Source organism: Plectropomus leopardus, chromosome 24 (genome assembly GCF_026936395.1).
Source record: "Plectropomus leopardus strain MGB_pleo_1.0 chromosome 24, ASM2693639v1, whole genome shotgun sequence".
Lineage (NCBI taxonomy): Eukaryota > Metazoa > Chordata > Actinopteri > Perciformes > Serranidae > Plectropomus > Plectropomus leopardus.
The window spans coordinates 6,686,491-6,808,386 of NC_142199.1; the positions used below are offsets into that span (position 1 = coordinate 6,686,491).

The 121,896-nt window shown below is 38.5% G+C and overlaps 11 protein-coding genes across 16 annotated transcripts; 7 read left to right on the forward strand and 4 right to left on the reverse strand.

The window, feature by feature from the left end:
- Positions 1–12,409: 12,409 nt before the first annotated feature.
- LOC121963080 (protein boule-like) lies at positions 12,410–24,258 on the forward strand. Of its 3 annotated transcripts, none has more exons than XM_088074573.1 (11): positions 12,410–13,243; positions 14,328–14,456; positions 15,494–15,585; positions 15,733–15,787; positions 15,913–15,988; positions 16,824–16,984; positions 17,493–17,561; positions 17,676–17,711; positions 17,796–17,900; positions 18,197–18,306; positions 19,459–19,593. In XM_088074573.1, the coding sequence occupies exons 1-10, from the start codon at positions 13,220–13,222 to the stop codon at positions 18,272–18,274; spliced, it is 825 nt and encodes a 274-aa protein (XP_087930699.1). In that variant the 5' UTR covers positions 12,410–13,219; the 3' UTR covers positions 18,275–18,306; positions 19,459–19,593. The 3 variants fall into 3 exon arrangements, with proteins under 3 accessions (XP_087930699.1, XP_087930697.1, XP_042369382.2); XM_088074571.1 differs by having other exon boundaries at positions 12,411–13,243; positions 17,496–17,561; positions 18,214–18,306; positions 19,459–24,258; XM_042513448.2 differs by having other exon boundaries at positions 12,416–13,243; positions 18,214–18,306; positions 19,459–24,258.
- Positions 24,259–24,412: 154 nt separating this feature from the next.
- On the forward strand, positions 24,413–25,798 carry LOC121962882 (gamma-crystallin M2-like). Its single transcript, XM_088074575.1, has 3 exons — positions 24,413–24,558; positions 24,659–24,901; positions 25,467–25,798. Exons 1-3 carry the CDS (start codon positions 24,550–24,552, stop codon positions 25,740–25,742), a joined length of 528 nt encoding a protein of 175 aa, XP_087930701.1. The 5' UTR covers positions 24,413–24,549; the 3' UTR covers positions 25,743–25,798.
- A 250-nt stretch (positions 25,799–26,048) lies between these two features.
- LOC121965478 (gamma-crystallin S-1-like) lies at positions 26,049–26,973 on the reverse strand. Its single transcript, XM_042515622.2, has 3 exons — positions 26,864–26,973; positions 26,461–26,703; positions 26,049–26,388 (listed from the first exon to the last, which is right to left on the reverse strand). The coding sequence occupies exons 1-3, from the start codon at positions 26,870–26,872 to the stop codon at positions 26,119–26,121; spliced, it is 522 nt and encodes a 173-aa protein (XP_042371556.1). The 5' UTR covers positions 26,873–26,973; the 3' UTR covers positions 26,049–26,118.
- Positions 26,974–29,133: 2,160 nt separating this feature from the next.
- Positions 29,134–31,639, reverse strand: LOC121962735 (gamma-crystallin M3-like). Its single transcript, XM_042513019.2, has 3 exons — positions 31,613–31,639; positions 31,151–31,393; positions 29,134–29,628 (listed from the first exon to the last, which is right to left on the reverse strand). The coding sequence occupies exons 1-3, from the start codon at positions 31,622–31,624 to the stop codon at positions 29,356–29,358; spliced, it is 528 nt and encodes a 175-aa protein (XP_042368953.2). The 5' UTR covers positions 31,625–31,639; the 3' UTR covers positions 29,134–29,355.
- Positions 31,640–33,428: 1,789 nt separating this feature from the next.
- Positions 33,429–34,322, reverse strand: LOC121962734 (gamma-crystallin M3-like). Its single transcript, XM_042513018.2, has 3 exons — positions 34,260–34,322; positions 33,861–34,118; positions 33,429–33,761 (listed from the first exon to the last, which is right to left on the reverse strand). Exons 1-3 carry the CDS (start codon positions 34,266–34,268, stop codon positions 33,483–33,485), a joined length of 546 nt encoding a protein of 181 aa, XP_042368952.1. The 5' UTR covers positions 34,269–34,322; the 3' UTR covers positions 33,429–33,482.
- Positions 34,323–34,770: 448 nt separating this feature from the next.
- LOC121962725 (gamma-crystallin M3-like) lies at positions 34,771–36,423 on the forward strand. The gene is made up of 3 exons (XM_042512985.2): positions 34,771–34,913; positions 34,993–35,241; positions 36,101–36,423. Exons 1-3 carry the CDS (start codon positions 34,899–34,901, stop codon positions 36,377–36,379), a joined length of 543 nt encoding a protein of 180 aa, XP_042368919.1. The 5' UTR covers positions 34,771–34,898; the 3' UTR covers positions 36,380–36,423.
- A 2,259-nt stretch (positions 36,424–38,682) lies between these two features.
- Positions 38,683–40,373, forward strand: LOC121962815 (gamma-crystallin M2-like). The gene is made up of 3 exons (XM_042513121.2): positions 38,683–38,706; positions 38,805–39,047; positions 40,006–40,373. Exons 1-3 carry the CDS (start codon positions 38,698–38,700, stop codon positions 40,279–40,281), a joined length of 528 nt encoding a protein of 175 aa, XP_042369055.1. The 5' UTR covers positions 38,683–38,697; the 3' UTR covers positions 40,282–40,373.
- A 2,011-nt stretch (positions 40,374–42,384) lies between these two features.
- On the forward strand, positions 42,385–43,973 carry LOC121963081 (gamma-crystallin S-1-like). Of its 2 annotated transcripts, none has more exons than XM_088074574.1 (3): positions 42,385–42,463; positions 42,810–43,052; positions 43,636–43,973. In XM_088074574.1, the coding sequence occupies exons 1-3, from the start codon at positions 42,404–42,406 to the stop codon at positions 43,906–43,908; spliced, it is 576 nt and encodes a 191-aa protein (XP_087930700.1). In that variant the 5' UTR covers positions 42,385–42,403; the 3' UTR covers positions 43,909–43,973. The 2 variants fall into 2 exon arrangements, with proteins under 2 accessions (XP_087930700.1, XP_042369383.1); XM_042513449.2 differs by lacking the exon at positions 42,385–42,463 and adding an exon at positions 42,507–42,632.
- Positions 43,974–44,803: 830 nt separating this feature from the next.
- LOC121962903 (gamma-crystallin M2-like) lies at positions 44,804–46,445 on the forward strand. The gene is made up of 3 exons (XM_042513225.2): positions 44,804–44,936; positions 45,116–45,358; positions 46,089–46,445. The coding sequence occupies exons 1-3, from the start codon at positions 44,919–44,921 to the stop codon at positions 46,359–46,361; spliced, it is 534 nt and encodes a 177-aa protein (XP_042369159.2). The 5' UTR covers positions 44,804–44,918; the 3' UTR covers positions 46,362–46,445.
- A 4,413-nt stretch (positions 46,446–50,858) lies between these two features.
- Positions 50,859–116,096, forward strand: LOC121962862 (protein FAM184A). Of its 3 annotated transcripts, XM_088074612.1 has the most exons (24): positions 50,859–51,459; positions 63,946–64,023; positions 65,774–65,908; positions 66,166–66,264; positions 67,668–67,874; positions 68,300–68,473; positions 68,589–68,750; positions 69,791–69,926; positions 71,391–71,572; positions 71,662–71,847; positions 78,631–78,753; positions 79,777–79,938; positions 84,133–84,254; positions 84,588–84,738; positions 92,767–92,881; positions 94,667–94,764; positions 97,756–97,909; positions 99,198–99,325; positions 99,458–99,642; positions 101,355–101,501; positions 101,996–102,113; positions 104,083–104,187; positions 107,166–107,290; positions 109,891–116,096. In XM_088074612.1, the coding sequence occupies exons 1-24, from the start codon at positions 51,295–51,297 to the stop codon at positions 110,003–110,005; spliced, it is 3,372 nt and encodes a 1,123-aa protein (XP_087930738.1). In that variant the 5' UTR covers positions 50,859–51,294; the 3' UTR covers positions 110,006–116,096. The 3 variants fall into 3 exon arrangements, with proteins under 3 accessions (XP_087930738.1, XP_087930737.1, XP_042369112.1); XM_042513178.2 differs by lacking the exon at positions 107,166–107,290 and having other exon boundaries at positions 50,863–51,459; XM_088074611.1 differs by lacking the exons at positions 67,668–67,874; positions 107,166–107,290 and having other exon boundaries at positions 50,862–51,459.
- Positions 116,097–118,004: 1,908 nt separating this feature from the next.
- On the reverse strand, positions 118,005–120,265 carry pln2 (phospholamban 2). The gene has a single exon (XM_088074266.1). It carries the CDS (start codon positions 120,263–120,265, stop codon positions 120,104–120,106), a length of 162 nt encoding a protein of 53 aa, XP_087930392.1. The 3' UTR covers positions 118,005–120,103.
- Positions 120,266–121,896: the final 1,631 nt, after the last annotated feature.

A 121,896-nucleotide genomic window follows, 5' to 3' on the forward strand; every position in this document is an offset into this window, starting at 1 on the left:
GCGGCTGGAAAAACCAGGACGGGTCAGTGAAAAACACCCAAGTTTGTTGGCTCCTATACTGCTGCAAAAAGACGTGAAGTGTTGGTGAAAAAGAACCACGTTTTTGGCTCAAACACCACGGGGAAACGTCACAATTTTGCCTTAAAAATGCCCGTTTCACATGTCAGGAATTCCAGTGTGTAATGCCGCAATGTGGCGCTAAGAACAACCAAATTTGGTGCCAAAAACACGGGTGAAAAGCCACATAGGGTCACCAAAACCAGCTGATGTTGTTCTTTGTTGGTGTCGAACAGTTGTCTGCAGTTTGGCAGCCATCTAGCCTCAGTTCAAAACATCCAAACTCAAACCTCTCAAAATCAGCTCATTCATTTTAGAAACAATGCCAACATTTTCTTGTGGTGACTGTGCTGGTTAATTTAGATAGCGAGAGTGGGATCGTTTGGCAGCTACTATAGCAACTTTAAGAAGACAAAAACTTCTTGATTTGAAATGAACTGAATTACTGTACGCAGCAGTTTATCACGAGAATCAGGAAGGGCATTTACAGAAAAGGATACATGAAGTCAAATGACAGATTTCCATTTTGGGAAGTTAACAACCACTGAGACTTTCCATAAACTTACGAGGCAGTTTTTCTTTGGATTTCTATTGTCTTCAGATAAAATAGCCACTCACTGCTCTAAAATTCAATCCATGGCCTAAAGCTAATTTGTTTTTTTTCGTGGTTTACTCCACCGCAAGAGTAATAATCCTTGATTTTTCTCTGTTTCACCTTGCAGTGCATCTCCGATTCTTAAAAACGTTGCACTGTCCTCTGCAACACCTTTCTGTTTTTATCTGCTCATTCCACCTCCATCTGATTCAAATCTGCCTAAATGCTTATCAGGGTTCGCAGTACTCCTGTGGGACACCACAGGCACTTTGCATTGTTTCCCTTTGTTAAAATAGCAGTTGTTGATGTTGCAGATGGGTTGTAAAATGGCAGTTATTGTTTTGTGTTTGCTGAAGTGGTTCTATATAATCTTTGGGGCTCCATACTCTTGATGGCGATGCAACATATTACATCCAAACTCAGCATATTAAAACATTTCCTCTAATACCACCAAAGGGCCAGCAAAAAAAAACAGAATGAAACAAAGAAACAGGAAACTTAAAAAGAGGCTGTTAATTCATCCACACCAGAACTGCTTAAACACACACTCACACACACACACACACACACACACACACACACACACACACACACACCCATACACACACATGCATGCATTTAAAGTGCAAAAGCATGTCACCAAAGTGGAAGCTGTTTACTCCCTCATCATTCATAAATTATACACATAAACACACACATTCAGACACACAAAGAAGTGCTATGGTCCTGTTTTATTTCTGTGTTGCATCTGCATCAAATTATAGGACAAGAACTAATTAATGATGATTTAATGATCATTATTGTTGTTGCTGAGAATAGACATTAGGCAGCAATAGTGTAACTTAAATAAAAAGAAAAATGTGCAGCACGTGTGGGTGCTGATTTGAGGGGGACTCAAGTTGCTGAAAATAATCCCCTAAAATTAAAACTTGACCTTTATTTTGATTAAATTAAATACATGAACACCATAAACTGATGCAGAAAAGGCACAAATGGTGCAAAAAAAATCACCAGAATGCCGACATGTTTTCACTCTCACCCCGTCAAATACTGCTGCTTTGTTAGTGATCTTGGTGTCAGAGGCGCCTTTTGTGGCGGTATAATAAGCACAAGGCAGCAGTTGTTGACACAGCAGCAGGCAACAACCCAACTCGATAAATACCGCCACTTTGTCGGAGGACGTCAACATCAGACGCCGACACATTGATGCACCTTTCACTGCGCTGTGAAATGCAGGTTAGCGACAACTACCTGAGTACAAAGAGTGAGAAAGTCCATCGAGGGTGGGCAGGAGGGCTGGTGGATGGGCCAAGGGTCACGCAAAACTGGCACTTTCACCCAAGAGGCCACTTTTTGTTTCCCATGTAAAACAAAATGTCAGAAGAGTTATTTAGATAACAATATAGTGTGCTAGGTGTAGCATGTGGTAGTGACATATATCACATGCCGTATGTGACGTTACGTGATGTAATAACAACTGTAGTTACTTTAAGACAAGCTGTGAAGTTCTAACCACAGACTTCTGTTGTCTAAACTTAAGGAAATTAACCCCTAAAAACGTAGCGTTATAAGACTGTTTGCATTGGATTAGTAGAAACTATACATTTCCTGTCAAAACTGAACTGTATCATGAAATTAAATTAACAAATTAACATGCCATCCCTGTATGTCCAAAACTGACACAAGACGAAGCAAACATGTACATTCCCCCACCCCCACCTTCAATAAAATAATGAAATTATCAGAGGACCTTTATAAAATTTACATTTCCATAAATTGATGCAGAGAAGGAGCAATTTTATACATAACAATTCACCAGAATGTGAGAAAGTGTTGAAACAAAGCTCTTGCTGAAATGAAACGTGAATTTTGTGCATTAGTAGTCAAATGAAAATTAGTTAGCAAAAATAATTGTAGCAATAAAAAATATAACTTAATTTATATAGCATCTTTAAAAACAGAGTTTGCAAAGTGCTTTGACATACAAAGCAAATCAGAAATGGGATATATGGATGGAGGTACAACAACATAAAGCCAAACAGTTCTATTGAACACAAGCGAGAAGAAACTAGGGTTGAGTTAGGATAAAATTAAAACCAGAGGACAAATGATGCAAGATGCAGGACGCATAATGTCAATATAAGATAATACAAAGAAATAGTCCAAAAACAACAACAGAAACAATAAAAGCAATAAAAACACAAATAAAAGGGAAAAGATAAAAAAAAAAATAAAAGGTAAAATAAATAAAAATTAAAAAAAGAAATAAAAAGATGACATTCCATAAAAGCGAGTCTATAAAAATGTGTTTAGAAAAAGTTACTGATTCTGCGAGCCTTATCTCCTCAGACAGGTCGTTCCAAAGCAGAGGGGGCCTGCAAAGACACAGTCACACACGACCCGTAACTCCTGCCGAGCTATTTGTCTGTAAAACGCAGCCTGTTTATTGACACTTGATTATTATAGTTACTTGTGTAGTACTGCTGCAAAGGCTCCATGCATTTCCAAAAGAAATCTAAAGCAGTGATGGGAAAAGGTGAGCTACTTCCTGTATCACAGAGCAGCTTTAATGTGATTTTCAGCTCTAATTAGAGTTAAGTCACTTAGTGTGTTGTAATGATGTTTGGCTCACAGAGCAGCAGACGCCGTCCATCAGCCAAATGAAATATTAAACTGACCTACCGCTGGATTACGTGTGTGTGTGTGTGTGTGTGTGTGTGTAGGGGGTTTCATATTTGTCAGGAGACCTCCATAGCACACTGTGCGTCCATGACTGCCACATACAGTAAACACACACACATATACACACATTTGTGACCTACATTCGCAATACACAAACAACAGGGTGTCAGGAGGGGCAGGGCAACAAATATGTGTGTGTGTGTGTTGGGGGTGAAAATCTGCAGGTGCACTGGGCCGTGAATCTAATGCAAAATTAGTGTTATCTTGCTTCCAAATAATTCATGATTCCACATCCGAAATGATAGCAGAATGACTCGACTTGTCATCCCCTCGGTCTTTGTCACTCTCCCCCATGAACCATGTTTTATTCAAAATGTCACATGGAGCAGAAACTAGTAAATAAGTACAGCTACAATTGGCAGTTCCCTGCTTATGATCCCATGTGACTTTTAGGCCTGATTTGAGCCGTACACAGTATACCGGACTTGACTTATATTTAACCTTTTCTGCAGTTTTACAGCACACAAAGCTTCATGTAATGCCACACAGCTGAAAGTAACCATTACCAGCCAGGCTCCCACATGAAATAGTCCAATGAGCATTGTAGTGCGAGCTCACAGATACTTTAAAATGAGCTCCAGCTGGACTGACTCCATGTCACAGAGTCTGACTTCTCTCCCAGAATCATGATAATCACAATTTTGTACCTGCTACATCCAATAAAAGAATTAAGGGAGGTAAAAAGAAACAGCAAAGAGAATTGGCTTCACTTTTACTTCCCTGGCTACAGCCCAGTTGAGTGTGTTTACTTTATTGTAGGTCAGTGTGTGCACACCCACTAACTATAGCCAGGGCCCCAGCATATAAAACCCTAAATAATATGTCTACATTTAGAGAAATCATCGGGTGTCGCTGTGGAATGCAACACCATTGTGGTGAGGCGTTTTCACAAAAGAGCAAACAACCACTGCAGAAAGCCAGAGCAGGGACAGTATAATGCAGATATGTTGATATGATACAATTTGGTCAATGCATATGTTTTATGGCATTATTAAAAAGTATGCTTTAGCTTTTAGTCTAAATATTGTTTGGAAGAAATAACTATTTTTATGAGTAACGCCTGTGTTTTTTCCCTTCTGTGACAAGTCAAAAAGGCCTGTTGACTTTCTGTCGGGTGTCACAGCCAATGCCTCCCTAAACTTGATCCACCATAGATAACCACAGAGGACGCAACTCCGCTCATTTCAACTCAGTTTATCAAAATGATGATCGTTGAAGTGGAGTGTTAGGTTGAAAACCTCAAAGAAAAAGAAAAGCAAATCATGTTAGTTCATTCAGCAAGTCAATTTATTTCTTGAAAGACATAAATCATATCAGGTACATCAACCAATCTATGCCTTAAATAAAATCACCTGATAAAATCAAATAGTTAAATGAGAACATTGTTTTATCATGTTGAATACCATATTCAGTTTAATCAATATCATGCTGTGCCACATTTTTATTAAACATATTTATTGCAGCTACTATTGATTACAACAGAGCGAGGCAGCATCTCTTGCTCTCTCTTCCTGTTTTACTGGGAGCTTGAGTTACTACGCTTTAATCAGCTCACTGCTACCCTCTTTTGCTACTTAAATAACATAATTCTGAGTCACAACAAAAGAATGAAGGGAAAATAAGAGTCTTTGAGTTCATGGCTTAACAAGGCCCATTGTATCATCTTTTCCTCTCTCACACCTGTGAGTTAAAACCTTTTCAGCTGTTTTTACCTCCTTCCACAGACACATAAACCCGCCTGAAGGCATCATATCTCAGCCATGCTGCACTGCCATCTATCAGGCACTTAGCAGATACATACCAGCACATACTTTTTACTTATATTTCCCTCAAAAACTGTATCCTTAATAAAGTCAGTTTCAGTGTGTAATGCAATCCTAAAATGTCAGGTAGGAGTTTAGTCACCTAAAGATTATTCTGTTTAAAAGGTGAAGGCAGCACAGTGCAGTGGTTCGCACTGTTGCACCACATCAAGTAAAGAGTAAAGAGTTTGCATTCAGCACCAACTCTGAAAAATGAAGCCAATGTGCCAAAAACTGCAGTTCCTCTAATGGCCACTTGAGCTTGCTGCAAAACAGAGACCCCCATGTTAAAACGCCTAACTTTACAGCTGAAATAAACATGGTTTCAAAGTCTGGTACAAATAATGGTTTATGTTTCTATAGCTTATTTCAGCATCAATGACAACTGTACAGTAGAGCTCTGATTCTCTGCCTAAACCTGATTGGGCCTGACCTAACCCGCTGGCTTCGGGCTGGGCCTCACCATTCCCTCTGGCTTAAATCAGGTTGGGCTCGTGAAGATTTAATATTTATTTATTTATTATTTTTAACTGAAAACTTTCGTGAACTGACTTGCGCTTAAATGGCAGTTTAGCAGGAGTTTTAATAAAGAGGGAAAGAGAAAGAAAAAGAGGGAAAGTGACAGAGCAGCGTAGCACAGGTAGAAGGGGATGGAAAATGGCAGTGTTTGCTTCTGCTTCCCCAGCAGTCGGACAGATGAACGTAACATGCAGCAGAGTGGTAATCATCATCTGCGCTCCACATCGCTATGGATCACGGTGCACAGCCCGCCCTGTCGAACCTGTCATGCACGAGATGGGAGACTAACAGAAAAAGGGGAGGAGGAGAAGTTGTGCAAGGAAACACACCAGCCATTAGTTTGTAATACATGGATTAATATTAAAAATGTAATATAATGTAGGCCTACTTTTACAGTACGGATTCAGGTTTTTAATCGGGCTTAGGCCGAAAACTGCTGCAGTGGGTCTTGCTTGGGTTGGGCTTGGACAGAAACTGTGGGTTAATGTAGGGTCGGGCCTGATTTTTTTGGGCCCAATCAGAATAACTGTACAGGTGGTGAATATTTTTATAACTTACCGGTTTACATGTTATTAAGGCTTTAAGTTATGCATAGTTAAGGGTGCAGCCGCTTTGAATGAACAGTGTCTTCAGTCTCCAACCTCTCTTCCAATTATGGTCACTTCTGGCTCCAAAATCCATGATGGCAACAGCCAAAATGCAGAATTTGAGGCTTTAAAAGGTGGGTTCACAAACCAATGGATGTCATCACGTTAACTTGGTTGATTATTTCTATACAGTGTATAAGTAAGATATATAAAAGGAAGCTCAGCAGTAAATTAACAGTTACTTTGAATGTAAAAGCACAAAAAAAAATACAAATTAGCATCACACTGTAAGCATAATGGCTACTTTAGTTAGCAATAAATTTATCACATTAAAACTAGATCAACAAATCACAAAGTAGCAACCACAAAACTGTTCTGACCAGAGATACCACTCACAATGATCAACGAACACAATATGCGTATTTATACAATATGCGTGACAAAAAAAGTACACACCCAGACTTTAAGCACATGTACAGAGGTCACCATCACTGCTGGTAGGTCTTTTTGAATGGGTTTTTCGATTTGCCACTGCGTCAGTCTTCTCCTTAAAGCAAGAAAGTGAATAAACTTTTTTCCAAAAATATGAAACTACTAAGAAAGAAAAAGTAAGAGACTGACCTACCATGTACTCATTTGTTTGAATTAATGGTAAACAAGAGTTTTAGTTGATTAACTGTAGTTAGAAATGAAGTGTTTTAACTCCTGAAACATTTAAGGACTTCATTTTAATGAGTTGTGTTAATATAAGATTTTTATAAAACCAAAACACAGTATAATTAGGGGGAAAAATCCTAAATAAGATCTGGATAGGCAAAACTCCTCTGACAATTTCACGTATTGTGATACTGACAGAATTGGAAGAATTTGGTCTTTCTATTTAAAAAAAACAAAACTTGAATTAGTTGGGTCGTCTGCCCCATAGTGCAAGTTAAAAAGTCTATTTCTCAGTGCAGCTTTGTATGAATACTTGTTGGAATAAGTTGGATATGAAGCCTGAATGCTGCGCGGGATACATATGATCTTTGTTTTGTCTTGATAAACAAAAGTCGACACGAAACATAGTCTTCAGGAAAGCTGTCCTCCTCTGATAACCTAAACACACTCGCATGCAAACACAACCACACACACATGATTGCATATTCACACTCAAAGCCACATGTCTAAGTTGATCATATTTGCCGGTGAAGTCCTATGATTGTAACATAAACAAACCAGAGCACAGAGAGGGAGGTCTGAGCTCTGTAGTCACCTGAGTATTCGCAGACATGAAGGTGTGTGTTTATGAGTGTGTGTTTTCTTTCGCTCGCTCCCTGTAAAGTAAGAAAGCGGCCGATCCTTGTCGCGCTCTGCCAGACTACAAAGTGATTTCATCTCAGTTCATACAAGCTCTTTTGTTGAACCATCACATCTGAGCCGCCACCTCCCCCAGCTAACCCACTGCCATTTAGAATAACAGATGAATAAATGGACGAGGGGGAAAAACAGTAGACTTGAAACCACAGTGGAACTCAGTAATGGTCAGCCAGGCCCACCACGCCTCAGCAAATGTTTGTCCAAACCTGTTATTTCTGGCATTGTACTGTCTCAAAGAGATCATTTTATTCTCCGGGAGGAATGCAGCAGCTATAAATAGTCTGGAGATGAAGGAGGGGAAATCAGAGATTTGTAGAGTAATTACAGAGCCAGAGTCGAACCCTTCTGTTATGGCTCATTTTTCATCAACCTCTGTCTCCACGACTGTCTGACTGACTGACCGACTGAGGTAACATGGCTGTTTTCTCGATGGGAAATGCATTTCTGACCTGATGTGTGACCTCTGTTCCTGCTTTATATTCTTTAATCTACTTAAAGTTTTAAAGGAACAGTTGGCATTTGAGGAAATAACCGGTTTGTCTTAAAACATAGAGCTGAATGAGGGTTGAGGTCTCACATTCCCAAGGTATCATGTTCCTCGGGTCCAGCCCGTTCTCATTCTGAACTTGTAAAAAGCATCGCTTTGTCAGTGCTTTTGGCATAAGTCTGTGACACCAGCAGGCACCTTTTGCATTCACTTAATTCGCTGCTGAAAATCATTAGCTGAAAACGCGGCTGGACAGAACCTGTAGCGTCCGCCTGATATGCCATTGGACGGCGTCAGGTTGAAAAGCTGCTGGTAATGATATAACATAAGTATAGCTACTGTCACAAAAATACAGTTCAGACAGGCCACTTCAGCCTCACATGTTAACAGACAAAGTCGTGAGACCAACAAAAAGTCAAACTTTGAACTGCGCTCTATACCAGGGCTCGCTGCAAATTATGCCGTAGCAGCACCTGACAAAGAACATCAATTCCGTAACAGAAATACAGTTAAGCAATGAAGAAATTAAACTAAAGACGTCCTGCCTTCAGGAGCATCAGATTAGATTGTGTCAGCTTGGAGTGTGATGACAAATTAGGACTTGTTGCCCAGTTGGCGTTTGACCTAATTTAGCACAAAGACTGAGAGGAACTGCTGGCTTAGCTCTATCAATACAAAGTTAAACACTCTTTTCTTTAAGTCCATAACCCCAAAATGCCCGTGTTTTTTCATCGGTTCCACAGTTACGTCAAACAGTCCTGACATTAGCCATTGCTTTCCTCTCGACACGCTGGAGCGCTGATTGGGATTTACCTGCATCTTACTTCTGTTGCTCTGTGTTTGGCCTGCTTCGCTCCAGCACAAAGCTCACTTCAGAGCCACATTACTCACATCCTGACATTTCAGGTAAACAAAGGAGATGACGAAGTGAATGACATGAAACAAAATGCTGTATCGAATCCTGAAGTGGGCTAAAGCTCAGGAGTTCATGTCCAATGGAAAGAAAATTTGCCATGCTCATCTGTGACCTTTTTTGTTTGATTTAAAGGGACAGTTCAATACATATTTTTCCTATTACCTGTAGTGCTGTTTATCAGTCTGGATTGTTTTGGAGTGAGCTGCAGAGTGTTGTAGATATCGGCCGTAGAGATGTCTGCCTTCTCTCCAATATAATGAAACTAGATGACGCTCAATACTCAAAAACTCAACAGCAACATCTCTTCCCAGAAATCCACAACTTTGTTGTAAGCAGTTTCATGTAAGAACTATTTTCTCTCTACTGATCTACGCCTGCCAATTGTATCACTGCACAGAAGGCGGTGTTCATATCCTGCCAGCTCACGTAGCACCACTGAGCAAGTTAACTTTACACCACAGTCAAAGAGGACTGTGATAATGTTTACATATCACACTGTCACAAGCCTCTTGTCTATGGGTAGATACATGCATCCTCCTGCGCAGTGATGTGGTTTGTAGGTGTAGTTTGGCAGAAAGAAAATAGTCCCTACATGAAACTGTTCACAACAAGGTCTGTGGATTTTCTTGAGTAACTGGGTCATGATTTCTGGAAGCAGACATTGTTTCTGAGTTTTTTGATTTTTTTTTATGCTTTGAGCACCGCAAGCATAGTGCTAAAAACTTCTGGTATACTGGAGAGAATGCAAACATCTCTATGGCTGATATCTCCACCACTCTGCAAATCATACAAAAACTATCTAGATACTGGTAAAAGGAAAAATATATGTTTTTAAAATACATTTTCATACACAGTAATATAAACACTTTTAACACATACACCCTTAATCCTCTGAAACCTGCAAAATTTGGCTTGATTTCTTTCAAAAACATTAGAAGAAAGTAATGAGCAACTTGAGAAATTACCCAGATTAGCAAAAAAACAATAACAGTACAGGAAAATTAGGAGGAAAATTAGGAAGAAAAAAACAAAACACAACAAAAACAACTGGACAGTATAACATACAAACAAAAAAACACAAGGAAATGATCTTGACAAATTGTAATAATTATGTAAAATAGTTGTAAATATATAATTATGATAATTTGAAATATAACTTTCTGGGCAATTTTCTCTAGCTTTTGTAAAAATTAATTTTCTAAATCAACTAATTTCTTGCAATGTCTGCGGGCATTTCTTGTCAAGGTGCTCATTGCCTTTTTCCCATGTTTTTGAAAGAAATCAAACCAGTGTGCTCAGGGTTTAAATGTTTAATTACGCAAAAAAAAGGCATCTGAACCCAGCACAAGAAAACTGACACTGATCAAGGTTTCAAAGGGTTAAGAAGAAGAAGAACAGGAACACAATATTACAGGAAATAATGTGAGAAACTCGTTTATACAAAGAGCTAAAACAGCCAACAGATAAAACCCTAACGCTCGGCTCTTTTGTTTTCGGTGCAAACTCAAACAGCCAAGCAAGTCTCCCTGACAGCACTTGTGTCTTAAATGATCTTTGTGGAGTATAAAAGGACTTTTAGCTGGTAAATTGCTGTAATTATCAAACATGCCCTTCTCATTTTGCACAGTCAGACCTCGTTGGCAAATTCACCCGACAATTAAGAAAAGCTGGCAATGAATGACAAGTAATGGTGTGGCCCACATTACTCAGATGAGAGCAAACAATCTGGAGAAAGGAGGTTGTAATGATGGGAAGTGTTTAAAACAGCGAAATAGGAATTACACACTGAAAACATTGTGAGCTTTAGAAGAGAGGAAGAGGTTTTAAAACAATGTTTGCAAATTATCCGCAGTAGCATGTATGCGCTTTAAGAAAACCTTCCAACATTTTAAATCCCGTTGGTATGTGTTGTTTATTCATAACTGGCAGTTTTTTTCTCTCTGTTGGAGACACTTTGTAGGCTTTGTACTGTTGCTTTGTTGTGGTCTGAGTGAGGCGGAGGAAGAGGTGGAGGGCGAAAGATGCAAATGACAGTGTTTCCAAGCACTTTGTCGCCAATCGTGGAGAAATTATAGCTCCATGAGGCTTGCATGTAACATATAAAGTGGCTTCTTGAAGATTGAGAGAGGAAATGTAGACGTGTTGTGTGTTTTACGTGGATCTACGTGATTTTGGGATGGATTTTCCTGCCTATTAACTATTTCTGACCATTTATTCATTTATTTAGCCCTTGGAAACCTGCGCAAATTGGCTTGATTTCGTTCAAAATCGCAGGAAAGAGTTACAATTTCCGAGTTACAAGAAAATTACCCTAAAACTTATTACAAAGTTAAACCTAAACTAATACAGATATAAAACAAACAAACAAACAAAAACGCAAACAAAATTTTAAAAATTAATGTCGATAGAACTGTAAAAAATAATAATTAAAATAAGATAATAATCATACAAATAGTTTCTGGTCATTTTTTCCCCTTTTTAATCATTATCTGCTTATAATTTCCCCTCTTTCTTCTCTTTCTCTTTCACTCTCTCTTTATCCCTCTTTTAAAGCTAATTTTCTTTTCCTAATTTCTCGCAGCTTGTGGGACATCTCTTGTCAAGTTGCTCATTGCCTTTTTAGTCATGTTTTCAAAAGAAAACAAATCAATTTGCTCATATGTTGTTTCAAAGGTTTAAATCCACATAAAAGATGTTTGCACAACGCAGACACAGCACAAGAAAACTGATGTCATTACAGGTTTCAGAGGGTTAATCCTCGTTCATTAAGCACCCTTAGTGGCCATTTCTGTGAGCTGTCTTGCACTTGAGAATGAGGGGTTTATAATCTCAAGGGAATGACTTAAAATATATACTTTTGGGGGAAAATAATAGTATTGTAAATAGTCTTGTAAATTTACCCAAATAAAAAAAATGTTAAATTAAAAAAGTCCATTTCTCCTTTAAAAACTGGTAAAACACTGTCATGGCTTGTCTTTTTTTCATTTAAATGGGGAAGAAAATGATCACTTTTGCTGAGTTTAGTCAAAAGAAAACAATTTGGAGTTCATATACCCATTCGAGTTCTGACTTTTCCTTATCCGTATGAGTGTCCCAAAGTTTTACTTATAGAGAAATGTCGCCTCTGTGTGGGCATTATGTTTACTGCACCAATCTAGCTTGAAGTCTTGCTTAAAAGACAGTTTCTTATTTGAATTATTTGCTCTTAATGGTATTTACGATATCAAGAACATGTGTATTTCCTCACCTCAATAAAAACATGAAAATAGAAGAGTTTTTAACCAAATTGAATACATTTACACTGTAAATGTATGCAAGAAAGGCTTTAATTGGTGCAAAAAATGAAGGAAATACAATTTTTGAGCTCAAGGTTTGTGTTAAAGGCATCGATGTTCCTTGGATTTGAGGACACTCACTTATTTTTATATTTATTATTTTTATTTTTTATTTTGAATGAACAAGCTCTATTTTGCTGCTCTTTTTATGCACCTTATTTACCCTTTACCCTTATTTTCACTGCATAGGTTTCAGACTTTTCCTGTAAAAATTACAGAGGTGATCAATCTAGATAATTATGTGACCTCACGACAGCCCCTTACATAGACTGTAAATAAAGATTATATTTTATACTATTTTTATTATATTTATAACTATTCAATTCTTTATGTATAATTTATTCTTATATATAGAAATTATTTTATCTTTATATACAATCTAGGGACCCGTACATTGCGCCACGCCCTGCGTAATTACGCGCTTTCCAGCGAGGAAGTAGGTCGAAATTGAGCAGCGCTGTTTGTGGAAACGTTGGATTTAAGTGTTAATTTCACACCGGACAAACATTTTATCGTTCCGGATGAAAAGTAGCGATTTGTGGGATGATAAAAATGTCTTGGAAGATACAACCTGCTGCTGAGAAAAAGGTAAAAAAACAACATATAAACTTTAAGCGGACTTTTTTGCGTACGGCACGCTCTGTGACTAACCACCTAAGAACGTAGTGTGATGACGTCATACGTGAGGCTCGGGGCGCCAGAGCAACAGTAGGAGCAGTTGTTGCAGATAGCCCCAAAACCCGTCTAATAAAGCCATAATTTATATGAAATATTAACCAGCACAAGTCTTTTAGAGGCAGAAGTGAACCCGATAGATGTGAATATGGAAGCGGAGAACAAAGAGCCGGTAAGTTAACGGCCAAGTCTGTCCGTTAGCGCCTAGCTGGGACGCAATAAACGTCAGCTAAGTTAGCATAACAATGTCATGTAACGTTAGCTCAATGTTGCACTTCACGGTATTATATGTTCACTGTCAGAGTAGTTCATTAAACATTTTGGACTATTTCCTCGTTTTCTTTTGGGTCAGTTTACTAAAATTAACCAAACAAGAAAATACGAGCATAACAGTGTTCAGCTTGTAGCTAACGGCGTTTAACGTTGTATAACATTAATAAAGAAGCTAACGAAAGAGTAATACCAAGGGGTGAAGAACTCCTTCTCTGTAAAGAAAATATTTGCAAATAATAAAGCTTACAGTAAGGGTTAAATAACCAGTAGTGGAAGAAGTTTTCAGATCCTTTACTCAGGCTAAAAGTATTGGTACCACCCTGTGATAATACTGTTACAAGCATAGACTGGATACAGACTTTATATGGTACCTAAGAAAGAGTAGGTAAATAAAATCAGGAAAATGTACTTAAGTATGAAAAGTAAAAGTGCCCAATACAAAAAAATCTTCAAAAAAACAAATAAATAACAAAGCAAAAACAGAACGTAGCCAAAAAAATCAAAATCACCTAAGAGTTAAGGCAAACACACCGAAAATCCCCAAATAATTTAAAAGACAAATATTGGGAAAACATCCCACACCTCTAAATAATAATTAAAAAATAAAACCCGGAAACTTAAATTATTAAAAATTAGAAGTATTTTAAAAAAAAAATAAATGAAAAAACACCCCAAAGTTAAAATAATTCAAAGAAAAAAACTCAAAATAACAAAATTAAGAAGGAAAATTAGGAAAGAAAAAACCCATATAATGTTAAAAAAATAATAAAAAAAAACAACCAAAACCTTAAAAAACACATACAAACAACTTAATCCTTAAAAATAAAACTTTCTTTAAAAAGAAGAAGACGAGAGATGCAAGTGAGTGAAATGTGGATGCGAGGGTATTGGGATGAACCTCGATTCATATCAATGTTGTTTCTTACTGACTCTCAATTTGACCAGAATTTTTTCTCATTGCTTCTTCCTGCTGTCCATTCCAGGAAGGTGGCAGCTCCTCCACCCCCGATGTGTTACCTCCACAAAACAAAGGTGACACTCTGACTCGTCACACCTTCTCTCACAGCACTGTTATCCCCAGTCGGATTTTTGTCGGGGGAATTGACTCCAAGGTGAGAGCTGCACACTTACACTGGCAGAGTAACCGATATGCTCGGTCTTGTGTGTCTTAGTGTAGAAGGGTAGACACTAGAGAGCAGCAAAGCATGTAAATAAGCAAAGGCACAAAAAATCAGCTTTTAGAAAAGCCATACATAAACCTGTGAGCCTCCAGATATTTACATTGTAGTAATCAAAAATAACATCTACCTAAGTGCTTTAAATTTCTTTTTATCGATTCTTTTCCTGTCAACTCTAGACTGGTTAACGCTTTAAAATTCCCTTTAAATAATTTTAAGAAACATTTTTATGAGCAATTAACTTTAAATCTTTGTTCAGAAATATGGCAGTTAATCAACACTTTAGGATTTCTTTTAGATGATGTGGAAAACTTTATTGGGACTAATTCAATTTTATGGGTTATCAACTTAAAAACTTGTGTTGATAAGTATCGTAATTACATATTTAATTACCATTTTTATGAACAGGCATTTTTGAGTTGATTCCTAATAAAGATAGAGTATCTCACATTATTTAATAGGAATTTTAAAGTGTTATGAACTGTTACCATAATTATGAATACATGTTTTTAATTTGATTATTTGTCAAAATTAGATTGGTAAAGGAATTTTAAAGTGTTATATACTTAATTACCATAATTATGAATACAGTTGATTCCTCATAAAATTGTGTTACTGCAAACTATTTTTCTTATTTTTTTCACATTATTTGAAAATAATTTTAACATGTAAAGGCCTAAAATGTTTTTGTTTTTTTTAAAGTCTTAATTTTTTATGTGAAGACCAAACATTACTGACTTTATAAAATATTGTAGACTATCAAAGTTCAGTTGTTGGTGATAACTCTAATTTCAGCATCAAACTTTTGTCTCTTTGTCCTGTAGCCTCCTACTTTGAACATTCATCATACATTTTATCTAAAATTTGCATCGAAGTATACCTAAAATAAATAGCAACCATGAAATCAGCAATCACTGTACCTTCTTTTGGAGTTATAACAGTCAAAAACGTGTGTGTGTGTGTTTCTGAAGATTAATGAAAGCGACCTACGACAAGCTTTCTCCAAACATGGTGCCATAAAAGAAGTGAAGATTGTGAGCGATTGTTCTGGGCTATCAAAGGGGTGAGTTAATGTTATAATTTCTGTCAAATACAGTTGGCGACTGAGTAAAAATGCATGCAGCCATGACTCTCTATCCTTTTAGCATTATTTTCAGATTAACTGTAAGCCAGTTAAAGCATAGTTTTTGTCGGTTCTGTCTCTGAACAGATACGGCTTTGTTACATTTGAGAACAAAAGTGATGCACAGAAAATCCTTCATGATGTAAGTTAAGCAGGCCATTGTCGTATCTTCCTTCTGAATTTAAGGTACATATAATCATGTAGTTTATATAGCTAACTTTATTGAGTAATGCAGCAGTTTTTTTTCCTCCCACTGCTATAATAAAGGTTAATGGAATCACTGTCAAAAACAAGTGGCTCATCATTGCACGGGCTGTCCGCAAGCAGCAAGCTTCAGGACGAAGTAAGTTGACAGTCTAAAACTGATGCTGATTTTATATTTAGCTAAATTGTTTTAATTCCCTTGTGATACCAGCTATTCCCCTGATCACTCAGTCAGACTGACAAACTTCCACTCAGCACTGAAGCTGTAGTTCACTAGTCTGATACCAAAATTCACTTACTTTTCATGTTATTCTTAAAAGTGATTTTTGCCACATTTTCAAAACACAAAGGCACCTTTTTATTAAAATGGAACACAAAAGTAAAGTTAATTTACACGAGGACCACGGTAGAAATCCTTAACGAAATGATTTTTAAAGGTCTGGCATTGAGTGCTGGCTTCTTTCCCATTATTACTGGCTTAGGTGTTGCCTAAATATTTATTTGTTTGTGGTGGCCCGCCACTGGGATTGTGACTTCTAAACATTGAAACACTAAACAATAAAAGTTTAGAAAAATCGCCAACCATTTTAATGTAAATTTTTTTTCACACCATAATGTACCTTTGCACTAAGCACACTCGATTTTCGACCCTGAAGTTACTGTAAATAAACATTTGTATTTGTGATTTGGTCTACATCATAGACTGTAAATCCATTGATTTGATCTGATCAGCTCTGACTGGATAAACAGATCAATTATTTACCCTGGAACTAACAAACTGCTGCTAAGAAGAAAAAAAATAACTCATGAGGAGTTTCACCTGCACTGCATTCATGGGTCCACAAAAATGTCTGAATTTACAAAGGGGACAGAAGATTTTTTATTTTTTTAATTAATTTCTTCAACTGATTTCTTTTAATGGTTTTGAAATGCCCTGTAGGTTTACTTTTTTGTGGTTTCCTTCTTTTTCCCAGGTAGGAGTGCCCATGGGAGCATCCCCAACTCTGCCGGGCCTCTGCCGATGTCCTGTGGGACCCTGTACCTGAACACGTCGACAGGCTATCCCTACACCTACCACAACGGAGTGGCCTACTTCCACCGCCCCAGCATGGACCCTCTTGCCTACCACTGGCCTGTCAGTTCTCACTGATATCACACCCATCTGAAACTTAATGACTTAAAGTGGTAGTAAAGATGTTTTTGAGTGGGGTTTTTTTTGGGCTATTGTGTGGTGCAACATTTCCTGCAGGCTAGTTGTTTAAGGTTCCCTCCAAAAACATTAAAAGGCATTAAACACATTTATCAAAAAATAAGCCCTTAATTGACATTAAAGTGTCTTAAATATATGTTTCAAACATCTTAAAAATGCATAGATATTGGAGATAGGATGTTATGAAACATTTTTTTCTGACTTTTCATCGTAAAATCTCAAAATAATTGCTAATAGCTATATTTTAAATAATTTACTGAATGCCTCTTGTATTACTGTCACGCACATCAGCATAGAAGAAAGTTTAATCATTTTTTTCTTTTCACATGTATAGTAAATTGACTCACTTTTCAAGTCTGTTTAATACACCACGTCTGTGTGAAAGCGAAGTGAGTACCAAGGTGAATGTCTGATTTCTGCGTTTGTTCATTAGCAGCCTCCAGTGATGCTCCAGCAGTCCTATCAGCCTGTGTTCCAGCAACCAGCCTATAACCACCATCAGGTCAGCTCAGCCCTTTAGTTAATCACTTATTTCTCACCATGTCACCACTTAACAAGTACAGTAGGAGTTTGAACTTTAACAGTCTGCTTTCTTTCTTCTTCACCATCCTTGCAGTATGCCCTAAACCAATATCAGTGGAACGTCTTCCAAGTAGGCAAAATAAAACTATTCCTTCTTTCTAGTCAAGTGGAATTTGTCCAGCTGTTTCCCTAATGTCAGTGTTTCATTGTCTAGTCGCAGATGCCCTCCAGTCCAGTCCTTTACTCCCAGCAGTCAGAATATCTCCAGCAGCCTGCTGATGTCCAGGCTCCTCTGCTGGTCAGTGACACCACACCTCAGGTACAGGCTCATTTGCACATTTCTTTCATTGTGAATCTGATTCGTGAGTAATTGTTTGATAAATAATTTTCTCTTTTAACCGGCTGGAAAAAAGAAGGGTGCAAGTTTGTTGGTATAATGAGTTCATTTTTAAATATTCTGTTATTTTTATGATTTTAAGAGGTAGAAAATGTCAATTTTTAATTTTATAGTTGTCAGATGCCCTGTTATGCAACATGCTCTGATGTGTAATTGTCCACGCTTAAGTGTATTTTTTTTTCTCATTGCGGTGCTGCTGGTTTTGTTCTCAACTGGAGTTCTCATACTTCTGCAGTTTGTCAAGCCCCCGGTGCAGCAGGTTTACCCACTACATCCTCAGACAACTGATGGATTGATACCAGTTCTTCTGCAACATAACCATGGAAAGGTAAAATGCCTTTTTATATAACCTGAGATTGTCTTTAGAATAGACTTCTGTCTGCTCTGTCATGTTTGCACAATCAAAATACCATATTCGTGTGCACGGTAGTGCATGTAACATTTGAGCTGTGCATGTAATTTTTAGCTCTACATGCACTGGTGCACATACCTGGATACAGCTGCCAACTCTTCTGCTTTGACCAAGACTGACTTTCCACATGCTTCATGTCACTTGTCCATTTTCTAATACAGTGAAAAATAAATTAATAACTGATACTGACGTGGTGCAAAAAGAGGACAAAACAGAGCACCATGTAAACACTGTGGTGGAGCCAGACTCAGCCACTGCACCACACTGAAGTTAGTTTTAGGTTAGATTTATGAGGCAGACATTGACCAGAGGCATCTTCTTAATCTGTTTCACCTAACGTCAGCAGCAGGAGGATGGTTAGCTCACTGCCCAGCCCTCGGTTTAAGTGCTTGAGGTTGATCGAAGGATTGTCATTTCTGCTTATTTAATACCAAAAAACAATGTTTTTTTTCCCCAATACCTTCACACTGACTTGCTAATATTTGCGAAAATTATGTTAAAAAATATTCTAGCTTGGTCTTATTTAGCAACCTTATTTCCATTATTAATGTGCATTTACTTTGAGAAGACATTTTAGTTCAAAATAATGGCAGTTTTTTCCAAAAACTTGAATGTGATGTGTCCCAGTCACTCTGATTTCAAAGTAAAGAACTACACTGGGCACACAGGACACACCACTTCATGTGGTGTTTCAGTGCTTTCTCTCTCTCTCTCTTTCTTTCTCTCTTTTTTTATTTGTTGGTTTTGTTTTTTGTATGTTTGAATATTTTCATGGAGAAAAAAAAAGTATTTCTTCATAAACTTCCACTGTCACAATAAGTTTAATTCACAATTACAAATATCATTGAAAACTATGATAAGAAGTACATAATTGAAGTCTAGAGGTCAATATTCAGTCAATTGTATGTATTAATTTATATGAATACATAATCATTTAAAATAGAAGAAAATAAGTCACCAAATTAATTTACCTCTGTATGTACATAGAGAAAAAAGTATTTGTAGTCTTAGTATCCCACTCTATTTCTGCAAACCTTCACTGAGTCTTTGTCATCGTTTTCTCCACAGAATCGGAGGTTTCCACACTTGAGAGTCCATCAGACGCCAAAGTACCGCAAATACATCCACCACAAGGACTACAGACACCTGCCAGAAGCAACAGAGCCACCAGATGCCTCCACGCTTTACTCTCAACAACTGCTCAAATAGGCTGGACCAATGGACTGCTTCTCAAGGGAAGAAACACACACACACACACACACACACACACACACACACACACACACACACACAGTAACAAATTACGGATACATGGGTTTTCAGTGAGAAATTTACTGTAGTATTTGTGATAACAAGATAACTGCAATGACGACACAACGTACCTTAAAATCTGAAAATTCAGATGCAAAGTTTTCATATAATTGGAGTACCAAAATTTCAAGCTTAAATTCTGTCATCAGATTTCTTTTAAAATAAAACTCCCATCTAAATGTACTTTTTTTAAAAAAAAATTAAAAACAAAGTTACTTCAGACATTTAGTTCAAAAAACATGAGCTTGGTTAAAAATCTGAACATTACTTTCAAGATTAGCGCTACCATCTCAATATCTATTGAACCCTTTTCTTGTTCCTTTAAAAACTACTTTTTATATTTTGTAAAGTTGCCACGGCAAATCTCCAAGCTACATGCACACAAGCACCATGATGTAGCTGAGAATATATTTCTAAAACATTTTTATTTCTTACCTTTGTACCAAACTGTACAGATATGCTGTACATTTTCTGTGGATCAGTGATCACATTTATTTTGTATTTAAGTTTAATGCTTACTGAAATGATTAGTCAATCCTAACAGTATTAGGAAGCTCTGGATGAGCTGCAGCGTTTTATTTTGTCGCCTCTGCTCAGCTTTATCAGTGTTGGGCCCTTTCAAGATCCACACAAATATTATTTTTCATCCTTCTTCAGTGTGACGATATGAAGAAATTCATCTGCAGTATTGTAACTGGACTGTGGCCATTATCAGTTAAAAAAATTAATTGGTTGGTTTCTAATTGATTTCATAATAATATATTATTAATATTTTGGAACCACCATTAAGCAGCTGTATTGTCAAAGCAGTGCAGAAGTAACAGCAACACTGATTAAAAAAAAACCACTTTGATTGTTAAGTGAATGTTAAAATGCATATTGATAAGTTTCAATTATTTTCTTTATGAATGGACTAAATTGAGCAATAATGAATCTGCATGTTGGGATTTTTAAGTAAGCAGGGGCTTTGTAATCACAGAACACCAATTAATCAAGCATGCCTCTAGAGACGTTGCGTTTCCATATTTGAGCGACCAGTTGTGCTGCGTATACACCCTGCTCACTTGTCAGTATTTTTGAAATGATAAATTCAATTTTACATTTTAGTTACATTAGCACATTTCTTTGCGCTAGCTCAGTTATTTTATCATTCATAAAGTAATAATAGCAATATGTAATTCAGTAACTTGTTTGACAAGTGATTGGAAAATTACACGTCATTTGTCAGTGTAAATAATTGGTCAGTGATTTTGATAGTGTTATAAAAGTTCATATTGTGCTCCTGTTTAGGATTTGGAGTTTAGGTTGTTGAGTTTAAACCTTTCAGAATATTAAAAAAGCCTGCCTTAAAATAAAATATTGATTATATAAGATTTAAATGATAGATTATTAATTTTATTATAGGATATTTTCCCTAGACATTTTATTGCAAAATAAACTACTAAAGTGTTTGTGCTGATAATTCAGGTAGATGTACACACATCTTTCAGGCAGCTTTTTCTGACATTGCTTTTTGTTGTATTATAATTTCCACTCTACATATGATTTCTTGGGATTAAACTCAAGTTTTATTCTGCTATTGAAAGCAGATGGCAAATTGTTTAACCAAAGAATAACTTAATTTCAAATAATTTTGTGATTTGTTTACATTTTGTTTCAATATATTTGCAGCACTTATTTAACTCTGTAATACGCGTATCACATGATCACCAACCGCTTGTTTTGTTTTAACAAAACAGTTTTTATTTCAGTGTATTTACAGTTCTTGTGTAAATAAATGTTGCCTTTGGTGCAATGGCCATGTTTTACAGTCAAATGCAACAGTTCTGGGATGGATTAATTTTAGTTAGTGAATGTAAACCCATGGGCACTAGGAGAAAACGAAAACACATGTAACAGTCTAAAACTATATCAGGCGATTTGAGGTAAATGCGTTAACATGCAAAACCGGTGATAAAGGAGCCCTCCAGTGACATATTAAATTTCCATAGAAATGGGGGGACTCAAGACAGATTTTTAAAAAGAACGTTCAAAATCCATCCAGCAGAGTCCGAGATATACTGAATTTTAAGCTAATCATAAAATCACTAAACACTACATTTTCCATAATGCAACTTGATAGCATCTATTGAGCAAACACCCCATTGCCTTTTGCAGTAACTTCTCACATGCTGCAAATACTGACTGCAGTATTATTACATCACAGTGTGCTGCTGTGGTTTACTATCATGCGGTGCACATATATTTGTTTATAGGCTGCTGTAGGTGTAACCGTTATCGCTGTGAAACATTTGATACACCAAACATTACCATAGACGTATTTATGTGGGCGTCCTATGATACTACAAGAGTAGAGGTTCTATAATGTGCCAGTGTGGGCCATGTACATTGATGAATCAGGGATTTTTATCTGTATGAATGGGATCAAAACCCTGGCAGGGTGGCAAAAGCACCGAATGCCGGCTTATTAGAATAACAAAAGATTGAATCTCGTGACCACGTATTGAGGTTTATAAAACAGCTGTGTGACTCTTTGTCAGCTGTCTGTGCATGATGAGCTCTATACTGTGTAGAGTGACTTCTCATAGTAGGACTAAAATGAGGGTTTTAGTCAATAAAGATATTAATTATATGTCCTCAATGTCAATTTTCCCAATTCTATCAAATATAAACATTTTTCCTGTATTGTGAAAACACCATTCCAAAAGCCTCATCTACACCAAGTATCTGTACCTCAAAAACGACATAAGACTTCAAAATAGGCTGCCGATTTCATTTTCAAGTGTGTTAAGGCAGTTGTCAATGATGCTGATTTTTCAAAAAAACCCTCAGTTTCTTATCTTATCACTGATAGATTCTGGGCCCCCTGATAACACCTCACTTGGAGCTCAGAAACTGCAAGTAATGTTATTGAAATCTCTAAGTTAATTACATGAAGAACATTTGGAAAACCTTTTTTTTTCATCACTTACATTTGCCTGCCATCATATAATGAATCACCCTCTATGGGGCATACACAATCAAGAAAAACAGACACACACACAACACATTTATATGGCTGTGTACGTGTCTCCATAAAGATACACATATATTAGTGAAGGAGAAATCATTTTAAAGACAAATTAGTCTGTTTCCTTGTATGATGACTTGAACACAAACAGCACTAAGGCTCGATTTCAATACACACAATGCCTCCATCACTTTACTACTTTACTATACCCCCTTTTTTGCGTGCTCATGTCTAGGGGTAGGGTGAGTGTTATGAGAAATCCTAAAATTGAATGTTATGAGAAATCATCGGAGAGATGGTTTAACAACCACCAAAAGAAACCCACGAATCGATTTTCTTCGTTTATAATATTATCTAATGTCCCTCCAATGTATTATGGTCCTTTTCTGCTTAACTAGCAAAACAAACAATAGTTAGCACCATGCTAATGTACTGGTAGCTAACTAGCTAGCTAGCTGTAGTTACATTGTTAATGCTCATTTGTACATGACAGTTGCTTATTTCAACATATTTTTATAATTTTTCAACCTTTGATTGCATATGATGTCCTCGGAGTTTAACTAAAATCCAGCAGAGAAGTTGCTGCACTAGTTATCACTCCACTAATACCTGTGCAGACTGGCAGGGTGGGAGCACGGGTTAATGTTAGCCCAGAGGTCACCACCAGTGACATTGTAATGATGTAATTGTCTTTTTTTTTTTTTTTTGATGACTTGCTTCATTGATAGCGTGAAACCTAAGTTAACGAATCGTGAGCATCCATGCTTTTCTGTTTGCCAGATTATTTATCTGTATATATTTGCCAGATAAATGACAAATATTGTGATATTACCGCTATTGCCATCATTGTGCCTGTTTATGTAAACATCATCAAGGACTACTGGAGATGTATCAGGGTCTTGGAAGGGTTGACATATTTCATAGAGGAAGAATTCAACCACTACTTTTTGTATCTCTGTTCTGAGAGGCAAAGGGGCACTCAAAAACCAGTAAGAAATGGGATTGGGCCTTTTTGAGTCCTTGATAGCAGCTCTTTGGCTTTAAAAGGGCACTGCAGTGCTAAAAGGTAAATGCTAACTTGCCGATGTTACTATTAATGAATGAACATATAATGTTAAGAATGATGTATATTAGTTTAGTTTGTTAGCATGCTAACATTTGCTATGTAGCACTAGTTACAAAATACAGTTGAGACTGCTGGGAATATCATTAGCTATGCAGGTGTTTGGTCATTAATCTTTATTAATCTAAGTATTGGACAAATTAATTAATAATTTTGACCAGATGAGGGCGCCAGATGAAAAGCTGTAGGATCATATAGACATAGGATCATATAGACAGATTTCATTGTCATGTAACTGAACACATAATTTTTAACAATTGCCGTTTTTGTGGGGGGTTATATCTGAAAGAATCCTATATGGCAATAATTTGTAACTCATGTTTTAATGTATAGTTAATATACTCATACATGGTGTTAAGTAGAGAGGGGAGGTTGTGCTAAGGGACAAAAAGGCCTTGTTTAGTCTCTGGAATATAACATCAGGAACCTTTTTGAATGAAAAGGACACAAATAATGCTTGTTGTTTTGCTGATACTGTGAGCGGTCATCCCCGGGTCACTAGCACTCTGTGGTGTTTTGATGAACATGTGAAAACTGGACAACAATAACTCATCATTGGACTGCGGTGCGTCGCTATACATAACCAGATCTGTTTTATAAAACCTATTTGGATGACAATACTTTATGCTGTGCCATCACACAGCTACTTTATATAAAAGGACAGCGGTTCGGAGAGCGTCCATTGAGCGCCAGTCTGGCCCCCCCTAATGTAACAATGGGAAAGGTAAGCTCATAATGCGTTACTGAAATACAAAATTAATACATGTTAACATTTTTAACTGGAGGAACTGATAATTAATCAATGCTCTGATAAACGTTTGCAGATCATATTCTACGAGGACAGAAATTTCCAGGGTCGGCACCATGAGTGCATGAGTGACTGTGCTGACCTGCATGCCTACTTCAACCGCTGCAACTCCATTAGGGTGGAGAGCGGCTGCTTCATGGTGTATGAAAGACCCCACTACCTGGGCCACCAGTACTTCCTCCGCAGGGGAGAGTATTCTGACAACCAGCGCATGATTGGCATCAATGACTGCATCCGCTCCTGCCGTATGATTCCCATGGTAAGCCTATACATAGTACGAAAGGAGCATCAAGGCAATTAATTAGGATAAAGTTATTGATCCATGTGTGCAACACAGGTTCATTATTTTGTGGAATAAGCAAGGTCGAAAAAAGAAAACCTACAGTACTTACAATAAAACTGAGTAATGTAAAATCAAGGGGTGAAACCTATTTTATTGCTTAGTTTGAGTAACCAAAAACAATGCAAAACTAAAAGAATAAAATCTATATATATATATATATATATATATATATATATATATATATATATATATATATATATATATACACATATAGAGAGAGAGAGAGAGAGATTTGTCTGTAGCAAAATTTAAGTTAAGCTTATATTTTCCTTGAAGATTGTAAATCATCAAATCTTAAGTGTTTTAGTTTTTCACTTTAGTGAAACCAGCTTTGCTTAAGCAAGACAAAACCCTCTTGTCTTTATGGAAACCTAAATCCTCAACAAATCCTGTTTAATAGAATTTGTGGTCTTTTTTTTGTTTCCAGTCACCCAAAAAGTGTCAGACAAAAAACATATTCATAACTTTATTCTTCCTGCAGCACCGTGGTTCCTACAAAATAAGATTGTATGAGCGTCCAGACATGGGCGGCCAAATGCAGGAGGTGAGCGACGACTGCCCCAACGTCCAGGACCGCCTGCGTATGTCTGACATTAACTCGTGCAATGTGGTCGACGGCCACTGGCTCATGTACGACCAGCCTAACTACAGGGGAAGACCCTACTACCTGAGACCCGGGGAATACCGCAGATACAGCGACTGGGGTGGCGCCAGTCCAAGGATCGGCTCACTCAGGCGAATCACCGACTTCAACTAGAAGTCTTTTCAAATTTTCTTCTTCTCTCTGTTCTCAATAAACATGCTGGGCTTTAACTGTGTGCGTCTCTGTATCTCTGTTTTGGTCTCTTGGTTTCTTGTCATATTTAATCCACTCAAGAAATAATTGCATGGCTTACAACAACTTAGGTTTGGACTTTTGGTCTTAACTCTTGTGTACTTTTTCTCTGTATCAAAAAAAACCAACCATTTAGACATAATTTGTCACCTAACCATCCCTTTCGATCCACTGAACTCTTCAACTCAAAAAACCCAAAGAAAACAAAAGCAGCAGTGACAGAACAGAGATTGTTGGAGAGATTTATTGACTTTATTGACAGTACTTTACATAAACAGAATTTAGACATCAGGTTTTCTCACACTGTGATACGTCTGATGGATCCCACCTTCGAATTCATGCTCCCCCACTCATGGAATCTCCTGTATTCCCCGGGGCGCACCAGGTACTGCCGTCCCCTGTAGTTAGGGTGCTCGTAAAAGATCCAGTAACCGTCCTTCACGTTGCAAGAAGAAATGTCGTTTAAGTGGAAGCGCTCGTACAGGGAGGGAATATCGTCCATCAGCTCCATCATCTGGCCTTTGAACTCTGGGCGCTCGTAGATCAGCATTTTGTGTGAGCCTTGATGCTGCAGAAGAGTAGATTTATGAGCCTCTATATCAGTACAACAAAAATAAACCTATTGAAAGCTGAAACCTACCATAGGGATCATACGGCAGGATCGCACACAGTCGTTAAATCCCATCCAGCGCTGGTAGTCGGGATAGTCGCCCCTCCTCAGGAAGTACTGGTAGCCCATGTAGCTTGGCCTCTCGTAGACCATCCAGTCCCCGCTGTCAACTCTAATGGAGTTACAGCGGCTGAAATGGGAATGCAGGTCAGAGCATTCACTGCTGCACTCATAGGAGCGACCCTGGAAGTTCCTGTCCTCGTAGAAGATGATCTAGAACGATTAATCAAAGGAATTTCAAAAATATAGATATTGCTTGAAAAAGAAGCGAACATACTGTACTACATAAAAGCATGCTTCCAGTTTACCTGCTAAATAATTGGTCCAGGTATGCAGACGTACAAAAGGCACAGAGAAAAACAAGCAGCCTTACCTTACCCATTGTGTCGGCTAACCTTTGAAACACTGTAGCAGCAGCAGAAGCCCTGGGCTCCACGCTGCCTTTATAACCCACGGATGACCCGTGTCATTGTGACTGAGAACACTGAACATGCTCATTCAGCTCTTTCTCACAGAACAATATTTTGTTTTGTTTGAAGCAAATCAGCTGTTTTGAGTGGAGGCCTCCCTTTGAGTTTGATTTGATTGATAATGGAAGCTACAAATATATCAATAGTAAATCTGCAAACATACATTTTGTGTGGAATAGACTGATATTGTATAACAGTATGAAGATCACATGTGAAAGTCATATTTGTTTGTACAAAGTTTATTTTTTTCTATCTCTCATTTACAAATCTGCGTACTATACAGTAGAACACATAATATTATACATGTGAAATCCAATGCAGATGTTTGTTGTACTGTACTGTATGGAGCACGCAGTGATCCTGTCTGTTTTAAAGCTCAACATTTGACACAACTGAAATACAACATTTTGAATTTAACATGTTAAACGTTGGGCTGTATATTCATCATCGTGTGAAGTGAGCACAACCACTGCCTTGCGTCCATTTATAGCTGCAGCTTTTATATGATTTTTCAATTCAGTGAACATTATTCTCTTCATGTCAGCATAACCACCTGTTGTATGTAGTCTCTCGTCCTTTCAGTTTCGCTTTTGTTTGGCTTCAATCCCCCATATTGTTATCATCTCTATGCACTAAGCTCTAGAAAGCCCTTTCAATACACCCTGCACGTGACTCTTTCTTTGTCTTTTTTTTACAGTAGAGCTGCACAACTGAGAGCAGTGTTGATCAGTTGTTGAATGCACAAGCAAAGGTGTAACTTAAATTGTGCATTTATCCCCATTAAAAAAAAGGCATTTACATCATAATTTGATGAAGAAAAGGCAATTTTAGGTGCATGTAAATTCCAGAGTGCAGCAAATTAAGTGTTTAATGCTCAAAATTTTCTGGCAGAGGACCCTCAACCCCTGTTTTGTATGTGTCCCCCCCAATGTTGAAACAAAATCTATGCCCTTGTGTAGATGCATCAAAATAACTAACTTCATTTATATACCATAAATGGCTTCATAATTGCAGTGCAAGATATTTTGCACTGTGTATGCAGTGCATCTAGAAATCAAAGGTGGCATTACATTTAAAATTTGTGTTGTCTACATGCCTGCATATATACTGTAGACCAATACATGTTTGCACAGAGTACTTTGTGCACTTGAACTTAATGATTTAAGTACATCTGCTTAAACTTTATTGTGATTATTCATTCTTAATAAGTTAATTAATATGCATATCTTTCTAATATTTCTTAATATCCAAGAATATCTCTCAGAGATGTATTATGCATAAAAAAGGTCAAATACATAGATTTTGGGGTAGGTAGAGAGCCCCATAAATACCAATGATTTTAAAATTTAATCTGCATTAATTACTCACGCTTTTGTTAGTGTTTAACAATCTAACTCAGTCTGTAGTCAGTCTTAGTTCTAAGACTCCCATGAAGTCCTTATTAAATGTCAAACGTCAAGACACAATGTCTGAAATAATTGAATATACACACCCAACTGCACATCATTTAGTTCTGGTTCCTGCATTAAATTTTATCAATAGCTAGCCAGATGTTAGTCGACGAAACGATTTAAACCAGCCTGAAGCCCAAAGGTAGCTGCTGAAGCTGTATAACTCCCCCTTCAGTTGACTGGATGGATCCATAAAAGTTTATTTCTATGTGTTATACTCTACATCAGCACTTATGGATGTATCTTATCCAATCAAAATACATGGTCGGAAGTAACTGTTTTATAAATTTGATTGTTATTTTCGATGGTTAAAACAAGAGTAGCTCCTTTTTTGCATGTAAATATGATCAACAGAATGAAGCATTTTAATCGCTTGGACATAAATTTAGGAAATACAGGCATTTTTTCGTAGCCCTGCACAATTATCCATACTATAACCTGACTTATCAGATCATTAACCACAAGAATGTATGAATCAGGGAAGTTAGTGTTGCCAAAAATATGCAATCTACCATATGCGTTGCTTTGAATTCACTATATTTTCACTCTAAATTTTCACTTGTACTAGCAAAGTTTCAGGAAAATAATCTTATTTTTAACATTAACATATCTTTAGCATATTTGTTGATTCAGACATTAAGTGTAGGCCCTCAAACTAAATAACACTAACTAGGCCAAACAGTCAGTTATAGTAGTTGTTTTCAGAAAACGATAACACAAAATATGCATCAAATCATTTTATTGTGCGCATCACACAGTTAAAGAGGTAAATTCATTGTGGCTGGATTGCACAGTACAACTGGAACTACATGCAAACAATGCACAAATCACAGTTTCAGGATAAAAACAGGGCTCTTTTTTGGCCTCTCACTTCGACATCTTGCTAATGTTAATAAAACAAAGCATCTGCAAAACCTATTAGCTAAATAAATGTGTTTAGACAGTTATGATTCTGTGATGCGTCTGATAGAATTGAACCTCATATCGTCGCTGCTCATCTCCCTGAGGTTCCTGTACTTTCCTGGCTTAAGATAAAACATCCTGCCCTCATAGTTTGGCTGCTCAAACATCAACCAGTAGCCCTCCATCACATTGCAGGACAGCATGTCAGACATGTGGTAGTGGTCCTGGATGGAGTCGCAGTCATCAGTCAGTTCCTGCATCTGCCCCTCAAAGTTTGCTTTCTCGTAGATCCTCATCTTAAAGGGCCCCTTATGCTGTTAAAAGTACAAAACGTCGATGTTAATGCCATAAAAGTTAGACCGAGCTGCTGTTATACCAAATAAAGAGGCTAGGAAATAGGAAGCAATTGTTTGCAAATGTTTTCTCCAACAGAGATGTAACAGAAGCAAAAGCTAGTGAGCTAGAAATACCCTTAGAGGTATTGCTAGTTAGCGAGCAAAAGGGCTACTGCCAGCTAGCCCACAAGCTAACAATATAAATCATACAAGGCAACTTTTAAAGAAAGATGATCATTAACATTCTTAGGAATTGTAATGTTAGTTTGCAGAAAATTTCCAATTTTATCCACAGTTTTCAGCCATATTCCCACAATTGAAAGCTATTGGTAGCAATAATATGCTAATTCTATTAAGGTATGTACTTGTTAGCCATACCAAATAAGAAACTAAATATCAATTTAATCATCTTAAAGGCTGTCCTGTTCATAAATGTGTGAACAAAAATGCTGCATTTGCTCCAGTGTTGAAAATGTTCAACTCTGGAGCAAACAATAGCTAGCTTGCAATACCTTTTTAGAGCAAGTAATACCTCTTAGCTAGCTAGCATTTGCCTAACCTGCTAGCTAACACGATAAGAGAGATTATCTTTTATATTTTTAGAAACAGTAGTTAATTAAAAAAAAAAATTAAACCCAAAGTTCACTGTATTTCAGAACTTTCTGTCGCATTCCCGCAGTTAAAAGCCCTTGGAAGCATCTGTAAGCTAATTCTGTTGAGGTTTGTGCTCGTTGACCATACTGAATGGGAAGGTAAATATCAGTTTAATCCTCTCAAAAGCCATCATGTTTACAAATGTATGAATAAAAATGCAGTGTTTTCTCCAGTGTTAACAATGTGTGCAACATTGAAGCAAGTACTAGCTAGTTAGCATTACCTCTTAAAGTATTGATAGCTAGTATTGCTGGTCAGCCTGTTAACTAGCAAGATAAAACATACAAAACTGCTTTAAATAAAGTTGATCCTTGACACTCTGAGAAACAGTAGTTTGTAGGACTGTTTTAACCCAATATGTTTTCAGTGTTTAAACACAATTAAAAGCTCTAGGATGCAACTTTAAGCTTAATCTAATCAGGTTTGAATTGTTAACCATACTGAATAAGAAGCTAAATATCAGTTTAATCCACTTAAATGCCATCCTGTTCACAAATGTATGAAAAAAAAATCAGTATTTGCTCCGGTGTTAGCAATGCTTGCAACATTGGACCAAATGCTAGCTAGCTAGCAATACCCCATTTTAAAGTTGATCTTTGTCATTTTTAATTTAGTGTATGTGTGGACACTGAGCGTTCTGTAAAGCTTTGTGATTGTTGAAAGCCGCATTTTTCTCATTTTGAATGTTTTGTTCTCGTTAACTGGAAATATCCCTTCTGGAGGTGAAACTGATCTCCATATACTCCTGTTTTTGGGTAAGACAGCAACCAAACATTTTACTAATGTCCCTTTACGTTATTGACTGTCTTTGTTTGGTCTTAATTAGTAATGTTGTGTACATATTTACCACAGGGACGACACGGCAGGACTGAATGCAGTCATTGAAGCCGATGGTGTTCTGATACTCGGGGTACTCTCCCCTGGTCAGGAGGTACTGCTGGCCCGTGTAGTTGGGCTGGTCGTAGACCATGAACGCCCCGCTCTCCACCCTGCAGGAGCTGCATCGGCTCAGGTGAGAGGCAATTTCAGAGCAGTCGCTGACGCACTCATACGAGCGGCCCTGGAAGTTTCTCCCCTCAAAGAAGATGATCTAGAGAGAAAGACACAGATTTTGATTTGCATAAGAAAACTTCCAAAGATAAATGTTAAGGTGAGTTATCTGATCATTATACACAAACTTAAATCAAACTCTTGCATGGTAGAAGTTATGTGCTACAGTATTTGGGTACATAAACAGTTTAAAAATTATGACTGAGGCAGTATATGCATCAGTTAGTTGGCTGGTGCAGTGATCTGTACCCTTCATTACCTTTCCGCTCATGGTCACGCTATTTGATTTCTGTTGTTCTTCTCACTGGCGCGCTGCCTTTTATGCATCATGTGACATCAAAAGAATCTGCCTCTCGATTGTACAAAATAACTGAGTCAGCTTATCTGCATGGAAGTCCCTACTGTATTATACATCAAAGCTGTGAACAGATTAAACAGTAGTGGTGCAGATTTCACAGTGACAAAGCAAAGTCTAGTTATTGCATTACTTTTGTATTTTCCTGCCATCATTTACATTATAGGACGTGTTTATGTTGAGAGGACAGTATGCGGCAGATCAGCATGTGCACAGATGCACGATTACAATAATGCAAGAAATAACATGATTCTCCTTTTACAAAGATTGAAATAATAAGTTTTATACAGGAATATAGCTACTCCAGCCTTAGTTGGTTTGGTATAACCTGCAGCGCATAGTGGCTTGTTTTAGATAGAGATAGATAGATAGATAGATAGATAGATAGATAACATAATCTTTCTGTGCAAAATAACATCTCATTTGTGCAAAAAAAGAAGAATCCTAAGGTCATGAGGCCAAAATATCCACTTGTGCAAAGTGCAACTGGCAATTTACTGTTATATTTTTTCTGGGCATGTTCATGCTCCACAGAGGATAAAACCTTTGAATTATGTAGACACTATAAGCATCCCTCTAGCACCAACCTCAAGACAAAATGTTCACTTTGTACACAAGATATCTCAAAATAAAACATGCAGATTGCCATTATACTGTATATACTGAGTGCATTCATATTCTGAATAGGATGAGACCTTTTGAAGTTAATAACCATATGACCTTTCCATTAGTGCCACCCTCAGGATAGAAATAAAATGGCAAGACTTCAAAAATTCATTAAGGTCATTGATCACTGTTGTTTACGTTGCTAGTGTTCCTTCAAATTCTGTCCATCTTTACCTACATTAGAGGTTTAATCGGTATGATTTTCATGGTACATTAAGCGTCACAGAAAATTTTACAGTGATACATGGTAAAACATATCACTGTATTAGGAAATTCTTCATTTATTAGCTACAATGACCCTTTAAGGAGTGAAAACGGGAGGGTTTTTTGGTTGAATTGATGTTTTATTTTTATACCTGAAGTTTGAAACCATTTAGATTTGTGAAGTTTGTCTAAAAATGCTCCCTTTTGAAAATAGCTTAGTCACGAGAAAGTAAAGGTGAAATTATAGATCCAGTTGCGTTTTTTTCAATACTATAGATAAGTAAATGTACTCAGTATGATAAGTGTCAACTCTCATACCAGGGTATACCATGAAACCAGTAGACCACTGCAACCCTAGTGACATTATACATTAGTTTGGGAGATTGAAAGGAAACCCCAACATGCCGAATGATAATATGCACTCAATGTCATGTACTGAATTAGGAGCAGTTGCAATAATAGTTGAGAAAAAGTCTTGGGAATTCATAGAGTCCGGTTTACAAAAACCATCAGAAAAACAGTCAGAATGGGAGGTGTAATGAGGTGACTATTGAGGAACTTGAGGTGCACATACTTCTACTACATAGTTATATTTACTAGTTATGTTTACTTTAAAAATAGACTATTTAGTTTGGAAACATGACTCAGCTGTTCTCAAAAAGATTTGTAAAAAATTCAAACATTTATTTACTTACTGTACTAGCATACCAGGACACAAAAGATAAAGCTTTATTTTTTTAGGATCCAAAAATATCAGTGTTTCCCTCTAACCTTTCAAGGGGGAAAATTGTGCCCCTTGCACCACTGCTACATTGCAAAGCATAAATAAAACTACAAAACCACGGAAAACTACTTCAAAATATGAATTTTATTTTTCAACACAGTTTCTTTAATCAAACAACGATCAGCACATATCCATGATGCGCCTGATGGAGCTGATTCTGGAGATGTTGATTGCCCCCATGTCTCTGAGGCTCCTGTACTCTCCTGGTCTCACATACATCATGCGGCCTCTGAAGTTGGGCTGCTCGAACATCAGCCAGTGGCCGTCCATCACGTTGCAGGACTGGCAGTCAGACATCAAGAAACGATCCTGGAGAGACTCGCAGTCGTCCATCAGCTCATGCATCTGGCCTCCGTAGTTCTCCCTCTCATAGATCCTCATCCTGAACTGCCCTCTGTGCTGTTGGAGGAAGACATGACATAATATTAGTCCATTGTTTCTTGAAAATACCTTTCTTGCTCTGAAAACGTTGTGGAAACGACTACCAAAATGTCTTACCAATGGGACCATACGGCAGGAGCGGATAGTATCCATCATACCCATGCCCATCATGCTCCCCATGCGCTGAAAATCAGAGTACTCGCCTCTCTTCAGGAAGATCTGATTACCCATAAAGTTGGGGCGGTCGTACGCCACGAAGCACCCATTCTCCACCCTGCAGGAGTTGCAGCGGTTCAGGTGCATGTGAATGTCGGAGCAGTCGCTGCTGCAGTCATAGGACCGGCCCTGGAAGTTCCTGTCCTCATAGAAGATAATCTGAAGCAGAAAAACACACAGGACACTTAGTTAGATAAAATACTGAAGTACATTTACCTCATACATCTGTAAACTATTACTTTATTACTACTGCTACAGCACCAGATTTTCCAACATGCTAAAACATATGGTGAATATTACCCTGCCCATGGTGACACGTTAAGTTTTTTTTTGCAAATGGTTCCAACCCAGCGCCACTTTTATATAGACTAACAGCTGCAGAGCACCTTGCGCACCTTTGTGTGAAACATCATGACTCATCACGAGTTTCACGTGGGCCTGCATTCAATTTTTACAAAACATGTGAATAGTTATTATTGTATGATGAATGTAGTTTCAAGAGGTCACGCCAGGTCATGGCGGAGACAAAACTCCCCTAAATAATCTATTTTTAATAACATTTTATTACTTTTCAAATGCTGTAAAGTTTTGTTTCATGGCATTTGTTTAATACCTTTAGTCATAAACAATCACCATAAAGTTCAGACTCATCTTCAGATCTGATATTCACACCACAGATTTTTAAATCAGAGATATACATTAAATAGTTGAAGCTTCTGGAAGCACATATAAAACCCAATATTCACAATAACTATTGCAGATTCTGACATACAGTGAAGTGTGTGCAGCACTATAGGGTGGCTGCTCTGTGCCACAATATAGAGTGATGACTCAAAGGTTTCAGCACAAGCCATGTGGAAATAGTACGGCGGTGCAATGTATAAAAAGGGAATAGGGTCGATGTTGAAGCTGTACATCTGAGATTAGCTCACAAATATCATGACCATGGGGAGGGTAAGTGAAACTTTCATAGAATCTGAGACACAGTGACATTAAAAAAAAATGAAAATGTTAATCATGTTGTTGTTTACAGATTATCTTCTATGAGGACCGTAACTTCCAGGGTCGCTCCTATGAGACCAGCAGCGACTGCCCCGAGCTCACCTCTTACCTGAGCAGGTGTAACTCCTGCAGGGTGGAGAGCGGCCTCTTCATGGTTTATGAGAAGCCCAACTTCATGGGCCACCAGATGCTGGTGAGGAGGGGCGAGTATCCAGACAACCAGCGCCTGATGGGAATGAGTATGAGCGACTGCATCAGGTCCAGTCGCATGATCCCCATGGTAGGTTTTTCAGCTTTGTTATGGTCCAGTCGTACCACATCTAACAGGAAAAAGCATATTAATTTCCCGCCAAAGAGGGATTCTGTAAACTGAACTGAAAAGGACACCCTCGTTCATGTTGGACAACGTTAATCGTTGACAGTACAGATTTGTAATTAGAGTTGCAGTAATAGCTACTTTGAACACATCTGTCAAAAAAACTCAAGGTCCTCTTACTACTTTTCAGGTGTATCTCACAGTCTTCTTCAGTCAATGGAAGCTGAACAAGTGAAATCATGCAATTGCAGTGCCAGACTTTAATGATGTCATTATAGGTGCTCTATCTTAGGCAACTTGACTTGCTTGAGTTTCTTGAAGACATTTTACCTTTCATCTGAGGGGCTTCTTCAGTTCTTAATGTGATACCTTTACCAAGGAGGGCTGTGAGATACGGCTAAAAGCTCATAGAAAATAGCCAGTAAGTGGATTTTCTCCCTAATCTCAGTTATCTCAGATCCGAATGATACAGTGATTCCAACCAGAATTTGGTGCAAATATTGTCATGAATGGTATTTGCAAACCCAATTTGCGATTAAATGATTTTACCATTTCAAACATTGATTCAAAACAGATTTTAAGATTATCGGAAGAACGCCTGTGTCATCAATCACCAAAGTTAATTATCATGTCATCATTACAGTTCTAGAAAAAAAAAAGGGTCGTTCTCTTAAGATAATTAGAACTTCATCGCAATCTCAAGGTACCTAGCCACTGTTATCCGTCCACCAGTCTCATCAAACAAGTGTCAAACCACAGCTTTAATGTGTGGATCTAAAGGTTTAGCTCCTCACTCATGTCGCTGATGTTTCCTCATCCACAGCACAGGGGACCCTTCAGAATGAGGATCTATGAGAAGGAGAACTTTGGAGGCCAGATGCACGAGCTCATGGACGACTGCGACAATATGATGGATCGCTTCCGCATGTCTGACTGCCAGTCCTGCAACGTGATGGACGGCCACTGGCTGATGTTCGAGCAGCCCAACTACAGAGGCAAGATGCTGTACCTTAGGCCAGGAGAGTACAGGAACCTCAGAGACATGGGGATGAGCAACATGAACAGGTTTAGCTCCATCAGGCGCATCATGGACTCCTGTTAAATCTGAATGTACTGTGTGGAAAAATAAAACAAGCTGAAATCCAATGTTTCAGATTCCTGCCTGTCAAATCTGTCCTTGTTCGTGAAGTCAAATACAAAACAAGAAACAAATGTAGGGGGATAAAATGTTAGCATTTATAGGGTTTGTTTCATTGCTATTAAATATATGAATTTAATATGTTTAAGCAAATTTTCCTTTAAAATCCAAACACTTATTAATGGACAATCTCTTTGGGAGCTTTTTTAATTTTGGACATAGACTGTAAAAAAATTGTCACTGGTTTGTGAATTCCTGTTTTGAAGCTTCTGTGGCATTTTGTCCATCTAATTTGGTTAGCATGGTGCATTTACAGCCAAGGTTTAACTGAGCCCAATATAATGGGATTATTTGCCAGCAAAAAAATGGCGTAAAACCATGTTTAATTTATGAAAAAAACTGAGCATCTGACTCTGAAGGTCATCCAAATACTGAACAAAAATATTTTAGGCAACCAAAACATTATATTTAGCTTTCATGAACTGAAAACACACTGAAACAGCCACAGCTATGCCTTTCTGACTCTGTGAATCAGGGGTTAACACCCTTAATTATACATAACCTTTAGACTTAATAACATAGAAACGGGTGAGTTATATAAAAATTCAAAGTTCAGTTGTCATGAACAGGGACATTAGCTATCGAACCCAAACAATTTTTGGACCAGGCTGTAAACATGTTGCTGTAAATTTGACTCACTATGGGAGTCAGCCTCAAGCTGCCATTGGAGTGAACAGCAGTTTCTTTACTTCCACATTTACTACTTTTCTGAATCACTGACCTTGATGTTAAGTATTCTGACTGTTAGCTTTCTGATAATTTAGGAAAAGAAAATTAATTTCATCCTTTCAAAAGTTCTTCACCCTCTTTAATTTGATACTCGACGCTTAAGCCTGAAACAACTGAAGCATTTTTCAGAGATGGAAAGTGGCAGAAATGCGATTCAGTCCACAGACTGGAGAATTGATTTGTAAATCTCATTCTCAGGTCATCAGATACCAATGCTTTGGGTTGGTAGTTGGACTGAACCACCAACCCTAACAACCTAATCGCCAGAAAAATTGCTAGTATTTTAAGTTTCTACAAACCACACATACATCCAATTTGCACGTTATTCATTAGCGGACACTTTCAAACTTAACATTTCAACAACACTGTGGTCAAAATGTTTTTAGGTTTAGGCACAATAACCACTTGATTTATGTTAGGAAAGGTGAAGTTTTGGCTTAAAATTCCTGGTTTTGGGGGGCACACTCCCAGTAGCGAAGGAAGCAATCTATATGTTAAAAGAACTTATTTTATTGCCTACAGATGCTCGTGAAACATAGTGACGGATCCCAAAAAACACCCATGTCGGGTGGATATAAAACAATGCCAGAAATAACAACCAGTTTTGTTGTTTGTTGGTCTCTAACAGTGGTCTGTAGCTTGGCAATCGTGCCGCCAAACTGACATGTCATCTGCCATCCCCTCCATCTGCTGATGACGAAGTCAGCACATTAAAAATGTTGATATGATACATATGAAACATACAGATGTAACATATTAGTGCTTTCCAGAAACATAATGCCAACATTTATTCATGCAACTGGACTGGCACATGAAGTCTTGTTTCTTTCTGTGAAAAAACTGCAAAAGATGTCCTTTCATTTTTGGACAGTAAATTTATAAATAAAATCCTTAAATCTGAAAGTCCTAATTTCAGATTCCAGTCATAATAACATATAAAGATTATTAAAACTGACAGCCTTTATAGCAGGAGGGTGTCAGCAGGCCTAACAACAGAGAAATAACAGTTGTGATCATATTATTGATTATATTACAAAATTGCTTGCAACAGTAGTTAAAATCACAATTAATACACACATGAATTTGTAAGACTTTATATCTGTATTAAAATGTATCTAAAGCCACCTTTCTGAAGCTTAGAAGGTGTTAAAAATAAATGACATTTAGGATGAGAAGCAAAAAAAGGCCAATAATAGTGGTTAAAAGTTATTATCTGCAGCTGTGATGATACAGGAGATAATATAACATTGCAGAATCATTTCTTTCCATTACTGTGTGACACTGACCCTCTGCCTTCACTGTTCCAGCATGCGTTTGATACAGCGTCATCATCAGCCTGGAACAAAGGCAAATCAAACAGCAACAAGCCATTTTGCTGATATGTAAATCTACCTCATTTGGGTATCAAAGACTTGCCGCACTCTGCACATTTTGTTTATCGATAAATACTTTGATGGGGCTGCAGCAAAGAATGAGGTTTACAGTGCATCCAAATGGGGAAGGTAAGACAAAACTCACCACAACCGGTGTGCTATTTAAAGTTCTTTTTAAGATATTCAGGAAATACTCACAATTAAAGTTCTTTCTCTTACTTTCACAGATCACATTTTATGAGGAGAAGAAGTTCCAGGGCCGCTGCTACAACTGTAGCAGCGACTGTGCGGACCTGCATACGTACTTCAACCGTTGCAACTCCATCAGGGTGGAGAGCGGTGTGTGGGTGATCTATGAGAGACCCAACTACAAGGGTTTCCAGTACATCCTCAGCCCCGGGGAGTACGCCGACAACCAGCAGTGGATGGCCTTCAGTGAAAACGTCAAATCCTGCCGTGCCATAAAGAATGTAAGAGTCCTCAGTCAGGCTAATACAACAACAGATTTTGGGTTTAGTACGAGAAAAGAGTGTTTGGGCAGTGAACAGCAGCACAGGACTGAGCTCTGTGAACACTTTTGAGGCCAACAGACTACACGCGCAGACAATGGCAGAACTATTTGGCAGCAATTTGCTAATAAGTTAGCCAAAAAGACTTTAAAGGGGAATATGCACCCTAAAAATAATGCTTAAATGTTCAGTCTGAAAGAATCAATGCTTTTATAATAACAAACGGCAAGTGACTAATGTCAAGGGGACACAGACAACTCTAAAGCTCAGCTCCACAGAGTTTTGGCATCTTTAAGCACATTGTTTTGTTTTTTGGAGCATAATTTTTTTTGGTTCAGTGTTCAGCTACCTGTCAAGCACACAAGACAGAAACTGATTTTACTGCTAACTTTGGTGGAGCTTTTAATAGCTAAAAAGAGTTTTTTCCGGGAGCTGGTGGAGACCACCAATAGACTTTGTTTAAAGCGTCTTTGAGCATTGTGAAAAGCACTCTATGAATAAAATGTATTATTTGATTATTATTATTAAAACAAAGCAGAAAGAGGAGTGAAATTGGACCGAAATTTACCAAAAGGCCAGAAACACGACTCTAAATATCTGCTTGTTGTGAAAAACGTGTTAGCCACAATATGGGACATGGCCGCCTCAAGACATTTACAACATAAACTGATGCAGAAAAGGTACAAATTTGTGCATAAAAAATCACCAGAATGCAGAAAAATTAAGTCTTAAATGCTCAACATTTTCCAGCAAAGGACCCCTTAACTAAACCCCCATTTCATATGTGTGCCCACCAGTGTTAAAACAAAACCTACACCCTTGGATTGTTTCATTAGATTTTATAGGATATCGAACCGCAATACCAAACTTTTGGGGATACCAACCAGAGTTCATAGCCTCTCTTGTTTTGTGTTTTCAGGCTTATGGTAGTTCATGGAAGCTGAGGCTGTACGAGAGGCCAGACTTCGGAGGCCAGATGGTGGAGTGCTCTGACGACTGCCCCTCAGTGTACGAAACCTACAAGATGCGCGAGGCGTACTCCTGTGTGGTGACTGATGGCGCCTGGGTGTTCTACGACCTCCCCAACTACAGGGGGCACCAGTACCTCCTAGAGCGAGGCGAGTACCGGCAGCACAGCGACTGGGGGGCGACCTCCCCTGGTGTCGGCTCCTTCCGCCGCATCACAGAGTTTTAACTCTACCTCGACTCTAGCCCTGACCAAAAGGTGATTCAAGATCTTTCCAGATGCCTGACACAACATATCAATAAATGAGAAGCAAACTCTGACTGTTCTTATGAATTTTCTGTAAATATGTCTCGTGCTAAACCACTTGTTTGCAGTTATAGACACAACTGATCGCATAATTGGATCCTAATTTAAAATAGCAAACACTAAAACATGTTTTTTTCATAATCACAACTTAAAGGGGTACTACACTGACTTAGTTTTGCACATTATGACTTGCACACATGACATAAAAGAGTTATTTTCTTCTTTACAAAAGACTGAATAAAGATTAAAAGAAGGTTCTAATTCCCCTGCAGCCAAGAACACACATATATAAACTGAGCATTATATATACTGTATAACAGCTGTCCTTTATTAATAAGAGGAAAAAAACTTACAGGCAAATTGACACACTGCTAAACATGTGCAAATAAGACAAAACAAATCCATGTAATTCTGGAAGCACCCAAAAATATTAAAATGCATCCTGATTTGCTCTGCCAAGCAAAAAGCATTTTGGTATGTGCTATTTGCACATAAATTAGCTTCATTGCAAAAAATCCGATTTGCGAAGATCATCGCTATAGCTACATGCAGACACAGTGAAATTATTACAGTCTTGAGAAAGTTGGTAGTAACTTTAGTCCGTCTTTGTCATGTTTCGTTTGTTAGGAATGCCTCAGTACCTCATCAGTCACAATTTCAGTTTCTGCCATTGTTTTACCTTCTGTGTTTTTGGCACAAAGGCAACATTTACAGGCTACTTACTTAAACTTTATGGGAAAGTTTGCGCTGTTATGTCTTTTGTGAATTGGACCTTGATTTGGGGCAGGTTGTAGTTGCAAGTGATGAGCAATTTATGATGCTATTAGTGGATGCAATCCATTCTTTGTGAATTCCCCCCTACAAATTTCACAGCATACCAGTGATTTCCCGACAGTATTCTCCCATCCTTACCAGCTGTAAAAATGTAAAGTTTTACCTGAAGGTGGTGCTGGACAAAAAGTCATATTTTCCTCTGAGTAGCATTATTGTGCTCAGTGAACATCACAGCAATCAACTAATTACATTTTCATATTTCTTGTGTAACACTAGTGGCAGTGGCACTAAGAGACAGGTCAGGTGGTTCACCAAATACTTAATGTTTCATTCTCTGGGAACCATGAACATCTGCAGTATATGTCTGAATAATCGTTTGTTTGAATGGAAAGACAATTTATTGTTATTATTATTATTATCATTGGTGCAAAGGGCAGTTCACAAAACCAAGGTGGTGATATACAACTCATACATAGTGGTACACAGAAACAGGAATATAGTCAAAACAAAGCAAAGAAACACATAGTTATACTAATATTCTGGCTGTTACGAATGTCCAAACCGGTGATTATTACTGTACCAAGGATGGTTATACAGGACACACATGTGTATGAGTGTGTGTACATTTATAACTGATTAACTTTCATTTTGATAAAAAAGACAGAAGGACTGAGCAAATAATAAGAGGAAAATACATCATATAAATACTGAAAAAGTCATACTAAATATATGCAATAACAATAATAACTAGTAGTAAATTACATTTGAATAAAAAAGACAGGATAGAGAAGGACTGACCAAATAATAAGAGAAAAATACAATATGAAGAAAAGTAAAAGATAATTCTAAATATACATGATAATATTGACCATAATTATAGATATAGTGATAATATAATTAAATTTAAATTTAAAAAAAATGCTCTGATCTCTGTTAATGCCCAATAACTATTTTAATTTATGTGCATTATTGGTGGAAATTTTTTGTACTTTAATGGGATCTGACAAAAAACACGTAACTTAATGTCCATAGAGAATAGCATCATCTCCTGTTACCAAACCAAAACTACTGTTCCCAAGGTCAAGAGTGCACCTTGTTTGACACGAATCAGTGACGCAGTGTGAAAAATCACGACTCAGTGTCTCCTGTAAAGTCTCTGGAGCCTTCCTGTGGTGTCACTGACTCAGCTCAACACGTTTCATATCAAACCAGATGTCCTGCAGTGCCCTTGTTTTTGTCAGCATGCTTTGCTACATCCACTGGCTTCGGGATGCTTTGCACTTTGCGTTTGCATTGTTTAGGGAAACAGGATTCACTGCTTCGAAACAATGTGATAAGCCTGGATAAATATTTGAATTGCCAATTGAATAATTCAGTTCACACAAAGCAAACCATGTGCTAGTTTTATTGTTCTTGTTCTGTATAAAGAGAATATTGGAGGTGGCTGCTTTAATGTTTTATATTACACACCAAACTAATTGATATTAGCCATGGAGAAGGTATTTTTCACTTATTTAAAGCCACGTTTTTAATGTAGTGTTGCATACTTTATCTCTATCTATATCTTGTATGTTACAGATATTTTTAGATAAATAGGTGCAACTTTTATTAAAATGTGCTTATATAAAAGCCACTTCATGACATTAAACATGTAATATTTTGTATTTCTTTACCAGATCATCTTCTACGAGGACAGGAACTTCCAGGGTCGATTTCACGAGTGTGATAATGACTCCAGCGACCTGCACACATACTTCACCCACTGCAACTCCATCCGAGTTGAGGGAGGATTCTGGGTCATTTACGAGAGACCGAATTACATGGGCAGCCAGTATGTGCTGACCCCAGGAGAGTACCCAGACTACCAGCGCTGGCTGGGCATCAATGACACCATCAGGTCCTGTCGCATTATTAGAAACGTAAGTTAAAAGAGAAATAATGCCAAACCAGAGCAGTGTTTTAGCTCATAAACTTGTATATTTTACATTACTGTTGACTGTTTTTCCAAAGCATGACACAGCATTTTAATTTAGTTTCATTTAATTTCCATGTGGTGTAAAATCCACTTACAGTAACTTGAAATTTGCTGTGAATATCACATCATGAGCATAAAAGTTCTGCCTTGATGTCTTGAATGGTTTCACCAAAAAAACACTTATTTGCCTTGCTTCAAGAGCTTTCAACCACATCTTATGGTCTTCATCACAAGAAAAATTGTCATCATGTGACTTCAGTCACGGAACAACAGGTAGTTATAACCCAAAACTCACCTGTTGATAAAGGCCACACAGTGTAGATAAAAGCTCTGGAAAATGCCAACAGGTGGACCTTGAGTTGACATTTTTCTGTCAAAATATGTTAAAACAGTCCTGGTGTTAGTTTTATACTATTGAATCCTAGATTTTTGACTTTAACTTTTTTGTTTTATTTGTTTAAAGTTATTTTTCATCTACAAACTTTACCTGTTGCAAATGTTCAGTGTTTAACGCTTTGTTCTTCCAGGTGGGTAACTCATGGAGGCTGAAGGTTTGGGAAAAGCCAAACTTTGAAGGCCAGTCTCTCGAGGTTGCAGACAACATGCCCGTCTTCCACGAGCGCTGGCACAGCCGCGAGGTCCACTCCTGCAAGGTGTTCGAAGGCGCCTGGATTTTCTACGAGCAGCCCAACTACAGGGGACGCCAGTACCTGCTGGAGAGGGGCGAGTACAGGCGGCACACTGAGTGGGCGGGCGTGCAGCCCATTGTTGGATCCATCCGCCGGCTTAAGGAACATTAGCCATGTAGTCATGTAATGAAAGGAGTGTAAAAAGGTTGAAAAATAAAATCATGATGCACATACTACACTGTTTCTTTTCGTTGAAAAAAGTAGTAATTATAAAACATGTTTGATGTCATATATTTTATGTGTTTCAGACATGTTTCATTCTTGAACAACAAAATCAGTTATCAATTTTGACACTCAATTATGGGTGCACCCATATGCACCCCACAAATTATGTTACATAATTAAAACCGTAACGGCGGTTAGGTTTATTCAGGTAAATTCATTATAGGATAGGTTTAGGAAAGGAAACATGACAACGTACCTTAAAATAACCCAAAGTTCACTGAATGTTCGTATGGTTTCTGTGTTCCCTAAGTCCTTTGTTTTCAGCACATTGGTTGTAAGTTACTGGCTTATGGTAACACGGTGTACATACAAATTTAAGTGCATTACTTTTCGTAGGAAAACATATAAAGAGTGCATTATAACAGCCTGCACATTTATACAGAGTTCCTAAAGTCTGTAAAGGTGACATTTTTAAAGTTATTATCTTGTGGGAACAAAATCAATTTTAAAAACCCTTTCAGAACTTTAGGGGCTCCGTACATTTACAAAATACTAACTTGGATTGGATTTCTGATAGTATATAACTTTAAATGTTTGACAAGCTAAAGTGATTGCATAAGTGACAAGCAATAATATATGCAATTCACATTTTGTCATATAAATGAGCATGGCTAAAATGCATTGCATATATAAAATACAATATTACAGCATAAAGTAGTGAAAGATCCAGTCAAAATTTCCTGCATCAAACAGAGGAGCAATCAAACAGAGGTCATGTACTTTAAAACAATTGCAGCATCAGCTAATGTGCCAAAGTTAATGGGGAGCTCATCTGAATAACAATAATACCACTGGCAGTGCATTTCATCAGCCTTTATATGAAAGTGGAGCATCAGTAATGCAGCGTGGATGAGGGGCTTTGATTTGATTTGGGTGAGGAGGAACATAAGGTGAATATGGAGCACATGGGGAAAGTGAGTACCATGATGCATTTCATGCTAACTGCTAAATGATTGTATATATCATTCAAGAGCTTTGAGTTAGAATGACAACAAAGATTGTATTAGTAGAGATGGAATAGTAAATATTATTTTTTAGCTTTGGTGGTGTTATTTCTATGAACAGATGGTCTAAAATTGAGTCCTTCTTGCAGATCTTCTTCTTTGAGGACAGGAACTTCAAGGGTCGTTACTATGAATGCAGCAGTGACTGTCCTGAGCTCAGCTCCCACTTCCAGCGCTGCAACTCCATCCGGGTGGAGAGCGGCGCCTGGGTCGTCTATGAGAGACCCCAGTACATGGGCTACCAGTACATCCTCATGAGAGGGGAGTACCCCAGCTACCAGAGCTGGAACGGCTTCAACGACACCATCCGCTCCTGTCGGATCATCACACATGTGAGTCCTGGAAAACAGCCTCTCACACAAAGCCAGAAAATGACCCTAGCCGAGTATATACTGTGTTTTTAACTATAATTTAAAACTGTAGGTATTTAAATGATTTTTCTGGACATTACTTTTCTTTATAATCGCAATGCTGATATTCTGGGGTCCTGGTTTAAGTTATGCTCTTGTTTTACCCACTAATGGCAGTCCAATTGTGGGAAAAGCCCTCGTACTTACATTACATACTATGTGCTGTTTTATTACATGTTTTATCCCAAACTGCCCCAAAACATACAAGCTTTAGTCCAGTAGTCGTCATTTTGTACAACTTGTTTTTTCAGTGGATTTGGATTTGCTGCTTGATGATACAAGAATAGTGCAACATGTACTCTTTACTACGTAAAATGGTCAGTATGGAAGTAAAGATTGATACCACTCTCATATCTGGCGGCGGAAATTGTGTGATCAAATGAACTAGAAACTCATTTTCGAGTTCTCTATAACTATCCCGCAATCTTGAGAAAACAAGTTGTGTTAATGTTGAGAAAATTATTTGGTTATCTCCAGAAATCTGCCTTTTTATTGTCCTGAGAGTCAACGAAACTTAACCATTGTCAAGAGGAAACAATCCATGTTATCTCTTAAAAACGAAATTTAAAAAATGATTTCAAGCATGGTTATTGTAGGCTTCCGTAGTAAAACTCACTTATTAATGCTTTATTTTCGTTGCTTATTGTTCAAGCTCTCCGACATGTCTAGGATGCGCATCTATGAACGTCCAGACTTCAAAGGCCAGATGCTGGACTTCAGCGACGACATGCCCAACCTGATGGACCGCTGGCGTTACCGTGACGTTCACTCGGCTCACGTCCAGGATGGCGCCTGGGTTTTCTATGAGCATCCAAACTACAGGGGACGCCAGTACCTGCTGGAGAAGGGCGAGTACAGACGGCACGCAGAGTGGGGGGCCCTTCACCCGTCTGTGGGCTCCATTAGACGTGTTCTGGACACCTAAAGCGTATCACTTCCTGTTTTTCACCTTCCTCCACTCATTACCCAAAACTTAACTGCAAATAAAAGCACACAAACTGCAACAGAATGGGAATGCTTTTATTAGTTGTGATTGCAAAACAAGTCATAATGGAACAAATACCTGTAAAAACAACACAACAAAGACATAAAAAGTCTTTTTAATTTTATTTTAACATGGCTGTAACCGTATAGGGTCTATCCTCTGCACGCAATGCATTAAATGTCCTGACGGTCTACCCTTTAAATGTTTATATTCCTTGTTTACAACTAGAAACTGGGCCTGCTGTTGGTGCTAGACGAAAGATCAGGGAGTCACCAAAAACGTTACAATCCATCCTCTGACGGACATGAATACCTGCAGGGTGCTGACATCTGGTTCTGACGAGGACCCGGCTGGAAAAGCCCACTGATGACTCACCAGCAGGGACTCATGGTATGCCGGCAGCTATTGTTCTTTAGTTAACAGGCTGTGCTAGAAAAAAAAAAACAGCAGAGCAGTCCCACAAAATCCACCAGCCAGCTGGAGCACAAACACAACAAAATAAATTAAAAGATACAGTTCATCCAGGGCTACCACAGATCCTTAAAAAGTCTTAAAAGGCACTGAATTCATTTATCTAAAAATAAGGCCTTAATTGGCCTTTAAAAGACTTAAATACATTTTTTAAAAATCTTAAAAATGCTTTTTTTCACTATATTTTCCTTAAGTGATTGTATCACTTTTTTTGGCTGTATTTAAATCCTTTAATTAAGTGAAAAGCGAAAACTGCAATATAATAATTTTTATCTGCCTTGCAGTTTTTAAAATGCATAATTATTATTGGCAATCTGTACTTGAAATATCAAATGTAAAACTATTGATACAGAAAAATGGTCCCTGTGAGTGTCATATATTATATTGTTACTGGGATGTTATCACTGCTACATTAACATGAAAAGTCAGGTGCACGTTCACCATAATTATCAGCATGTAGACATCAGAGCCACCCAGTGGTGTGAGAGCTTTATTACACAGGAAGAATCTGGACTCTGGATGCTCACTGAAATATGTAAATATTATATATAGTTAGGGAGGAAGCAAAAAAATCCCAGCATGTTATTGAATGACTTAGGACGTCAACATCATGCCTTTGTGTCCGTTTAAATGTGATGTTTTACAATCTAACAGCTCTGTAACTTGAGTTCAACAGATGTTGTTTGTGTGTAATAATTATGGATTTGTAGGCCAATATCATCCCACAGAACATTATCTGATATTTAGAAGCAGTTTAAGGTTAATAGTTTTTAGGATTTTGAGAATTATGAGACACAAATTTATAAGTATGGGTCAAAGATAACATATCATGTATCCATATTTCCACCTATTTTTTGCATTTTTTTTCTTCTTCTTCTCTCCCCTTTACCATTTTCTCTCACTAAAACTTGTTTACCAAAAAACTAACAAAAACTGCAATAGATTTATCTTATATTCAGAATTTTTACTTTTTTAAAAGTCTGTCTCATAATTACAATGTTTTTAAAAAGTCAGCAAGACAAATGAAACTACAAAAACGATACAGAGAATGAGCAAATAGACATTCAGTTAAGAACAGGAGAAAAAACGTCATAAATATAACCTGGAGCCACATTTGATAAGACGCTGTAAGACTGCAGTTTATAATTTCCTGACACAGGATGTGCTGGATCATATCGCTCTTGTTAAACTGCCAGAACGGATGAATAAAAATCTGTGCTGCGATATGTACACAGTAGTAGACACGTGACAGCTGAGTAAACAGGAGACGCTGCAAATCAGTTACAGAGCTGCTGAGCTCAGCTGATGTTTGAACTGGAACTTTTATCACACACACATATCTGTTCTGGCATCCCCTGATGCTGATTGAGCAGTTTCTAAGGACACAAACAATCACTGGCAGCCTGCAAAAGAAAAAACAAAAAACGTCCACCTGAACAGGTCAGTCTGAAGTCACAAAATCAAACTTTTACTTTGAAAATAAGAGCTAGGAATGAGGGCTACAGTGCTAATTGAATGACATCTACAAAAATGAGATGGTGCCACCATATTTTAAATTACCATTAAAAGGTGTAAAAATACATGTTTTTATTCTGTTTATTGTCTTTTAATGCTCTAGTTCAAAGGTGCTCCTTTGTGTTGTGAAAATCCTAATATATCTATAGTGCCCAAATAATCTTTAACATACATGGAGGGGATGGGCAAGTTTCTCTGCAGAGTCAATCATTTCTAAGAGTTTGCATCATTTTAGGTTAAAGACAAAAAAGAGCATAGAGACTAAAAAAAAGATGCTGTGTTGCAGCAAAGACATAATAATTGAACTACAGAGTCAAGGACTTGAGTCATACAACTTAGTCTCGTGTTATAAATTTGATGACTTAAGACCTGATCTGACAAAATCAATAAAAGAGTTACAACACACCTTGGACTTTTACACCGGTGTCTCGTGACTGAACCTGGACTTGAGCCTTTTGACTTAAACATACTTAATACTGCCCCCCAAGCCCAAATATTTAAAAGCACATTATTTAAAAAGAATCCACAAATCAACTTAAGTTAACGCTATTTCAATTAAGTTTCAGGAGAAAATGATGGAAAAAACTTACGTTGGAAAAATGTAATACGAAAGATTATGTTGTTCACACACAAAAAAAACAATGTGATGTCTTTTAACAAACAAATACAAAATGTTAATAGCATAAATGATTTTTGTATATTTAATATATTGTTATTCTGTTGTGGTATTACATTAAAGAGCATATTATTACTTGTTTAGGACTTAAAACTCAAAGTCTAGGACTAGGGATTTGTCAGACTTGACTTGGGACTTGAGTGTAAAGACATAAGACTGGTGACTTGCAAAACAATAACTCAGTCCAAACTCTGCTAGACATGATGCATCAAAACTCACATTCCTCAATACTCCATTGTCAGGGATCATGCTCTTTAATAACGATGTTAGTGAAGGACCTTTTTTGTGTCCATTCTTCAATACAAATCCTCATAATTGCAATTTTCAAATTGTTCTTTTGTATCAAATTTTTAAGAATTAGCGGCTCTCAAGGAGGCAGCGTGTTAAAACTTCACTGCCGGCCTATGAATAAACTAAATACCAGACTTAATACATAATCATGTGGCAGACTGTGATCTCGCTGCAGCGAATAGTAATGAAGTGGAGAGAGATCAAAGTTGAATAAAAGTGGAGAAACTGCTCTGCCACCCACTGAGATGAACAGACTTTGAAGCAGTCATGTGTGGTGTTGGATTAAATCAATCAAACATGCAGCAGCTACAAAACTGCCTGTGTGACTCTGGTGGCTTGTGATGAGTTGAATAAAGGAGTGGAAGTACAGTGTTTCTACAGCACAATCACAGCATCCTGATTGATGTCATACATAGTTTTTAGACAGAGGTGGGGTGTAATCATTGGTTTAACATTAGGTTAATGAGATGACCCACAACATGATTTTTTTTTTTTTTTTTTTCACATTTTTTGATTTTTTTTTTTACATTTTTATTTTTTAAAAGACAAAAAAAAGACATTGACGCCACATACTGCAAAATGTAACATTTGATATATGAGGAAAAAAATCTGTATGGTATTTCCTCAAACAAATTAAAGCAATCTAAGTCTTCTGAGTAATTATAACATACAATAAAATAGCTAAACCATTCCACTTAATAATTATTTTTGCAGTTAATAGATATCTCCAGCAGATGTCAGTGCAGGATTAGTCTCAGCTTCAGCATTTTCAGAGTGATGTAATGCAATGTAGTATGAATGAAGACCAGCAGCACTCCCCTCCAAGTTTAAAGTTGTTAATACAGGAACTACATTTTTCTGTAGACTAATAATTCAGAAGCTTTATATTTAAGTCTCTGACCAACTCAATTTAAATACCAAAAATACCATAATATGGTGAAAAATGTATTGATTACAGCAGACCAGAAATAGCAGTGTTTGGTAATGAATTAGATCAGGTTAGATCAATTATATGTAGAGACTAGTAAGAATAGTAAAAAATGAGAGACTTGATATAAAATAATAATTAAAAAAATAAAAAAAACATTAATTAAATGCCAGACTTAATAAATAGGTTTACAGATGTCATTTAAAAATGTTAAGCATAATAATAATAATAATAATAATAATAATAATAATAATAATAATAATAATAATAATAGTAAACCATACTTACAACCTAAAGAACTTTTGGAAACTAAATAAAAATGCACCATATGGTTGAAGCAGAATTTTTTTTTTTTTTTTTTAAAGGAAGACTGCAATGAGGACAATAAATAAAAAATAATAAACATGCAAAAAAAAAATAAATAAATTGGAATAAAATAACTTGCAATAATAGGACATAAAAACGAAATTAATAATAAAGTAGAAATAAAACAAAGCTAGCATTTTTAAAAGGCTTAATTCCTGTCAGAATAGCTTGCTTCATTTACTATAGCATTTATTGATGTGTACAACAGACTTTTTTTATTCATATCTAAACAGCCTCATCTCTTTGTCGTCATGCAGCTCGTGAGGCTGAAAGCATGACACTCTCGTGTTCATTAACATGTGTGCTGTTGTTTGTGTGTAATTTCTGCAGGCATAGAATAAAAAGTCATAGAAAGCTGCATTACATCCAACTGAGCCTGCCATTGGCTGAGCATCTGGCGCGCGTCTCCGCCTCTCTCATCAGCCTGAGCGCTCGCGTCCGCTGCGGATGCGTGCGACTGCACGGTCTCGCGCCCCGCTGTCCGTGCTCCCCATCTTTCTTCCTCTCTGTCTCTGAAACGGAAGATTAACTACAAAACACAACAATGGGGGGATTTAACGCGTAGCAGCCGCTGCTCCATTTTATTTAGATTTAAAGCGTCGCGTTTGGGTTTATTTCCCGTGAAAATGGCGACGGGGGCAGGCTGGCAGCCTCCGTACAACACCTCGACTAGCAACACCAAATATACCCCTTCTCCAACATCCAGCATGTTTTACGACGGGAGTTTGACGCTGGACTACACTCAAGACCTGCATTTGAAGATGAGCAAGAAGATAGCACAACTGACGAAGGTGTGTGAGAGTGAATGGGTGACGGCAGAGGTGTTGTGGTCCAGTGTTGTGGAGCAGGTGGGGGTGTGGATGGAGTAGTACTGAAGAGCTGCTGCTGGTGTGGGATGACATATGTAAACATGGTGATGAGGGAGGATGTGGTGGTATTTTATGAATGTACTTTGGTGCAGGTCAGGATGTTTGATGCAAATTTTGGCATTTTGCAGCATTTTTTATGATATTTCACCGCTTTGTATCCTTGCAGGGTTTATAGGTCACCATTAAATACTCATGCATGGTTTGTTTTTTAAGCTAATATGCTGTATTTCAGTAGTTTTGGGTAATTCAGTGCAAAAATTACCTAGAAAGAGTTTGGATTCTCCTGTGAGCTTACTACTACTGTGAAGCCTGGTTGTATACTGTACTCTGCCTGCAAAAAATGTGGCCATATTTCATGAACATTTACTGATTGCTGAGAGATTGCCAGATGTGTTGCATGATTTTAAACACCACTATTTAACCTGTGCATGTATCTCTGCCATCCCAGGGCTGCAATCTCCGCTTAAAGGCCGGGGGAAGTTATGTAATCTTGGAGGGATGCAGAGGTTTGGGAGAGCTGCTTCTTTGTACTCCACCTGAAGCCAGTGTGGGGACATTATGTAGCGCCGTAGTAGAATATTTAAGGTGGCAGCAGCAACCAAAGGCATTTTTGACTTTGTGGAAAGCTGGATAAAATGTAAATTAAACCGATTATACGATAATGCTTCGCAGGGGGAGACAAAAGCAGAGAGTAGAGGACAGATTTTACATAACAGGCATGGTGATAGTAGTATCCCAGTACAGAATTAGACAGTGTGTACAGTAGGATAAGCTGCACACACTGCACTGCAAATAGATTGAAACCGTGGATATCCAGGATTATAATAATGCAGCGGTTGATTAAAATTGTTTGAGAGATTGGCAAGACAATGGAGGCGAATTAAGGTCCACAAATGGCAGATTTAACACTTTGCAGGCAAGAATGTATTTACATTCATTTCCTGCTCCTCTAAAAGAAAGAAATGCAGGTTAGGTTGACTCCAGGTTGAATGTGATGGACCTGACAATCTTTTTAAGGTGTTTTGTGTCCAGTGCATGCTGGGAAAGGCTCAAGCACCCCTTCTAATGTATCCGGGAGCCTGAACAGAATGAGCATAAACTGTGTGTATGAATGGTTGGAAGCCACTATTTTTGATCTAAATGAGATCGAGAGATTCACCACACTACTAAAATTTACAAAGACAGGATTGAGACCTGATATCAGCCACAAATTAACTAGCCTTTCACCACATAGTTAAACTCATTATGAAATATTGAGTTTAATATTGTCAAGAATATGTTTCCAGTGGGTGATTGCTTCTGCCAGGGTTGTCACGACTCTCTTTGTGATACTCAAGAAGAGAAATTTAAGGCACAGCCAGGGAGGAAGGAGTCCAGTCTGATGACCTCAGAATTCATCTTTGCTTTTTGTGAGTGATGTGGTTCTGATGGCGTCATCACACTGTGACCTCCAGCATGCACTGGGACGGTTTGCAGTGTAAAGCGGTTGGAGTGAGAGTCGGCATCTCTAAGTCTCTGGTTCTCTGCTGGAAAACGGTGGATTTCCCTCTCTGGGTTGTGAGAGTTCCCGCCCTAAGTGAAGGAGTTCAGGTATTTTTATTTTTTTTTCATATATCTGGTCTGGCCTGGGAGCTGGAAAGTGTTGTTGGGTAGAGGGATGTCTCGAGTACCTTGCTGAGCCTGCTACCCCCTGTGATCTGGCCCCTGATAAGCGGATGAAAATGTAGGGATGGATATTGTCAGAAAGTTACTGATTGGATCTTTTAATTTTTTATCCGCTCTGGAAATCTATCTGTAGCCGGACTCAGATCCGTCTTCTGCATGCAGCTCCGTCTATTAAGGTACTTTAAATGATAATAATCAGTGTAAACATGGCCCTGAGGTCAGAGGCAGAGATGAGAAAAGAGGGGGCTGCTCCCACGCTCCTGAATTTCAGCAGCTCTTTTTCTGCGACATTAATTGTATCATATTGTGACGAGGTTGGCAGAGGTGGACATGGTGCTGTGGACTCTGGTACAGGTTATCAGGAAGTTCATGAGCTGAATAAATTAGTTGAAAAAGGAATCAACAAAGAGACAATCCCAGTATTTTGATAATGTTTTTTTTAGCAATTTCTATCCAAATATAGTGAAAAAATGGTAATCATTCTGTGAGATTTTCTAATGTGAGGTGTTTCTCCTTGAGAGCATTGCAAAGTGAATATCTCAAGCATTATTTGCAGATCATTTAAGGGTCGAATGTGATGCCACGGGGGTCGAATTTAATCCCTGGCTGATGAAGTCAAAGGAATCCCTGGTCTAGAAACTGTATTTAAACAAGGATTTCTATCGTCCTTTCAGGAATTAGAGTGTGTCTAACTGCAGTTGGAAAGCTAAGAGCTCTTCTCTGTATCCAGATGTCTTTGCTTTTTAAAAATTGAAGGTGTTATGGCAGATTTCTGCCTCCGTGTTTTGCTTGTGTGGGGGGATCTGCAGGCTAACTCTGTCTGTTTCCTCGTCCTGCTCAACGTGGCGCATGTGTTAGTCTTCTGTGGAAACGTTTTCAGACGGCATTGCACTGCTGCTCATGTGTTTCATGTGTTTGTGTTCGGGGTGGTTATTCTTGCATAAACTACATTTCCTTTTCAGCGAGGCTGTTGTGTACTTAATTCATTCTGCTTGCAGTAGTGTTGATAGCTTTAACTATTTGTTGACAGTGAAGCGTGTGACTGTACCGCATTGTTTCTTTAATAATTGTCATGCAGCACCGCTTTGAGGTAGAGCAGGTAAACAGGATGTTTTCTAGTTTTTGAACATGTGAGAACCGTCCTTGTTTAGGACATTTTCAAAGGAAGCACACAGAAGGACATCCCGCATTACAATTGTAACAACAGCAACAAGACAAATTAAACAAGTGAAATGGATGATGAACAGAAGCTCCTATTTTAACAGAAAAAAACAACACATCTGTTTTTTTTGTCTGCTGCAGGACAGCTTAGTGAAGTCTCACTCTGATACATTTTCTGTTACATAGCTTCATTTTTTACTGCAAACAAACATTAAGACACAAAGCCAGCTAACATTCATTTGATTATTTTCATCATTATTTAATCTTTAGTTTACTTTCTCAACTGAATAATCATTTGGTCCATACATAAATAATTAATAAACGATTGCTTGTTTTGTCAGAACAGTCCAAACCACAAAGATGTCCAGTTTATCACTGAAAGACACACTAGAAGACTTTTAAAATACTTTAAAAAGTCTGACACTCTGTCAAACCTAAAGACTGTGAATTTTTCGTCACACACAGATTTAACAAAGACTGGGGATTTGGTCACTGTTTAGAACACAGCTAGTTTTCTTTCTTTTTTTTGAGATAATTTCCCATCCTGCTCGTAGTGGACAATATCACGCCAAACTCCCTTTAAAAATAGGACATTTTAACAAAAGAAGGTGTCGTGTCGATAGTAATCTTGTCAATTTGGCAAACTGTAATCAGATAAACTGTATTTGCGTACAAACTTTTGCATTTGGTCCCTCAACTCATTACGAGCCTCTGCTGGTTAGCTGCAGTATTTTGGTGAAAAAAAGGGGCGCACCATTTCAAAAGTGAAGATTTCTCACAAAAATAAGTGCTGGAAGATAGATCAGATTCATGCTCCTTTTCAAAGTCCAAGAGAACTGAGACTTGTTCACGTTTTTGCGCCTCCCTGGAGTCCCGTCCACGTTTACTGTCTGTCTTGTTTACTGCTTCCTGTTTGGTGCTGTTGGTGCTGTGCTATTGGTTGTTGAATTTTCACCTCATTGAATTTATGTGTGAGCCAAGACTGAAAATTTATGGTAATAATAAACATGTTGGACTTCAGTGGTACTTTAAGATGAGACGAATACTGACTAAAGACAGCTTTGGACCAATTTTTACCAACTTACACCGAATGACCGAGATCACAGGTGTGCGCCACAGCTCATGATTTTATTCTGAAATTGGAAATTTGCCTGCGACAGTAGAGACAAGCAGCAAATCCTCATAACTGAGAAGCTTAATTTGGAACAGGTTTGGTATTTTGACTTGAAAATGAAACACATTATTTCAGCTTTAGAGCCAACTAGGTTAAAGCGGTTTAATCTAACAAGCAACAGAGCACCTGATATTGATACGCTTCAAAGCTTTTATTTATCTCCTGCCTGAGGGCAACAAAGAAACCTGATGAGTCGTGTAAACGCGCTGTGCAGGATCAGTCAGTTATTGCCACAGTGGTACAGCAGATGATCTGCTCTGTTCTGATTGAGACTCTGATTACATGTAGCCTGTGTCGTGCTCTGCAGCTTCAAAGACTTAAACAAGACATCCTGGATTTTGCCTTTCATACCATTACATCATTGTGAAGAGCTTGCACAGTGGCACATCGACAGCATGAAACATGTTTAAAATCCTCTGACGTCAGAGCTACCATCACCTTTTAGTATAGACTCTTCATTCTACATTTCAGACACCTTTTCTGCACACGCTTGTGAGGCGCCTTGAATAGCTTTAATCAACATTGCAGCTGGTTTAGCTCCTCTGATGGAGGACAAAGTGCTCAAATCTGTTGTGCTACACTGATTTTCCAGGTCATTTTAATTTGTAGCTTGTGTGATAAATGCACGGTTACGGTTCAAATACAGAAATACAGTGATCAGTAAATGTAGTGGCTGCAGCTGGACTGAACCTCTCGACATTTATGAAGGAAATTCAGCCAAATGAGGTCATAGGATCAAGTTGTTGTCTTGCTGTGGTGGAGGCTTGACAATAGCCAGTCTACTGACCTCATTTTAGTAACTAAAAGAAAAGGGATTGTTCATACCCCAGTTTAGGAGTCAGGGTTCAAGTTTATTATAAGGGTTTGTATAAGGATATGTTTCTTTACATGTATTTTGAACTGACAGATGTGCAAAGACAGACACAGTCCTCCCACTGGGGACTGAGGCAACAATTTGCCTTCTGGCAACTTTAGTGAACTTTTTTCATGATAAATATAACAAACATTTCAAACACGTCTGTATTACACTGTAGGAATAAAGAGGAGTTTTCAATTAGTTTTTTTTCTATATTTAAGCATTCAAAACATCCAAACATTTATTTTTGATTGGCACATCCAGGTGATGCAATGACAGCTCTAAAAATGTTAGAGTGGATTTACAAGAAGGCATTATTTTATACCGCATAATAGGATATTTAAACAGTTTTGGTCTTGCAGAGAGGTATACTATGCGTGATTGTTGGTAATTGTTTGTACACGCACAGCAGCAAAAGTGATAGTAAAAGCCAACATGAGATTCATGCTCTCTGGCTTTTGGCCTGGCTATATTTGAATTTTTGTATTTTTTTCTGTCTCTTGGATGTTTGCTGCTTACGGTCTGGCACCAGATCATTTACTTATTATAAAGGCCTGACCTCACCTAAGCGCTGTGGGTTGACACGCTTATAAATGTCCCAAACACAGAAAATGAGAAAATAAAGACATAATACAGGGTCTCTATGTTTTTGATGGTATTGAAAATAAAGGAATTAAGGCCTACAGTCCATGCTTTTGTGTCAGTGTCAGGCTGGTTAATGCTCAAATTATAAGGCAAGTTTTAAGGAATACAGTTTTTATTCTAAACAGTTTTTTGGAGTTGACTGGATCAAAAGCTGTTTTCTTCACTGTACCTTAGTTTGTCCCCTGCTCTTTTCTCAATATCACAGAAAACACTACTTATGCTTCCTCTATCACAGAGACAGTGTGCCCTTGTTCTCCTCTCCTGCTGTGTTTGCGACTGAGTTTGTGATGTGGTGTAGTGACACTCAGGGAGAAAAGTGTGCGCGCCAAGTGTCCTTGGAGCATCGGAGGAGCACAACGATGAAACGAAGGAGCAGATGCAAAGTGCTTTTACTCCACGACTGGGAGCGCAAAGTAAAAGTGCTGTGTGCTTCAGCTAATTGGTAACAGAGACTGTGTTGCCCCTTCGTGGAGTGTGTGGTGGAGGAAAACAGTGGACTAAAAGCTCAAATGTCGAGGGATCGCGTTAAGACCAGAGCACCTCTGAGAATGAGACTTTCATTAATCCGTTAATTAGTGAATATGATGGTAATCCTCTGAAAATGATGAGAGCAAAGCAACAGGGTTTTGTTGGAGCCAAATGCTGCAGTTGTTCCACTCCAGACGTTAATGACCTTTATTCTGTACTCCAGTCAATAGTGATCGACTGCACAAAATGTCCTTCAGCCTCAGAGACGCCCCTCCTGGATGCCCTTTTGTCATTTCCGCCTCATTCTGCACAGAACTGCTCTGAATTTGACACATCGGTGATAAAAGGACCCAGACTGTAAATCCAGTTGATAACTGGCCTTTTGATGAAAATTTGCAAGTGGCCAGTCATTTGTCCACCTCTGCAATACAGTAGATACAGTGCAGTTTGATTGATTACGGCCCCGATCGATGCTACGCTGGTTAGGGAGAGCTGGAGCTGAATGGACTCTAATGATACATTTTAATGAGATTCCTCTGGGATGTTTTAGTGTGCCACAATGGTTTACGTTTTCCATCTTTCTGACAGGCATAAAAGGATGCAGAAAGAAAGCTAATCTTTCTCATCGTTTCTAATACTCTCAGCGAGAGAATCATCACTGTTTTAGACTTTGAATAATGATACCCCTGCACAATAGTGGCACATTTTTTAAATGTATGTGATTGTGTAGCTGCATGCAAGCCTTACATCTGCTGTGCTTGGCGCTTTCTGCCTGTGGGGCTCCTTTAGGTCAGGTGAAAAGATTGCTGGGTCCAGATCTTTGAATCTACCTACTTCACTGAGTTCAAGTTGACTGATTTGTCTGGCATCATGACGTAAGACAGTGGTTTCCTGGTTCAAATAAAAAACAATCCAATGAGCGCTGCAGGGGGACGAACACTGTTATCAAGCTCTTGTCAGACGGAGCGCCAGAACTAATGATGGGTAATTACAACTATGGCAAGTGTTATCAAAAAGATTTCCTAGGGGGGGTACTATGCACTTTTGCATTGTATCAATACCTGGAATTGGGCACTGCTGCACATTGGTACATTTTTTCAGTGCTTTATTTTCTCTGTAATAACAAAAAAATATTTCTATCATTCCAGAGTGATGTAGAAGACACACCTATTCATTTGTTCATTCTTTTTTTCCATTTAATTTATTTCTTTATTCATTATTTTTTTATTTCTCTTCTTGCATGATTGAAAGGTCTTTATTTTATTTGGTTGTATTTTTGTACGTTCACATAAACCAATAAAAAAAAGATCGCAGTATCCCCTTTTTGTGGCTGAGCTTGTGAACGCCATATTCAGTTTATGAGAAACCAGAATATTCTAGCTTTAGTAACTGGGATGTATGCAGAGTTTATGAATAACCTGATTTCTCTGTGCTCATGTAAAATCCATATCCCCAATATATGATCATAACCGGGATAAGCCTCATAAATGTGTTATTCTTGCCCATGTAATCGCACTCACTGATTGGTTTTGGAAAATCTAATTCCCCTCCTCCACAGAAATCGGTTGGGGTGGACCCAGTGTCAGACTGAAGACGGAAACAGAGTGTAACGAGTTGACAATTCTGTCTGACATCAGGCGAGAGAAAAGAAGCCGCTCGGGGGAAATCATATGATTCAGAGGAAGCATGCTGTAGTTTTCGGCCTCTTTGAGCCAATAGAGAGGTCAGCAGCAGGAAGGACTGTGGTGCACAAAGAGGACGGACGATAAATGTCTCGCTGCTCACTGAGTGATTGACTGTAGCTGTAGCAGCTGCAGGCTGTTGTGTTGCCTTCTTGCTCGGTTTGATTGGAGCCTCAGGCTGGAAAGCTTTGCTGTGAAACCCCCAGCACAGATTTACTGTCACTGTCTTTGTTTTCTTTTATTGTGAAAGTTGTCATATCTCAGGATGGAAACGTGCATGCTCTGCTTCACTTTCATATGTTTGCTCATTGTGGAGGGGCCTAGCTGGTTGATGGAGAAAAAATCTGGTGTATATTGTCAGTTTTTTCCCCTGTATGGTGGAGAACTGTTTAAAAACAGCAATATTAAGGATGGCTGGGTGCTTCTGTGCAGCTGAGAAAGTTAATCAGCTTTTTACAGCTTGTCAGGTTTCACCAGTCTGGTTGACAGATGCCAATTAAGTCTGTTGATACAGATCCGTTCTTCAGCAGAGTGGAAGCAACACATTTCACAGCATGTTTGCATTTCAACGCATTGAAATCAGGTGTAAACTCAGTAGTGTCACAATCCACAACAGCTCCACCATTTTCGCTGTAAGCATTTTGGTGATGCAATGGATAACAATGCACAAAAAGTTAGTTGTAGTTTTTTAAAACAGACCATTTTTATGTCAAGAATATCGCAAGTATTGTAAGTCTTAAGGACGTCTTTCAGAACATTGTTGTCAGAGTGGATAAGCCTCTGAAAAGCATTAACTACAAGACATTAAAACTTCCTTCACATCTCAGGATTAAAATCAGAATCAGTGGAGCTTAAGGGCTTTCAAGTTAATCGATTATGTAATAAATATACAGTATAATCAATCAAATAGTATAATATCTGTCATATCAGATGTAGGCAACACTAATTCGTCTTTGATCGTGCTTACCATGCTTATAGTTTCATGCAAAGAGTTTTATTGAGTTTCATGCATCAACTTAATGCATGAATTTTACAGATTAAAGCTGGGGTAGGTAGTTTAATTTTGACATAATTGGGCAAAAAAATCACAATTACCTTTTGGCAAATTATAATTCAAGTGGTCTGAGTGAAAACTAGACTTCTGCACCTCATCTTGGCTCTGTTTTCAGACTGTAGAAGATCTAGCCCACGTCATTTTAGAGATGGGACATTTCCATCGGCTGTTGAATGCAAATGCTCATGCATGTCCCTTCACTTCAGTGAAAGCCTGATTCAAAGGTATATTTTGTAAACAAATAGAAAAATATATGTCTTCTTCTTGGCTACCTTCTGTCCTCATTTCAACCACAGATTCCACCTTAGATGTTGTATGATGCATCATTACTCACTGAGTTAAGCTATCATGGCTTAGACTACAACTATTTTCATTATTAATTAATCTCCAAAACCATGTTAGAAGTGATTATGAGCATACATTATTTAATCAGCAAATACTTGCTGATATCTTTTGCTACAGAATATGTGAGAAAATTTTCATTATGAACAATTATTTATGGAAAGCTTTAGTGTTAAAACTGCAGACATAAATAGTATTGCAAGGTCTCCTTATTCCTGGGAGAACGGGAGAGAGAGAGAGCGCAGAGAGAAGACGATACAGAACAAAAAGGGGGGAGAGAGATAAAAGCGTGAGAGCAGAGGGAGAGGAGAGAGAGATGAAAGCGGCAGGCACACCAGCGTCATTAAAATAATCATGTATAATTGAAGGAACGTTTCCATGGCCGGCTTACTGCTGGGAATCAAAGGCTCACACTCGAGGAGAACAGAAGGCTAACACCTACCTAACTCTAGCTTCTTTCACTGCCAACTGAAACATACTGTCGAGGTTACACCGCTGATGTACCGGTAAATAAAAACATGCAGGTAGTGATTGTCAGCAAAAAGCAAAATGAGCATAAATCACTTAAGTTGTTACACAGTCTGTTCAGGTGAAAGATATTACAGTTTAAATGATGTGACCCCCTTAAAGAGACAAAACCACATCCTATTATCAAGTATTGTTCATGCGGCTTAGTCAGTGTTTCCACATTTGTGTGATTTAAGTTTTTTTGTCCTCTGATTGTGTGTTTCTGCTGCAGAGCTTCGTTCCAGTCATGCAACAGTTAGCTGCCAACCTGCATGAGACATACTGAGCATGATTTCTGTAACGAGGTCTCATCTGTGATCATTAGGGTCGCTTCAGGGCCTCAGCGTGCTTCAAACAAAGTGCTTGTCATCTATCAGCTGCCACCTTCTTTCTGACAACCGAATTGGGGTGGCATCGACAATTTTTGTAACTTTCAGGAAGCAGACAGTCTGACAATCACTCCCTTTCGGCCAGGTGTGCGAAGGCAGGTTTTAATCTCTGTTATGTCTTCACATAACTACTTCTGTCACTTTAAATGCAGCCACCATGAATCACTTAAAGGAAAGACTGACACTTTCAAACACTTTTTCTCTTTAGATGTGGTTGGTCAACATGTCATTAGGTATTTGATTCCTTTAAGGTATCGACTGAAATAATCACAACTAGTATGAAAACTTCTTCAGTCAGACAACACATTCAATCCTTTTTTAATCTGGACGTAGATCTATTAAAAATTGACTATTTGTGTGGTTTTGCTTGAGGTTTGTGGGTTTGAAGCAAACAAAATGTTCCCAAGTATGACTATAATACACACCTCTGATGTCATTATTATAATGACGACATTATTTTCAAATTTTATATACCCATGGCAATAATGTCCTTATCATGAAGTCTTTTAGTCATGATTATTGTCAGTTTATTTTTCTAGTTTTTGAAACCTGATAGAAATCATTGATTTGGAGAACAGCAATTTGAAGAGTGACATTATGACATAATAGATAGTAGTGGATCATTGCCCAAATATACATGAAACCATGACATTTATGTCAGAGACACTAATAGACACACATGGACATTATGATAATTATTTCCTTAATGAAGGAGGCTTGTTGCCAAAGCCGTAAATGTCGAAAATTGAAAAAAACCATGTTGTCTTTTTGCAGATATTGTGACTGCAACATGAGTTGCGATTTTAGTGGGAAGGGTAATTTTGCATTTCTTTGTCACTGAAAAATATGATTCTTGATGGGGTCTGTAGCAAACAAGTTTATTATTTGTGGGCTGGGGTGTCTCGGTAACACCACAATGCTTTATTTACAGTGCCATGTTGTGACACATTTTTATTAACAAAAATGTACCTCCTGCAATATGGATGTAACACTATAACAAGTCAATCAATTGTGCAACCCCCATGAGGCACTTATGCAGGGTAAAAAACTGTTATCTGAGGCTGAGGTACAGATGTAACACAGCAGTGGTTTCAGTGGTGCTTTCAATGAAATATAAAATTCCAAGCTGTGATTATTACAAAGATATTGATCCAAATTATGCTTAAAAGTTGAAAAGTAACTGGAAGAGTGCTCTCACTAGAGTGCAGATCTCTGGCAGGTGTGTCTGGAGGCGTTTGCAGAGAACAGAGAGTCCATGACCGGCTGTGTGTCCAGCATGTATAAATGATAACAGCAGAATGAAGGGGAGACAATATGCAGGTTACATTATCGAGGTGTTACCAGAGTAGACAGGCTTTATGGAGACAAACCTTGCAAACAATGTCCAATAAAACCTCTCCTTACCTCCCTCTCCTCTTACAAAGAAGAATCTCACTTGATTGTCCCTTCTGGCTCCCTTATAGCCAAAATGGTGCAGAAGACAACAAAAAAAACCCAAAATGTATTAATCTCATATCATGCCTAACTAACAAAATCTGGTTTGTAACAGGCTGTAAGGTTTGTTGTTTTTAGCCTAGTTGCCTGCTGGAAATGCCTTTTGTTAATTGAGTTTGTTGATTGCATGAGTGAGTAGTCAGCAGTTATTAAAATAGTGTTTCCAAAAATTGTAAATCATCAAAACCACAATAGGTTCTCGAGCATACAGTCATATATTTACACACAAAATATTAGGCTGATTGGTCCAACAGTTTATGCAAAATTATCTACAGATGAATAAACACACAACCTAATATAAATTCTCCTCCAGGGTTATAATAATTACATGCCTGTATCATTATACCCTATAGAGTATAATTACCATATATACATCCATTACATGCTGGATGTAACACTTCACCTCACTTTTAAGTGGAACAAATGCGGAGCCTCTCGTTCTGATGCCGGCGGGGCTGTAATTCAGCTGACCATGACTGAACATTTAGCTGCTCACCAGGGGCTTCAATTTGCTGAAGCTTAAGCTTTTTTAAAAAAGCTTCTCTACATATCATTTACCTGCAGCACATATAACCTACTTATATATCTGAGGAGAGAGCGCAGGCATGACTGACAGGATGGTTTTCACTTTGGCTTGTTTGTGGAGTGAGCCACCATGTCTCGATTTGCTTTTTGTGGTTTACCCAAGTCAGGCTTTTCCTGTCTTTCTTTGTAAAACACTTGCTGGTAAAGAAAAGTTTGGACACGAAACACTTCTGCTGTGAATACACAACTCTGTCTGCTGTCGTTAATCAGTGTGTGAACCCCATTTCTCCTCTTTCCCGATGTTATTGGTATTGATTTTGTTGCACTCTGAATGCAGAACTGAGATTTACTCCTCACTGTAGAACTATCGATCTGATATTGAAACAGTTAATAAGAGCTTTATATCCCATCGTCATTCTGTCTTCTCATTCTCTTCCTGTCTGCAGGTAATTTATGCTCTCAACACAAAGAACGACGAGCACGAGGAGGAAATCGAGTCTCTGAAAGAAGCCCACGAGGACGAGGTACAAACACAACACAGAACCAAACACCCATGATCACATAGAGCACAGTAACTGCTATTTTATTAGTTTCAGTTGAGAAATTTGGTCAAGTGACATCCTCCTGAGTGAGAATATCTCCCGGCCTGTTCAGTATTTCAGTGCCTGGCAGTGTGCTGCAGTGGGAGTACAAGAGCAGGAGGCAATCCTGTCACTCTGCAATTTTGGCGTCAAGACTGACCGTATTTTAGCTGTCTGCAGGGAGGAGGTCAATGCTGCACTGTGAATGATGCGCCCTTGTTTTTGTCACATTTTGAGGGAAGGTGCTCCCACATCGCCTGGGAACCAGATAAATCTGTGAGCTCGTGTTTTATTTGCTCTGGCAGATGACGTCAAGTCTCCCTCCTGTTCAGACAAGAGAGGGACCAGACTACAGACTCCAGACTATAATGGACGTCTACACAAAAGTCTAAACTTAGACTAATCTAAGTTTAGAAAAGAAATAAAAACAACTCAGACTCCCCAAAATGCACAAACTCAGTTTATTAATGCTGCTTGTTTGTCATCGTCATTTTTGTTGTTTTTTTTCATCCTAATTGCTCAGAACAAATACTTTGTCATTAGAATTGAGGCATCGATGTCATTTGAATAGAGTAAAGATTGATTAATGTAATACCAGCATCTATTATGTGAAGATTACAGATGTGAAGCTCTGTCCTTTCAGCTGATTAACTCACTTTACAGCCATGTGAAAGCACCGGGTGCAGATGGCAGAAAACTGAAAGGAAGCATAAAGTGTGTTAGTGATGTGTTTTCCCACCACAAACCTTCAGAACAGCTCCAGTGCTCTTTCACATAGACTCTCCAGGTTTTGGGATCCTTTACTAGAGCGACGAACACCAACATCTAAAATAAATTCCCTCATTTGGTGTTTTGATGGTGGCAGTGTTGACACATTGCTTCAAAAACTCTGATAGGTGTTCAGTTGAGTTGAGATCAGGTGAGTCTGGAGGCAACAGGATACGAATCACATCATGTTCATGCTCCTCGTGCCATTTTTAGAAACATCTGCATTCATTATGCTTCGCCAATCATTCCGCATTTTCCTCTAATTAATAATTTGTCACTGGGATGTATGTGCTCCATCTGCAGTCTATAATTTGAGTGATTCACATTAGCAAAGTGTGATTAACCATGTCATATCGCTGTGTGTTACCTTGAATAAGTCTCATTCAACCACCAGCAGACTGCAGCTTCCAAAAAAGAGAAGTTGTGTTTTTGATTCTATAAACAGTAGATTTTTGGACTCGTGTCACTGAAAGAAAATAAGTCTGGCTTCAGATCAAACCACGGTCTCCACTGACAGGCAGAGTTTATTCAAGGACAGGACCTAAGTGCATATATAAATGGTTTAAATGTTTTAATTCCACTCGTATTGCTTTCAGAGTGAAGCTTTAGTGTACCTTAGTCTAAGTTGTTAATTTAATTTGTGTTGCTTTCAAGTGTTAAATTTCCAAAGTGGGACTTTTCTTTGCTGCCAAGAAACATTTGGAGACAGCAGTTGTTGTGCTGCCTCCTGGTTTTATTTATTTCTACATTTTTCCACCTACTTTGTATGTGGGTTTTGGAAATCCTCGATGTGTTGTAATGCAACATAATAGTTCAATGTCATATTGTCAAAGTGGCTCTGTGCATTCACTTCTATGAGACCAAACTGTTAAATTATTTCTTCAGCTTTGTGTTCACTGTTATAACTTTTTTCCCTTCCGCTCAGGTCCAACACATAGTGACCGAAACCAGAGACAAGATCATGCAGTACAAGAGCAAGATGGCGGACGAGGCCGACCTGAGGCGGCGGCTAGCCAGTCTGGAAGAATCTGTCGAACTCCACGAACACATGAAGAGACAGGTCACTCACTGCTGCTGGGCACCACAGCGGCTTCATTTAGTTTGATTGTTTGTGTTTACGCAGAGTGGATATATTTGCAGAGCTTCACACATGCAGAAATCATAGACAAAGGAATTAATTAACTGAATTTAGCTGCATGGCATCTAATTATCAAGTGATGTAATATAGCAGTGATTGCCTGAAATTGCACTTGGACATATGTGTAATATAATTGAGTATAAAATAATGCAGCTGTTGTAATCTTCTGTTACTGTCAGGCTTTAGCAGAGTTTGAGATGTACAGACAGAGAATGGAGGACTCTCAGCTCTGCACGGAGGCCCAGCACACCCAGAGAGTGGTTTCTATGAGCAGAGAGGTAACGCTTTACTCGCACCTACACACACCTACACACACACACACATACACACACCTACACACACACACACACACACACACACACACACACACACACACACACACACACACATAATCACATGGCTTTTGAAAAAACTGTTCTGCAGTTTTTGTGCTTAGAGGACAGAGATGCATAGTGATTCACTGACCCTGTTTATTGCTATTAAAACATAAAAATTATCTAACGTGCTTAGTTTTAAGTCAGGAACGGTAAAAAGCCCTGTCTCCAGTTTCACCCCTTTGATTAAATAAAAGTTATTCTCTCCACACGATCTTTGATTCACAGAGTATCTCTGTCCACACTAGATTGCAGAAACAACTCCAAATGCTCTATGGCAACTCTCTCTCTCTTTTTTGTCTCTGGGCGCAGATGTCTTTTGTTTGTTAATTCATATAGAGTACAGGATAATCACATAAGGACACACAGAAAAATGTTTGCTGATTCAATGTAACACATGAGAGTAATTGATATACAGTATATCATTTTGGGGGGGGGGGGCAGTATTTCTGTAATTTAGACAAGTTAGTGCAAATGTAATGCATGGCCAGATGGCATGCCACTTGTTTCCACCAGCTTACTGATGATTTTGAACTGGTATATTATGTTACTCTGGTATCAGCATGATATATAAATACTGTTTCACTACTGTATATCACTTTTTGAAAAGAAATAGTATGTAATTCTAACCGGCATATCGGAAGTGTTAATAGTCAAAAGTTTGATATTAGAATCCTATATAGTAAAACTATAAATTCTAAAAAAGTAAGTAAATGACTAAATATCAGTCCAATATGGTCACATTTATCATGTCATAAACATATCATACTTTCAAATGACACATTATCATCTCTGCCTGCTTTTCTGGAGTCTGATGGCAGTTGGCATAAATGAACTACTGAAGTGTATCTAGATGTGATGAGCTGGTGGCTGAATGAGCTCAGTTCATCATCAGTTCATCTATGTCGGGATCGGTGTACGTTAGTTTGGTGTTGTCTTCCTCTCTGCCACTGCCTTCACACTGTCCTCCTCTACCTCAGCCAGCCTCAACGAGTCTGCCGCCATCACATCACATCCCATGTTACATTTTTATATATTTTTTCCACCTCATGTCTGTCAGATCTTTTGATCTTTTGGTGTTGTTTCCACACGTCAGGGACGCTGCAAGAATTCGGTTTGGCACAGAGGGAAATAACAAATACTGACAGCAATAAGTAACAGAATTAAATATTTTGCACCTTTCCAATGATTACAGAGGGATTTTCAAGAGACGCTGTGAGCATTTAGCTTGGCACAGGTTGAGACCGAGTTGGCAACGACACGTCAACGACTCAAACAGAATAGAATATGTCTCGTGGTTTCAATAGGTGGAGGAGATGCGTCGGGATTTTGAGGAGAAGCTGCGGGCTTTCAGCCAGGCTCAGGCCCAGTTTGAGGCGGATAAGCGGCGAGCGCTGGAAGAGCTGAGGGCCACCCACCGCCAGGAGGTGGAGGAACTCCTCAACAACCAGCAGAACCAGAGCGCCTCCTCCACTGAAGACCAGGAGAAACTGGCCGAGCTGCATAGACAAGAGGTGGGCTAAGAGTGAGAGAGGAAGGAAGGTAGATGTGTTCTGGATTGAAGCATGTTATCCTGGACTTTTGTGGTATATACAGCAAGTTACTTGATGGGGTAATTGCTGTTTTGGAGCTGTTTTTGCATTAAAAATTGGAAAAAATTGGGTTGTTTTGTTGGTGCAGTTTGCAGTATGATATAAACCTGCAGTGGTCATATTTTGGACCTTTTGTTGCATGTCATCCTTGTTTTATTCCCATTTTTCCTCTCAACTGTTAACTATCCAATAAGACAGGTTAACCAAAGACTAATCTTAAAAAAAAAAAAAAAACAGATAAGATGTGCACAATATATTTGCAGTTTCCAAAGATTTCTAAATGTATTGTTGCAGCCTAGATATAAAATAAAAAAGCTTGCTCTTCATTTATCGGTCTCTGCGTGTAGGTGGAGGCATTGATGGAGAGGGTGGAGGAAATAACAAAGGATAAAGTCCGTCTGGTGGAGGAGTATGAGGCCAAGCTTGGAAAGGCACAAGAATATTATGAGAGAGAGCTGGAGGCCATGAGAAGAACGCATCAGCTCACCACGGAGAACCTGCTGGCCTGGAAAAGGACCGAGGTAAAACACACAGAACACTCTGTCTGTCTCTGCTGTTTGGTGCAGGGCAGGCAGCATCCGCAGCTTTATCAAAGCTTTTTCAGAGTGACTGATTTCATCCTCTGCTCATGTAAAGGTTGAGCTTCGGAAGGAGTTTCAGGCTCAGGAAGCAGCACTGCAGCGCTCGCTGTCTAAGCTGCGGACTGAGCTCCAGAAAGCACAGGAGGAGGCCAGAGAGAACCGAGACAGGACCAACAGACTGCAGACATCGCTGGCCAACGCCGAGGGAACAATCAAGGTGTGTATGTGTGTATTGGATGAACATGACGCATCATTTAAAAGGGTTTGTGAACATTTTCTGTTCTTCTTCTTCTTTGAATTAGCCACTAACAGCTGGTTTTTAAATCTCCCGCCATGAGCCGCACACATACATGTGCACGTCACACTAATGTCACCCATGGTCATGTTTTTCCTGCTCTATGTTTTACGCAGACCTCATTTCGTGGCTGTTACTACCTCCGGTCCCGGCTCAGAGGCGAGACCACTCTGTCCTCCTTTTTCATGATTAAAGTTATAAACAGAAAAGCAAGGTGGCATAACGGCGTGATATTCCCACCTTGAACAGGCAGTGTCAAAGCAGCTTGAACACCTGTAACAATCTCAGTCTGAATCGCTCCACTTTAGCACCTTTTTCTTTTAGCCTCCTCCTGAAAAAAAGCCTCAGAAATCACAGGTGTTTACCATGCTACCTTATTTATAAATAACGTTAACATGTGACTTTACTGTATTGCTCAGCATATGATTGAAGTAGCCTACTAAATGTTTACTTTATAGTGAATCACATATCACTCATGACATTGTGTAATCAGGCCTATTCTAAGCTGACCGATAACATTTGGTTTCACGTTTACTCATGTTTACTCTATATATGTAGCGTTTTTCGTGCTAATAAATAAGTGTATTATATCTTTAGAAGCCACTGCTGCCGCTCATACAAAGTCCTCAGTTTTTCTTGTATTTACAGTATTGCAACATGAGAGTCGTCTTTTTGGTTAAATATGGGAAAGAAAGTGGGTTAAATCGGATGAAAAACAGTTGCAGGAAACAAAGACAAAAGTAAAAGCCTCAGGGTGAAAACGGTTTTTCAAGAATCTTAGTGTGGTAGGGAATCTAATGTGGTGTGCACTGATGGTCCTGCAGGCAAAGCTGCACAGTCTGAATAGCTGCATAGGTTCATGTGACTCTCAGCTGCAGTGGGAGTGTTTTTAAAATACCGAATGTTGGATTGCTGTGGTTGAATCCTGAGTACTGTATCTGTGTTTTTCTGTGCGGCTGCAGAACCTGCACAAGCAGCTGGAGGAGGCCATTCAGGACGGAGAGATCTGGGTGATGCAGCTGAAGGACACTGAGTATGAACTAGAGGGAAGCAGGGAACGAGTTCAACAGCAGGCGACTGAAATCCTCCATAAAGCCAGTAAGATGTTCCTCTACCAACTGTCATTCACTGCTTCAGTATACACCGCTGTGCACAGATGTTTTACACATCTGTTAAAGGGAAATCCAGCTATTTATCAGCCTGGGGCTTGTTCTGTTTCTGTCCATTATGACTATTGATGTCATGATAACATTTTAGTCACCATCTTGTTGTAGAGGTTCGCGAGGATCCCCTATAAACTCCTGCCATCTGACTCACCTGGTTTGTTTTTGCTAGCATGAGGTTGTTGCTCACTTTCAGTTTAGATTGTGTGCATCCCATATGGTGTAGCAAATTTCTTTAAGCTACTAAATTGCAGAAATAATATGAAAAAAGGCACCCAGTGCACAGTAGAGATGCCACAGTAAGGATATTTTCCCACGAGTTAATAAGGTGACAACACTGGTGTTACTGGTTACACCGGAGATTGTGCAAGAAGACGGTCAATGATGCTCAATATCTGTAGTTTATTAAGTCACTGCTTATGTAAAGCAAATATTTCCCTATGCTGCAGCTTCACATTGAAAGCAGCTTATTGGCCAAACACCAGCTGAGTTTTTTTCAGAAAGATCCGGAAACAAAGTGTTGAAATTAGCACTGCCCTAAAAACGTATCCTCATAAAACTGTTTATCTGCTATCCTACAAATTAAGTCCCACCCAACAGGTCCCTCCTCAGTGCTTACATTTTTTTAAATTCCCTGACCCATTTTGCAGCACCCTTTCCCCCTTATAAGTGATGAACAGTCCCTATCCCTGACCCCTGAGGGAGGGCGGCGACGAGCATCTGCAGTTCACTTAGTCCAGTTAAAGTCCGACTAAGGCGTTTACATGAGAGAATAGCTCGACTTCTAACCGATGTGTTAGTCCGATTTCGAGAAATTCGATTTCGTCTAATTTCAGTTTAACTAACTTGTTTACATGTAATTCAAAAGTCCAGTTTTAGTCTGGTTTGCAAACTGCAGAATACAAATATAAAGCTCAGTAAACTTGTTTTAATGAAGTTGCTAAGACTTAGAAAGATTGATTTGATTAAACTTTTCATTTTTAAGATGTAACAACTTCTCACAAAATTAAGAAAATGTGAGTTTTTTTTTTAATTTTAGGTAAAATTTGAATCATGATAATCATGTAAACTCTCCTGTTGCTACTTTCTCTTTTTGGAGCATCTGCTATCTTTCTGCCCACATGATTTCAGTCACAATGCACCCCACATGCCTTTCTCTCCCCATGAACCAGTTCTCCACCACTTTTATGAGCAGCCTGTGTTTCTCACAGGAACTTCTGAGTAGCTGATACTTTTAGGAGATTAACAGAAAGCTCTCCTTCTGTTCAGCAACTCCAGTTGGAGGATGTGTTGATGAAACTGTTACTCAAATCAGTTTTTTTGTTTTGCTCTGTGTTGGAGATTTGACTAAGATCAGAAATGTTCTGATTGCTGCCTCTGGGTATTTGATTGTTTCCAGGTCAGATTGGCTCGTTGCAGGCCACGCAAATGGCCCATGAGGCGACCATCAGGAACTTGGACCAGGAGCAGAGCCGGCTGAAGGAGAAGATCAGCCGGCTGGAGGAGGAGAGGGAGGCTCTGCTGAACCAGAGTCAGGCCTCCAACGAGCAGCACAAACAGCAAGTGCTCAAACTAGAACAGGTACTTTTAATCTTGAAGTGCAGTTTGAGGTCAAAAAGAGGTCATTAATCATATATAGCCAACTCATTTTGCCTTCTCCTTCTCCTCAGTCTCTGCGTGAGGAGCACCAGGGTTATGAGAAGGAGCTCTGCAGGCTGAGAGCACACTCTGAGGAGGAAATGCATCGCTTTAAAGAGGCGCAGGTCAGAGCGCTGGAGGAGCTGGAGGAGAAACACCAGGCCATGAGGGAGGAGGCGCAGCAGGAGAAAGAGGAGGAGAGGAAGCTCCTCATGACAGTAAGTTAAATGTTTCAAGATACAAGAGTGAGTGAAAAGTAACACTTTGAGGTGCTTTATAATCACACATTCACTTTGCTTTGGTCAGAATTGTGATACTTTTAGACATGGTTCAACAAAGCCGAGGGCCAATCAGACTCAGAGTCAGGGCCAACTATTGCATCTTATGAAGGGCTCATTGCATGGGTGGAATATTGTGTCAGTAAAAAATATAAATTATTTTACATGCAAATTTAAATTCAAGTAGGTGTCATTCTTTTTCTGTGGCTTCTGACCTTTTGTCTTCACAAAATTTGCCCTTTTAACTATAATTTCAATGTCAGTATCTGTTGAATATGCCAGAGAAAGATAGAGACATTCAAAGACAATCCTTGTCTGTTGAGATTTTTAACAAACACAAGGTAAAAAAAAAATACAAGGAACATTTTTGACAATTGAAAATCACCAGCCATGTGTTCATCTTTATTTTACAGTTTAAATAGTATGACAAAAATAGTGGTGAAACTGCTTTTTTCCCCCCGTTTGTATTTTTCTGCAGTTTGAGATGACATGTATCAGAGCTACAGATTGGTTTAAATAAATGCTGTAGAAGTGACAAAGTCATTTATTCTGGATGAAGGAAACACTGTGGCGGCTGTGTTTCTCTTTGTTACCATATGGCTGAATCTTATATTTACACACTGCTGTCAAACCCCGCTGTCAGTGTCGCTGCAAAAATCACAAGCTCAGCGAGAGTTGCTCTCATGTGGTTTTACTATTTTAAGATACGTGGACACAATTTAACACGGACCGAGGAAAACAGTTCTAGAGACTGGTTGTCTTATTGTTTGTTTCTGACTAACCTGATATTTTGACCTCACAGTGATAAAACATGTAAAAGGCAACAACTGAAGTTCCCAAATCTCAGATAAAAACAGTAATTGCATCCAGCTCTGGAGTGTTGCTGTCAGGGTTTTGTGTATCTTTCATTTCAGCGCAGCACCATCAGCAATTTAATTTCTTCCTCAGTCGTTTAAGGAATATGTATCCCTGAGAAATGAGCAGCTCCCTCAACTGACTGCACACATTTAATTAGGTCAATATTAAGACGTGAAAACAACAACACTCTCTCCCTGTGTTTCCCCTTCGCGTCTTTCATTCTGTCACGTCATCTTTCTTTCTCCCTCCTAATTTTCCTACAGCAGATCAAATTACACTGTTTAAATTAATTTAGCCTGATTCATTTACCACAACAGCATTACATTACCAATAACTAATGGTTTTAGGCAGAGAGGAGGTCTGTATTGAACGTTTGTGTACTGCCACGGACTCACCCGCATCGAGCTGTTGACCATTTGAGCTGTGCTGTGTGACATTGATCATTAATCACTGAATATTTGTCTGATTAAAGTGCAAAACGTCCATTTCTACAGACCACATCCTGTAATTTCGTAATGCCGTCCAGAATGATGAGTTAAATTACAGAAAAGCACAGTTTTCCTGATCTGCCCCTGTAATGTTCATCCAGTCAGAGTGGGACTTAATTCAATATTCTGTATAAAATGTAGTTCTCTGTCTGCATTCTGAACAGCTGTAAGAGCTCGCCGACCTTCGATCGGCGGATTACTTCATCTGAGGCTGCACTCACACCGAACCTGTGAGGTTCAAATGAACTGGTGTGGTGGTCCTTCTGGTTCAGTTTGTTTAGGCAGGAGTGAAAGCTTTTTGTCATGCTCTAGTGCTAAACACAAGATTATCTACCAGAATCAATAATACACTCTAAAGCTGGGTGTATGGCTTTAATATAATATTATATTTTGAGGCTATATTGCAATACATGATATCTATCTCCATAATTTTAAACATCCTTAAAACTAATGTTAACTGCTAAAATACAAAATTATTGAATAAACTGCAGTTAGAATAAAGTTAAATAAAGTAACTACTATTATATAATAAAGTTGAATATGCTACTGTTATAATAACATTTAATAAAATGTGGTTGTGAGGAAGTTCAATAAAATACTTTTATTCTGAATTTTTGACAATTTTTACTGGTGTTCACGATATAGTCATTTTATATACAGTATTGCACGTGGAACAAGCCGCAATACCTCGACTATATTCGATATGTATCGCCCAATCCTATGAGACACCAGAAAATGCATATCACATGACCATACATCATTCAAACGAGAAGTACATTGTCCACTCCATGATTGGTTGCTTAGGTCCATAAAAACTACAGATGAACAGCAATGATACAAAGTATCACCTGAGATTTCTTTGTTTGGATCAGCACTGTAAGGTGGGACTGTAAAAAAAACGTATAACGCGCTCAAGACACAGAAAAACACAAATATGGCGTTATATTAGAGTGAGCAGTATGGTAGCATTACTCATATGCAAATGAAGCCATGGCAATAGGAGAGCAGTAATGTTACCTACACAAGAAGGATGAAATCACAAAAGCATGTTTTCGCTTGACTGACCAGGAGTGATGAGACACAATCCGTGTCATCGTTTTCAAAAGTCACAGTCTCCCTGCGTCACTCGAGACGCCAGAATTTCAAAGTAAACTGTTACGGCAGTGTTCTCCTAAGTCTGTGTTTTAGGGCTTTGAATATGCCGGAGAAGTGTGGATACTATGAATGTAGCAAAAGTTATGCATTTTAATTAGAAAGCGTATCGGTGTGGATGTAGCCTCAGAGCAACATGTCCACAGTTTGCATGAGATAAGATTGAGCCCACCTGAAAAGATCTCCAGTGCAGTTATTTTGTGCTGTGAATCAAAATGGACCAACCACAGTGTTTTTTAGTCGTGATTTTGTTTGATTTAAGCATAAATTTAGAGGCTAAACTACCTTTAAATATTTCTGTTGATCATGGAGACTGTCAAGAAAGCGGTCTTCTAAGCACGTTGTAAAAGTGATGTATATATATTGTATTTTTTTTAGATAAATTGCAGCCGGCACAGTGCAAAAAGTAGTTAAGTAAGGTTGTGTACTTGCAGGTCAGCAGAAACTATCCTCCCTGTAATTTTACAATGTGAGACTTTATCATCTTGTTTCTATATTTCTGTCATAATTTAGCATATCTGATCACCAGCCGCAATCTGTTATTTTGTGGTGAGCCATAAATATGTGAATAAACAGCAGGAGCAGTTTAGTGCTGTATGACCTGATGTCTGTAAAGATTTTCCCACGTGGGTTGGGCTGATGATGCAGGATGACATCACCACCATTGTCCTATCACATGGTGACGGCACTGAAGCGCAGCTCCGTTATCTGATTGGTCAGCGGCAATATTATTGTTTTTCTCCTGAAACGTTTGAAGAGGAAGAGCGCTTGTTTTTCTGCTGCTTGCAGCCCTTACAGCACATTACACCCAATTTCTTCACGCTCACATGACTCCACCTGCATTGAGCGAACATTAAGAATCCCATTCATACCGGAGCATGTTGACATCCAGTCAAAGTGAATTAGCTGTGAGGCATGAAGGCAGCATGATACAGAGCAACTCACAAAATGTATCTGAAAAAGACCATTCCTTTAACATCGCAGCTTATTTTCTGCCTCTGAAATGATTACACACTCTCTGAGTTTTAAATAATTTTGAACTCAGTGTTCTCCCTCTGTCTCCTCCGATATCTCTCCTCTTTCATAACACTCCTTTTTTTCCTCTTGAGCTCATGCTTGCAATGCTGTTTGAAGCTGACTGCTAATTGGTTGATTTTCATTGACATTAAATCCTGCCTCCAAGCCAAGTGAGAGCGGTGTGTGAGCAAGTGGGTGTGTGTTTATAGATTCCCTGAAAGAAAGAGCGATGGAGGGAAGGGATGGAAAGAGGAATGATGAAAAAGGAAATATTATGTAAGCCAGAGAGGCTCTGTGCCTCGTCATCTTTAGATTAATGTCTGTTTTCATTTTGAGAGAAATTAGAGAGGCTGCAGGAAGACAGAGAGGGTGAGACAAAGATTTAGAAAGACAGGACAGAACTGGTCATTTTTTAAATTTCTTCTGTTTTTACTTTTATGTCCGTCAGCAAGATATTAACGACTTTTTAATCCGAGGCAATAATATGACTAATAATTCTACAAATTTCTTGTGCTGTATTAATTCATAATTCACCACAGTGTAGTTAAGGCCGGATGAGACGGCAGCAGGATAGAGCCTTTGCAGTCAGATCTCTAATCTCCCTTCTGATTACTGTTCTCCTGTCGATGTACATTAATTAATTAATTCATCTGGTAGGTTTGTTTTCAGATGCAGATGGAGGGTAATTTTGTCTTTAGCTGTTGTCTGTACTCTCTGTCATCAGTATCAACAGAATAGATTGTTTCATTGAGCGTCGTGCAGACTGGGGCTACAGTTAAAGGGATAGTCCAGATCTTTTGAAGTGGAGTTATATGAGGTACTCTTCCATCCATGTGTATTTCATACAGTAGAGGGTGGTCAGCACGCCCCTGTTTTAGAGAAGCAGGCAGGAGTACAGGCACAGAAATGAAGTAATATACTGCTGTGGATGGGGAACAGTGACAAAACATATAGAGAACCACAGTAATGAGTCCTAAAACCTGGAAATCCATTCGCAATTCAGCACCTCCGGTTCCCCGGTCTCAAAGTCAGTATAAGGTCTGTGGCTGAAAAGAAACTTTCACATATGTTTGATAACATAAAATACATCAGTAAATACCCCACTTTGAAGCTTTTTTTGTGACTTAAGAAAGACGGTTGCTAACAAGTGGTTAAATGAGTCTGCAGAAATGATGCCAATCACATCTTTACAGCCTCGTAGCCGTGGCAACGTGACCATAGCATACTTTGTTTTAGCTTAGCAATAGTGTTGCCGGTGACTGCAATAAGGCTTTAAAAATCCTGAAAATAGCGTTCATTTGTGAAGATAATCTGGCTGTACAAAACTTGTAGGTATCGGAAATGTTTGTTCACCTCGGAGCTTATTTTCTGCATTGATCCAATCCAATCAAAAAATCCCATAGGCTTTTTCAGTCCGGCCTACAGAAAAATGTCAACCCTGGGGCACTCTATTTCAGCCTCCTAAAAAAAATCAATATCAGTTTAAGTGTACATTGTATTTAGAATATTTGAATTTGAGTGGCATAAAAAAGTCGAGGTGAAGCGCCAAAGAAGAGTAAATGGGATGGCTTTTATTTTAAATTTCACTTCCGAGCACGTTTACAACCAGCAACCGACAAACCTGCATAATACACCTTTAACAAGATTATTTTCTTTTTTTAACGTGAGGTTTTTTTAAAGTAATTTCAAGTTTTGAACTACCTAGTTTTTATGATGTAATACAGCTTAATGTTGCCTTTATCTGTGTTTTTTATGGGTATTCATTCTCAGTGTTTTTGTAATTAACGTTGGTTGATCAGTTATTTCCCATCTTTTATGGTTGAATAAACTGAACCTTGAACCTTGTGAAAAGCTGGAAGTAACATGGTAACAGGCTCATCTACAGTAACTGGGGTAAAGAAAGAGGATTACTGGTTGGCTCCCATGTGGATAAGATAAGATGGGCAGTTGCTTTATAGTTTCCTCACGTCATATTGGGAAGGATGATAGAGCTTGGAAAGATCCTCATTGTTTCACACCATCAGTAATTCACATGCTGAACCAGTTTTCTAATAGGAGTTGGCAATACGGAGAAACCATCTACTGTTAAGTGTATAATACAACTTTCTATGATGATATGATGTACATACGGATTGTGGTATAGCAAACTGAATGGAAATATAATGGAGAAACTTTTAATAAATAAAATTAACAGATGGGAATGTCACTTTTTGGCTCATTTAATGAAAGAAAAATATGATAAATCAGAGTATATTGGTGACAGTATTTCCATCTTCATTTGTATCATTTTCTGCAAGGATCATTTATAACATTAAAGGCACAACTGCTGCAGAATGATCTATAATAAGTGACGCATTTCCATGGCCTCACTACATTAAATATATTCCCATATTTAGTAGCTTTACTAGCATTAATGAAAGGTTGCACAGTGATCAGAGTTGTTGTTGAAAATGTGGGGGCAAGAAATGTTGTGCATTTATTAAATTAGCATTACTTTAGCAGATGTTTAGCATATTAAGTGGAACATTTGATATCACAGTGAAATTAGAACCATTTGACCACAATTTGACCACAAAAAATCTGTCTCTGAGAAAACTATAGTGCTGTGTATCCAGCAGGACAGCACTAAACAACACAAGCAAAGCACAATGATGTTGGTACTTCTTAGAAATATCCACTATAGATACACCAGTGCTGGGAATTAATATCTAAGGCAAACCAAGACGTGGAAAGCATTTTCTAAGAGAAATCCAGAGTGGCCCAGAAAGGATTTGGTGCTTTGGTTTGAAGGATTAGAGAAACGGGATGGTCGGATGAGATGGCCTTTTAAGTTTAAATGACAACTCACGTGTCCTTCCTCCATTCAGTAGCCATGCTTCACACTCAACAACTGCCACGACTCCATATTACGGCACAAATGGGATTTACACTAGCTTCCTCACTCCACTCCTTTTTTAGAGATTATACTTTCAGTGGGAAATACTGCAGAAACGAAGAGAAAGAGCTGCTTGGCCTTTTTAAAGTAAACATGCACCAATAATTTGTCTTTTCAAGTATTTAAATTGTTTCGTTTTTTTGTCAGTGATGATGTTTGAATATAAAGTTAGAATAAATCTACTGTATGTATTCAGCACTAATGAGTTTCCTGTTGTCTTTCCTCTTCTTCTCACCCATCTCTGCATGCTCTCTTTCTCTTCCGTCTCTACAGAAAATGAGTCAGGAGTTTGAGATTAAGCGTCTGTCATTGGAGGAGCAGCGAGATCGCCTTCAGCAGCAGCTCGACAACTTGAAGGAGGAGCTCTCGGCCAAACTCAATATGGCCAATCAGGAGGTACGTCAAAGGGTGACTCCATCCGCCTTTTTTTGTAGGTTTTCAAATGGAGATGCCCACTCAGCTGTCTGCAAAAGCAGTGACATAGTTAGTGCGCTGATAATAATACCTGAGAGGGATAGTTCTGATTTTTTAAGTCAGACTGTACTTGTACCACTTTTCCTTCCTCTCTTCCCTTTGTTATATCAATAGCCCGTTGCCTCGTGCATGACAGGTTCAGCAGAGCAGCAAGCCCCTATGTGTGTTTAGTGTGCATGTTGGTTCATGGCCGTGAAGTGTGTAGATCACCACTCTTTGCTGCATTTTACACATCTCTCCTACTGCTGGGCAGACAGAAGCAAATGCTGCCAAACAAGTCTCCTTGCAGTCCTTCTCTCGTGCTTCCTCTCTGATTGAGTTCATTAAAACTTCTGCCTTTTATGCACAACAGCTGCCAGTATAATGAAAAATTAAATTAAAAAAAAAACACGATAAAATTGGAGAATCAAAGCTCTAATTGAACTTTGCATGATGTCCACAGCAGAACGTTGCTTAGCTTCTGTGCTGGTTAGCGTGACAGAGGAATAAAGCTAATTTAAATGACTAAACACAAGATTCTCAAAGAAGGCTTGGCTCAGTTACAAAGAGGCACAATCGGCGTGCTGGGGTCTTTTTTTTTTGTTTTTTTTGCAACGTCATCATGCAAAAAGTTACATCAAGTCGTGTGGGGAAACGTTTTTTTAAGGACATGGGAGAATAGCATTTTGAAGCTAAAACATTTTTTCGATGACCTTTGTATGTTTGGATTTCAATACAAAAAAAACTACTTAATTAAGAAGCTACAAAATGATAAAAAAAGAAAAACCTTTAAAAGAAAAATGTGTACTAGACCTTTAAGTAAACTCTACTTAGAGTCCTAAAAATGTGACCAAACATTCAGTGTTATGACCTAGATCTCTCTCATCCCTTAAAACCTATGATTAGCACAATAAACAAAAATAAAAATACTTAACTAATACGTAACCCCCGTGTTGCTCTCCTCAGGTGTCACACCTCCAGGAGCTGGTCAGGGAGGGGGAGCAGAACTTGGGTTCAGCTCAGACGCAGATCAGCTGTCTGAGAGAAACTCAGGAGAAACTCAAGATAGAACTCGATGCCACGAGAGCCCGAGTCCGAGAGACCAGCAACCTGCTGACTGACCTACAGGTGAGGAAAATACTGAGGGATTTACATGTTCATGAAGTCCTGCTATGTTTTTTTTTTTAATAACTACGTCATTATCAGAAATTATAGGGAAATATAAATGTCCTTGTACCCAAAGGAAATATCCATCTGTTATTTATTATTGGATATTTTAGTCTCCATGTAGGTTGAATTATACACTTGCCTTTGGACAAATTTATCATTTTTGCACGTTCAGCTGAAAGACTATTTACACTGGCGCTAACAATTAACTAGAATTAATTAAACAGAAGCATGCCAATTGAACTCTACTTTACCTCCAATTAATATTAAATAGACAGTTCTTTCTTGGAAAGTTATCAGGAAAATGATTCAGAAATCAGAGATCAGTACAATAAAGTGTAAACAGAAATATTTACAGAAAGGATCAATAAATAACATTTAGCAGTAGATGACTGTTAGCATTTTTACCGCAGCTTTTATGTGTTGCTTTCAAACAATAAACACAGACAGGATACTCTGTCTCTGTCAAATATATCTGTCAGGTCTTTGACAAATGGTGCTGCTATTACAGGCAGTCACTTACATATTTGCTCAGCCGTGATACTGATAAACTAAATGAAGGCGTTATAAGTGTGAGTAATGAGTACTTTCTCAGCTGTTTGGATCTAGAAAAATCAGCAGAAAAGTTAAGTCGCAGTTTAGAAAACTGTAGTTGTTATTGTAATTTCTCAAATATATACAGTCTTTTTGTTGCATGCTGGTGCGGTGAGCTAACTGTTCCTGCAGGGTCCAGCTGGTCGCTGTTGACCTCGGTTATGAATCATCACAATGCCTTTGAAGATTTGCCTGTTTCATGTTTATTAGAGTGGTTTTTTTTTTGTTTTTCCTCTGTTTTATAATATAAAGATTCAAGTTTCCGGCCCTAAATAGTGTAAGGAGCTTGTAACCTGCTGAGTTATTTACATTCAGACTGCAAAAAAGATTTTTTGCTCATATGTGACTCAGATCTTGTTTTTTTTTCAGTGTGAACAGCACATGTAATATGGATTCTGACCTTTTATATTTTAATGTGACTTTCATATGTGATCCTAAATCAGATAAATGTCTTATTTATGTGCCTCTACGCAGCGGCTGGAGGTAATCTCAAGAACGCAAAATCTCAAGAATGCCATCAGGAAATTTCTTTAAATTTGGCACAAACATCTACGGGGACTTGACTAACTAATTCGATTTTGATGGTCAAAGGTCAATGTCACTGTGACCTTGCATCTATCCCATGGCCTTTCCTGTCTGATTCTTGTGAATAAAATATCTCGACAAGGCCTTAAGGGAGTCTCCTCAAAATTGGCACAAATGTCCACTTGGGCTCGAAAACCGCCATTACTCAATGTCATATGTCAGAAGGGGACACATTTTGTCAGATACTGAATTGGCGACACTAATCTTTGGTGTCCACCTTGAACCTGTGCAGACTGTAAAGACCTTTTGTGCTGCTGGGTTTTCACAGACATGGACGTAAACTATAAGCGCAGCTTGACTGGTTTGCGGAGGCATAGAGCCGCGAGTCAGTAATTAAAGTTTGCACTGTGGCCTCAACTTGTTTCAGTGAACTGTCACGTAACGATCCCACCACTCCTGGCTCTGACTTTCAGTCAGAGCGTTGACATGGCAGCAAAAGGCTATTTGCGATGTAAAGATATAGCGGAGTAATGGCATCCTGACGAAAGAATGAAGTCGTGCTTCTCTGTCTGTGTTGCTTTTCGTTGGTTTGTTGTGGTGAGCCAGTCTGGATGCGCTCATTTTTCATCGCCACCACTTTGCACTTTGCACACATGTCCGAAATTACATCGAAACAAAGATGGAGTGAGAAAAAAAGAAAGGAAGGATGAGGAGATGGGAGGGAGGAAGAACGTTTTGTGAGCTAGGAAATGAGATTTAACTGAGAAATAAGTGCGTACTGAAGGCCAGCTGTGAGATAATGATGATGAGGCTATTTTGAGTTGAGTGGTCTCATGTTTGAAAAGAGCCCCGCTGGTACAAGAGCGACAGGAAGAGTGTGTTCAAGAGGGACAGGAAAGAGACTGCTCGCTTTTTATTAATATTTTTATTAGAAATAAAATGAATCTAGGATTGTTGTTTGGAAAATCGGATCATTGCAAAATAATAGAACAAAAGTGATCAAAATGTAAACAAAAACATGCAAATTAATTGAATGTAACACAGTCAAAATGCTCAAAAATAAGGTTCATGATTTAGTTAAAAAGTCACAGCTGGTGGAAACTGGCTCGTGAAAATCAGAGTACAAAATACCCAATAAAAGACAGAAAAAGAGCGAGGGTACTAGAAGAGACAGAGGACAAAGAGAGTGAATGAAGAGTGATAATTAGATGAAATTGCAGAGCGCTGCTCTTTGCTTTCCCACCAGAGCTTGCGTTCTATAAAAAGAGGATTTGGTTTGTTTAAAAAGGCCTAACACGGGATTGTATCTTGTGTTCTCACTGAGCTCATTGCGGGAGAGACACAAGCAGTGAGCCAGCTGATCCCTGCGTCACACTGAATTTAGACCAGCTATTGTTTAGCAGCCGAGGAACCCTTATAGCTTATACTTGCTTATTATGTTTGTGAAAGGAGAGAAAAAAAGAAACAAAGAAGTTCAGCAAAAGGTCTGTCAGGTTGTTGCATGAAATTGTGAAAATTAAAGATCCTCTCAAGAGAAAATCAAGTTTTAACCTTGTTAACATGTCCATATGGTGCTACAAGAAATATTATTGACAAAATAAGCAGTCAACAGCGTTTGTTACGTCAAAAACCAGAGCAGCTTTCCATATTATTTAAAAATGCTCTGCGAAACAAGACAATTACAGAAGAGAGGCAAAGTGTAGCAACATGTCGGTATTCTGTAAGCTATCTTTTACTTTGTCTTCAACTTGTTAGAGTTTGCAATCAGGAACAAGGTTCAGCAACAGATTATTAGCTGTTTGATGATAGTCGAACCGGCTTATGTTACCGTTTACAAGCAGAGGTTTGTGTGTTTGATGAGCTGAAACTGCAGGTATTATTATTATTATTAGTAGTAGTATTAGTGTTAGTTTTTTGTTTTTATTTTATGTTGTAGTAGTAGTAGTAGTGGTAGCATTATTAAAAAGTAAAGATTAGAGAAAAGTTCAAAATATGAGTACAGAACAAAACATATACAGAAAACAAAGTTTTGTTTTCTCCTTCCTCATTAATCAGCTCATGACCCCTCAGATTTATATGATGACCCTATGGAGGGGCCTGACCCCAAGATTGAGAACCACTGGACTACCAAACTGACCAGCTACAACAGTAACATGCTGCTCACTACAAATTACAATCTAAAAATGTCATATTTAACCATATATCACTCACAGGCACCACAGGCTGTTTCACAATTTGTCATATTTTCCGACTGCCCTGCAGGTTTTCTGCAATCATGATGCATGTCACAGAACAATGAAATAATCAAAATGATTATGATGAAATTGCAGAGCTCAGTTACAGTGAAATGTGACTCATCTCCACTGAGTGTTTGTTCTTTTTTTGTCCCTAATGCTGATGAGACCATTAGTCATTTTATGTGAGAGATGCAGTCCAGCATGGACCAAAGTGGGCCTATAAATATCCAAACCCCCAGATAACCTGAGCAGCAGACACAAAAAAAGCTTTCAAATCTTCTAGACACACCCAAAATTATTTGCATCCCTGTAACAGATTTATTTTTCCAAAATATTTAGATGGGAACTGTCATCTTTAACATAACTTTATAAACATTTGACTCTGGATTTAACCACCTGAGCACTTCACCTGGCAGTGGAACAAAAGAGCTTTTCGGTCTTGTAATGAAGTCATCAGCAGATAAACCCCGAAGCCTCTTCAACAGGAAACAGCTGACCTGGTGAAGTTAGTTTCTGCCTCAGAACCTGCACATTATAAACGCCCTGTAGCCGTGACATTATAAATAGATGTGGAGGTGGGCATTATGAGTCATCCACCGTTCAGCTATTGAAATGCTGCATCTGGTCAAGTACGGCAATTTGGAGATTTTCTTTTAGCAGCTACACATTGTTACTGTTAACCATTCAGCACTCTTAGTATGATGACACAGTTAAGTCCTGATCACACAAAAAATCCCACTGTGTGATATTTTCTTATCACGGCTAAACTTTGTGCACCTGGTTTTTTGTGTTTTCGTAGGAGGAGATCGAGACCCAGAGACAGCAGCATGAAGCCAGAGTGATGTCCATCAGAACAGAAGAGAAACAGAAGATGGACAAGATGGCAGACGACTTGGAACAGAAATGGAGAGACGCACTGCGGTAAAAAAAAAAAAAAAAAAACCCCAACAGTCCTCATATGTGTTAGACTCTGTCAAGCTGTCAGTGTCACTTTCTCGTGTTTTGCTCTCCCCATTTGTTTCCTCATCCATCTCTGTCATATCGCTCGCCTCCTCTGCTTCACAATCACACTTGTTATTATCATAACAAGTTGACTTGTTTTGCCAAAGCACTCATGGATATTAATAATTGGAAATGAACACCAGCGGAGCGAGTTTTTGAGGCTCCACTGGCATGCAATATTTACAGATCAGCTCTAGCAAAATGAAGCAGAATGGGCACAAATGTAATAAAACATCATTTTGACTTGTGTAGGGAGGAGGTGCGTTTGTTGAAGGAGGAGCTGACCGAAGAGTATGAAGCGGACAAACAGGCAGCGCTGACTCAGCTCTCGCAGCAGAAGGAACTGGAGATGATGGCGGCACGAGAGGGCTGGCAGAGGAAGGTGGAGGACCTGCTGGAACAGGTAAAGCACGAATAATGCAAAAGCTGCGACATAAGGAGCACATGCATGTCATGCTGCCACCAGCGTATTTTGCGATGTGTGCTAAATTAGTTGCATCACACACACCTGGCACTAGCAGATGCACAGACTGTTACATGCACACGCGTATCTGGTTTTAGAAAGTGATGCAGATATTATTTATGTGTTTTGCAGTGACTATAGTTGTACTTATTTAGCAAATAGAATTTCTGTCTTTTATCCAGGAAGATCCTTGGGGAAAAAAATTGAACCACTGGTTAAACCAAACTAATGGACCAAGGTCCTTGAGTGTTGGACTGGGAACAAAATTTGGCACTGGCAATTTTCCTCTGGACCCCCGGCACAATAAGTAGAGAAAAAATCATGTTCCTTGCTGGAATCCTCAGCCTGCGGCTGCTCCTCTGTCCTCTCTTTCCTCCTCTGGTGCTGCCGGCAGATTGTTGTCATTACTGCTACTAAAGAAGATTTTCAACGCTGACGTTATTTTTAAATAGTTCTGACATTTTAAAACATCCTGCAGCATCAGCTGCCAGAATTTTTTTCTTTTTTTGTTGAACCTTCCCGGCTCCAACTTTTTCGTTTTTTGGGCTCCTTTTTCCATCTCATTTGTGTTTTTATTCCAGTTACGCCAGTCTGCCTAGATTTTATTTCCCGCTTGAGCTCCGACATTGCATGATGGACCGATTCACATGATTCACTGTGGGGTGAGGTGACAATGGCCAGTACCACTGCACCTGCCTTAAATAGGTAGACTATTTACATTTTTGGGGCCATGTAACCCCTAATCTGTCACAGCATCGAGTAGGACAGCCTATCTCTCTTTTCTTTTTTCCCCAGAATTTTTTTCAACTTTGCGTCTGGCAGCCCTGTGGCTCACATGGTGGGTCAGCCCATCTGGCACGTCAGAAATGCCAGACCGGCCAGTAAGACTGGATTTACTTTAATCAGCAGGCAAAAGTACTGAAATAGGTAGCATACGATCCAGAATTTAAACCTTCAGGTCTGCATATGTGATTTATGCAGTGGGCACATAGAAGTGCAGCAGCTTTTTGCACTATATTCATTCATTCACTCATTTTTATTTTTGCGTTTTGCATTTTTTGGCCCATCCTACATGAGATTACAAGACAACAGACTACGCATATATAGCACCAGTAAACTTGGATTACAAAGTTGCTAAAACCTTGAAAGCGTTATTTTAAACTTGTCATTTCTAAGTTGCAAAAACTTCACAAAATGAGTAAATTATATATAAACTTAATTAGATATAAAGTAAACATAAATTAAGATTAATATTTACTTACATTTTTAGAGAAAGTGGTTTACTAGATTATTTTTAAAAGTAAAATCAACTTTTAAAGTGCACTTAATTCAGGCGAAGAAATCTAATATAATTTTGTTGCAAAGATTTGTTAATTAGCAGCAATATAGCACAACATGAAAGTGAAAACAGCGCTCTGCTTTTTTCAGCGTCAGTGTGCAATTAAAATATTTTGTCTCCGGAAAAAAAAGAATAATTGTGAGAAATATTCCCAATTTCAATATTGATCAAAATAATCGTGAGCATCATTTTGACCATAATCGTGCAGCCCTACTTGAAACAGGTCATATGTGAACCAAACACAATAGATGTGTTTGTTAACAGAGTATTGAACTGGGGAATATTGAACCTCTCCTCAATGTTATTTTTGGGAGGGTCAGGCTCAGACTACCAACTCAAGATTCTGACGGGTTTTCAGCTGGAGCAACATAATACGATATTTTGTGACTCTGAAATTGAAATTTATACAGCGGCGTTCTCAGGGACAGGATGAAAGCTCGAGGCGGTGTGGTAAATCAATGGTGAAGCACTTTCATATATTTTGGGGACTGCCCTCTGATCTGTTCATATTGGCCAAAGAAATAAGGATCATTTTTGGAATAGGAGCTGATTGCTCTTTTGTCACATTATACCTGAGCGAAAACCGGATAAATTCATGAAGCAGGATGAAAATCTTTATAAAGTACTTTTGGTTGAGTAAAAGAAAGCCATCAAAGGTAAGTGGCTGCAGGTAAACCTGCTGTCAAAGGACGGCTGGATCACAATTGTCAACGAAATACACCAAGAATACAATGTGAACGAATAAAATACTGGATAGAATAAACTGCATGCTCTAAAGCAGTGGTTCCCAACCCAGAAGAAGAAATCTGGACACAGTGGCTAGACCAGTTGGGAACCACTGATTTAAAGCCTCCTGCAGACTGTGAGATTTTAGCAAGTTTAGTGAGTCTACACTGTGTAACATAGATCTAACAAACTTGGGTACGACATCAAGTTTGATGTATGCAGACTGTGCGATGACGCTTACAGAATCGCAGGCTAAGACATACGTCCATCGATGTCTATGCAATAACAAAATATTGTCAGCATGCATCACCCATCCACACCACTGTAGGTGTAAGAGAAAAACATAAACAAACATAAATCGAGCCCTTGCTACAGTGGCATTTATGTGAGCAAAGAAAGTCTGAAGAAGAGCAGGTGAAGGACAGTGTGGATGCAGTCCTGGCCTGTTGAATAGAGGCCAACTTGGCACGCAAATTTTGCAACGAGAGCTGAAGTATTCATACGATCGACTAGCATTAAGCACCAGTGTCGAGCTGATCAGTGCATTATTTCATGCTGCATTTCTATTCGTTGGTTAGCAGACGTAAGTCGTAACATGTAGCATGAGATGGTAATCCCAAATTTCTGATGCTGTCACAATTTTATCCCAGGCTCTTTGATCGACCTTGATAACAGCCATCCTTGGACCTCTGTCACTTTGCGACGTAGGGCCACTATTTAGGGCCAAAACCAAAGATATTGCCTTGTTTCTTCATGTTGGTCATCTTTCATGTGGGACAGCCCAAAATCTCACCGTGTATACCAGGCTTAAGGGTCTCCGTAGTTTTTACTCATACTAACACTCTTTTTTTTCTCACCAAAAAAAGAAAACATTCTGAACCAGAAAGTGTCCCTGGCTTTGATAGAAACAGCGACACCCACAATCTCGACCTTTCCCCCTGCACGCACTTTGGGACTCGCTTTGATTGACAGCTCCACTCGTTAAGGCCTGGAGACGGCCCGGAGCACAAACTGTGTCTGTCCGAGGAGAGATACAACTCCGTCTCTCTCGCACACACACGCACTCTCTCTCAGGCTTTGCTGCCTCTGACTGTGAATGTGATTTACAGCGATGCCATAAACAGCGACTTCACCTGCTTCACAATTCACATAATTCCCACAACAACAATAAATCGGCCTGAAAAGACTAAAGGATTTAACTTCTCTTCCTGTGCTATTTTTGTTCAGTTTCTCTGTTCTTTGCCCGCAGAGTGATGCAGAATGGAAAAACAGCTTTTGTTTTTTTAATGAGTTTTTCCCCAAAGCCTCTCCTCATACACATCGCTGTACATACACATACATACACACATACAAAGAGTAAGATCTGAAGAATGTGTGTGCAACATGAAATAAATAGTCAAGTTCTCTTCATAGCTACAAATACTGCAGATTTTTTCTAATGGGAGTGAAAGTGGAAATTAAAGCTCTGTAGCTCTGTAGTTGAGTTTGGGTTTAAAGCTCAACCGCTTGTCTACTTATCCTCATGGACGCGTCCGCGCTCAGCATACTGCCTCTGGGTAATTCAGAGCTCAGCTGAGTCACAGCTGAAACCTGAAAGAGACTCGGCCTGATTTTTGCCAAAATGCCAGTGGCCTTAGATAAACAATTTCTGACAAGCTGGAGGCAGCAACCAGCAATGCCAGCTTGGCAACTTTTCAGATGTCTTGAGGCCCAATACAGAACAGAAGAAGCTAACAGCGAAATGCTACAAGGTTAAAGGAAACTTTTTAGGAAATGCTCTTGTTTGTCTTTTTACACACAGAACCATCATTAGTTTTGGCCAAATAAAATGTCTCATTTTAACAATATTAAAATTGAGATGGTTGATTGATTGGTTCTAAGGCCAAACCAATCAATCTGTGTCTCGATGAAAGACTAAACAGAATTTGTGTACATGACAAAAAATAAACATTCATACTGGAAACTCGGGAGGTATGCAATACTTTTATTAATTATTTACAGGTTTTTATTTGTTTTTAATATATTTAATGATTATTTTAATATAAAAATTGGGTCATATGTAGCTGATAAATCCTGGACTGGGCTAAAGCTTGGAGACAATGTTTAACTGATGTCTGTTGCTTAGTGTAAGGAAACCTAAAAACTGAAGACCATATGCATGTAACACGCAAAAACTGTGTATTTCTTGTGAAAACTAAAGTGCGTTTTGAAAAGACGCAATGTATGTATCGTATCAAGCATACATTGACAGGCAGTCTGTGAATGTCCAAAAGTGATACAGAAGGACAATAACAGCAACCCCTGATCTAGCAACAAGCTAAAACATCTTTTAATGTTTTATGTGTTGTTTTCTGTTGTGGGAACATAGCTACTTGAATGCCAGCACATAAAACAAGAAAAAAAAGAAAATTCAGAGGGCCTCAGCAGCTGTAGCTATGACAATAGCATGAAGACACTTTTACATTGGTCAGATAATTAGACTTCTAAATACTTTCATAAAGACTTAGTTCGACTCTAGTTGTCTGAATCTCTAATAAAAGTTTTGGTAACTAAAAATGAGAATCACAGCTGCATTTTTAACTGATCATGCAGACTGGCTGAAAATAAACATCAAACAATGTCACAGACCAAATACCTAAAGAGCTTATACTCTGTGTGCATATGTGTGTTTGAGTGTGTGTCTGTGATCTCTGTGTGTGATTTGTCTCATCAAAGAGCTTTGGTGAATCATGCTTTTTAAATTTTTTATCTCTTTTGTAATTTTAGCCACATGAAGACAGCACTCTGAATCATGTGTATATGAGTGTATATGCAGTAGAAAGAATCGTTAAATAAAAGATTTTGTGTGTATGTTTGTGTGGTTTTATACCACACACATCATTATCATCAAACAACTGAAGAAAGAGAATAAATGAAAATGTTGAACTATTCCTATAAACATAAACATAAGACCTCAGCTGGAAAATATTTTTGAGTTTTATCCGAAACTCCAAGGACAGTAAATAGTGACAGAATACACCAAGAAGTTTAAAGAATATATATACAGTATATATAGACATTTATTGTATTTATTCATATTATTAATTATTATTAATTGTATTATTATTATTATTATATGATTTGATTAATGACATTTTCCATTTTTATATGTACATACACTTTTGTAATTGAATAGAAAAACTGCTATGCATTTGACTGAAATATAACTGTGGTTATTGTCAGCACCAAGGATTTGCTTTTTCCATTTGTTCTTTCTTTTTTTGCTTTTAGTCTTACCATTCCCTCAAAAATAATAATCACATATTTAAAAAAGGAAAAAAAAATGCAATCAGTAATAAAAAATAACCCTGAGCTGCAGCTCTATGCCTAATAATACTCTTATAATAACTTATCATTATAACTCATGCATACCTCAATGCTGGTTTTTATTTGTGTTCGCAGTATCGATAATAACATAGATGAGACTGTCCAAGAAAAGGCTGCTGCACAGACAAATGGACTCAGGTAGAAGTGAAGTGATCTGCTCTGTATTGACCTACTTTCAGCTGCACTGAAACACCAGCAGCACTGGAGGCTCAGAGACTCACACGCCCCTCAGATCCACTGTAACACTTCACTTCACATTTGAAGCGTTGAGCAACTCTGTTTCTGTTCTCACTCGAACCATGATTGAGACTCTCTGCTGTCAAAGTGAAAACAGAGAGTCTGTCCTGTGATGGGTGACTTATCAGTTATATTAAAATCATTTTTATAAGGCAGATTCTCAGACAGCCTTTAACCACACAGGGAGACAGGCTTTTATTTTGAAACAGGCTCTTTAATTCTTAATGTCCCTTGTTTTTTTCGTGTAATTATCTTTTTTGTAGTCTGGTGTTGATATAAACTGTAATACTCTCCATGTTTACATGTTGTTTTTAGAAGTTACATTTAATATTTTACTTAAAGCATCATTACAAAAACAGTTTTTCTCTAAATGGGAAAGTGTTTGGCTGCTTTGCTGTTTGGATGCAGGTCTCTCTTCACCTGTTATTAATGAAGTCCTTTGTGCTATGCAGAATTTTTTGGGACTGCCATTGTTTTGCAAATCACAAGTTAATTCTTTACATTCAAATCCCAAGTCCTAAACTTTGAGTTTAGAGTCCTTAAAATGTCTTGTGCTCTCAACAACAGAGTAGTAATATATGAGACACACAAAACTCATAGTTTTATATTCATGTTAAAACAAGTTTGTTGGAAGATGTTGCATCTCCGTCTCTCATTTTCAACCCGCATGGTTTTTGTTGATTATCGTGTCATTTTTACATGCCAGTTAAACTATCCTTGGTATCATTATTTCAAACTGGCACTCATGCCCATGGTTCTTTGGTTCATGGTTTTTGTCTCTTTCTTTTATAAAATCCCGACCTCACTTGCATGCTGTTACTGGCAGGAGGATACACACTACTGCCCAAAGGTTGCAGCCCATAAACATCCTGATTACAGCCAAAAAGAAGAAGAAAACACATTGGGCAGATGTCTATGTCGCCTCAATCTTCTCGAGGGGCAGAAGTAATGATTGAGAGGGATTAATACACAGGGTTTTTTTTACTAAAATCCTTCACAGTTTATCTCTAAGAGACAGCACTGATAATAAGATGTTTGTTTGTTCTCCCAAATTAATCCACCTTTTTTTAAACTTTTGAGATAAACAAGCCAAAATTAAGCAGCTAAAATCAGGTCTTGTTTGTCTGTCACTACCAGGTTGAACTGAGCATCAGCTTCGCACATTTGATTGACACATTGGCACGGCAACCATGAGTACAGTTTGAGTGGAATAGAAATTATTTACTGGATATATTCAACTCCCTTGTTGCTTTATGTGTGTGTGTGTGTGTGTGTGTGTGTGTGTGTGTGTGTGTGTGCTCGCACCATCCTTATCTATAATGACTTCTCTTTCATTAAGATATTTTCATTACCAGGTTGTAGCCCGGGGCTGCTTTGTGCGACTGTCGGCACAGGAGTACGTTTAATTAAAACATCAAGGGTTAGACACACAGTCACACGCTGCAGGTTGTTTAAGGTATTTTTACCTTGTTAGTCTGTATGTCCAGTTATTTTTCTGTAAAATAATCCATTTTCACTGACATGTAGCGGACACAGAGGTGAGGATATACTGTCAAGGTCATCTGTTGGTCTTTTTAAATCCATATCCAGTGTCGAACCGCACAAACTTCATCCCAGCCCTGCTCCTCATCCTCTCATTTTAAACCCGTCTTACCTTGCAGTCACTAATGTACTACTCCTACAGCACTAAATCCCGCCGGGGATTTAGCTGCCGGAGCTAGAGGAAGAGTGGCGTGTGGAGGGGCCAGAGCAGTCAGTCTGGCCTCTAATAGTTCCAATATCTGCTCAAAACAAAAACAGTTTTGTGTGCTGTGACGGGGCTTACGCTAGTTGGCTTTATGTTACTTGGTTCTGTTTGCTGTTGCTCGTTGTCTGACAAGCTGTCGGCGTAATCTCCAGCTACAGCGCTGTGTATCTTGAGTAAAGTCAAAACTATCTGCTGGAAAAATATTTTTATATGAGGATTAAAGAAGACAGGAGGAAACACAAAGATGTTTTAATGTTGACCTAATTAAATGTTTGCAGCAAGTCGTGCGAGTTGTTTTTTTCCTGGAGATATATAATTCTTAAATGGCTTTTTGGCTCTAAAGAAGACATTTCTTGTGACTTTGCTGCACAAAGGCACAGCCAGTAATTACTGTTTTTATTATTAGTAGGTGGGCACGCTGACCTGTCTACATTTTATTAATAATCTCAGTTTGTCCATTTCTTTACATACTTAGATGACTGTTTTGCCCTTCAGTATAAACACCACTAATTATTTCTGCTTCTCTTGGTATTTATTTTCCCTCTCTGTCCAGATCTCTCTGTTGAAACAGTCCCTGGAGCTGCAGCTGTCTCAGTCCCAGTCGTCGCTCCAGCAGCTGCAGTCTCAGTTCAACCAGGAGAGGGAGCTGCTGAGCCAGCAGCTGAAAGGTGAGCTGTCCGACCTGACGCTTTCCTCCAAAAGGATACTAAAACTGATTTCAGCGAGGGAAAAACTGCCATGGCTATTTTCACAGAGCTCTTATTGCAAAATATCTGAATGAAAATAGATTATTTGGATGCCCATGAGTCTTTCCCACTTTATGCTAATCCAATGCAGATTAGGGCAGAAATTGTGTTTTTTTATGCATGCGGCACAAATGTGTTATTTTCACCCATTGTATTTGAATATTTCTGCACACTGAGATCCCTTAACAGTTTTAGAATAGCATGAAGTGAATATGACTGGAAAGCTGAGACTTGGGATTTAATGAGCCCAATTTTATTCATGTGTGATGATGTTAGTCTCCATAGTAGCCATTTTTCTGTGGTGAGGCCACCTACCTCTTTGAAAAATACATCACAAAAATATGTTTATAGTAGGGAGGAGAGCAGTGTAAGAGGTTTTTTTTTTTACTGCATATACTACTGCAGTGGGTGTTGGTCTCCGCCAGGGTTGCCCCTTGTCTCCGATCCTGTGATTTTCGTGATTTTCATGGACAGGATCTCAAGGCGCAGCCAGGGGGAGGAAGGGTTCCGGTTTGGGGACCTCAGAATTACATCTCTGCTTTTTGCAGATGATGTGGCTCTGTTGGCTCCATCACACCGTGACCTCCGGCGTGCACTGGGGTGGTTTGCAGCCCAGTGTGAAGCAGTCGGGATGAGAATCAGCACCTCCAAATCTGAGGTCATGGTTTGCTGTTGGAAAACGATGGACTATTCCCTCTGGGTGGGGAGAGAGTTGCCCCAAGCAAAGAAGTTCAAGGATCTCGGGGTCTTGTTTACAAGTGAGGGTAGAACGGAGGGAGCGTGAGATGGACAGACGGTTTGGTGCAGCATCTGCAATAATGCGGACGCTCCACCGGACTGTTGAGCTGAGCCATAAGGCGAAGCTCTCAATTTACCAGTCCATCTCTGTTCCATCCCTCACCCATGGTCATGAGCTCTGGATAGTGACCGAAAAAATGAGATTGTGGATACAAGTGGCTCGGACATCCAGGAGGAGTTCAGAGTAGAGCCTCTGCGTCGAAAGGGGCCAGTTGAGATGGTTCGGGCATCTGATTAGGATGCCTCCTGGGCACCTCCTGCTGGAGGCGGTCCAGGTACGTCCTACTTGTAGGAGGCCCCGGGGCAGGATGGATATAGTATTTTATTTTATTTTATGGATTTCAGTCATTCTTACCTCAGATTTTTGTATCACTATCACGTTTCTATTTTATTTGTTATCTTAATATTTATGTAATAATTATTATTATCTATATTGTTATTATCTGTCTTATATTTATTAGAATTATTATTATTGTTACAATAATAATAATAATGATAATAAATATTATTATTATACTTTCTCGAACATATTACTTTCTTTTTTTTCTTTTTTGACTCTACAATGTAAAGCATACTTGGGTCTCTGGAAAAGCTCTATATAAATCCAAGCTATTTTTATTTTTATTTTAAGTTTTTCATTATTTCACACCCACTTTTGGTGTTATTTATTGTTACTGCAGTTTTATATTATTGGTAAAAGCCTCCCTGTTCACCAATTGTACTGCTACGGTTGTGACATACATCACAACAGCAGGAGATAAGGTCATGGTTTCTCCAGCATGATGGAAAAAGACAGCTCATTGCAATTAAACAACAGAACAGGTTAGGTTGAGACAGAAATGCTACATTTGTGTTTTAGCATTTTTGTGTTTTTACATGACATGTATCTGTTTGTGTGTGTGTTTGCAGAGATGCAGAGAGAGCATCAGAGGAGAGAGCATCGACTACAGGAGGCTCACTGCTGCGCCCTGAGCACCATGGAGGAGGCCAGACAACACCAGATAAGGGTAGGATTCACATCCAAGCACATCAAGCATGTATGCATGTAGGTGTGCATTCTTTGGCTTTGGATTTGGCATGTTTACCGCAGTCCTAAAAGTAAATTGAATCAAAATCTGATACTAATCAGATACATTGGCACAGACTCCGATTCTGGTAGTTGAGGGAAAACTTCACTCCCCAAATGATAATTTGCATATCAGTTGCTCACCTTGTGTAACCTTAAATTCATGAACAAAAACTTTATTTTTCTCACATACCTTCACAGTCAACGACATGATGAATGAGACTTTGATTATACTGCACTTGCTGTGTGAGCGTTGCTAAGCAGATGTTTTGATGTAGTTCTGCTATTTTTAAACAGGGACTAATGTGACTTAAATTAATCAAGAATTTTCTCATTTTTTGGATTCTTTGTTCACATGCGAGAAAAACAGTTTTTGGATGAGTAATTGACAAAGTCATTTGAGGTTGAAGTATTCCTTGAAGTTCAGGCAGAATTAGTTCAAAATGCTTTTATATATATGTGCCTGCACACCTGTGAAAATGTGCTTTTCAGGACAAAAATGTGCTGCTGCTGTAGCTATTTTTTACTGTTCTCTCCTGCAGCCTGTGATCAGCAAAAGTCCCTAAAATAGTGTGTCTGGTGCGAGCTTAGATTCTCAGTATGAAGACTGAAGATATTCTCTGACATTTAACTTGATTTGTTGTCCTGGGATTCTCTCCTGACGACATTATCCCGAAGTCATTTCCTCCTGAGAAGAAATTATCGCCTCATACAGTTCGGAAAGTGCAGTACCCAGTGTTGTAATTTGGACTTCTTTTTCAATTTAGTCTGTAGCACAGCTATTATAACTTTATGTGTGTGTAAAAGAGAAGTGTTGAGACTCTGTGAGTGATGCTCTACAAACTACCAACACAATACACAGACATTTTCAGTTGTTCTTTTAGCATTATTTTAATTTAACGATCCTTCTTTTCCTGCTGCAGAGTGTATTAGAGGTTAAAGATTCATAAAGCAATTAAATCAGCCGAGAAAGCTTCAGCGCTGTGAAACATTAGGTTCATCTACTTCAATTTCACTCATTTCCTTCTTCAGTGATATTGAAAATGAGCCAGAGTGGTAATAGCTTATTGTTGACTTTATGGTTGAACCTCTTATATAATTACACTGCAGGCAGAAACATTTGATGATTCCTGTCCTGCCCCATTGAACAAAGTGATTGTAGTGCTCTGTTTATGACTGGAAGTGTCTGGTAGCTTTTGATGTTGTTTCGCTTTCTCCTGGTTGAGGTCATGGATCACATGATGCACCTTTGTGGAAATGAGGCTGTTTAGGAGGTATGATTTTATATTGCTGAAAAACAGAATTAGGCCCGTTTTTGTTTAACTAGGGTAGAGCTGCAATGAATAATAAATTAGTTAACTGTTCAAATAATGCCTAACTAATGTGAAAATCAATTAATAAGTTTTAGTAAATAAATAAATTAGATGAAAAAGATCAAAGTTCTTTGATTCCAGCTTCTTAAATATGAATATTTTCTGGTTTCCTAACTTCTCTATGAAATGAACTGAATTTCTTCGGGTTGTTGACAAAACAAGACATTTGAGGACATCATTTTGGGCTTAAGGAAACACTGACTGACCAAACAAACAAGTGATTATTTGAGAAGATAATCAAAGGATTAAACGACAATAAACATATTTGTTAGTTGCGGCTCTAATCCATACTGACTTCCCAAAAACTGTTTGTGGATTTCTTTTTCAAAGTGATCTCATCCCTTCTTCTCATATTCTGCAGCCTGCACAGAAGCCCAGACTTAGTGTAATGACGCCAGGGAGCAGCTTTTTGAATTGTATCTTGAGGTTTAAGAGGTTGCCGGTCAGGTTTAGGCAACAAAACTAACTTGGTAAATCATTAGGAAAAAACTGCAGATTATTATAATGTTGAATGTCGGTATGGACCATGGGCCGGACAGGTGTGACATTTTGACTGCGTGTTATGTGTGCAACCCACCGCAGAAAATTGAAAATTGGCAATAGTGCCCGGGGGACACTGACAAAGTGGCATATTTTGATGCCCCAGGAGTCAGACCCAGCTCCCTCATTACAGAAAAAAACAAAATATAAACCTCTTTTCCCTCAAAATTACACCAGTGATTGTATGGTACATGAAGGTTGCATAGTCAGAATGGCGTTTAAATATATATAGTTCACATATATTTTGCATATGATTTTATTAAATCACATGACTTATGATGCTTTTTTACTGAAGAAGAACTATTCCTGTGCCTACGTTTAAAGATTCTCTGAGTTCTTGTTTTCCATGGAAGAAAGGGCTATATTGTCATCATCCTTTTTACAATCTCAATTTCTTACTGATCACACCATCATGCTATTTTTTAATGCACATTTTTTTATTATTTGCGGTAAACTGTGACTTTGGAATGACACTGCCAATTAAACTCCACAAAGAGAAAGCAAAATATTGTGATGACAATGATTTTATACTTTTTTCTTATTTTTCTCAATGTCTTGGCTGAGTTGTCTCACCACATTTCACTGTTTGTACTTATGTTTTGCAACTGTGAGCTGTTTCTTTTTTCACAGTGCATTGTGGGACAAATAGTGTCCAACAGCACACTCCAGAATGAAGCGGATTAAGTCTGCATGCTTACTGTTTTGGGTGCGATTAGTTTTTTGTCATTAATGAAACACTCAAAACCTGATGAGAATTAGTATGGAAATGGGACACAGCTGCAGTGTTCATTCTTGCTCATTGTTCGTCTTGTGGGTTTAATTTTCTAAAACAACACGGCTTCAGAAATGCAATATTTTCTTTTAGCAAGCTCTCAAAATTCCTCAAATTTGAGATGTCAGAGCACCCTCAGAGTTCTCACAACTGTGTCACCACATGGAGAAATGCATTTTTGATGATCCTCTATGTCTTCTCCCTTTCTCCTTTCTCCCTCCTCCTTCACTTCTCTGCCCTCCGCCAGGCTCTAGAGGAGCGTCTGAAGCAGGAGCAGAGGGAGGAGGTCCACGCTCTGAAGGAGGCCCACAGGAGGACCTTAGACATCCTTAGACAGCAGTCAGACCAAGAGCTACAGACGCTGCGATTTGAGCTGGAGGACGAGGGGAAAGCAAAGCTCGGTAAATGAAAACACGCAAACGTCACGGTTTTCAATGACTTCTCTACCCTCGGTGAAGATGTTTCTGCCCGTGGTGATTATGTTTCCACCTGCTGTGTTGATGCTTATTCCTGTACTGGTGCCTGCAAAAAATTCATCCTCATTCACCATCTCTTGACTATCAAAAGAATGGAGGAAAAACACAACCACCCGTTATCAAAGAGGCGATGCATACCACTGCAAGACGCTTGACTTGTAAAAGACTCTGAGAAACCGTGTGATAATGAGACTAAAGCAGCAGACTGCATTCAAAAAGAAAAATAAGATAAAGGCCAATCACACTCAGAACAAGAGTGACAAAACTTTTACCCGTTGCATGTTGTGTCAAGTCATTAAAAAGCGTCCCTGGATTTAATTGCATTGAGGGTACAAGTAGTCAAAACTGAACTTTATATTGAAACATCTGACATAAAGAGACTGTAATAGAAAATAATTGCCTTTGATACGAAGGCGACCTTGAGAATCAGGCTCTCAAATATAAGAATTTTAAAAAAGACCTCAGATGATGAAAAGCTCTGCTTTTGTTGGAAAATGATTCACAGGAAGATGAAAAGTAAATTTGTGACGTTTAGTGATAACTTGTACACACAGTCATTTAGTTTCATCCAAAAGTTTAGAAAATGTAGGTTCTTTCCAGCAAGATCCACTTTCGAAGCATCGCCATGGCTGCATATGAGTATGGGCAGATTGTAACTTTCACAGAGGCAAACAACCACGAGGCGGAAATTCTAGTTTGTGGTTACTAGGGCAGTGACGCTCCACTTGTCACTTTTTACCCAGCCGCCCAATCACAGTGGAGATGAGATGTCACAAATACCTCAAAAACAAAATTAAAACCAAGGAAAGAAGCAATAGAGGAGAAATAAAATACTGTGGCCACACAGGCCACACAGTCCTCTCTTCCTACATGCATCAGTCTTCCCCTCGTCCAGAACAAGTACTTGACTTTGTAACATTTTTACTTACAAAGGTGTTCCATATTATAGCAAACAGACGCAACCCAGCAGTGCGTTTCTCGGATTACTGCCTGGCGTGCTTGGAAAAACGCTTTGGTTGACTAACGGCCTTAAAAAAACTAACACCAGCAATGGTTCGACTATTGAAAATGTGGTCAGATAAAAGCTTATCAAACAACCAATCATAAATCTGCCCTAATGACATTTCTACCCACAATGCTGAGATGTTGCTTGTCAGTTCTACCTTATGTGTAAATGCTCACACACTCCAACTCAGATGTCTCTGTCTTGCAGCATCTCTTCGTGCAGAGCTAAACCACCTCCACGCTGCATCCATAGAGCACCTAAAGCAGATCCACCTCAAAGAAAACACTAACGTCAAACGAGAACTAGAGAAAGCTATGGAGATCAGCCACCAGCAGGTAACTGTGTCGCCTCTTTTTATATTGTCTGTTTCCTTCCTTGTTTTTTTCTTGTGTTTTTTTGTGACCCACTGAAGATCTTCCGACTTATGCTTTTTGTATTTCTCTGTTAATTTGTGAATCGCCTTTTAGGAACAAGAGCTCCTGGGTCGCATCTCAGAGCTGCAAGCAGAGCTGTGTTCCCGTAGCAACCGCATCACCGATCTGGACCACGAGATCCACTCTCTGAACGAGACCATCGATACTCTGACCAGAGAGCTGGAGATAAAGGGCAAAGAGGTGCTGCGGGTCCGAAGTGAAGCTAACCATCAGATAAGGTACATAATAATGGTTCAGTAGACGGTTTGAAGTTAATATGTTTGTTGTATCTTATCGAAGCGGATAGAAGTAAACTGTGACTCAACAGTAACTGACCCAGTTTACATACCATTAATCTCATGTCATGTGGGAATAACCATCTGAACAGCTCATGATTAAAATCATCATCTCGGGAAGTGCTCGTACTTTGAAACTCATCTGTGACGTGTTTCTGATGTCATGATGAGTTGATACTTTGTGGCACATTTTTCAAGCGAATCAAATACTATGACGTCAGCAGCGTTTGCAGTGATACAGTAGGTACAAACCTCTGACCTGCACACTTTTGTTCGAGTTCATGCTCTTACAGAGCTACTCTGGCATACAGTGTATGATTGTATTTCCACAAAGCAAGTAGGGCACCTGAATCCACATTTTAACAAATGTAAATGTACCCGAGTTAGCTGGAGAGCGAGTTTTCATTGGTAGTCTCTCGCTAGTTGTCGTTTTTATTAGGCATTCTACAATAATACATAAAAAAATTAAAACGCATGGAAACTGAGGTCAAAAAACGTCTGGTGCTGCAATTATTTTCTAATGCCATATGAGCACCAATCAGTTGGTAAACACCAGTGAATAGTCAGCACCTGGATGTTTCTCTAGCCTGCAAAACAGCAGTGACAACCCTAAACACAAGTTTTGAGTTGTAATTGGGCAGTAATTAAGCAGCCGTGTGTGTCTGACTGTTAATGGTGGAGCGGCTGAATGGATTTGTTTTTAGTTTATTGGTTGCAAGGGGATGAGGGAGCTGCTTCGCTTTGCTCTCCGTATTTTCCTGCTGTTTTGTCCTTTGCCAGTCATGTCAGAATAATCAACCAGTTAATTCATATTTGGTTGATTTTAGGCTCTGGTAGCATGTTTGCTCCATTTATAAATTTGCACCATTTTCTTTCAACAGACAGTAGTGGAGAAAACTACATCTTCCTTGAACTTGACAGTCCTTGAATTTGACTTGCCCTTGTCTGTACGAACTCTGAGTTCCAAAATGTCGGAGTAGTGTGGGCAATAAATGTGGCAATAGTTATGCATTTCAAATACTAAATTTGCTAGTGTGGATGTAGCCTTGAACATCATTGCCATCATTATGTGGTTTGTTGACTAGAGAGCACTGATGAGTTGATTTTTCAGTGTTAGATGTCCCACTTGATGCGCAGCATGATGACTTTGTCATCACCTCGGTCATGGCTTTAGCAGCCTGTGCCATTAACCCTGCAGTCTGCAGTATTCATGATCCTGTTTACTTCCCAGCAAAGATTAATGTTACCAAAGGAAATTTGATTCTACTTTGTTCCCATGTGTGAAAGCAGCACCCTCTTCATTACTTCCCCCTCAGTATCCATGGATACCAATTTTTTTAGCATGACAAGACACCCCACATTCCCTGTTCCAGCTCCGCTCTCCGGGTCCCAGCTGAGTTAGTTTGCAGCTGCACATCTTGTCGTCCTTCTCTATAATTTAGTAAAAATGTGGCGTCGATCTCATCACTCTGTACCGTGGAATTAAGTGCATCTGTGAGCATTATCCACCATGTGCACTAAAAGCCTCAAATACACACAGAAGTGATTAATGTGTAAACTTGTGATATTGCCCAACACTTAAGGATCCAACACAGATTACATGACCTAATGTGGCCCCGTGGTTTATTTATGAGTGTCTTCTGTCTGTGCTGCAGGGCCCACGAACAAGACCTTTCAAAGAGACATGAGAGGGATCTGGGGGAGATAAGTATAGTCCATCAAAGAGAAACACATATCATGCTGGCTGACTTCAACAAGGCCCAGGAGGTCCTCAAAGACAAGATCACAGCACTACAAATACTGTAAGTCAGAGAAAGTCTGTTGTTTTCTGCTTTGAGCTGACACTGTTTTAACAGAATGTCACAGTTGTCTCTTTTTCTGTTCAAATCATTGCTCTCAAATGTCTGTATTTTTTTTATTTAAAATATTTGTATTTATATATATTTTTGTGAATTATTATTACAATGTATTTATTTATTATTTTTGAGGTTATCATTTATTAATTCATCCGTTAATTTATTTAGCAATATCCATTTTTAATTGTTATTGTTATTATTTATGTATTAATATTTTGGAATTTATTTGTTATTTATTAATTTATTTAGTTATATTCATTTTTATTTATTTATGAAGATTTCTTGTTATTAATATTTATTATCTTATGTATTTATTTATTTATTTTGTATTTGAGTTCTTATATCAGGGGATGTTCTATTCTGCTAAATATGATACAAATGCATAATAAAATAAAATAATCTTCCTACTTTGCTCACATCTGTTATGTCTGTGTGTCCAGGTTGGAGGGGACAGAGGAGAAGTTAAGAAACAGAGAAAGCCGACCAGAAGACCTGCACGTGATAGCAGAGCTCCGAGAGATGGTGACTGAAAGAGAAGCTCTGGTGAAAAAGCTGGTGGTGAGTAGACATGGTGGTCTGGGAGCTGCTATTCTTGTGTACACTCATTGTTTTCTCAAAATTCAGATTTCTTATTTTTAAACACAGACATCGCCAGCCGACATCCCAACTGTTGCAGATTTTATTATCTGGAGCAGGCGGAGTGATTCCAGTAAATGTGCACTGTGGTATCAGTGTCATCAAAGATTGTTTCCCGGAGAAACACTCATCACTCTGTGTGTTTTTTGTGTTCAAAAAAGATAGAAAGACGCTCCACTGTGTATAGAATGAATAATGTCTTAGTCTAACTGCACAATTTTACCAAAATATGTAGCAATATTTGAGTGAAAAAGTTCATTCTTGAACTGGGGAATTACAGTTTGACAGATTTTCTCCACATCTCATTGTTTTCATAAGCAGTTTGTTCAGTGAAAGAAGCAACTGAGCAGACTGCATCTGAGGGTCTGCATCAGTCTTGTGTTAAATGATAAATGGCAGTGAGATGCAGCTAAAAGCCAAGTAAAAAACTAGTAAACCGACCTAGGGTTAAGATGTTTTTGTAAAACTATCACAGAATATGCTTTTGCACTCTTGATATGTGCAGGTTGAAAGCTTTGTTGAAATGTCCTCTCTGAGTCCACAAGCTCTCAGGTAAAGGTACAAGGAAGATTTATTTGTCATTTTTCTTCAACAAAATTTTCCTGCTGGTTAATAAACTTGTGAAATCACTAGTGTTACGGTTACACTGGACATTTCACAAGAAAAGATTTTCAAGAATGATGCTCAATATCTGTAGATATTACCTCGATAACATTATCAGGTTCCCTACCAGCATTTGGTGTAAATCTGGAACATAGCAAAACTGGCACTTAAACATTTTTCGCTTCCACACTATAGCCTTTTTTTACACCGATTGCGCTAGAGAGCCACTACAGAGTCACTTCTTTACACCAGGAGTCATTAGCATGACGCTTAACACGACAGCAGTGGCCTCTAGTGTGACATATAACATATGCCTCGGCAGAGCTTTATAAAAAATAACGTGACAATAAAACAATTAAATGTCCGTGTTATATGGCAGCTGATCTCATCCTTTGCTCGTAGGGTAGGAGCGTCTGGACCTCATTGATATGACCTAATTGAAATGATAAGCTGTTAATGCTGTTCTTCTGCAACTTTACGGAGCAGATACTTTGAGTTTATAATTGTTGCATCCATCTTCAAGCGTTGATGACACACTTTGCATTTTGCAAATTTGATTTTTTTTTTAATTTGATGAACATACTCAAAAATGAACTAAATGGCTTTAATTTAACAAAAAACAAAACAATTGTGGGGGTGGTGGGCAATTAACGGTTTAATGGTGTATGTCCAAACATCGCACAACATCGCACAACACCAACTACTACAGCAAGTCAAGTCTCAGAGCTGTTTCACCGTGGAAATTGGTAAAAAGTACAGCGCTCTCCAGTTGAATTTTCGAGCCCTTATACCCACTACCTGTTAGTCTGCAACCCTGCTGACGTTCCCCGAGGAAATAACCCACAATGCATTGTCTTGTCATGTCAAAACGGTGATGACAGAGTAAGGAAAACATGTAATGACATTTTTAAAACATACGCATTGTACTTATTAGGACAGTGTAAACAAGAATTCAAGGAGGATTATTGTCACATGCGGCAAACACTACAGTGAAACTAAGTCGCTGTTACCCACCAATTGTGCTGATAAAAACAATTTTGAGTGCAAATATGTCTGCAAAAATGTCTGCGGGGGTTATCTTTTCCCACTGCAGGAAAGTGTGCAGCCTGTTATAAGTTTAGGATGTTGATGCAGGAGGTGTTTGACAAGTTTCTGTGGATATTTTTGATGCTTTTGTCCACTGTGAAAACATTTTGCAGGCACATTTTCAGCGCACAACGTTGACAGTTTGATTCTCAGAAGACCGGGTTTTGGAGTATCCGTTTTAACATGTCGTCTTGTTTTGTAGGACGACAAGAAGTTCTACCAGCTGGAGTTGGTCAACAGAGAGACGGGGTTCAACAAGGTCTTCAATTCCAGTGCCAACGTTGGTGTAATCAACCCTCTTATCAAGGTGAGTGGACTAATGAGCCCTTGTCAGTGTGAGTGGTGTTCAAGTGGAGGAGCATGTGGGTGTTTAGGACATCATCAGGCTGATACTTTGAGCTAAGTGGCCTCCAGACAACAATTTCTCAGACAGTTTTCGATGTCATAAATACTACTGTGTGTGACCACTAGTTTTTTTTTGGTTTTTTTTTGAATGCTCTCCATTGCCATGCTCTAAAATCACACTTCTAGACAAAACATGCACAGGAGTTTTCACAGATTATTACGTCAAAATTCGACATCAGTGAGAAAGTACATGCACACAAGGCACCACGGCAGCTACTGCATGCTGTTTGGCACTTATCCACCTTTTATGTTTTCCAAATGCATTTATTGATCATTATTTAAGAGAATAAAGATGGCTATCATTATTGTTTATTTGTCTGTATTATATTGAAATTGATATACAGCCAAGCTATAACCATGCAGTTAGGGACAAGGACAGCTACTGTACTGTCATTGCACCTTATTCCACTCAAACGTAAGTCATGTACACGTGGTAATATTTGTAATCCTTGTGCTTTATTTTATTCTGTGTTTTCTGGTATGTTCAATTACTTTCATTCTGTTTAATCGTACCTTTAATTGATCTTTCTGTTTAAGCACCAAAGCACAAAATCCCCCCGTTCTTCCTGAAAAACCTGCTGCGTGTGTGAACATTACACGCCGCCTCACATCACGTTTGTCAGGAAAGACTGATCTCTGCACACAAAGCTGCTCATCATCCTTTTCATGTGCACACAGCTGTCATACCTATTGTTTGATCTCCAGAGTCATTCAGAAACAATAATGCTTGATTTCAGCATCATAACATCACTCCTCTGCTTCCTTGCTTCCCTTCCTCCTCCTCCTCCTCATGCTGCTCACTGTGGGGAGATGACATACACATCCCTGGTTCCCTCATTTACACTTCTAAGCTCCCATGTGCAGGGACGTTTCTGACTTTGGCAACTCCTAGTGGTAGTATCAAGAAAGTGTCAGCAGCAGTACACCTCCCTCCCCCCAGCAAATCAGCTTTTTCACAGTTCACAGTTTTTTTTTTACCTTTTTTTTTTTCTTTTTTTTACACCTCGACTTCAACAAATTTAATCTAGTCGTCACTAACGTGTGTTTTTTTTCTCTTTTCTACCATGGCCAAATTGCTTTGTGCTTTTGTGATAAATTGCAGTGTGTATCATGTTGTGCAGATGACCACATTATGACCCAGGACAGCAGTTTTCCAATAACAGCTTAGCAACTGTAACTGGGCGCGTCGGGTCTGTCAAGCCTTTGGAAAATGGATGGATGAAAGTTTGCTACTTGCTGTGTCAAAGTGTCCTTCAACATCAGAGGAAAAAAAATCCCAGATTGCTCTCGACACACAAAGGGAAGCCCACATCTGTAACAATGGGGCCATCTAGCAGCAATCTAACAGCTTCATGAATTACATTAATTCATCAAAGAAAGTTGATTTAATAGGAAAGACCGGCTCATTTAATCCAATGACTTACTTTATTTGAATTCAGGCTTTTTTTTAGGGTGATTATGTCAGGGTTTCCCACACATTTATGTATTTGTGATGGCCCGCCATGATATCAACATCTGGCACCACGTAGATGTTCTATTATCCAAACTGGAGCGTTCATTATGAGTGCTGTTAAAATGTATTTATTGTTTGGTTATTCATTGCACCACACTTTCAGAGCGCAGAATGATTGCCTTTAAAAAAGGGAAGTACATATAACTATTAACTTTAATTTATGTTAACTTCATATCTAAGTATTAGTTTACTCTAAATGTAAATGTATTTGCTTAATTTTGTGAAGTGGTTACAACTTAAAAATGACAAGTGGAATTTCCTCTTTCTTTCTAAGTGTCAGCAACTTTAGTCAACTAAGTTAGTCTGACTTAACTTGATCATGATAAAGAGGATTTTGTCAGTAATAGAAATAGGGAATCTGTTAGTTCTGTTTTCTCAACATGTTTAAGAAAATACAAATATGACTATTTTGCAATAAGCAGAATAAAGATATACTGCACAGAAAAATTGGTTTACTGAAGTTGCTAAAACTTAGAAAGTTTGATTTAATTAAACTTGCAACAATTTCACAAAATTAAGTAAATATATTTTTTTTAAGTAAACTTAACAATAAGGTACAATAAACATAAATTGATAACATAAATTATAAAGTTAACACTTAATTTACTAAGGATTACTGATCAAACATTTAATTTTATTAATATTTTTTCAAAGTACCAATAGTCATTACAACAATATTGTCACATCAGAGAGAATTTGGTAAAAAAAAAAAAAAAAAATGTAACGTAGGAATTTGTCCCCCAGTTCTAGCCTAAATTAAGTGTTTTTGAGGAGATTTAAAAATATCAAGATATAAATTGTGTATCCAGATGTAGCCTAACAATATCGCAATATAATTTTCAGCCTATATCACCCAGCCCTGCTCCGCATTAGTCCCTTGTTTTTACGTCTTTTCTGGCTTAGCCCTCTTTCAATTCTGCAACTCTTTGTGACCTTAGCAACAAATTTTGTACGTCTCCAGCCAAGCAGTGCGCGGAGATAGTTTCAAATTGGTCGTCATGGCTTTCTACTTTCTTCGAACCTGTTTGTCAGTACGTTGTGACATTGAATGTAACATACCAAAGGGGAAAAAAAACACAACAAAAAGGCATACTTGTTTATGGGCAATGGGAAATGAGTCTATCACCTATTTTTAACAGGGTTTTCTAGTGTTCAAAAACAGGCCTATATGCCCCAGCTTTGGTGGAAAAGTGTGTCTGTTTAAAAACAGGCAGTCATACTGTTTGTCAGCCTGCCATGAGTCATAGAGGACAGGGTGAGGAGGGACGGGAGGTGGAGGAGGTAGGACCAGGTGGCTACTTTGTGCTTCCTCACTCCCCCCTCCCCTGCCACTGTTCAGCCCTCTTCCTCTCTCTCCTCTTCCTCAGCATCCTCCTCTTCCTCCTCCTTCTCCTCATCCTCCACATCATCCCATGCCAAGCCTTGCTCTTCCTCATGCTCCTCATCCTCAGGAAGCCCTGGTGCAGCATCAGGGCCTACAAAGCTTTAGGAGGTGAGAACTAATCTGTCTTACTGCCACTGCTGCCCTCAGTTCACTTCACCTGATTCAGGGAGGGAGTTACGTGATGTTTGCTTCCCCCACCGTCTGCATTTCTCACCTCACTTTTAGTCTCCCTCCCTCCCATCCTCACCCCTCTCCCTCAAACCTGAAGGAGCTTATTTTCTTAAAAGGCAGACATTGGCCTTTTGTCAAAAATCAGATGCTTATTATTCAGCTCTGATGTGACGTTCTTCTTTTTTTTTCTCCTCTTCAGGAATGAAAATCTGTAAATGGTTGCAGCCACTTACTAGGCCAGCTATCCATTACATAGACAACAGCTCGATAATGAATAAATCAGACACTGTTTCTTCCTCTTTTCCTCACCAGACAACTGCCACCGCACAAGGAAGCTACCATCCACAGTTTGGTGCACGTGTTAAAAAAAAAGTGGCTTTTCATGCCCACACTGTTGAATGTATCCCCTCAAATTTATGATAATTATTTGAGAGTTTTTTTATTAAATATGTTTGGTCACAATTGGGTTTAAAGGTTAACCTGGGTAATTTTCTGCCTGGACCCTGATTTCCCATGTTTTTCTGTCTAAGTGATAATAGGAATTTGGGTCCAAGTGGGAGAGCTGTAGCCAGCTGTGACAACAGGCTGCAAGGTAACCACTACGGGCAATCGAGCAACGTCACTTTGCATCCACTTAAAGTGCTCATTTCTGCCACTGAGACTCAGATTTTAAATATTAGTGTCTAACAACATTATGGAAAGACTCCCTACAGAGAGAGACCTTTCTGTTTAACAGTAACACAACAGCAGAGCTGCATGCATGAGCAGTGCATGCGTCATGGAACCTGTTGTTTTTTATTTCGACGGCCGTGTTAACAGGTTAGAGCAGCATCATTGCGATATTAAACTTATTTCAGAATTGTTGTTCGCATTAGTCACTTAGACATACAAACATGGAAAAATGGGTTCAGGTTGAAAAATAACAAATTTACCACCTAAAACTGATGCTGTATCATTGTGTGTGGATTTGAAAAGGAAATCTATTCATTTCACAGACTGCTGCAGTCTTACTTCATTAGTTCAGGGTCAACAGAGAAATATAACAAAGATATAATCTCCTTTTGATCCATTATGCTTTAACATCTCATTTCCCCTTTTCGTATCATCAAACTATCACACAATCTCAGACAGAATCTTCTTTGAAACATATTCTCAATCCTCAACGGCTTATAAAAGAAGCCAACCCTGAAACTTTGCTCTTACAAATCAGTCTCTGTGGGACCTCAAACTCCGAGTGAAGGAATGAGTGATTTAAAAGCACTGCAGTAACTTAAAAGTGCAAGACGCAAATGTGAAACCATTAAGATAAAGCTTTTGTGCTTTTGTTCTCGCAGCAAAAAGGCAGTGGACACACAGTGTAAGAGGACATGAAGGAGTGCTGCTCGCTGCAAGCACTGATTAGGAAACACTGGGAGGTCTGCTCGTGGAAAACGCCACACCAGCCGAACCAAAGACTTGGTTTGAAATGTGGATGTTTGTTCAGAAGAGCTGTTTTCAAGGGGAGAAAACACGTTGTTAGTACTGTTTTAGTTTTATTTTGGATTAAGTGGAGTTAAGTTAAGTTTTTCTTACTTTTTAGTTTATTTGAAAGGAACGTGTACGGAGGTACATTGACAGTTGCGTTGTTTGATGTGCTGTACATGTGTATAAAGCTGAGGCTCATTTCCAACTTGATGGGCATGGAGTCTTCGTCCTCTCTCTTTTTTGCTCTGTTTCAATTTCAAACTGAATGTAAACCGTTTTTAAAATGGATGGATGAAAGTTTGCTGGTTGTGGTTTGAGCCCAAGCTCCTGCTCTGCATGTCTCGTGTCCTTTTCTGTCAGGGAAAATAATGTAAGGCTCTGTTTACACCTGGTATTAATGTGTGTCAGCTCTAAGTACAGATATGAATGCACCCAGTGAGTCCTTAATGCGTCTTGAGGTCTGAGCGCTCAGACCACATTTGGAGGTGGTCTGGATAAGGCCACATCATTTCTCCTGGTCAATGTTGAAGGGCCGCTTACTCAACTGATGTCCTCTTTGTAAGCAGAAGTACATGCTCTCTTGCAGAGGGGATATAGTGCATCTATAAGAGTGCATCAGACTTTTTTGGGCGATGCGGTTTGCCTGCAACACTGCAGGAATGAAGCTTTCTGGTATTGGTATTGTCTGGATTTTCCAAGTTCTGATGAAAGAAAGGAGGCATTTAGAGACGCACTTTGATGCCAGGTGTGAACAGACAGACAGAGCTGTCCAGCTTTGTTCAAGACGCATGTTAGTACCAGATGTAAACAGAGCCTGAGTCCCTGTAAGGTCGTGTCCTGTGGACATCACATCGGCCCTCACTTGTTTGGCATCTAATACTCACTGGATCTGCCTGACTGGAATCGCCCACAAGACAATCGTACCCTGCTATTTTCTGTTGGTGCTTAATGAGCTACCATGCTGTATGCTTGCCCACTAAAAATGTGTGCATCTGGCTGCACATACAGTTTGAGCATCTCTCCGTCTCCTCCTCGCATCATTCTAACAGACCTGTTTCTCCTCCCTCCTCCAGCCTTCCTGAGGCAAACGCCGCGACACCATCAAACCCGAGGGCGGCGGAGGCAGGAAAAAGCAAAGACCACCTTGAAAAAGAAGAGGAGCTGTACGCCCAGCACTTCTCTTTCTGACCGGCAAAAAAAAACAGTCAAAAAATGAGGTAATGGGACAGAGAGCTAAAGTTGGACAGCAATCAAACTGTAGGATTTTGTGAAAGTCATTTGGGAGACATTAATATCAGACGTTCACGGCTAATCACAGCGCTCCCATCTATCATGTGCAGTAGTGAGTGTGATTGAAACCCTAGGGCTTCCATACATGGTGAGAATGACGATATAAACACATTAAAATCATCTACAGCTGTGCCAAACACAACATCTGTACGAGCTCTAATGTGGTGAGAGATAAATATAAGCTTTACAGGACTTTTTTGTTTATGAATTTGGATAAACTACGACCCAAAAGTAAACTATAAATATAGAAACGAGGAGGTGTGGAGGTATTGAAGAGACTTGAAGCTTTTTAAGAGACATTTCAATTTCAAGCTGGAGTTTAAGTGTGTGGTTTTCACACAGGGAAGAGATTACAAATAGAGAAAGGGGGTGAAAATGGATGTGTAGCCACAGCATTTCTTTGGATTTACTCCATTTCCCCCCAAATAAATGATAAATGTAGAGGGAAAGTGTTAACTTTCTGATTATCACATCATGGTCCACTGATCAAAATGAACCTTTAAAATCATCAGATTTTGAGGGTGAGGATTATATTAATAGTCTTAGAAAAAAAATATCAGAAATATTTCAGTTTTAAAGGATAATTCCAATATATTACAACTTGGTTGTTGCAGTATTTTTGTATTTTTTACCATCTTTCCTGTCTGTATAAATAGCATTGTGCTCACTGAAGTAATTGCTCAGAAATAGGAACACAGTGACATTGCTCAAAAGAAGTTTGTCCGGCAAGAAACGTAATAAACATAAACAGGAAATGACTATTAAAATAATTAAAAAATGCCAATTTAAAGGCCACTTTTTCAAGTATTTTTTTTTTTCTGCCTAAACCTAACCACATGTTAACTGCAGTTTTGTCAAAACTTTATGTTTCACACTACACAATAAGGAACAATTTCTACTAATTGGTGGTTTGCAGTTTTTACTTTGGTGAATAAATGTTTTGTCTTAAGTGATTGGAAATGATGGACAAAACTGCCAAAATACAATCCAAGTTGTGATAAATGTGAGCTATCCTTTATATAATGAAACGTTCTTGAACCTCAATGACATATTTCCCTCCTAATCTTTATAGCAGAAGCAATTCTACGCTCATACAAAGAGGAATTAGGGGACAGAGTGGTGACACTAGTTACTGTAGATTAAAAGTAATGTTTTCAGCTCTTTTTAGGGTTAGTTTTTCTCTTTTTCTTACATAAACATGTGTCTTACAAGCTTTAATCTGACTGGAAGAGCTTTGAAAGTTCACCCAGGACAAACGGATTTTTGCCTTGATACTCGCCTTTAGTCGTCAATGCTGTGTCCCCACGTGTAAATACACACAATCAAACATGCATTGAGGAAAACGGACGCACCTAACTGTTGATTCTGGTTGTTTTTATGGCCTCTGCAGTATGATGAACTACAGTATACCACAATAACGACACCAGCAAAAAAACACAAAACAAAAAACGACTAACTTTAGCTTGCTGTCCCAGTGCTCAGAGTGTGTACATACAGTTTGTGTTTGAAAGTCATTTTCAAATCTCCGAGCTAGCTGAGGGGCGCTTGATTTACCATTCCAGACACCTCAGGAGGGGAAACATCAAGAGGAAGTGAATCAAGCACTCCTCATATTTTTAATATTCCAGTATTTATAATGTAACAAGCTACTGTTTTTCTACGGTCTGTTTGTGATGCCAGTGGACCAGAGACATAGAGAGAGTTCAGTCAGCGACATGCAGAAGTTGATCGACTCCTTGCAACTTTTTTTTTTTTTTTTTAATGCCAAGGAGTGTTTACTTTCATGAGGAGCTCGGAGTTCATGGCGGTGACTGAAGTCTTTGGCGACATGTCTCTGCCTGTGGGGCAGGCCATAGAGCATGTGAAAACAGAAACACTATCATAATGCTGCTGTCACTCACTTGAAATCCTCATATCTCCGTTTTTTTGGTGTACTGTCTGTTTTTTAACTTGACTTGAAAGTTTACATAGTTCTCGTGCTGCGTAATTTTCATGACCTGAGGGTCCATGAAGTCCATTCAGTAACCTGTACAGTTTCCAAACTGCATGGTCATCGTCAGCCCGAGAGAGGCTGCATTTCTTACTTCTTGATAAGCGGATTGAGAGGCGCGAGGTTTGAGTTTACTTCCTCTCACACTGACACCACCGGGGTCCATTCAATAACACAAACAGTTCAGTTACATTAATCGATGCGTATCTTTCATAACAGAATCAACTGAGGCCTCAACGGTTCAGGAAGTGTTTGTACTGTCATCGTTTGCATTCATGGATCACACATTTATGCACCTTAATAATAAGATCCCGTCCAGTCCCAACACAAAGAATGAAATCTCTGACAAAGTCTCAAAAAATACCCTTATATATATATATATATATTTATATATATATACATACCCTTAAATTATATATATAATACAATAAACTGTTATGTTTTCCTATTTTTTTCATCCGACCCCTGTAAATATTCCACAAATGTACCTTTTAAGTTGTATAAATACTAAAAAATACTCACAAAACATGTTAGTATTATTTATTTATTTTACACTTTAGTCCGTTCATTTTCTTATTTTGGACCCATAATCCAATTTTGTTTTTAAAGGGGACCTATTGTTCTCATTTTCAGGTTTGTATTTGTATTTTGGGCTTTTACTAGAACATGTTTACATGCTTTAATGTTCAAAAAGCACTTTATTTTCCCCAAACTGTGCTGGAACACCCACATTCACCCAGAGCTCTGTCTAAACCCGAAATTCCACCGGCTCCATCAACGGCGCGTTACGGCCACGACGCAGCGTCCGGAGCCGATTGCAGACATCCTTGTCGATGCGTGTGATTCCACCGTTTGCGCCTCAAAGCGTCTCGGCAGCGTCCCAAAATCAGCTTTCAGCTCTGCTCCGCGTAAAATACACGCAGAGTCTATTCTTGCCAGAGACAGACAGCAGCTGCGTCAAGATCAGATCGTACCAGGCAGGAAGTCAAGCAGCAGTGCTTTTGGTGACTTTTCAAAATAAAACGCCTTGCACGGCCTCAAGATCATGTTTTAGGGAACTAAAACTTTACATCAGCAGGAGAGTTAATGGTCCTGCTAACAGCCATGGTACATGAAACACAGACAGTAGATAATAATTGAGAACAGCACTGTGTTTTTAACAAATACACAGTCAAAATATCCTGCAGCCCCATGACGACAAAATCTCTTACTCAGAGCCACATGAGAAGATAGTTTATGTATTCATCTTATCTAACTGTGGGTAAAATTACATTCCAGCATATTTTTTTAATAAAAGCCACTTTTTAGTCAGAGTCAACAAAAAGAAACACTTCCTGAAACCAGGTTGAGACAGAACCTCCAGCAGACATTTCTGTTTGTATCATATGGGAAATACAGTAAAAAAAAAAAAAATCTGATAGTAAACACCTTCGTAGACTCTAATCTACAGCAAACTTCGATCATGGTGCCCTAATACAGAACTCTCCCCTTAAGACATGAAATCAGCATCGTGACATTGAAGCTTTAGTGAAGCTGCGTGTCATTAAAGCTGCTGCAGCATATGAAATAGTTTAACTGTAAATATTAAGCTGTAATAAATAAATACGACGGTATCCTCTCTGGGATCGTAGCCCCAACACTGAACCACAGTTGGTTCTTTCCTCCATGCACACTGTGAAGATTAGATATATTCAAATAACTATGTTAATAGCTTGACATTTTACGCTTAGACATCTGCATGAGACAATGCAGAAGTCTTTAGGTTCTTCTTAGTTTTTTCTTATTAATACATTTTCTCACAATCACATCCAGTTTTACTGCCACTCCTTTTATTTCCCTGCTGATTATTTCACGTTTTTAAAATCTTAACCAAGAAGCACATATCGTGGGGTATGACCTGTCAAACAGTGTTAACGTTTTGAATGTGTTTTACCTTTCAGGCGGCCGTTGGCTTCCAGTAAATCCACAAAAAAATAACTTATGGAGGCTGTTTATTGTCAACATTGTTTTGATACCTTAAAGGATAACTTCTTTGATTTTATTAATTTAATTTTTGTCCACTAAAAGTGGGTTTTTTTGCCACTAAAAGGATAAGGAATGGAAAAGAACCCAACAGAGATAGACCTTTTTGTTTAACCAGACGCAGCCCTGAATCTGCTATCGACAAACATCAGACAACAGAACAAACTTTATTCAGAGTTGACATAAACAAAATAAAACTCAAAAAAAGCCGTCTTGGTTAAACTTATCTCTGTTCCAGCAATCACCATCTCTGGTTTGGATGAAATTAACCCTTGTTTCACAGCGTTAGATGTGACAATATGCTGGCTCTATTCACACTAAACTTACTTTTAATGTAGGTGAAGTCTGGTGGTTTTGTCGATAGCAAATTCAGGGCTGTGTGTCTGGTTAAACAAAAAGGAACTTCCTTCTTAACAAAGATGTCTTCCTCTGCAGGGACGCTTTCCATAATGTTGACACAAAGAATAACAATCTGAGCATGTCGGTGGCAAAACCGAGCACTTTTAGTGGATGTAAATTGACGATGCAAACATGCCTTGAGTGGTTACACTGCAGCCTGTTTTAGAGCTAACAAGCTGCAACGCTGTCGCTCAATATTGGGCCAATCGCCTCCATTGCTTAGACACAAAAACATGGAAAATAGGGTCTAAGTTGAAAAATATTGAACTTACACGCAAACTTTGAAGCAGTGGTTCCCAACTAGTCCAGGAAGATCAAGGTTCAAGGAGTTTAAGGTCCACATATTAGATAAAATACCACATATTCAATTTTATTTTTACATTTTTATAAAATGTAAAAAATTCTGTGAAATTCAAAGTAAAGTGTTTTTTTACACTTGCAGTCCATTCGAAATGGACCTGCAAGCCACTTCTGGACGGCAGCCCACCGGTTAGGAATCACTGCAATAAAGCATGGATTGCAAAACTCAAGTAACTTTAAAATCTCTGGTAATTAACTTGCAATTATGTAAAACACATTCATTCTTGTAAACAGCAGTTGAGAAAACTATCTCATCACGAGGTCCCTTTAGTGGCTGTTCAGGAGCTTTTGATTCTATCACATGATCTTCATCAGCAGATATAATCTGCCCTGTAATTTCAGATGTTCGAATTTCCACTTTTTAGCACTTTTAAGTTGAGAATATTGACTCATATGATTGAAAAGCTCCAGAACAGCTACTACATGGGCCCTGTGGTATGATTGTTTTTTTATGAAAAAATATGCGTATTAGAATGCTGTTATGAAAATAGCAAAAACGAACATTTAATTCTCTCTATTTTTTATTATTATTTTTTTTTTTGGTCTGTTTTTTTCGTAAATGTTACCATTCACATTAGTATTTCTTTCTGCACTGTTTGATTGATTTGATGCATTTGTTTATTAGTCCTTAACCTGACTGGACTGTTGTTTTTAAGGACATTAAACCGTTTCTGGGAGCCTCTTGTGGTCATTAGCATAACTGCAGGCATCACATGACCTTTGTCCATTGTTACCCCGAGGTTCATCAAAGTCTTTTTGAAATGTTGTAACCATAAATGAACTGTTTTCAACACCTGCTAGGCAAAACTTCTGGAGTGTTATTTTTCTTTTTTACCACTGGCATTAGCTGACCATCAGTGAACCATAGAAACGGCAACTTATTAAAACATAAAATGTCTATTTAGTTTTTTTTATGTGACGATATACCAATCAGGGCCTAGTTCATTTCACTTTCAACTCAGTTTTTTCAAAATTGCAGAAAAACTGTAAAGGAAGATTGTGACATCTTTACACTATATGAAATAAATTGAAATTGTAAACGTGTTGCAGTTTGTATTTGAGTTGAAAGTGATTTGATGTCACCCTTGTGACTTATCATTTAATGATGTCTGTCTTGCCATTTTGAAGTAAAAATATATAACAATTATAGCAACAATATTTATTTATATTTATATCATTTCTGTTGTATGTTATGGAACAGTAAAATTATGATTGTGAGATAAAGCCCTCTCTTGTGCTTCTTTTACTGTGTATGCCAGTGCCAATGTATATATATACTTTATTTTTATGCCACTTTTCATACAAGCAAAACTGTAACACAAAGTACAAAGGCACATATATATATAAGTAAAATAAATAAAAACAATACTCAAAGTAGTTGATCAAATATAAATTAAATGAATAAATACATAAATAAATAAATAAAAGGATAACATAACAAATAATTGATAAAAATGTTAAAAATAATAAAATAATATATTATCAAGTAAAACAGACTAAATATATATATATATATATATACTGTATATATACACACACACACACACATAAAAAAAAAATATGAGAAATTAAATTATAAGAAATTATAAGAAAAGGAGGCTGGTTGACAGCCGTGACAGTCAATCCGTGCGCTCGCGTTCAATAGAGCTGCTCACGATTGATCGGATTGGTGTTTGGACCGGAACTTCTCCACCGGATATTGCTCGTGGATGTATTATTGCGAAGAAGATATCGCCACTGCGCAGGTGCGCAGGTGCATCCATGCAGCAGCCTCGCAAGATGGCAACGCGCATTACCCGGATATTTGGATCTCACTCCAGCATCGCGGGGTAAGTTTACTTCATCATAATACATCTGTGGGGTAAACGGGGGCGCGTGTCCATCTTTTTTTAAAAGTCTTAACAGTTACATTAACTCGTGAGCTAGTTATCTACCATTATCTTAACCATGACGCAGCACCGCATCAAGCACGCTCATATCAGTGCTACTGAAATGACTGAAAACAGTTTCAAATTGTCCGAAATATACTAGTTTTCCAATTGCAGAGGAAAAGTTTTCACCACAGTATAACGTTATAGCTTCAGATACATCAGTAATACATCTAAAAATAATAATAATAATAATACTGCTCTGTTTTAACCACAACAATTAAAACCGAAAGTGTTGGATTTTTTTGGAAAATGGGAAAATACAATTTTTTTTTTTTTTCAAACTTTATTAACAACAATTAATGAAATACAGAGTTAGTGCAATTAACGGCTTAAAGGTTACATTAACAGGGAAAATACAAATTCTGGCGTTACGTAGCATGCTCGTGACATGCGTGACATACTGACATGCGCAGTAGGCGGGGTCAGTGTCAATTACTGGCCAGTTTACATTTGTCCCATAAAAAACATCTGGATATAAATGTATAACATTGAAATTGATCTAAAAGGAGATATATTGGTCATCCAAAGACCCTTAGCTAGATAAAATAAATGTCAGGATGCTCTGTGATTGGATCCCTTCAATTAAGCTCAAATTTAATTAACCAATCATATTCCATTTTTAAAATGTCAAGGTGTCAACATAACAAACAGCTGCTAAAAACCTGATGGGACTGTGGCTAGCTTTTTGGCAATATTGTTTCTATGACTCGACTATAACTATATTTAAGTGAATTGGTAAAGAAAGGAAGATATTTGTTCGGCTGGAGAACTGTTTGAAAGCTTTTTGTGGACTTTTGATCATCTTTTCTTCCACCAATGAAACCTGGGGATTAAATTTTAATTCATTAGCATCAAGCTTAGATGTTCATTTTTAAGCATAAGTGTGTTTTTTGTACATAATGATTGAATATACTGTAGCAGCTTTAAAGATGTCCAACAACAAGGAAACATTTTTTTTCTATTTCATATTCATATTTTTAGAAGCTCGGTTTTCTTCTTTTTGCGATATCTAAATCCTGTAATTAATTGTACTAACCATTAGTTATCTATATGATGTATTAGCTTTAGAGTGGCCAAAATATCCCTTTGAAGCTGTTTTTGGTGTATATTAAAAGTTAAAACAATTTTTTTAGAAATTTAAAATAAGGATGTGTTACAAATTAAAAAAAAAAAAAGAAAGAGAAAGTTTCCACACTTGCAGGAGAAACTGTTTTATAATTTTATTGACATGCAATTCTTCTGTGCTCCATAGATTAAAAGTCAGGTGGTACAATTTTACAAACATTTATAGACAAACAAAAGTGCATTTTTTCCAATTATTTCTAATCCCAAATGTACATGTGATTTCTATTTTTACATTCTCAACCATGGAAAAAATAGTGCACATAAATTAAATGTAGCCAATTTGTCAAAATTGTGATTTCTTTGTAATAATATATATTTAAAAAATTGTGGGCTTTATGAAGCACTTCAGATTTGGAAATCTGACTTTACAGTTTCTGTACACAGTTGCTGCCACAATCAGAAACAGAACAAACAGAAACAGAACTTTAATGGCAAAAACAGAAAAAGTCATGAAGTGAAATCACACCATGCAAAAAGAAGTCTTTTTTACAGCTGACAAACTGCATGTATTGTATATTTCAGGCTTACAGTATGTCCAAGGTTGTGTGTGGTGTGTGTGTGTAGTGTTTTAAAAAACTGACTTGCGCACTTGAAGCCGAAGCAAAGCGGCCCGTATTTTACATAGTGAATTATAGAAGTGAAATGTTCATGTAGTCCATCAGAAACGCTTGCAGGGAAACTGCGTTACAGACCTACAGTACTTAGACTGGTCTCCAAGTTTTATAACAAGTGTTATATTTCTAAATGTCAAACAAGAATAGGTCACACTGAGTGTAATATCAGACATGCACGATTCTACCACGTCAGTCATACTGATGATAGAGAGACGTCACGCTCTGCGTCTTCACTGAATGGACAGGTTCCTCAGCCTGTCACACTCAGCCACAGCGTTTGCTCCTTTGCTATCCCGCTTTCTTTTTGTCAAATTTGGATTTCAGACTGCCAAAATGGCTGCAGTGCAGTGTCAAAATACAGAAACTTGATGTCACAGATACTATTCTGGTGTCTCTGGCAGCCGCAGACGAAGGAGGAAATAAAAATGCTAATGGAAAAAAATATATATTTCCAGTTTATGTTTCTCTTGATGGTGTTTGGGGGGGCTGCAGAAAGCAACATGGCTCATGGGAAACAGAAATTAAACAACAGTGATGTCTTGATATTTCAGTATTAAACACATTGCACCTATTATGACTTAAGCAGGAGACATTTTGGAGACAGTGTGTCTTGAATGGAGGACCTCCTCTGTGAATCAGCAGGTTGTTAAGCGGGAGGCAGATATTCATACATACATACGGTATATCAGTGAAGGTTAAACCGTCGGTGTCGGGTCACTTTTGATCATTCCCTTGAGAAACATAAGCAGGGACGCTGATCTCTGATCAGCTCTGACAGAAAACATTCGAGAGTTTTGCCGATATTGTTTGCACGTGGATTCATGTGACCTCCGTGATCTTCGTCATCGCTGTCAAACAGGGTTAGGCTTATATACGGGCGGAGGTGGAATGTAACTAAGTACATTTACTCAAGTGCTGTACCTAAGTATGAATTTATAGAAATGCTACTCTATACCGCTCTCTACTTCATTTCAGAGGGAAATATTGTACTTTTTACTTCACTGCATTTTTCTGATTGCTTTAGTTGCTGTACAAATTGAGATTTATACATCAAATCAAAAGGAGAGTTTATAAAATATGATGTTTTGTTATTAATTAAATTACTTAACAAGAAATGCAACTGCAAAGATTAGTTGATTTTTCAATCCATCCATTCACAAAAAAATCTCAATTTTTTTGATAAACATTCTAGTCTGTTTCTTTTTTTTTATCTTGATTTTGATGATTTATGAATCTTTTTCTTATAGTTTTAAGTTTGGGGGTATTTTTTTAAATTTATTTTTAATAATTTTGATTTTTTTCTATTAATTGAATAATCCAACAGGTACTTGAGTACCATTTTTAAAGTGGGAGTTTTACTTGTAACAGTATTTTCACACGGTGGTATTAGTACATTTACTTAAGTACAGGATCTAAACACTTCTTCAGCCACTGTTTATAGGGATGGTATTATTGTTTAAGAAATTTGGGTCTGCATCAGTGAAGCCCATATCTAAGCCAAACCCGTGTCCATAGCACGGCCACGCCAAACTCTCTGTGTGCGTCTGCGCCGTCCTCAGCTGCTCAGCAACACGATGATGTAGATGAGCAGCAGGCAGATGAGGATGAGGGTGAAGTTGACGAACAGCTCCTGCAGGTTCCTCTTGGCCTGTGGATTCACCTCGATCTGAGACGCTCGGCGGATGGCCGACTTGGTCATGTGCTGAACGCGCTCCATGGAGGCCGGTTAGATCTTGATGCTGGAGATTGTGAGAGGAGAGAGTTCGTTCAGGCTGCTGCGCCTGAGGGAAGCCGGACTGAGCTGGTCAGGCTGGTTTGAGGACGTGAAATCAGGGAATCGAGCTGCGGCTGGTTGTCTAGAGATGAGCTCAGGTCAGCTGTTTGAGGCAGCGTGGCCTGAAGTGCTTCAGTCCTGGTTACACAACCGAAAACAGGGGCCTCGTCTCTGTCTTCTCTCTGCTGCTGGAAAAAGACACACGTTTAAAAAGGTTGTTAAAGGGACACAGTCGTTCACTGCTGAGTCTCACTTTGCCTCGGTACTTTGTACAGCACCCTCCTCTACGTGATTGAGATCCCGCGTGACCTTTCTGTATCGCAGCACACGGTGTGATGATAAGAGAGCGACTGAGAGGCGCCGGCTGAGGTCCGATGACGTGTTAATCCAGACTCTCGTACGAGTAGCAGCAACACAATGTGGCTGACAAGGTGTGCATTCACATGGTGCAATAAAAAAGCATGGACTACTAAAACGCATGATGTCAGAAACTTTAAATAAAGATATTTACCCTTTAAACGAACCACATTTTCACCCATTGATTCTCATTCAAGTAGGTCTACTATCTGAAGGCAACAACGGTGATTATGTTCCTTCATTTTAGCAGGTGCAGGGGACCCATTATGCTTTTACTTATCGTCTGTCATATATATTTATGATGTTACAATGCTGTGTGTTCATTTTAAATGTTGTCATTAAAAACCTCGAAGATGTTGTGAATAATCTGTTTCCAATACTTTTTTCTGCTCTCCAGAAAAGCTGACGTCATCTCCCGACGGATCTCTTTATATGGTCATCCACGAACGCTGCTGTAAGTGTTTACATAACATTCACTGCTACATGTTAACATCAGGGGAACATGTTATCTCGGTTATTAATTTATCCATGATTTCGGCTTCTACATCTAATAGTGGAACATTTCCAATAGTGAAGATTTCAGTGAACAAGTGCCGCTATAATACAATGATTGAATGAATGCTTTTATTTTAGTATCATGCCACCTGGTGGCCCATCCCTCATGGGACCAATAACACCTCTGCACACAATTAGCAATAGCAATAATAATAATAATAATCATAATCATAATAATTAATAATAATAAAAGGTAAAAAAAATGAAATTATAAAATGATAAAATAAATAAATACGTACAAAATTAAAATAATGATAATAATAATAATAAATACATACATACATACAATAAATACTAAATACATTGGCAAAAAAAAAGAATAAATAAAATAAAGGATAAATACCTAAATACACATCCTTCACCTGCTGAAACAATGCTTCCTTCCTCATGTCCCAGGCTTTTTCCAAATAAGTTACTACATTAAAGTCATTTCCAGGCTGCAATGACGGCACAGTAACGAGATGCAGAGGACAAATTAGAGCAGCCTGTTCTTATGAACTGTCCTCGCCTACCGCATGATATCGATGCCAAAGGCAACTGTTAAACTAAAGGTCAGTGTCATTTTAATGTAGCTTGTGTAGGTACAGGCCTCGTGCATTGACATCACTCATGTAACGCATTTGCATCGTGTAACTTTACATTACGCTCCGTTGTGTTGCATG

Bases quoted from the DNA above. Each gene is read 5' to 3' on its own strand.
- LOC121965478 (XM_042515622.2), bottom strand. The intron at 26,389-26,460 runs GTAGGTTTCAGC...ACTCTTCTGCAG, and splicing joins CCTGCCGTATGATCCCTATG to CATCAAGGCTCACACAAAAT.
- LOC121962725 (XM_042512985.2), top strand. The intron at 35,242-36,100 runs GTAGGTTTTTCA...CCTCATCCACAG, and splicing joins CCAGTCGCATGATCCCCATG to CACAGGGGACCCTTCAGAAT.
- LOC121962734 (XM_042513018.2), bottom strand. The intron at 33,762-33,860 runs GTAAGACATTTT...TTCCTCCAACAG, and splicing joins CCTGCCGTATGGTCCCATTG to CACAGAGGGCAGTTCAGGAT.
- LOC121962882 (XM_088074575.1), top strand. The intron at 24,902-25,466 runs GTAAGCCTATAC...TTCTTCCTGCAG, and splicing joins CCTGCCGTATGATTCCCATG to CACCGTGGTTCCTACAAAAT.
- LOC121963080 (XM_042513448.2), top strand. From the start codon at position 13,220: ATGGAAGCGGAGAACAAAGAGCCG. The intron at 13,244-14,327 runs GTAAGTTAACGG...TGTCCATTCCAG, and splicing joins AAGCGGAGAACAAAGAGCCG to GAAGGTGGCAGCTCCTCCAC. The intron at 15,586-15,732 runs GTGAGTTAATGT...GTCTCTGAACAG, and splicing joins TGTTCTGGGCTATCAAAGGG to ATACGGCTTTGTTACATTTG.
- LOC121962903 (XM_042513225.2), top strand. The intron at 45,359-46,088 runs GTGAGTCCTGGA...TTATTGTTCAAG, and splicing joins CCTGTCGGATCATCACACAT to CTCTCCGACATGTCTAGGAT.
- LOC121962862 (XM_088074612.1), top strand. From the start codon at position 51,295: ATGGCGACGGGGGCAGGCTGGCAGCCTCCGTACAACACCTCGACTAGC. The intron at 71,573-71,661 runs GTACTTTTAATC...CCTTCTCCTCAG, and splicing joins AAGTGCTCAAACTAGAACAG to TCTCTGCGTGAGGAGCACCA. The intron at 102,114-104,082 runs GTGAGTAGACAT...CTTGTTTTGTAG, and splicing joins CTCTGGTGAAAAAGCTGGTG to GACGACAAGAAGTTCTACCA.
- LOC121962735 (XM_042513019.2), bottom strand. The intron at 29,629-31,150 runs GTAAATATGTAC...TACTTTTAACAG, and splicing joins CCTGCCGTGTCGTCCCTGTG to CATAAGGGGCCCTTTAAGAT.
- LOC121962815 (XM_042513121.2), top strand. The intron at 39,048-40,005 runs GTAAGAGTCCTC...TTGTGTTTTCAG, and splicing joins CCTGCCGTGCCATAAAGAAT to GCTTATGGTAGTTCATGGAA.
- pln2 (XM_088074266.1), bottom strand. From the start codon at position 120,265: ATGGAGCGCGTTCAGCACATGACCAAGTCGGCCATCCGCCGAGCGTCT.
- LOC121963081 (XM_088074574.1), top strand. From the start codon at position 42,404: ATGCTTTGCACTTTGCGTTTGCATTGTTTAGGGAAACAGGATTCACTG. The intron at 42,464-42,809 runs GTGATAAGCCTG...TTTCTTTACCAG, and splicing joins ATTCACTGCTTCGAAACAAT to ATCATCTTCTACGAGGACAG. The intron at 43,053-43,635 runs GTAAGTTAAAAG...TTGTTCTTCCAG, and splicing joins CCTGTCGCATTATTAGAAAC to GTGGGTAACTCATGGAGGCT.